We start from the raw sequence: 106,315 nt of genomic DNA, 5'->3' as shown, positions 1-106,315 counted from the left end.
GGAAAAGTGATGCCTCCTCCTGCTGGTCTCCTCTCTTGGCTTGGCAAACGTGTGAGAAAAGGCTGCAGGTCTGTTTGGCAGCTCTGCTCTGGCACAGCAGGTGCCACGTCTGGCTCCACCAGAATCCCTGCGGGATGCAGCAGGATAGTGTTTGGATGCAGCTCATAATCCTGTGCAGACAACTGGGGAATGTGCCTCAGCAAGCTGAGAATTTTCCTGTTTATCTCACTGGTGTGAAACCTAATGAGATAAAATATAATGATGCTGTTGAAGCCCGCTCAGTGTGCTGTGCCCAGTGGGAAATGCTCACACCTGGGCTTCCCTGATAGCTCTGGGGAGGATGGAGCTGCTGAAGGCTTCGAGCCAAGGGCTCTGGCACAAGCAGGGGCTGCTGTGCCTGGGCACGCTGCTCATTCTGCCAAGCCTCTGTCACTGCCTTGCCCAAATGACTGGCAGGCTTTCTAAAACCCAGGCCCTGGATCATCCAGATTCTCATGCTACATCATTCTGGGAAAAAATATCAGCATGGAGGAAGGGATTTTACTTTTTCCTTTTCATTTACAAAATTAACTTCTGTTTCTTCAGCCAAGATCACTACAGGAAATACACTTCACTCCTAGACAATGCTCCAAAATCCAACTTTTTTGATTTGGGGCTGATTTAAGCAAAGTAACTCATGGGTAACTCTCCTGCCAGTGCCATTTCTTGGCTCTGAACCTCAATGACACCAACCTCCATTTTTAGCAGGGTGATAGGGAGTTGGCACAGGAGGTGAAAGGCTTCAGTAATCATCTTTTATCTGTCAGGATGTGGTTGATGTTGAACCTAAAGAGAGTCAATATTGTTAAAGGACTCTGAAGGGCAGTGTCCTTGTAACTAAGGGCATCTGAGATTTATGAGCTTGATTTTATACACGAGAAAAACATTCTAACATTGGGAATAAAAATGTGTGGAGGTTTAATGTCAGGAAGTCAGGTCCCCATTTCTCTTGTCTTCATCAGCCATCAAATATGTCCCCAAAGTACCAAGAAATCCCCATAAATAAAGAAACAAAGAGAACAGAAGAAGTGCAAAGAAAAATAAATGTGTATTTCATCTCATGAAGGTTAAGTCTCTGGTATTTTTACTGAATGCAAATTTTCCATTCTGATGCTTCGAGGCTTAAATTAATGATTGTGATTATTTAATTTTCCTCCATTTCCCTTCCGGTTGCAACCATCGCTGTTGGTTTTCACACCACACATAAAGAGTTTTGCAGCTGCCACAGTCATTCCTGTGAAGATACAAGCTGACCCACACTCAATGTTTCAGTGTAAAAGTCTGGGCTACGTTGCTTTTCCACGGTGCTCATGTAAAACCAAGTATGACTGTCTGTCAGCTTCTAGCCAGTCCCTTAGGAAAACTACAGGTCATTCCCTTGGCACCTGTCCCTATAAAATGTACATTGCACAAAGTCATGATTGAAATGTACAGAGGAAATTACACATTCACCAACAGAAAAAAATGAAATTTAAAAAAAAAAAGAAGAGAGAAAAGAAAATCCGATTGCTATTTTACAAGAGAAAAGTGTGTCTCATTCCATACATACAAAATGTTTTCAAATTGTACATAAGTACCAAAGGCATTATGAGAGATTCTTTGGAGATGAAACGAAAGTGCAAGAAAGCCAAGGCAACAGAGCAAATGAAAGGAAGCAAAGCAGCAGCTGTCTTTGCTTTCTAAAGGACAACCAAACTTCCCGGCTCAGCCGAGCCCCGGCGCTTCCCGCGCGGGGGACGCGGGCGCGCGGCCCCGCGCTCCTCCCGCTGGGAAATTCACCTCTCAGCTCTCACTGTCAGGACAAAAACAAGAACCTTTCTTAGCCCAGGTAAGGCCAAATGAGCCAGATGCTGTTATAAACCATGGGAGTGTCAAGGTATCTCAGGGAAGCGGCAACACACTCCGGCAATGGATGTACCCTTTGCTCAGTAACCTATTCAGGGCTGAAGCAGCTCTTACAGCTGAGAACTTTGGACCCAGAGATGAATTTCAGGCCAATGCAAAAATTTGGTTACTATTTATTCAAGGCATCCAGCAGTATTAAACCAGAAAAGTTTCCTCTTCATGCCTTTGTTTATTTAGATTAAACACTGAAGGGTAAGCTCTACCCAATATAAATATTGTATCTGTGAAAATATTGGCAAAATTCAGTCCTAGGGGATGAATCATTTGGTGAGGCTGGTGAAATCTCTGTGTGGGGGCTGTTGGAGTCTGTGGGCTGACCTGCTTGGAAAATCAGATTTCTTGGTTATAACAAGGTCCTTTCTTCCATAACTCTAAGATCAAAGATGGGCTTTTAATGTTTCTTTTCTTAAACATCTCTTACCTAGGGGCTTTTTAAATTAGGCAAAGGTAAGACCCATGAGGCACTGGGATCCTCTGCTTGGGCAGTAGGTTTGTGGGAGACCCTGGCACTGCCCTCAGTCAGCACCGCTGCCGTGGGACACCCTGGCACACACGTAAAGACTTTGCCCTTGGATCTCCAAAGGCACAGGACAACTGCTTGGCCACACATCTTAGGAATGGGCTTTTTGGACTTGAAGTTGGCACTGGCCACTCTATTATATTTGTTTGTTTGAAAGGAAGGCAAAGAAATTATCACTCAAAGAACTGCATCACTCTGCTGCATGGCCTGTGCTGCCTTCAGAAGTGGGATTTCTCCTTGGGATGGCAGTCACAACCAATCCCCTCTGCAAATCTTCCTTTTTGACCGAGACAAATTATTGGAAAAGTAATTTGTTTTTATTTTACCCACTGTCTCACCTCCAAAACAGAACTTTTCTTCCCCCTGTGCATCTCAGATGCAGCTTTGTTTGTTTTGATAAAGAACACGTGTGCACACGTGTTCACACCCACATGCACACACAGCCACACGTGGTGCATGTACTCGAACCACATGCACACGCTTCTGCAGCCAAAGTTGTGTTGTCCTTTTATCTTTCAGGTTATGACAAAGATAAACTGTGAGCTTCATTCAATCTGTACAGAATTTACAGTTCAGATGAATAGCAATGAAGAATATATAGGAATGCAGTAGCTGTGAAGTATTTATGGGCTGTGTGTGTTCGTTTTGTTCAGGTATTTTTTAATTAACATTACAGAGGCAATCTTGTATTTTAGCTTCCTGATAAAATCTGTTTAAAGAAGCATTCAAATGCAGTGAATTTCTTAACAAAAGAGGATATTCATTTTTTCACTTTTCCCAGTTATGTTGAGTCACATCACAAACCAGGCAGGTGACACTTTGGTGTCTGTTCAATGCACATAGGTTGATTACATGTAGAGATACCTATCAGCACGTGGCATGTAATGTGCAATCTGTATGCAGTACATGTGGATAATGTGCCAAAGTGACACCAAGCAAGATAAATTTCATAAATACAGTGTCTATATTGGAGAAACAGGAATATAGTTTTAGTGTGTGGAGTGTTGTTGCTGTATAAGAACAGTGGCACCCACCTATATGAATTACTGACAAAAGAATAAAACATTTTTAAGAATAATTTCTTGAATCTCCTAAAGCGTTTGATACACCACGCAGCAACTGCAGCTATGTTTAAAATCTGCTCTTAATTTAAAATAACAAAATCTCTCTCATTTATCAGCTATACCTTGGTTTGCCTCGGTGTTTCTGAAAGTCTCAGGTACTCTACACTGTGCGTGAACTTTTTGAGAAAAAGTGAAGAAATATCAAATTTTAAGGTTTTAGGGGGAGGGAAAAGTAACCAACAAAGAAAGATCTCCATCCTGTCTGCTGACAGGAGCATGGGGTAACTCCAGCTCCAGGGAAGATGCTGGACCAGTGTGAATAAGCAGGCAGGACAGAAGAGACCTGTCACCAGCCTTGCTGACTTGTCCTCAGGCTCTCAGCAAGGCTGAATGTGGTGTCTGTGGAGAGGCTAAAGAACCACATCCACATCTGTGATCAATCCTTCTCATGAGCATCACTGCATATGGAAAACACTGGATCATGGCCACTGTGCTGGTCACTTTAAGCAATTACTGTGAAATGCTGCTTCTGCTTTAAAAGGAGGTGCCCATGGCATGTTAAAATAAGGAGGTATTTCCCCATTGTGGCTTGCAAGGCTTGTGCTGAGCTTTTCTTGTGTGGAGTGGGAAGGAAAGAGCATCTCTCCACATCCACAGTTATCAGCGTCAAATGGAGCTGAAATGCCAGCAGAGGCTTTGCTGGCAGCATGACATTCAGCCTTGTTTTGGGGTCAGAACCATCCAAACTGGAGGTTCTGGCATGGCTTCTACCTGAAATCATTAACCCTGCCCTAAAATTATAGGCGTAGCTGCAGGTGAAATCCAGCCTGGGCTTGGCACTGAGCTTTGGAAAGCCTTGTGGTTTCTCAGAACCAGGCAAACAGCTGCTGCTTGAACAATCCACCTGCAGCTGTATTTACAGGAATTAGGAGAGGGCAAAGTGCTTCCAGGTTCATTGGCAGCTTTGGAAGCAACGAGAGCTTGGACCAGCTGCTTTCCAGTTCTCTCCATTCCCGAGCTGGAGCCTGGCATGCACAGCCACATCTGTGTGTTGCCAAAGGGGACGAGGGTCTAGAAAACAACTCTTGCTTCAGGGAGCAAAAACATCTCCACTGGTAGAGCCTGTGAGCTCTCCCCAGAGATGTTCATCTGGACAAGAAAACCTGAGCCAGACCTCATCCCTGTTTCACTTTAACCAGCTAAAGCCACGGGGACAAACCCTCACAGGGCACAGAGAGACAGCACAGACCCCATCCCCATATGGAAAAGCTCCAGCAGAACAACCAGGGATGTGTTGGGGTCACGGTGGCTCAATGAGGAAGCAAATAAATTGCCAATAAAAAGAAGAACTGTCATGCTAACAAAACACAAAGGCTCTCTGGTGCATCTAGTGATGCCAGGCCAAGCCTCAGAGCAGAGTTCTGGCATTACAGCTTCCCTGGTAAATAGTCTGGAGAAGGAGGGGGAGGATATGGGATCAGACTCGGTCATGGCAGCAGTGCCAAGAGATACAAGAGGCTGCAAACACCAGCCAGATGGGCAAACCCTGAAGGCCTCATGGCAGCCTGGTATTGCAGTGGGGAGAACACTGACAAAATATTTATGGAGATGAAAATGTAGCTCAGTGCCACTCAAGAGAGTGAGATGATTCCATGAGGAATGGTTATGGCACAGTTCCAGGGTGCCCGAGACCACCAAGGCTGTAGAGAAGGGTGGGTGGAATTTCCAAAGAGTGGTTTCCAAGGTTTGGAAGTCACCTTCTCCCCTGCACCTCGGGCTGTGCTGCAGGCACAAAAGCACATGGCACCGCAGGGCTGGATGCAGGTGAGGGAATCCGATGGGAATTAAACCAGACATATGGCAGGTCCCACACATGTGGGTTCAAATGGCATCTTTGAAATGAAGACCAGGCCTCCATCCTTGGCACTGCCTGCTCCTCCAGACCACAGCAAGGGCTATCTGGGATGCTCTTTTTCAGAGGCATCCAGATGGAAAGGAGGTTGTGACACACAGCCAACACAACTCGTATTTTTTCCTCCCCATTTACACATTTGAAGGAACCACAGGTACAAACGTGGTTTTTTTTGCCCCGTAGTCACAAGCAGTAGAAATGGAGTCTGTGCATGCTGTATCAGAGGGATGGGGTGATGACCAGTTGCAGCATGAAAGACACTTGGTACATCAGTGTTACCTACAGAAGCACCGCAGCACCCCGCGAGGCGGCTCCCTGGGAGCACAGCCTCTCCCCAGAGTGATGCTTTTGGCAATGTTTACCTTGTCAGGTACTACAGCAATCTGGGAGTGCAGATACAGCTGGAGCATATTGCTGTCTACTCATCTCAGGCTGCATGCAGTAGCAGGCAAAATTGAGAGTACAGTCAGTGAGATAGTCCAGAAAGCACATTCATAAGTTAAAAAGGTTCCCGCTGCTACCTAAATTCAAAGCGTGGTTAATAGTGTATCAAAAGGTGTGTGATCCCTCTCCCTCTAGACACTAAGGTAAGGCAAGCAGTATTGTGTCACTGGGGCATCAAACACTAAGATATACTAAAGAAGATTCCTATGCAGTATTATTATCCTTATTATTAAAAACCCACCCTATTATTGTTAAAAAAAAAACCAGTGAACCCACACCCCTGCACAGAGCAGGTTTTGCTCTGTGAGGCAGAAAAGTTGGGGTGTTTGTGTGCTAAAAGCAAGGGTTTGCTTTTTACACCTCTGAGCAGCAGTGACCCTGCAGGGCTCGGAGGGGCTGCTGCCCTCAGCCCTCCCCACAGCCTTCTCCTCAATGCTACCTGCAGCTGAAGGAGCTTTTGTATCTGATTTCCTTGTTTGTGGCTCAGGGAAAGGAAGCTGATGAGAACAGAAGAGGCTGAGCCGTGATGGAGAGAGGATGGAGAGGATGTGGATGTACAGCTGTGGGTTGGGAAGAGAAAGTTGGAGGCTCGGGGCTCGCTCAGCCTGAGCATTCACATGATGGAGAAACAGAAATCCTTATCCTGCTCCTGGGCTTTTTAATATTCCCAATAAAATACTCACTGCTAAGGGTCTTTGTATGGGACAGCTTTGGGTAAATTCCTTAGGAATTTCAGTTTCTCTTTTAATACTTACATTTTTGTCTTACAATAATGTTGCTGTGACCACGGTGGTCTGAGGATATCAGGAAAATGAGGTTTCCAGTAGCTCCCTCTTGGGAAAAGGATGAGTGAAGGTGTTTGTCTTTTCTCTTGGGCAATTATCTGGAAGGGGAGCACTTGTATCTGAGGTGATGCTCTGGCTTCTCAGGTAGATTATACAAACTTTTTCTAAAAATTCACATAATTTAAAATTTTAAAAATCAATTAAAAATGTAAAAATATACCTATTTATCTGTAAATTGCAATGACCCTGCAAAATTTATTTGGACCTATTAAGCAGTATTTGAAACAAAATGCATTTTTAGAAAATCTGATCTGTCACACAGTCTGTCTAAAGAAACAGAATGGCTTTCTGAGCTGGATGAGAGGTTTGGTGTTGGTAAGCTCCTTGACATTTTTTGCTTTAAAAATTGTTGTTAAGAAAATGGGTCAACAAGGAAATTCACATACAAAATCTGCACTTGAGTAACATTTAAGTCCCTTCCCAAATATTGGGAAATTTGACTTATGGCTGTTCCTCTGCTTCGGGGTCACATTATGAAAGGCCACCTTGCAACATCTCCAGCCACATCTGTTCAGAGAACTCCTCAGACCACCTGAACTCACACTTGGACCTGAACGGCCCAAATATTTCATGTCCCAGCCCCAGGCATTGCTCCATCCTGTGGGTGGGCCAATTGCAGGGTTTCTTTCCAGACCTAGACCCGGATTATGGGAAAAAAAAAGCCCAGAAGTTTCTTGGAGACCAGAGCTCAGGCTGTGGTCCAAGGTCACGGCTTCACATTCAGCACAGACACACCTGGACCCAGGCTTGGGCACAGAACCCAGTGTGGGCATGGACAGCCATGGAGCAGTTCAAGATGGTCTGCTGGAAATTTGGCTTTCACATCTTCAGCTCTCTTTGGACTCCTCTGTCCACACTTGGCATTGCCTAGAACTTCTTTCTGTCCTCCAAAAAATATGGAGTAAGATCTGGGAGGAAGAGGGAAGCAAAGAGTAGCCCAAGAGAGGCTCAGCAGAGGGACGAAATTTGCCTGCCCACACTTTTAAAGGTCTTTGTCATCAGGACTGCCTTTATCAGCAACCCAAAACTGATTTATTTTCTTGTAGTCTGGTGGTTCTTGCGGGCAACTCCCACCAGGAATGTGTGGTACAAACATGGGGGAGCTGAGTGATTAGAAGGGAAGACTTTTCACAGAGTATTGGACTATGATTTAGGAGAAGAATTAAATTATTTATCTCAATAAACAACAAGCAGGATCTGTCATTGTTTATGACAGATAATTTCATGGAAATGATGAGTGTTATTTGTAGCTAATTCTAGTGTAAGTTAACCCCAAAAAACATGGGGGTTTCCCTGGATGAATGAGAAGTGATGATTTATGGCATGGTTGTGCATGGTGGTGTGTCAGAATTTCTTTGATATCATGCCACAGAAAAATAGATCTTATACCATCAAAGAAAAATTTTATGTGAATTCTGTGTGAAATGTGTATAAAACCAGTTTTCTGCAATCACTAATTATGGGATAAATCCAACAACTTTTCAAGATACAAGTCAAAAGATCTTTATAGATTCCAGTGCAGGAAGTTGAAGAGGAAAAGCTCAATTTTTCCTATGGAACCCCTGAAGATGAGCTTTAAGGTCCTTTTTCACCCAAACCATTCTGTGGTTCTGTGAATGGATGATTCTATGATTCTCTTACTGAAGCCCAGTCATGTACCTGTGCTGCAGTTGGACTGCATGGCATCATCCTCATCCTCATCCTCATCCTCATCCTCATCCTCATCCTCATCCTCATCCTCACCTGGCATTCCTGCCTCTGTGTCAAATTTCTAGCAGGCCTTGCAAAGTAATTGTAAACAAATAAGAGAATAAATCTTTGTTATCTCTGACTTGGACAAAATCTGCAGTGAGCAGCTGGCTGGAGCAATGTTGATTTTTGCCTCACCAAATGCAATTTCCATTCTTGTGGTCGGTAGAAAGCCCAGACCACACATTTGATTTAGGACCTGCTGACACTCCTTGTTCTAGCAGAAAGGATCTCATTTTGGAATACACCAGAGGCAAATCTGCACAATTTACAGCCATTTGGCATTTAAAGTTGTCACTGTGTGGAAGTCAAGGGCATTGCTGTGTTAACTGTGCACAAAGGAATCTGGAGCCAGAAGGAGTTTTGGAGAACAAACAGAGAGGGAAAAACCGCAGAAGTTAACAAAAACATGGTTCAAGAGGGGAAACAAAGGAACTAGCATGGCTGGAAGCCCAGTTTCTCCCCAAGAACAAGGTTTTCCCCTCCTAAATGGTGAAAAATGGCAGGAAAAGTTGTGAAGACACTTCCCCCTTCCTCATTCCATTATGAGAACTGTGTGCTGGTCCTAGGCACTAGCAAAATAATGGTTTTATTTCCTGTCTGCAAGTTGCCAGACTGCACCCACATCTTCCCTAAGGCCAAAATTATCCTGGGTCTCCCCTGGTTGCTGTGTTTGGTCAAGGAAACAGCAGGAGAGCAAAAGGCTGTGAGTCTCCCTTCACCCCAAGCAAATCAATGTCCAACCTCTCAAAGGCCACACAAAAATGAAGCTGTCACCTAAATTGCCTCAACAGGCTCTTGATATGACACAGGGAAAATGTGGAAAGACAAGGTTTGAAATCACAGCAGAAAACACGTGTGGGATTTGGGCTGTGGATGCACAGCAAGGTTCAGAGGCACAATGCCAGCCATGGTGTCCCAGCCCTGGAATCAGATCCCAAATCAAACTTCTCCTGATCCACCCCCTTGCAAATAAAACCCCCATCCAACTTATCCGTGTAAAGGATCACTTTGTGGCTTTGTTTTGGTCCCAAAAGAAACCTGGAGCATCACTTTTCCCCTTGCCTTCCCCCAGCTGAAGGAGCTGCTGAGGTTCCTGGTAATGACACAATGACCTTCCCAAGAGAAAGTGCTTCCACAACGAAAAGGAGCAGACTGGGATTGGCACAACTTTCGGGCAAGCACAGGCAAGAGGCTTCTGAAAGACCATGAAGAAATAAAGCAGAGCCTCTTAACTCAGCTTGAGGGATCCAAACAAACCAAAGGATGTCCCGAGAATGTGGGGGTGAGATTCTTGGCAGGGCAGAAGAAGAAAGGAAAGATTTTCACGGGCATAATGTGTGCAATAAAGTGTTCAGGCACGACGCAAACTGTAAGAAAAGTGCCCGCTCTGACCAACAGGGCTTCCAGAGGATGGAGCTCAGCACTTCACTCACAGCAAGGCAGGGACCACAGCATCCTGCATGTCCATCCTTCCCCTTTGCCTGGTGGCTGTGCCTCCCCAACAGTGCTGTTGGCCACGGGAATGGCTTGGGATCATGGCAGCCCTCCAGAGGGGTTGCCTTTGGTTCGTCTTTGCTTTCAAAGCACCCCCAAGTCCCTTGTCAGCATAAGGAGAGATAATTAAATATAATACATGGTTAAAAATATAAAATTCCATCCCCATAGTGTCTTGTCCTCCTTCTCTGTCTCATTTCTCTGCCCTCTGGACTGACCCTCTTCTTGCACTCAAGCTCATATTTCTGAGTTTTTCCCAAGATGGGATCATTTCCAAACTGCTCTGGTTCAGAGCAGTACCCCGGCAAGTCCCACTTAAGGCCACGTCTGCTCATGGAAATATCCCAGCCACCATTCCTCTCCTCCAGGGATTTTCCATGTATTATATTGGAATTATGTCACCTTCCTGACAGCTAATGAGGAACCATGGAGTAACAATCCCTCATTATTACACGTGCCCTGAAACCTAAGCCAGAAACAGACATGTATTCTGTCTGTGACTCCAAAACACCTAAAGGTGTGATCAACTCCTGCCATGACATAGCAATTCCCACCTAACACTTGTCAGCCACCAGTTAATGTGATCTACAAAAGCCCTGGCTGGGTGATTTATTCCTGCCCTGCGCTTCTGAAGATTCCCAAGAAATGCAAATTGCCTACTCTGCGCCATGGAAGTTTCACCTAATGATCTTAGAAAGAGAGTATGAAAGAAATCTGGACTTCACGGCTCCAGTTCGCTCATCACCGTGACCTCTTCCACAAATGCAGGCTCGGACCTGCTTGTTTCCCCCAGAGTAAGCTGCAAGAAAAGTATCTGCCAGCTAAGGGTGTCCTAGAAAGAGGAAAACCTTAGCTGTCAATCTCCTTGAGAAGTTCCACACGTGGGCAGCTGGAGAGGGCAGCTGCCAGCGCTGGGACGCGGCTCGGCGGCTGCAGGTAGGCTTCACTGCCGGGGGGTTGACCAGCCCATGTCACTGAAGGGTCCCTCGCCCGTGGCCGACCTCGGGGGGGGACCACAGGGTGTGCAGAGGTCAGAGTCGGTGTCTGACTCCCCTTCTGCAATGTAGGGTCTGATTTTGGCCACGGCTGCATAGCAACCGTTGTTAAGGATGTCCAAATTCTCTTTGGACTGGGAGATGCTAAAGCCGCTGAAAGAGCGCTCCAGTTCCTCGTGGTCCACCGAGGGGATGGAGATGGACGTGTCGCTGTCTCTCATGGCACTCTCGTGGTGTTTGGTTGTAATGTCTTCGTTCCTCAGGTACTCCGCGCTCGCCCGGTGCCCGCCGCTGTAGGTGGACAAGGAGCGCTCGTGGGAGGGCGGAGGCGGGATCCGGACCAGCGAGCCGGGGTCTCCGATGGGAGAGGAGCCGTGGCTCTGCCGCTGGCACGACGTGGAGGGCGGGCAGGCGTTGCTTGGGGCTGGTGGGGCGGAGAAGTTCTTCTGACCCATGGAGCTGGTGGACCTGATGATCTTGATGATGCAGCCGTTCTTGTCGATGTGCTCCCTGCTGTCTTCGGGGCTGTGGTAGGGAGGGGCTGGGTCTGGTTCTTTGGACCCAAAGTAAGCCTCTGTCTCCGTTGGTGGGATGCCCATCCGCTGCATGTAAATGTTCACCAGGAAGTCCAGCTTCTTCTCCATGGACTGAACCTGCAAAAACACCACAGTTCCAGCACTACGTGCAGGCTGAGGCACATTAACATCCTGAGGATGAGCAACTTCCATCCAGGCACAAGTGTGGGGCTGGGCTTCATAGATCACCTCAGCCTACACTGACCCACAGCATCTCAAACTTTTAGTGAATATTTAATTGTCCTATTCTGAAGGGTTTAATTCTTCCCCTTTTTACAGGGTTTCCCTTGTTACAGGATTTTCCTTATGTTTCTCTAATCTTTATGACAGGCACCAAGTTCTAGAAAAGCTGGAGCATGCTTCTTCCAGCTCCGTCCTGCACTTTGAACTTCTCTGGGCTTAGAAGGCCATCGGGATTTCTGAGCCTTATGCTCTAGGAAGATTTTAAATCTTCAGCAAGACCAGCAGCTCCAACAGCCAGGCTCAGGGACTCATTTGAAATGTGTCCAGTGTGGTGGAAAAAAAATGAATGTGCCATTTTCAAAAATAATGCAGGCTTTTGACAAACTCACTAAACTAGACTCAAAGAGCCTGGTTTGAAAGTAGCACTTAGGCTTCCAATGCATTTAGTGCCCTTTCATAACATCCACCTTTCTTCTTTTTCAAAGTATTCAGGGCTCTCTTTTATTTTTAACTAAAAGGTAACATCCCACTGAAGGAAAAAGTCAAGGAAAACCAACACAATACATGCAACACCCTCTGACAAGAACCCTCTGACCCAAGATACCTGCTTTTCAACTTTTCCAAGCCTGCCCATCATGCTGGGGTCTTCAGGCAGCTCCCCTTCTGCTGGCCCTTTGGTCCGATCCTTGTCGGTCATGGAGGATCCTCTCCCAACAATCTGGTCAACTCTACCGGGATCAGAAAATCCCCCCGCCCCCGGAAAAGGACCTGGAGTCAGTTGGAGGCAGCAGGTGAGGAGGGCACTGCTTGTTGTGCCTCCACGGGACAAAGCAACAGCCTCTCTCTCAGCTAACACTCCAAATTACTCACAGACACGCAGTGGCACTGAAGTGTTAATTCAGATGCAAAATTCAGAGCGGTATTAGCAGAGTTTGAAATTATCCATTTCTGTTTATACAGATAAAACCTGGCACATTATGCACAGTAAATTTACCCACGGCAAAGAATTTCTTTAACTGGCTTTCATCCAAATTGATTAACTTCTTATTTGCATTGAGAAATTATTGTTTTGGGGGAAGATCAAGTTTTCTGTCTAGCAAATATCAATGGGATCTTTTTCAGTCTTTGCAGCAGTTTCATCTCCTCCATGCAAATGTCCATGTGTAATTCTCATGTCCATGAAAATAAGCTGCTTGTCCTAAGATCCAGACAAACAGGTGCAGTGATAACTGTTTTAGTAGAATGACATCAAGGCAGAATTTGGCCTGAACTCACCAAATATCACCAAACTGTTTTCACCTCAATGCAGTTCACACCTGTACTGCTAGATTTACTGTTTTTTATTAGCAGGGCTCCCAGCTGGGAGCAGCAGAGGAGGCTCCTGCCAAATCAGCTGGGAAAGTTTACCAGGCACATAATTTGGTACTGTCTTCTTTACACATGTCACATTTGCACTTCCTTATTCCCAGTATGGAAACACCTGGGTTGATTAACAGCTCCATGTGCAGGGAAAGGAGGAGGGCAGAACCAGTCTGGAAGCTGGAATTCAATTTTATTAGAGGCATCAAATATAAATTTCTGGAGAATAAACACTGAAGCTTATTGATCCCTCCAAAGTCCAGGGAACAACTAATTTTTGGAATAACTTCTTAATGGCAGCCAGTCTATTAGTTTATAGATTAATTCTGTGCTGGGCAAACTTTACTCTTGCATAATGCACCAAACGTAAGGGTGGCAGGGGGAAAGAAGGGTTAATTAATCTGACTGAAACCAAGTTGAGGAATCTTGAGCGAAAACTCAAAATGCTTCTTACACAGTTCTGCCGTGTGGGCCATGGGTCCATGCACCAGGAGGAGGAAAAGGAAAGAGCTGAACACAGACAGACAGGGGAAAATGAACAAAACAAAAACCAAGGAAAGGAATGAGACGTGAGGCTATTTCCAACACAAGAGCCATCTGTTTGCTTCACACTGGACAGGGACTTCATACTGATGTTGGCTGTTGACACTGAGGGACAGGTACCGGTGGGAATGGACCAGCGTGGCTCCCTTAGCTTATATTAGAGCAACAGCACTTTACAGCACCAGATCTGGCTCAAAGGGATGAAGTGGATGAGCACATCATACCAAAGACAGAAAATATAAGCCAACAATTGTTTCGGAGTTTAGCTTTGATCCCAGAAGCTACTTGATTTGGGCAGGGATGTGACAGAAATCTGTTCTGCTTAAAAAGCCATGTTTGATCCTTTGCTTAGCAATATAAGCACAGGAGTACAAGGAGCACCAAGTGCTGGAATTACAAGTGTGAGGAATATGCATGCCTTATTTCTCTCTTGTAATGGGAGAAGGAAGTCACTGACATTTACAGGAACTCCCCACGAGGGATGCAATTACTGACAGGACATACAGCACAAGAAATCCTAGGACAATGTCGTTACCATGTAAGCAAAGAGCTGTTAAATTGGATACCTCAGGCTACCTTGGTGGGGAATCACAAGCCAAGGCGTGGGACAGCCACTGTATGAACTCCTCTCCTGTATGCACAAGCAAGTAGACTGGTAAAAGAATGAACATGAGTTTAAAGAGGCCCAAAGTCTAAATGTTATTGAGTATTGCAGAAGGCCGAGAACAATTGGGGTGCTCTGTCCTCCTGTCGCATCCAGCACCACAGTGACACTGAAATATGTCCACTAATGGAAATGAGACGTCCCTCAGCAGCTGTGCAGTAGGGCAGGGAGGCAGGACAGACTGTGACACAGAGAGGAGAACTCAACATTGCATCGTAACCCTAATTCTAACCTTGCAGAAATCAAGGCAGGACTTCTGCTGTCTTACATATCTGAAGAGAAGAGCTGTCCAGTGAGTGAACCTCACATGGCCCATTTCAGGGGCCAGCTGCACTTCACAGCTGGACTGATCACTAAGAAGAGCACTAAGTTGTCACTCACTTTCAAGGATACAAATTGCCTTTAGACCTGCTGGGATTTAGGAGCAGGGCTGAAGCCCTTCACAGAGCTCACCCATGAAGCATTCAGAAGCCCCTTCCCATTATATAATCGACACCAGAGCCCAGAATTCCCTCTTGATTAATTCCATTTTTCTCTACACCTGAACATAGTCCTGACTCCTGGGGTGGTTGTCTTCCACAGCTCTGAGGAAGCAGAGCCAGCTCTCTCCCTGGAGGCAGAGCAGCACCAAGGATGGTGCAGGGGGGCAGCTCTGGGCCTCTGGCTTCAGTGCAGGGAGGGGAGAAGGTGAACCAAGTCCTTCTCTCTTTATGGGAGAAACCAGTCTCAAGGTCTCCCACCTCTTTGCTTCCCATGGCACAAGCTGGAGCACAGGAGAGTGCTCCTACCCTCAGCAAAGCCCAGATTTCATTTGTCCTTATGTGATACAAGAGAATAGAGGAAATGCCTTGTGAGCTCCCAACCCACCTGCACCTAGCTGAGGACCACCAAGAGCAGGAGGTCCTTTTAGCCATTACAAGATCTTCAGATTTTGTCCCAACTGGGCAACAAAGCTCAAAAGATGAAGAAGAAGGAACATATTCCACTTTAGGAAGCAGAAGGGGATAATTCATGTTCTTACTGCATGACAAAGCACCAAGAATCTTCTGGGGCACCCATCCCACTTCTACACTAGAGGTCATGGGGAGACTTGTGTCTTCTCAATACTTATTTTTGCTGTGCAAAATACACACTTGCAGAGGGAAGAATTCCGCTGAAGCTTTGGAAGAGCCAGCCCCATGTTCTTCCTTTCCTGGCAGAAGAGGATTCAGAGATTTCTAAGGATGCACAACCAACTGTGCCATCTGCTGTTCTTGGTCGGCTCTGCTGGGCCTCACTTTGGGAGGGAGAGAGAAGAGGGGATTGCTCTTTAAAGTGGACTTTACTGCCTTTCCTTCTTTCTAATGGTACAAAAAAAATGTAAATTCTTGCATCAGCCACAGTGCAGGTTTTCTCATGCTTCATTATGCTTCATGCTAACAGTGCATGCAAAGAGGTGTAATATGTCAGCCTCGGGCCAGAAGCAGACATCAAAAGGTCAAACGGCTCAAATGAGATAAAAATGAAGTGTTTGGGAATAGATAGTTAAGTATTTTCCTTTTTTTTCCTTTATCTCTTATAAATTTTCGTAAACAATCCAGGCATTGAAGCCAAACCCCCTTCATCCATGTCACAGGACTGGCTACTTACCCCTTCATTTGGCAATAAAACTTGCTCTGGACAAATTTAGATCAACAACTGTTTTCTAAAAATTACAGCTGAGATTGCACCTATTCTAGGCTAAATCAACTGATCAAGGGAATTTTATCCAAATTGCCTGGTGTGTAGAGCATGGAGCAAACACCATCAGCCAAACCACAGCTGTGGGCATCTACCAGGATCCCCTGACTTTTCTGGGAGCTGCTTGCAGAAAGATTTTGGCTGAACTGAGTAATCCATGGGGTCAAGACAGTCATGGGACATCCCTCCCATAATGTTTCTCTGGGCAGAATTTGGCTAAAACAGGGAGTGCACACTGAAAAGGAGAGGCTGGAGCCATCCATGGGGACCTCACAGGACACAGACCCACGTGGTGTTGGGGTGACAAAGACCATGGCAGCAGCAGAGCCTGAGCCAGGGTTTTTGGGTTTGGGGCTGCTCAGAGCTCTGGTTCCCATCCCTCAGCCCCCTGAGCACCTCACAAGTGCCGCTGGTGTCTGTGGGAGGATGAAACTGCCAAAAATTAAGTGTAGCACGTGCCTTTTCATGGGTGGGAACAGAGATTTCAGCAGCCTTCTGTATCCTGCTGCTTTCAGCAGCCACAGCTTCGTAAAGGGGGAAATGAAAAAAAAACACTGGCAAAGGGAGAAATTACAAAAAAAAAGTCTAAACATCCCAGGAGCCTTGTGGGCATGTGCAAAGATTTTTAAATTAGTATTAGAAACTGTGTAAACAGTGGGGGGAAAGTCATTAGCATGAAGCTGATGCAGCAAAAGTCTTGGACTGAATAAAAGAAATATTCCAGTTTGAGGCCTCCTCCCCTCAAATCCATCAATCACTTTGGCTGTGTGTGAGGCACAAATTTTCACATGAAAATCTTGTTTTTAGTGAAGGCTTGTTGGACATATCATTCTAAAGGTTAAATACAACACAATCCATTTGAATATGTATTTTTAAATTTAAATATAAATGTTTCTGCAGATAGCAAGGTTATTTTGTTTTCAAAGACTTCTCATGGCAGGGAGGAAGAATGGGAAAAATTACTTTTCTGAAAGCATTTTTTTTTTCAAGCATTAAGCTCTGGGCTTCTAGAAAATTTAATTTTTTAAATGTTTGAGCTAGCTGAGTGGGAAAAGGTAAGCTTTCAATATTCCTTTTACTTACATTTCTCTAGTGAAGATTACTCAGAGCAGCTTAAATAAAAATCAAGAGATTTGTCACATATTAGCTCTTAGGGAGGCAAATATATTTAGGGAGAAAAAATATTTGAGGCTAAGCTTACTGCATTTAAAAATCACCTACTATTCCTGCATGGAAAATTACTTTCTGGCAAATAATTATACCTGCCTTGGGCTCTAGTGGTCTCAGTGCAAGGAGAAAATACAGCCCAGCTCATGGCCTTGCTGCCCAGACCTCAGAATGCCCTAAATTGGGAATTTTTGTGAGAATACATTCCTCATTGCATGAGCTTTGGATATGGTTTTACTTAGGGAGAGAACTTAATGAGAACTATCTCGTTGTGTGACTGAGGGCTGAGTTTGACTCCTGATCTTTTGCTTGGAAAATCAGGATTGATTTCTTAGAATATGAGTCCCATGGTTGTAGTATTTTAACACAATTTTTTCCTCCATGGTCAGTATAGTGGCACCAGGAGGAAACAGAGATCACTGCGTTCATCAGTTACAAAACACTTCATTCTTACTTTGCCCACTGAAATAAACTCATTTCATTGTCCAAAGAGCTGCAGAGGCTCCTTTGATTGTGTGTGGATGGTGTCATTCTTTAGGAAGTGGATTGTTCACTTTATATTGGCTTTGTGGGTAAATATTCCGCCTTCTACATTTAAAGACAGCCTGATAAAATATGAGATCTTTTAAAAACATACAATTTAGCTTTCTAACACCTTGAAGAAGACTGAAAATAGGAAACAGGCTCGCTAAAGGAACTGATGGTTATTGATGACTGAATGAACATCCCCTTTTTTGTTCCCCTCTGGCTTGAAGGCAAATCAGAGCACACCCAGAGCAGCAAACCCTTGCGAGTCATGATTTAGCAGGCTGCACTGCTAAGTGAGAAATGCCGTCATATAACTGGCATGAAAGGGGTTTGACATTAAGCAAATGAAAAAAATTCCGGAGAAAGCGGCATTTTGGTGAATCCTAACCTAGGCGAGTATTGGGGAGACTCTTTGGAAGAATACATGGGTCCTTTGGTTGGATACTTCTTATGCCGGGGAGTTGAAGGGGGTGGGGGACCCACAATCATATCTATCCTGGCAAAGTAAATAAGAAAAAAGACACCAGCAAAATGCATAATGAAGCAACACGTAGAGAAAGTTGGTCAGAGAAAAGTCGCAGAAAGAAACAACTGACAAACAGAAGGACAGGGAGAGAAAGAGAAAGAAATTGAAAATATATTCCGCTGGAAACAGAAGGCTCTCGCCTACCACCTGGTTCTTGGTGAAAAACCAGAGTCTTACCCACCTCAGGGTAAGATTTGGAGATTTAGGCACCACTGCATCATCATTAGGAGCTCCCCCCGCCCCAGATATAACAGGCACCATGCTTTACCCTCTGGAAAATATTTGCATATGTGTGGCAATATCCCATTGAGGTGGCTGGATATGAAACAACATATATTCATCCTCCTTTCAGTTCCAGTGCTAGAGAACACATCCTCAGCTAGTTCAGGGAAGCATGAGCTGCTGGGAGTCGGCGAGGAACGCTGCAGGGCTGGATAACTCAATGAATGGGAGACATCCATGGTTGGCAAGGTGTCAGGATGGAACACGAGACAATGTGAACACAACACTGAAAAGAGCACATTGCAGACACAGTGACAGAGGCTTTACTGATTAAAGAGGAAAGTACATGTAAACACCCCAGAAATGTGCTTGGATGCAGCTTTAATCCACCACAGCCCTGGCTAGGGGAGGTCAGAGCCAGCCCAGCTCGGCAGAACACGGGGCTCTGATTGTTGAAGGAAAAGGACACTAAAATATCTGCTCTGCACGGTGCTCCATGACTTCCTCCCTGCAATCCACCATATGGGAGCAAGGTCCAACACTGGCCATGGCCATGGCCTTGTCTACAGGGGCCCTTCCAGTTGCACTGGGCAGGTGCCCAGCCATGGGACTGGTTGGTGCTCAAAGGGTGGCCCACAGGGGTCTGCTCCCATCACCATCACTGATCTCCTGCCCAGTGGGGACAGTGAAACCAGTGAAGCTGCCTGGTAGTCTTGGATCCCAAATCCAGGTGCTTCAGGCTTTTGAAGCAGCTCCTGGTCCTCCTGGCTTCCCTGTGAGAGGATGGGTGGTGGCCTTGTCCAGCCCCAGATCCTCATCCTCACAGTCCCAGACCTACAGCTAAGAGGAGAATCCAGTTTGGTCTTTGAAAGCTGCAATTCCTTACCCCAACATCCCCAAAAAAGCAGACAACCAAACTGCTTTGTCTTTGCAGCACATGTCCCTGAAGGACTGGCAGACCTGGATGGGTGGTGAGGCAATCTGCCACAGCCCTCAGGAGGGAGACTCTGGCATCCCACCTGGAGTCAGCAGAGATGACAACCCCAATGCCCAGGACCCACTGCAGAGGTGACCTCAAGGCCTCTTGTTTCAGGTTACTAAAGATAGGAAATCTCAATCCCTTCTCCCTCTATATTCAGCTACACATCTTGGATCTATGATCACTGAATTTGTACAGAACAGGAGTGAGATGCTCACACGGAGGAAATTCTCCAGGATATTTTGGTCTCCATTGCAAGGGAGAATGTTCCTTCTGGGAAAAGCACAGTGTGCAGCAGTGCTGAGAAAGTTACCTCTGCATCTTGAACATCAAAAATAGCAGAGTTAAAATGGTCTCTGAGAGATTCATGGCAGAACAGAGATTTCTCTTTTTCCCAAGACAATTTTCCTACTTCATTCCTGAGGTTCATGTCAGCTGTTTGCATAAAAAACCACTTCTTTTTTCTTCACATTTGCTGACTCTACGAGGGACTTAAATGGGTCTGAAATTAAAGGAAAACTTCCTCAATGGCTTCTAGGGGAAGCAGGGCTGCCACAGCCATCAAGGGAAGCAATTTCATTCTCCAAGTGTAAAAGAAAATGGTGTATTTTTTTGACTGGAGATTGCCCATGGCCAAGCCCTGCCATAGTTCTGAGTGTCCTTCAAGCTCTGCAGAACTGGAGCTACTGCTGCTGAGCTAACACAACCAGGGCTGTTGGACGCTTGGGGTCTACTTTTCCCATCAGGGCTGAGAGAAAAGTGGTCAGATTAAAAGATTAAACTTTGATCCTCTGTTCAAGGAATCAAAAATCTGTGTTTGAGGGGTTTTTTTTCTTCCAGGAGAAACATGAAAAACATGGAACCTTCTCGGTTCCATTTGTCCCTTTCCACATTCCTTCTCCTATTAAAATGAGCACATCCTGCCCTAAAATCCGAGCACAGAAGCTGAAATGCAGCTCAGCTAAACCCCACCTACGTCGGTGGGCTTGGATGAGAAACTCCCATCTGCATGGATTTTCAGCAGGCTGTGCCATCCGAGGAGGGATTCCTCCTGAAGCGGCTTAGCATCCCAACGGTGGGAGGGAGCTGCTGCCTCCTCATTGCTCTCTGTGTCTGTGGCAGCAGGGCCACAGCCAGGACACCAATTTTTGTTATTTCACTCCCAGAAAGGTACCAAGTGACCCACATGAGCTTTAACACTGGGGCACCAAACCTTTGCACCCTGCCAGGAGGACCGTGGAGACACCCCCCTGCCATTCCTATGGGATATACCATATTGCCAAAAGCTCCCAAAATAAAGCAGGAGGATGAGCCATGATTTTTGTATGTCCTGAGACGGGCAGTAAGGGAGTTTTAGGGCAGTCCCTGTCCTGCTTATCCCTCTGGGTTCCAGCCATAAGCGCTGATGTCTTCCATGGGGATTTGTCTTAAAGAGGAAGAGAATAAGCTGTAGCTGCAAAGGGAAGTGTCTCTCTCCTGAAAATACCTCCACAGTGAACAAAAAGCAGTGGAAACTGAAGCAAAGAGAGGGGTCTCTTGCCTGGCCTGAAGGTTTTTAATCCGGGAGAGCATGTCCAGGTGCCCAGCTGAGTACTGCTCGATGACGTCCATCACGTCGTAGGGCCGAAGGCTCTCCTTAAACTTGCGCTTGGAGACCAGAAACCTCATAATGCTGCAGGAGACAGAGAGCAAAATCATAACACATCCCTGGGTGCAGCCTGACCTGCTTAATGGCGGATAAAAAACACTGCAGGGAGCTGCTTTGGAAGGAAAATGGAATAAATCCCAACCCTGTGGGTTTGGGAGAGGAAGGGGATTGCGGGGGCCGGTGGCTGAAGCCCTGTCTGCACCAGGGGGTCCCTGATGCCCCTTGGACTGTCATCTGTGCATGTGCTCTCTGCACCACTTTTAGAAATGTCAGCATTACATTCAGAGCTGGTGAGAACTGTCATTTGGATGCATCCCTGCGGGGGATTTTCCTGTTTCTCCATTTATTCCTTCCCTAAGCAAAAATTGCCCTTCCTGGCAAAATTGTCTGCAAAGCAGGGCAAGCCACCCAGGGGAAAAGCAGCCCGCAGCACACACATGTCAGTGTTTGCCAGCACTTCTCAGGCTTTACACTTCTCATTCTTCTCTAAAATTTATTTTTCTGGACCGCTTCCCCCCTCTCCCTCTCTTACCACACTGCCCTGATGCTGACTTTCAGCCCTGGTGTCAAATCTTCTGTCACAAACTCGCAGTTGCAGCTTTTGTTCTCATCAGGAATGTCTTCTCCAGGGAGGCTTGCTTCTGGGTTTGGGACGGGGAAGGAGAAACACAACACATTACTGTTTCCTGTGCCAGTGCTGCACAAGGAAAGATGAGGCAGATCAAAAACAGCAACCCCAGGGGAAGCGGCAGAGAAGCCTTTGCTGAGCATCCAGATGAGAGCATTTCCCAGGATGTGCTTAGGTGACATTCAGCAGTGCCAAGTGCAGCTCTCACCCATCCCTATTATCAGTGAATCCCAGTATCATTTGGGTTGGAAAGGCTCTCTAAGGTCATCAAGTCCAACCATTCCTCCAGCACTGCCAAGCCCAGCCACAAAACCATGTCCCCAGGTGCCACATCTAGATGTGTTTTAAATCCCTCCAGGAAGGTGACTCCACCACTGCCCTGTGCAGCCTGTTCCAGGGCTTGACCACCCTTTCAGTGAAGAAATTTTTCCTAATATCCAACCTAACCCTTCCCAGCACACCTTGAGGTTATTTCATCTTGTCCCAATGCCTGACTTTTCCTTTCCCCGTCCTTATACACAGAAATGCAAACATCATGGGTATTAGAAGGGGTTTTCTTGCCTCTTCTAGTCATTATTGACAAGTTTGGGTTGGAAGGGACCTTTTAAAGACCCTCTAGCCCAACACCCTGCAATGGGCAGAGACATCTTCAACTTGATCAGGTTTCTCAGGCTCCTCCAAGCTAAAAGACTGGGAGAGGAAGGAGTCCCGACACCTTGGCTGGCAGCTCTGCCCTTCTTAGGTGGGGAGGGAGAGGATGTTTGGGCCAGCTGGGAATTTAGGGTCCAGCAGGGCAGCCCAAGCCCTCACCTTCCGAGTTCTGCCGCGACGCCGCTCCCTTGATGCGGAACGCTTGCCGGGCTCGGCTGCGGTCTCCGAAGCTCCAGCTCTTGGGCACTTTGCTCGGGCTGTCCTCGATGCTCTGGTCAGCACTGGGGGACCTCCTGATGCCCTGAGCCTGTGGAGAGCCTTTCCCTTTGGTGCCAGCACCGCGGGGACTGGAGAAGACACGATCTTTCAAACTGACCTTCTGACTGTTCAGAGAAACACGTTGAAACAAAGACAAAAAGGAGACAGCAGGAGGAGTCATTCTGGAAACCACGCAGTCCTTCCCCACCAGCCATTAGAAACCAAGAGCACTTCCAAGCAGCAGTGACATGTAGCTTTGCTGTTGGCTTTTTTTTTTTTTTCCAAAATGTATTTTTTATTTTTGTTTTAAAGAAAGCATTGTAGAAATGTTTCCGTCATCATGAGTGAAATGGGAATGGTTTGTAAGAGAGAGAAAATAATGAGGACTTAAACAGAAGCCCCTCATGGGATGCCAGGGCTGGCGGGACAGAATGACATTAACAATGAGGTTATGATTCCTTAAATCACTGATCGGCTCCGATCACGAGTTAGGAAGCTTTTCTTTCACAACTGCCTTCCAAAACACTATGGCTAAAAAGAAAATACCAATTAAAAAAATCCCAAACCACCATCTTAAAACTTTTGTGAAACACTTCACTTCTGGTGCTCAGATCTGTCCTTTCCCTTTCTTCAGCTCCTGTATTTCCTCCCTCTTAAAACATGATTTTTCCCCCCTTTATATATTCCAAAGAATTCCTCTTTATCCAGTTACATATTGAAACACATAAACACAAACGCTGTGCAACTCCTTTGTATGCTATAAAAATCCCATCTAAAGCTATCTGCCATCTCCCTGGAGGTCTGCTATGGCTGTCCTAAACATGGAAACAAAATTTTAAAACTCCAGAATATGCCACTTTCATGCCTTTTTTCCTAATAGAAACTTTGCAATTGTGGTTGGAAAAGAAGGTCTCTCCAGAAACAGAGACCTCACTGGGAAACAGTGACCACCCAGGTCTAATTAATTTCCAAATTCTGAAATTTGCATTTAAAGACTTTCACCCAAATGAAGATGTTGAATTTTCATGTGAAAATTTAAAAACAAAGAGATTTTGTGAATCTTTATGAAACCACAAACTTTATAGAGACAGCACTGAGGAAAGCAGACTGCAAATACTTTTGGATCATTTCATATTTTCTTAATAGCAATCAATGATTAAACTCCACTGATTAGAGCTTGGACTACCAGTGCAAGGTAGTTGCACAAAAAGCCAATATTTTATATATAGGAATATCAAAACTGAGTGAAGGCAGGGATTGAATTCCCAGCATTCTGTACCATTGCAGCAGCCACTTATCATTCTGCTGCCAACTCTCTGCCGCAATTTGCGGGAAGAACATTTCAGAAATTTTAATTTCCACATCACCAACCAAAGACCTGCTTTTTTTTTTTTTTGGCGTGTCTTTCAGCAGCACCAACTTAAAAGTCAGAGCCCCACGGCCCTTCTTTGCCTTCAAAACTGGCACGAGGTTCCTCAGTGAGAACTTGGCTGCTGGTTTTGAAGGAAAGCAAAGCGCTGCTCCCTTTTCCCAGCCGCCGGCTGTTCCCTGCTGACAGGAGCAGACACCAGCTCCGGCCAGCCAAGGAAGAAGATGTGACTCGAGGACACTCAGGGAGCAGATTTGTCGACTAAGAAGGTGCTATTTTTACAAAGTCACTTTACATTGCAAGACAACAAACGTTTACAGGGAGAGAAAGGTGCTTAGGCAGAATTTTGCAGAGTTTTGTGGGGAGGGCATCCCCTGGGCTGCAGGAAAGGGTTGGCTGCGGCCACAAGCTCAGCAGCAATTTCACATTGAAAGATGGGTTGGAAAGAAAATAAAATTTGCTCATGACCAAATTAAAAAAGCTGAATTATTCCAATTAAAGATGAATTTTAATTCAGGTAAGTGCTGGGGATTGAATTTCCAGTGTGGTGCCCATCTGCAGGGTCTGTCTGAAAGCCATGGGATCAGCAGAGCTGAAATCCAGGTCAGAGGTACAAATCCACCCAGGATTCTGGGAATAAGCACATGCCTAAACACCTTTCTGGATGTAAGCCTTCATTACTAATGCTACCAAAACCATCATACATAATGTGCCAAAGGTTTAAAGGAAATTCTCACTCTGAGTTTCTTGGATTAGAAACCAGATTGAAATTTCATAATTTGATTCTAAACAGGCCAACTGGATATTTTTTCTTTATTTATGCTGATTTTACAGACTAATATTTCTTGAATCTACTGTGAATCTACTGTGAATCTATTTCTTGAATCTACTGTGAATCTTGAATCTACTACTGTGTTTCAGTAGTAGTATTACTTTGAATTACCTTTTCAAAAAGTAAGTTTTATAAAAATGCTTTAGCAACACAGCAAAATTCAGAATTCAAAGTGATCCCTTTGTGCCCTATCCTCTGCTGAGTTTCTCCCATCACCAATCCCAGCATAAAACCAGTTGCCTTTCACTGAGTATGGCAGCGCCTTTTTCTTGGAGCCTCTTTTCCATTCCCACAACAAATGTGCTACAAATGTTTGCAGGAATCACAAAAAGCAAAAAAGAAAGGGTTGAACTTGGTGAGGGATACAAGCAAAGAGCTTCAATCCTGAGAGCATGAGGAGCAACAACTTTAAAAATCTCATAGAAATCTGATGAACAATTAAGATTTGGGTGGGTTTTGTTCCCAAGTACTCACTAAGGAAAAAAACCCAACACTTGATGTAACTTCTTGGTTTTAACATAGACGACACGAGACATCATGAACAACTAATAGAATTTTTCCTTCTGCCATGCAATTCCCTCATTGGAAATGACACCTGGAATCACATGCAAGTACAATCCCTGCAGAGGAGGATGCTGTTGGGGTCTGCAGGAGCTGGTAGGAAAAAAAATCCCAAAGAAATACAGACATACATAGGGATATATGTTGTCAGCTAACCCAAGATCATGTTCTCACTCAACCAGAAAGTCATGCAGGGGGACATAGAGTGCCTCAGAGAGGTGGTGTTGGGATGTCACTCCAGGATGGTAATGAGCCTCAGCTGAGTGGGAGGTGTTGGTGACACGAAGGTGAGGACAGCAGGGACAGATGGACGCTCACAGTCGTGACAGCGGCGCGAGCATGGGCAGGAGCTCTGCTCGTGCCAGGGGAGGGAAGGGAAAGGGAACTGTGGCTTTGCAACCAGAGGCACAGATTAGGGGAAGCCACAACAGCCCATCAGGTTTAAATCACAGGTTTAAATCAGGTTGTGATTTAATTCTAAGTCCACTCCAAATGGCACCTATGAAAACAGATTTGATAGCAAAAAATTGCCTTTCCAGGCTGACTGTGACGAAGGTTTATAAATATTCAGGTTTTGACTTGAATTTAACAAAGGATAGAAACTGAGCTGACTTTTCTCTGTTGCCAGTCAAAAAATGAGAGTCCATGCTGGAGAAACTGGATGATGTTCACTGCTTTAGCGGGCTTTGCATTTTGGTTAAGTCCAACTGCCCAGCACTCAGCAGAGAAAGGCACAATTACTGACCTTCAAAATGAGCTACCATCAGCCTCCTTAGGATGCCAGTGGTTTAAGCTCCTGTTTGAAATGCTCTGGTTTGGGGTTTATTCCAGTTCTCTATAGTATTAAATCAGCACTTTAAAAAAAATGTGGACTCATTACATTAGCAGTAATTTTAGATCAATAGAAAGTATCAGTTGTAAGGTCTTGTCATTGATTTTAAACTATGCTTGAGCCATTACTTCATTTTCTTCTCAGCTAGCCAGAATGAGTCTGACTAGCACAGACCCAGATCCATCTCTGCATCCAAACTCAACCAGTATCAGTGCTCATCCTTCTGAGAAGCTGTGGCCAGGAGAAAAAGGCTGTCTCCTGATGGTAAATGAAGGGCTTTTTTTAAATCAAGAGCTTGTGTTGAGCTTGTGGCATATGAGAACAACTCATTAAAACCAGGCAGGAGTGCCAGGAATGAATGATGGCCTTTGTGATGGCCTTATCACAAGGCTCCAGTCTGCTTGCTGCTGTGAGTAAGAGGCAGACAACAATTACTGGAGACATGAAGGAAAGGAAAATAAAACTGTGTATGCAAAATTTACCACGACTAAAACAAAAATCAAGAGAGGGCCTGGCTCAAGCCTGGTTGTCTTCCAGTGATTCCAGAAAAAACATTGCTGAAAGATGAATTCAGCCTAGAGAACGCAGTTTCTAGAAGCAGAAAAACCTGGGCGTAAGGGGAACAAAACATCAGCCAGTGATCCTGTCACAGTGAGTAATCCCTCTCCTTTTCCTCATCCACAGCCACAGTGCTAGACTTGGATGGGAGCCACTGATGCTGTGATGGTGAAGACTGGAGTTGCTCCATCCCTGCAGCCACCCCACAAGCATGGAAAAGCAGAGGGCCTCGGATGAGTGAAGGGACAGTGGAGCCAGACTCACGTCTGTAACCTTTGCTGTCCTGCAGCATTCTGTTATAATCACCCATCTCTTCCTAATTCCCAGCCCTCTTCTCCCAGACTGATGCTGAATGCTGTCAGACGCCACATCAGCCACATTCTGCATCTTCTCCCAGCCGTTTGCTGTTTGCCAGCTCGGCTGTTCTGCATTTCGGGAGCAAAGCAAAGCAGCCAGGCTGCACCTCCGAGCTGGCTGATCATTCCCAAACCAGCCTTTAAGGAACCTGCTCCACCCAGAGCCACAGGGCAGCCAAGGGCTCTGCAAACACCTTCCCTTCACTGCTCTGGGTGCTCTTCCCACTGTGAGGTGCCCTCGTCTCTGAGTGTGCCAGGGAAGTCTCTTACAAAGCAGAATATGATAGAGCTGATAATCTGGCTTGGTGTAGTTACATTACTGTCTAAAAATGAATGTGTTATTGCATTTATTGACTAAAGATCATTGGTTTAGTACATTAAGAAACCACAGCTTCTAAGGAGTTTCCTATTAATTTACCTACATTGAGTTTTCCATGATTGCCTCATCGTGTGCTGTTATTTCGTTATGTGCATCCTAGATGAAGGCTTTTAGCACTCAGCCTGAGCTGCATCAAAGTGCTGGCATCTGCCCCAAGAATTTGTGCAGTGGGGATTGGTGGCAGACACCCAAGGGTCCAGAAAAACAAGATATCTGAATTATTTTTGCACCCCTTAACAATTAACCCACAGTTCTACTAAAGCACAGGGTGTATAACGTTCAGGATGGATGCAGGTAACAAAGATGCTCTTGTAGCTACTCCAAAGTTCAAGGCTCCTTTTTGACTGGAAGAACCACAATCTGTCATCCTTCTTTTCAGACTCTCCAACAGATTAAGAAGATATTGAGGTAACACTTTGTTTCATCCTCCCTTTCCCTTGCAGAACTCAAGACAGGGGAGATGAAATGAGGACCACAGTGGGAAGGAATTCAGTAGAAAACAGAAAAAATTACACTGGCTCTAGCAATTAAAAATCCATGCCTAGTAAGACATGCAAGGAAGACATTGAGATCAGAGTGGCTGATTTTCTGGAAAACAGAACTAGACACGAACAGATGAGAGGACAGATTATGAATAGCACTGCTCATTTTCATCTCTGCCAAAAACAACCTCAGTGTTAAGCAACTAAGAGGAGGCTTTCTCTGTGGAGAAGTCCCTGCTCACACTACACCTCCGCACATAAGACAACCTCACCTGGCAAACGGAACCACCATAGAAGTCAGGATCATTTTTTCCAGCTAGACTGTTGACAAAATCTTTGCCATTTGTCTTGAAATGCTGCCTGTGCAACTGATGATCACCCAATATTTACCCACACTTTTCGAGACTAACCTTCAAGGAAGGACATAGCACCACCAAATATGTAGCAGGAGGCTGACTCAGAGGTTCAGGCTATTTATCCAGATGTAAAGGATTTCCTACCATGGAGAAACTACTTTTTATGAACCCTAGATCATGCCCCATTCCTCTTTGTTACCCATTCAGAGATGGGATTTACCACTCTACTTCTGAGCACCTGGTACACGCAAACCTCAGCCATGAGTCCTACCCTCTACACTGACAGAGAATAAAAGAGCCAGCAGGTCAAAAAATAGCAAGAAAAGAAAAGATACAGGTTGAAACAATTAATGAAGAAAATCAGAAATACATATACTGTTAGAGCTGCGGTTTTATACTTTCAGAGCTGTAGTTTGTTGGCTTTCTGAGGGATACAGAGACTGGTGATTTTGAGAATTAAAACGGACTCCAAAAAAGAGCATGCAAAAATCCGAGTTCACAAACATGCGGCATCACTCAGTGCCCTGCCACTCCTGGGCTGTCCACCTGCCTGGCTGTGGGGCGAGGAGCTGGGGGGTCCCCTGCCAGCATTCACAGCATGCAAACTCTGGGCAGTGGGAGATCAAGAAGGTGCATGTCTGCTGCTGAGGAGCAGGGGTGGGGGCAGAGACTCTTCTAGTGCAGGTGTGGAAGTATTTATGCACAAGTAAGATAAGATCTATGTGTCTGTGTATATGGCTAAGGGATGCTGGTTGGGAAGTCCCTGAAAACACCTAGCAGTTGTCAGCTGGATGAAAAAGATGCAAACCCTGCTCGTACAAAGCCCTGAGCTAAAGCTGTCTGTCCCCCTCGGGGTCTAGAAACAGAATCATTCACAAGGCCAATGTCAACGCTCAGGGGAGCCCTGTCCCCTACGTCTGGCGGGACAGGCTGAGATTAGTCCTTCTCTAGCTGCGTAGTAGAGGTGCTAGATAGGCAAGCTGTGGCTTCCAAAGGCCACCAGGCTAGGAGAGGTCAATTTGTCACGGTCAGAGAGCCAAAGGAATGGTGACTGAGCAGAGGCAGGAAGCTGGTATTTCTCATGCTACTAAGTGGACATTGCTGTACAGCACAAGTCAATTTGCAAGGATTCCCTGGACCTTGAGGAGGGATGGAGAGATAAGGGAGGAAGGGATCTTTTTAAAAAATAAAAAAAAATTAAAATTTTTCATTTTCTTGTTGGGTTTTTTTTTTTGAAAATTGTCCATGATTTTTTTAACTTCATTTCCTGGCCTCCTCCCTTGCTGAGCAGACACTGGCTTGGCTAGCCCAGCCCAAATTCCCCATCCTCATCCCTTTGCTTCGTGTGCTCTGCACAACTGGCAGCCAGGGAAGGCTCTAATTTCGGGGCGGGCAGCGGGGAGGCTCTTCCACCTTTTTTTTACTCATCTAGTACCTCTATTAAGCAGAGAAGTGATCAGAACGGGTGGTAGCAGGGTAGAGGGAGAATGAGCCGTGCAGCTTTTGATTAGTTTCGTGCGACGCATTTCCCGTGGTACCTAGAGTTTCCTGAGCAGCATCCGCATAGTGACTCTCTGCACGGTTTGCTTTTACTGGAAATGAGGGGAGAGTAAAAATTAGACCTGGAAGCAAATGCCAGACAGGAAACTTTTGATTATGGACTCTGGGTTTAAAAGACAGGTGTTTTGAGGGCCGGGTTCATGACAGGATTGTTCTGTTTGAGTGTTCAGTGAGGTAAAAAAAAAAAAGTAAATCAAAAATCATGAGGGTTTCTGAAATTTGTTTCACTGTAGTCAGTAAATTTAATTATTAGACATGAGGCATTCTGCTCATTGAGTTGGTGGTGTCAGTTTATCTACAATTAACTGTAGGAAGATTTTTCATCTGTATTGGAAACAAAAAAATACTCTGTTCTTCCTCTAAATATATTTTAAAAACATAATTTTTTTCAAGTTGTGTAAACCATGAAAAGCCAAAATTTTAACTTGTTTTGTCAAATAATATCCAAAAAGCACAAATTTCTTCTTTTTTTTTTCCCCAAAAAAAACTACTTTGAAAGAGAGCTAGTTAACCTGTGAATTATTTGGTATGGAAAATACCATTGGATTAAGCCTGGCATTAAAAAAAACCAAAAAATACATAAAAACAGGGTGTGGTGCAGTCCCTTATGGGAAGGGAGTTGAACACTTGTGTTCACATATCTGGTTTTTGTAATGGTTTTCAGACAGGCCCTACCACTTCTGGGGAGTTGCTGACTTTGAGGAGGCACCACCACAGCTCCATCCCAAATGGCTGCTCAGGCACTGCCCTGCCAGGAGATCCCCACCAGCACCAGGGTCCTCCACGCCATGGAGCAGCCCTCTACCTGTGGAAGGGGAATGACGTGGCCCCATCACCCCACCAGGCCACCAACCACCAGCAGGCAGCTCTTGCCGAATTCAGGGGCAGACTGGGAAGGCTGAAGGGCATCAAATCCCAGTCTTATTTTACACTTGAGTTGGGTAATCAGAGGAGCTCACGGGCAAAGCATCCCATGCAAGCTCAGCTGACACCACCCTCGGCATCCTGGGGACTCCTCAGGTGTCCACAACGGGATCCTGCATCCCCAGGTAGCCCCAGGGCCAGTGGTGCTACCAGGGCTGTCCTGGAGCTGGTGTGGGAGTGGGATATTGAGCATGCAGAGCCTCAGGGAGACACATGGGTTTCTCTCCTCTCAGTCTCCTCTGCAGTCCCTCCAGAAAGATGCAGTTCCTTCCGTGCAAATAATCCGCTCCCCTAAAGGCAACTGATTATTTCCAGATTACTGTCAGTCCCAGCATGAGTCTCTGACACCAGTTAAATTGGTTAGCAGGCCAAACACCAGCCCAGGCTCATGGGCCCATGGGCTTCCATGTTTGACCCTGGTTTCCATGGGCAGTAGAGGTTTGGGACACCTTGGACATCCTTGGCTGGATGAGCAGGGGCCCACTGAGTCAACCAAAGGCATCCTCCAGTGCGTACAGAAGCCTTAATCACACCCCTGAAGAGAGATCTTGGGGTTGTGTGTATCTCAGACAGACATATACACACACTGAGAGAGAGATATACACACAGATAAACACACACGGTACAAGGACCCAGCCCAGCAATCACCCAGTACAGCCAAGGTCCTGCTGAGCTCACTGGGGCCAAGGACAAACCACAGCTGAGAACAACCCTCCAAAGAGGTTCCTCTCATCACCTACAGCACTGAACTCATGCTGGACAAAGTAATCTGAGTTTTAGCTTCCCACTTCCCTGGAATCCTTCTGTTTCTTTTTCTCTGATATGAATGTGTTATTATGATCATTTGGTTCATTAATTTTTAGTTTCTCACCCAATTGTATTTTTGAAAATGCAAGAGGAAGAAATGTGGTCGTGGATGCCTTCAGATGTTTCTCCAACCATCTGTTAAAGAGCATCTGAAGCTCACATTTCATACAGAAGCCTCCACAGCCCTGGTGAACCATGTGTCTGTCTTTTTGACATTACAATCAAAGCAAAACAAACAGAAATGAGATGCCACAGCTAATTTTCAGCCTGATTAACAGAAGAGTAATCACCCCCCATTACCGCTCCGATCTACTGTCTTTCTGCAGCAGGAGGGGTGAGAAAAGCCCTAGCACAGAGCAGACCCCCTTCCCTGGGGAGAGGAGGGAGAGTGGATTTGTGTTTGGACCCTGCGTGGCAGCAGTGTTGTCCCAGAGGTGGGATGGGTCCCGGTGCCCTGGCAGCACAGCCAGCCTGGGGAGGGGCAGGGGGCAGTGCCTGGGGCAGGACACAACACCCAAAGTGATGGGCAACAGGAGGCTCTGAAAGCATTTGTTTTTTTAAAGGGAGGAAAATAAAAAGGGGGGAAGGGGTACATGGCATGTAGGAAAAGGCTGGCATCTCTTCTGCTCATCACAGCCTAGGCTCCACCTCTGGGGAGGTGAGCTGCTGGCCCCCAAGCGAGACAGCACAGAGCGTTCCCAGCACTCGGATGGGGATGCAGACAAGCTCGTGGTGGAAAAACAAAGCAGAAACCATAGAGAAAGGACATAGCCTGTCTCTCAGATCAGCTGTCCCATGTTGTGCCAAGACTAAATCAAAAGCCACCCAAGAGAAAGTCCAGGTGACCCTGAGCCTCTGTCGCACTGACCCCATCACCTCCTCGTGCCCTCCCAGCCTGGGCAGCAGCTCTTCCAGTGCTGTGTGGGCAGAAATCAACACTGGGGTCAGAGGACAGGACCCCAACAGCCAGGATGCTCCCTGACCTCACAAGACAATGTTCATCCTGCATAGCATAATCCCATATGCCATGCCAGCATCCCTTCCCTAAATTGAGATATTATAAGGTGAAAAATAGTGAAAAAGCTCTTTCTGTTCCATTTGCTGCAGGGCGTTTGGGGTGTATTGGTTATGGAAAGAAGGATATAAGAAATCAGCCACTCCCTACACATCACTAAAACAGGAGAAAGATCCAGCTACCTCCAGGTGTAAGAATGTTTCCTTACAGCAACGGAAATGCAAAGTGGAAAATCCTTTCTCAGCTGAAGCAGCAGAAGTGTGGAGCTGGGATCTGATAAGAGAGACAATTCATTCCCAGGAGCTTCCTGAGTGAAGCATCACCAGCAAGTGGGTGATTAACTGTCAGGTGGGCAGAGAAACAGGATGAGTTCTCTTTTCTAAGGGCAGGATGACACACTGAGCATCACCGAGAGGCTGCTGGAAATTCGAGTGGGTGGAAGATTTGGGATGTGAATGTAAAAGACCCAGAAAATTTTATTGGGGAAAATAGACAATTTGGGCCCCCTTGAACGCAAAATTCCTTCCTGAGAGCTGAGGCATCATCAGATGGAAGGAAAAGGACAGTGGGGACAGGTAGAATTGGTATTGCCCTAACAAATCAGAAGGAAGGAGCTTTGGTGCTGCCATGGCAGCAGAAGTGAAGGATATGGAATAAAACTTAAAGCTCTGCACAGCAGCTGCAGACCCTCAGCTTCAGCCCTCCTTGGGCTGGGGTTTAGCAACAAAACCCATCGGTGTCACAAGAGACAGATGCACCACAGGAGCAGGAAACAGCACTTGGAAATGACTCTGATGAAGAACCTATAAATAGTAAAAACTACTCTGAAAAAGCACAAGGAAGGACTATTTTTATTTCGTTCTGTGACATAAGGTTGAGAAAGTAGAAATGATCAGGGAAAAACCTGCAACCTCTACGAAGAAATATTGTACTCAACTTCAGGTGTCAAGTAAATAAATATGAACCCTGCAAAACAGGACCAAAATTCAAAAATTAAAAATAAGGCTAGTGACTCAGAAATAAGACTGTTTAGTCTGATTAGATTGCAGGGATGCTGTCTGGGTAACCCTGTAAGGGACTGTCAGACCTCAAGTTTCCTTGGCTGTGGAGCAGATGGGGCTGAACAGGGATTCTGTCTCATTGCACTGTAAGAAATGTGGGTTTACCCTTTGATGCATCCAAAGTTTACTACTGGCTGAGGCAGGGCAGCAGAGCAGCCAGACCCTGGGATCAAATTCTGACCCTGCTGATGCCACAGGCAGGTGGCCAAGATTTCAGACTTGGTCTGGTCCCAGAGAGCCATTCCCAAGTAATTCTCCCTGCTTTAATAATGCTGGATGGAGGCTGCCTTCACTTGAGCTACACTTAAGCAAACAAAAAAAAACCAAAAAAAACCAAAAAACCAAAAAACAAAATCTGGATAGTTGAAACATGATCTTGGAGATTTGGGTTATTTGGCAGGAAAGTAGATGGAGTGCTACAAAAGGTTCTGCTTGCAAAGAAAAGCTCAAATGAATGACAGGGAAAAAAGGGGGGTGGGGATAAGGAGAAGGAAGGAAGGAAAGATAAAATTTTCCACCCTTTAGTCAGCAGTTATCTACCCAGATATCTTTGGTTGGCTGTTATGCCAAGGAAAAATTAGCTTCTGGCCTCTTATAAGCTAAGAGGCATGGCAGAGAGGTACATCTGCAGAATGCCAGGCTCTAGCTGTGCTTCTGAAAAATATATTCATTGTTTACAAAATTTAAGCTGTGAGCTGTGTTTTGAGGAATGAGATGGAAGATCAGAAAGCCAAGCAGATGATCTCCACTGATCATCAGTTTGTGTCTCATCAGCCAAGAAAAAAAAAGATATTCAGTTCCAGAATTATTTTTTAAAAGAACTGGAAAATACAGGATGAAAAAATCCCAGAATTAAATATTTCTAAGTGGATGAAGAGTGTCCTAAAAGTATCCCAAACACCCGCCCTGCTGCTTTCCCTGGGAGTTGTGAACGGAGAAAAGCTCTGCCACAAGTGAGATTTACAGCTGCCCTTGGAAGGTGCTCGCCACGATCCAGAGCACGCTCTGCACCGTGGGCTCGAGGCGTGGAGGGAAGATGGAGCAGGGAATGTGCCTCCTCCCCGGGAATGGGGAGGGCACAGGGTGTCTCTGCCATGCCACCTCGTGCCGTGCCAGAGAGCCCTCCTGTGTCCCAGGGAGCAGCAGGTCCAGGCCGTGCCCCGCAGCGAGAGGAGCTCAGGAGAAGTTGCCAACGTGGTGACGTGGCGATGGCTTCGTGCTCCCCACGTCACCTCTGCCCAGCACGGGGGGCAGAGACACAGGCAAAGCCTCACCTGCCCCTGGGCACGCACTGAGCCTGCGTTAAACCGAGTTACTCAGCTATAACCCCAGCACCAAAATAAAATAAAGAAGCGTAAACCAAAGCCCTGCTGTCACCCCCGTGAGTGTCTGCCAGCTCTGCCTGTGCTGCCACCACTCTCCACACCCCCCCAGCCTCACTGCCCTGCTCCAGCCCGAGGCAGACTGGAGGGAAGATATGATTTAAGGTCCAGCATACACGTAGATACATCGGACTGCACAGCACAGGAAAAGCACGGTAGTACCTAGGAATGCTTCCCTCGATGGTGCCACGACATGGTACACACACGCACACACACAGAAATCTACAGGGAATGCATGGGGATGGCGTGTTGGCAGTGATACAGACCTTGGCGATGGTTCGGGCTGCTGCTCTTTCCTTTAAACAGAAGCAATAGTACATTAGCATGGTGTCAGGTGGCAAAAGATGTTGCTGCTTCACTGTTAAAACATAACGAAACGACAATACCAACAGTACAGCTAAGTGGAAGTTGTGGACAGAAGAAAGGGAAGGAGCACTTAATTCCTGGAGTTTCTGGCCCGGACAGAAGATCACTGGAGACTCACACAACCTCAGAGAAGACACATACAACGCACAGGGTTGAAGATTTCATCCCAACCCATCCTTGTGCCTACGCACCACCGAGACACCTGAGGGTTGTGTGATTTGTGTGAGCACAGGAGGACTTCTGTGGGCTCAGAGAGCGGCCCCCTTCCTTTGGAAATGCACTGCCCTCATGTTTTGCACATGGGGAAGGGTTTGAATGGCTCCCATGACCTAGGTGCATTCGCTTTTCCTCCGTGGCCATGGGGACAGAGCTCATGTCAGATCTCTGAATGCACGGATTCACGCCGGGTGCTGGGATTGGACATGGGTGGGAAGGAGCACGGACCCCTTCCCTGGCATCCTGACACCCCAGGTGGGGTTCATGCCTCCAGAGTCTTTGGCAGCTACTTTACCAAAGTAGTTGGCAAAGGTGACATGGAGGGAGTGGGACACCACAGTCTGTGTTTGCAGTTTCGTATTGAGATCCAAAACTGGATTGCCCTGAAAAATCATTGAGGACAAAGTGAGCTGAATGCCTACAAAAGGGCAGCCAGGACACTGCTAAGGCCACACTGAAAAACACCCCTCACCTTCACTGAGCAGGCATTGTGGTGGTATTTCCCTCCAGCAATGAGGAAAAGCTGCTCTGATTCACAACTCCTACACTGGGGAATGGTGTTTAGTGGGGCCCTCGACCAGCCCTGCCCCTGCAGCCCCCCAGAGAGGGAGCAGACAGTGTTTTCTCAGCAGATACAGCTCTGCCTCCCCTAACACAGGTGCCCTCTGACTGTGATGCTGCAGCAGCCCTGCCCCTGATGCTGCTCAGCAGTGACCACTGAGACCTGCAAAGAGCCTGACCCCTCTCCCTCAGCTAAAGGCAGCAGCCTGGAGACAATAAGAAAAATCTCCTTCCCCCCACCTCTGCTTCTTGCTCAGAAAAGCTTGGAAGCCCAGCCTCAGTCACTAGCTCAAATACTCACATTTTAAAATTTTCAGGCTGACCCAGGGGTGTATTTGTGGAGGCACACAGCCCAGGGCTGGCCCTATCCCACAGCCCAGGGCTGGCCCCATCCCACAGCCCCAAGCTGGCCCCGATGCCCACTGGCACCTCTCCATCCCTCCCAGGGTCTGCACACTCCCCATTCACCAACAGGGCAGCCTTGACGGCTCAAAAACCCCAAGAATTCCCCTTCCCAAGCAGAGGGTGAAAGTGCAGGACTCCTGCCCTTCTGGGGGATTCATGTAAGCCCTTCCACAGCCCATTTAGCAAAAATGTCTCACTGCTGCAACCTTGCCTGCTGTCACTGGAGGGAACAGAGAATGAATTAACACATCATGGGCCTGAGTGTCCTCTGAGTGTGGTGAGGAGCAGAAAGGTCAGAGGAAGACTGGGATCACTACCTCCATCAGCCCCTTTGAGAATATGGCTTTGAGTTGTCAGTCAAGCACCGTGACATTGCTCCAGAGCCAAGCTAGGCTGAAGAAATTCATGTAGAGCACGGGAGAGGGGCAGGGAGGAGGTCACTGAGTGACCCATGTGGGACCAGCTGTCAAACCTCTTTCATCTTCAAGGATGTCCATATGCAAAAGGCAGAAAGGAAAAAAGAAAAAAAGGAAAAAAAAAGAAAAATATTGCAAAGTGTGTGCGTTCCAAACTCTCTTAACTCTGCTGCTAACCTGAATGTCAGTCCCGACTTGCTCTTCAGGTTCCTCAGGAGCTCCAGCTGGTTCAGAGGAGGGATGAGTCTAGAGGGAGAAAACAACAGGCATTAATATCCAGACAGAGCTGATTCCAGAGCCTCCTGTCTCGGTAACTCCCCCTGCTGCCCCATCCTTTCAACCAGAACCAGCTTTGTGCCACCAACTGCAGCTGGGGGACAGCTCAGGAAGGATGGAGAAGGGTTTGGCTGCTACTTCCAACAGTGTCCTAAGGCAGAGCAGTGGGTAAGAGAGAGAAAGTGACAGCGAGAGAGAGAGAGAAACTTGTCTGCACCACTGGATTTTGAACCTCCCCAAATCCAAGCAGCTGCCAGGGTTCCTGGGCAGCCCGGTGGTGTTTTGGCAGAGCTGTAGTCTGGAAGGTTGGCATTGCTAAATGGAGAGAAACTCCAGCTTTGGGGGGAAATAGGAAAACTCAACCCTGCTGCTCTTGGGAATGTGGGAAGGCATGGGAAGGAGAAGCTTGTGGAGCAGAGAAAACAAGGACCTGGGGCTGGGAGCATCCCAGGAGAAAGAGCCGTGTGCTCCAGGGTCAAGTTTAACCAATTCCCTTCTCTCCATGGCAGGTTTTGCCCTAAAATGAGACAAAAATCTTGTGTCACTGCCTTCCAGAAAACATAGGGCTTCCTTCCCTTCTCAGTTAAAAAAAAAAAAAAAAAAAAAAAGAATCTGACAATGGAAATCCTGGTAAGAATTAAAAATCCAGTGAACAAACATCCTGTGGCCAATCCTCCTTTTGTGTTTAAAAGCCACATCCATTTGGGTTTTTCTCTGAGACCCTGGGAGAGCAGAGATTGCTATAAATATTTAATATTGATTAAATATTAGGTTTCAACCAAGAGAAACATGGGATGGAGGTGTCAGGGGGAGACTGTAAAAAATGAGGTTTCTATTAAAATAAAGGGAGAGATATTCATGCCCGCATTCTTTCAGTCATGATGAGACCAATAGTTTCACACTTTAACTAAAAAAAATCCAACTCAACTGGAAAAGCTTCTTCTCTGCAGGCACAAAACTTATCCTCAAAACCACAGTGGTTCAGCAGAGATTTTGTGTTCACAAGATTGAGGCAATCAGAAAATTTTCCAATTCTAAGTATGAAGAAAAGAGTAAAAATAGGCCTGAAAAATTTTGGCTCAGCTCCCCAGTCGCTTCCATCCAGAGAAAAGCACATCCTGATCTGCTGAATTAATGATCCTCTTCATTCCAGACATCAGGAAGAAGCTGACCTTGATGCAGTGGAGCTGTGCATGAGTGCTGGGCTGTCACCTCCCTTCAGCTGGGTTTGGAGATGCATTCCAGGTTGGCAGAGGTGGTGCATAAATCCAGCACAGGGTGTACTCAGCAGGTAATGAAGGGTGCACAGCTCTTCTTTGGTGAATCAACTCCCCAGGGAGGTCCATACCCAGCAGAACACGGGAAAATCACCCCATTTTCTCCAGCTGGGATTGCAAATCCAGGGCTCTCACTGGTGGAAGTCTCAGATGAGGAGCTCATTAGTTCAAAAGATTGGAGGACTTAGGATTCCAAAAGGAATGATTTCTTTTGCATCAGCCCATGGTCTGCAGTGTGCTGAAGGGCCACCACAGATGCTTCCATGAGGAAGTACAGGCACACAACAAACACAGAAATTCACAATTTCTGCAGTTGGTTCATGGGCCTGGTATGCAAGGTGGAAAAACCCAGTATTTTAATGAAATAATTATCATCAAAAATGAGTGAAAACATATACTTGACCTGCAATTTAATCTCAGCTAAGTGCTCAGCCTAACCTGTCACTGCAAGAGCAGCTACTGCACCACACCATTTTTCCAGAACCTTAAAAAACAAAAAAAAAAAAGGCAGAACTGTGCACAGCTCTTGAACTGAGCTTTGCTGCGGAATGCTGGGTGCACAGCACCCTGCCCTGGGCACAGGGGACACAGGTGCCACCATGCCAGGTGCAGGAGGAACCTCTGGCTGGGGCTCCTCGTGTTTTCTCTCTCTCCTCCTGGTCCGTGTGTCACTGGTTAGCAAGGGAAGCGCGTTCCGGTTAAGGGGGAGCTGGCTGAGGAATGTGCACACCACGGGACACACACAGCTCATGCCACCCACCACAGCAACACTTCTGAGCTGCTGCAGGTCCCCCCAGCTGCCTCCACCACCCCTCCCAGTACAGCACAGAGAAAGGCCGCGCTAACTCCAGGTGCCGGCTCCCGTATCCGCAGGGAAAGGAGGATCCGCTGTTCCTGGGAGCACAGAGAACTGTTCAAGCATTAGGGGACAGGAGGGAGGTCATGCCTCGGGCCAGGACACCACCAGAAGCCCACAACACGAGGAGGGCAGCAGCACACGACACGGTGGGAGCTACACGGACACACCACGACACGCTCGCGGACGCCACGATGATTTTTTGGAACAGTCCCAGGATGAACAGTTAAGGAGACGGTGACAAGGAGAATGGTGCTGGAATGGGATGGGAACCTAAATGAGCCTCCATGCAGTGCTGGAGTTTCTATGAGCAGCCAATTTTTGCCCTAACCTTGACTTTATGTCTCCAACTGAAGCCGTTTTTCATGACTAAGAACATTTGTGAAGCTTATAAAATACTTCATTACAACAAATGGAACAGAAGAGGCACATTCTTATTCCTCTCCCAGTAGTAGAAAAATGTCTGATTCTCAAAACAGGCTGCTGTTCAGCACAACAGGAAAATATATTCTTAATATTATACTTGCATTCATTGATGCAATTTGCTATAAATTAAGCACACAGAGCAGTAAGTGTGATTTACTAAGGCTGTAAAACTTGCATCTGTGAAAACTGGAACTGGGTTTCGAAATCAGACACTAAATCACATCAGCTCTAGTGGCATTACTGCATCTAGAAAGGATTTAAACTGCTCTAAGAACAGAGCTTGGCTGCAGTCTTGAAATGAAAGTCATTTATTCCCCATCTTAAAATATTAACTTGACTACACCTTCAGATACCCATCTCATATAAAATACTCCTGTGATTTGCAAATCTACTCTTTTCTGCAGAACCTGAGATAATATTATTTATCATTAATCTTACACAACCATATCCAGGACTTTGCATTTGGATTGATCCCAAAAGGTTAAGCCCCAGATTGAATAACTGTGGCTAATAACTGCTTAGCTCTAGGTGGGTCTTGGAACTAAAAACTGAAATGGAAAAGTCCTGCTGAGATGAAGCATTCTTTCAACAAAAAATCAGACTAGATTACTCGAAGAAATGAATGATATATCAGTTTAGCATCCCAGATCTTTCTCTTCTCCAGGTTTTACCCTCAAAAGCAGGCACAGCTGCTCTGGAGGCTTTATTCTGTGCTACCACTGATGTGCCCTGTGGTGCCACCACACCAGCAAACTCAGTGCCAGGTGGGCACAACTCCTGCAGCTCAGAGCCAGATAAATGACAGAATGAAGGATGGGAGAAGAGGGCTGGAGAGAGGGAACACATGGGACTGAGGGCAGAGGGCAATGGAAGATGAATGGGGATGTTTTCTTGTTAAGCATTGCATGGATCAGGGAAGGCTGGAAAGACCATCAAGAAATCATCCTTAACAAAGCAAGCTTATCAAGCACTCTCCCCTTCTCCTTCCTGACATCATCATTTTGGCAGTTTCCCAACACTTGTGTGTACCAATAGCTAAAATGTACATGGAGGTGCAGGGGTTAGTCTGTAGCAGAAGCAGGGCATGTCTACTTTGGGCTTTCACTCATTCCTTGGGAAAAAAACTCATCTTCAAAGGTTTCTGGCTCTTTTTTTTTTTTGTTTGTTTTGTTGTTTTGTTTTGGTTTTTTGCTTTTTTTTAAATTCAAGGCTTTGCATGTTACAGTCCCAAATGAAGAACAAGGAGTGACATGACACACACTTTCAGAGTCACATGCACTTCATACCTGGAGGCACCATACGTTTGCGTTTGCGTGCTTTTCAAGTGTTTTCACCAAAGAAAACCAAAGGGGTAAGAGAAAGAAAAAACAGGGGGGGAAGTTGGGGTGGAGGAGAGGGGGAAAGAAACAGAATAAAGAAAATTAGCATATGAACGAAGTGTGTCCCCAGGAGCAGATGCTGTGGCCAGGCTCACAGGTGGGCACAGGAGCATGGACTGAGCTGGCTCCCGCTGTGGCTGGCTCAGGAGCCATGGCACGCCCGTGTCACCCTCGGGGACAGGCAGCTGGCACCTTGCTCTGAGAGCAAATGGGCACCACGGGGCAGGGAAAGTGTGGGGGCCTCCCAGAGACCTTCCATGGGACATCCACAGCCCTTTGCTCCACCAGCCAGGGACACACCCTGGGCTGGGCTGCTGAATGGCAGGATGTGCCCATGGGTTTGGTTTTTTTAGTGAAGGCCAATATATGATAGCAGTTCAGAGCAGGGCCCTGCTCTCATGAGTGACAATAAGAGCAGATTTTTTTCCCAATAAATCCAGTGGCTGATGCAGAACAGGTTATTTATGATGTCTGGGTGCACCAAGCCAAGTCGTGCATCACAACCCAAACCACACCTGCACACACAGAAGCCCTGTGTATATTTCAGAATTTGGTTCTGCCACATTTTGGATTTGAAGATGAAATCTGGGATCTCTCAGAGGCCACCATATTTTCCCCCAAACAAATCAGAGTAGCTCTACTGCAGTGATTGGAGTGATGCTCTGGAGCCATATGAGCTCCTCCAAGGCATGTGTAACAATTTTCTCACATCAAGCAGCCAAGCCTTTCCAGAGATGCCTTGGGAAGAGAGATGAGCTAAAGGCACAGGCTCCTGCTATGAGGAATGAGCAGCTCAGTGTTGAGCAGAAAGGATGCCGAGGCAGTGGTGACTGCAAATCATCCCCGGGCACCAGAGAGGGGATTTTGTGTTCCTCTAGCCCACTTCCACACCACACTGTGCATTGCAGCCACATGTCAGCAGCCACAGCCTTAAGAGGGTGCTGGGCTTGATGTGCTGCTGTGGCCCCAGCAGCAGCACAGGGCTGCCAGTGCCTGCAGCTGGCTTGGGGAAGTGGGGAGGCAAGGAGAGATGGTCAGTGTGAGTGATGCAAGCTGCAGCCAGAACATACAGTTACTCCCTTTTTTCTAAAAAAAAAAAAATCCACTTAATTTATTTGACAGCATTCAAAATATAGCCAGAAGGAGTTCACTGGTTTTTGGTAAAAAAATTTCATTGAGGGCTGAATCCATTGGTGCACCTACAGCTCACTCACCCAGGTGATGTTCACTTGATCTGAGCACAAACAAGAGCTGGGATTTAAGGGAAAAGCTGAGAGTTCAGAGAAATCCATTTCTAAGGAAGCCCAGGGTGACACTGCCGTGTGGGGCTGAGCAGCATCCACAGCAGCAGCCAGCAAAACTGCTACAACCCTGCTGCAAATCTGTCCTGGCTTTTTACTCAAGATAAGAGGCTCTCCAGACTACATTTTTTTCCCTCTTTCTCCTCCCCAGAGTTTCTATTTAGCCTTTTCTGGAGATCTTTAGCTCAGATTTCTTCCTGCATATTAGCTCTGTGGAAATACAGATTCTAACAAGGGGGTTGTGTAACAGGTAATCAAAAGGGTGTCACTGCATGTCTGGCTGCATGGTAAGTTCAGTATTTCAAAGAGCAGTAAAATCTGGCAAAGTCCACTGAAAACAAGCCCTGAGTGCCTGCATTTTGCAGTGGATTTTGGGCCAAGCTCCATCCTCATCCTCTCCAGTAGCTGATCCCAGGCAGAGCTACAAAGGTGCAGCCAGAAGGTCAGGTACTGGGAGGGAGAGTTTCAATGGGTGGGTTTAATGCTATTGGAAAACAGCTTTGCTCTGTTCTGTTGGGTTGTTGTTGTTGTTTGGGTTTTTTAGATAAAATCTTCAAGTTGGTTCATAAATTTCTAGGGAAAAAGCAACCAATCAGACACACACTGTGAATGAATCCAATGAGAACTTACTGACCACCACAATGGGACTTCCAACAGGTTTTTATGATGGGTTAAGAGGCTGGCTGCTGTGTATGAATTACAGGCTAAAGTTTACCCCAGGAAATGCATCCAGGCTGTCTGCCTGAGGGCTAGAAGGCACCAGTAATATGGGAAATCAGGAAGGGATGATTCCTGCAATGGCACAGCCCAGTGCTGGGCCACAGCTCTGCATGGGAGTGGGGAGATGGGGCACAGGGAGCCCCATCACACCCAACAAAACCCCACAGAGCCACAGGAACATCTAACAAACACATCCAACCATTCTACAAACACAGAGAGTCATGGAGAGGCTCCAAAAATACACCAGGAAGGGGCACATGGCCCTGCCCAGGATACAGGGAGGTGTGGGGTGAAAATGAACAGAACATTGTGCATTTTAGCTTCTGAGGAAGCCACCAGGCCCAAAGAGGACATGAAGGATGCAGTGCTTCCCCATGTCCTGGAGGGCTGGGAGGCATGGCAGGGGACTCTGTCCCCAGCTCCATGAAGCTCCAAATCCCAGGAGGCTGTGAACAGCCTGCTCTAACCTGTGTGGTTTCACCATAAAAACCTGCCTGGTGTTACTGCAGGTAGAGCAAGGCAGGTGGGTACTGCTAAAACACTCTGGTGCTCAGCAGCCTCATCCATCACAGCTCCAACATCATTCCCTGCTTGCGTCAACTCCCTGGGATGGATAAATGAGACACGAGAAATGGGAAAACGCTCCCTGAATCCCAAGTTAGTTTTTCTCCTCTTAGAGATAAAAAAGGAAAAGAAAGGAAAGGAGGACCCAGGGAAAATGCACCTGGGAGGGGGCCAGGCTGGTCAAGGGTGGGAGAGAAGTTTGCTGAAAGGTAGAAGGACCATTAGAGACCAGTTGGACCAGCAAGGAGAGCCTGAGAGGGCACAAGGAGCTGCAGGTAGGGTGAGGGTGGTGTTTACCTATGATCCAGGGCAGCTTGGAGGGAAGTCTTCACACCTGGGCACGGCAACTGTCACAACACAATGCAACTACCAGCAGGCGTGGAGAAATAAAGGTGAAAAGAAGAGCATGTACACACACAAAGACATGGGAAGAAAAAAAGAAAACACAAAGCAACACAGAAATTAAAATCAAGTCAAAAAGAAAAACAATGAAAAAATACAAAGCAAAAAAATCTCCAAAAGCAAAAGCATATACCAGCCCTTAGGAAATCAAAATCAACTTTTCAACCAAAAAAAAAGTAAATAAATAAACAAAATTTTATATTCAGATAACAAAAATAACTATGGAGACAGTGGCATCACGAGGAAGGCAGTGGAGGAGGAAGCTGGAGGAGGAGGTACCTGTACATGGGGACGGTGACGGTGCGTTCGTAGTACTGCCAGGTGGAGTGCAGGTCTGTCCGGGACAGGTTGGTGGCATAAAATCTCCAAGCCGCCTGTGCAGGAGAAAACCCAGTGGGATTGTGCACCCAGGCATGGCCAGAACCACCCCTGGGTTTATAAACCTCAACCAACACCCAGTCCTATGGGATGGATCCAGCATTCTGCCTTCCTCTTGATTTGGTCAGTGACAAACTTGGGGTGGTGCCATCATACTCCTGACCATGTGTGTCCAGTTAAAAATGCTGCAGGTCCCAGGCATTCACTGCCAGACTGAGGTCAGGATGGGTGTTGTTACCCATTAAGAAGTGAAAAATGTGGAGAGAGAGGAGCAGGGGAATGTAAAATGACTAATTTCAATTCTCCAAGACATACAACTCGGCAAGCCTTCTGCACGGACATCTGTTCTCGTGAAGAAAATGCTCCCAACTGTACCTTTAAATCAGGATAAATATTCTCTTTGGGGAGAAAAAAAAGGTGAAAACAGACTGTCCTAATGCATTTGTCTTGCTGAGCTGGCTGCTTGCTGCTTGCTGACTTCCATCCCTTTTCTCTCTAGATTCCCTACCACATATGCTGTTTTCCCATAGCTGATTTCCTGGCATTTATTCCCAGACAAAACCAGTCACCAGCTGCTGTCTCACACCTTACACACACACGGCCCCATTTGTCTCCTCCCCAACTTCTAAAAGCCTGTGAAGCCCCCTAAAACCAGGATGGTGTCACCACAAGGCTCCCTGGATGTGACCCTCACCTGGATCAGGCCCGCTGCTGGGTTTCGCCTCTTCTCAAAGTGCTTTTGTCGATGCTGCTCTTGAACCTTCAGAGCAAATCCCGAACCCAAGATGCCCTGGGGAAGAGAACAAGAATTTGCCACTAGCAGGGGTGTAGTTAAGCTTCCACTTAAAAATTGTGGCCAGCTTTCCCTCCAAAGGTTTTTTCCTGGCTCATTTTTTGATTCAGACATAGAAGAAGGAGGGAGCAGACTTTGCTGGCACTCACTGGAATTGCAAATTTTCCAAATGAACCCCAGCATGCTTGCATTCAGCAGATTACCCCCACTGGAATCCTGACCCCATAACACATTGAAATGCACTGCCAAAGGGACAGGGGGAATTTGCTGAAATGGTGTAATCACAGAATAACAGACTGGGTTGAGTTGGAAGGGACCTTAAAGCTCACCTCATTCCGACCCCCTGCCATGGGCAGGGACACCTTCCACTAGACCAGGTTGCTCCAAGCCCAGTCCAGCCTAGCCTTGATGGGGCAGCCACAGCTTCTCTAGGCAACCTGTGCCAGTGTCTCACCACTCCCACAGGAAAGTATTTTTTCCTAATATCCCATTGAAAACTACCCTCTTTCATCTTAAAGCCATTAATTACCCCAAGGAACAGCCTTCTGGGGAAACAAATGCTTTTTATTGCTTCCATAAATATTTGTGCAGAGCCAAATCTAGAGGTCCCATCCCATTTGCTCATGCACGTGATTCCCAAGTTGTGGATATTGAAACAGGCTTTCCATTTTTCTCCCTCATTTTCTGACTCAAAAGCCACAGAGCAATAGAGTCAGGAGGTCTCTTGAGTGCATCACATTGTAGCTGTTAGAGTGCCACCAGCCCCAGGGGCTGGGGACAAGGCCCAGGTGAGCTCAGCACCCACTTACAGCAGGGAGGGCGAAGAAGGAGACGCCGATGAGTGTGAAGGTCGCCGCCAGCAGCCGCCCATTCCAGGTCTGTGGATATTTGTCCCCATAGCCAATGGTGGTGAGAGTGATCTGCAGGGAGGAGATCAATGCCCAGCCCTTGGTCAGACAGCCTCAAAACTGAAACAAGGCAGCCAAAACTCCCACAGCAGCTGAGTGGCACACGAGGAGCCGGGTCACCGCACACCCCGAGCTGTGCGAGGCACGGTGCAGCTCGAGGACCTGGGGCACCAGCAGGGATGGGCAGCTCCACGGGATGCAGAGACACCCCGACACCCGCCCTGCTCACGTGCTGGGTTTCACACCAGTTGGGAACGTTTTGGTGCCTTTTGCTGTCACAGAGAGAGCTGCCATCTGGTGCAGAGGCTGGCGGCAGCTCGGAACCTCCCCCAGGAGGGGCTGTGCCTTCGGCAGGGGAAGCGAACCAGCTCCGTTCCTCCAAACTCCCTCTCGGCAGCTCAGGAAAGCTATTGGCATGCACAAAGGCCTGCTGCTGTTTATTCCCAGCCTTCCCAGCAGTGCCCATCAGCTGGTCTCCACTCCCCTGTTAGGCTGAGAGGATGCATTACAGCTCCTTCACACCACCTCATTTAGAGATGGGTTTTGTGCTATTGCAGTGCACCAGGAGAGAGCTGGCAAGCTGCTGTCTATATTTTGGGGAAGGACACAAGAGATTTGTTGGAGACAGAGTCTCTTGAATTTCAAACAGCAGAGAAAGACACTTTTTCCCATTTCAGTCCATGGACATCACTAGTGAGAAATGCTGGCTATTCCCCCAAGGCTTCCAAGAGGATTTGGAGAGCCTGGGACGGGATGGTCTGATTAAAAACATCTTTGAGAGTTCTGATCCCAAAGGCTGTCCCTGTCACACATGGACAGCCCTGGCTCCAGGGATGAGAACTGACACCATGCTGATGTGGCATTGGAAACATGCATTCCATTTAGAATAAAAAATCACTTTTACACAAATGGAAGTAGGATCCCAAAGCGCCTTTTAATTGGGCCCACTAAAAGCCTTATCAATTAGATGCTATTTTGAACAAGTGGTTAAAAAATGCATCAATGTGTCCAATCCTTGCTGAAACACAGACTCAGAGCAAGGCTTTCTCCATAATCACCACAAAGCTGGTTTACAATATTTTTGTAATTTCTGTAGACAACAAGAAGTGTTGAATACACTAAGAAAAACCAAGAGATGAGCTTCTGAACCTGAAATTTGGTTTGTCCCACTTCTCAACATCTGCTCATACTGGATCCATGAGCTGGACTCTGATAAAAACTGTTTATTTTAATGAAGTTCGATTTTTTTTTCCTGAACTTCTCAGTGGCAAAACAGTCTCAGAAGCAGAAGGGATAAATCTGCCCATGGTTCTCCCCAGACTGAGCTCTAATCTGGGCTGTCACTTTTCCTTCATTGTTTATTTTCTCGTTATGTCAAATTGGGCTTTGTTTTTATTTTTCTGTCGTAACTAAGGGGCTTGAAAAGCAATTTACTGCCTCTTTGCCTTTGTTGGAATGGAGGAGCTGCTTGATCAGCCGATTCCTCCCCAAGCCTGTTATTGGGATTTGATCAGATCGGGGATTTTCATTACATGCTTTGTAATCAAGGCCAAACTAGTGATGGAGCAGAAGAACAATAATGCAAGAAGATTAGAATGTCATTAATTCTCTCTTTGTTAATCGGGTAATCCAATAATGCACATGCACACACACACACAGAGCGAACCACAAGTACTGCCCTTTCAGCAGAAATGTGATGGGGAGTTCTCGCCCCACTGGAGCCTTTCTGCTACTTAGGCCCTATTAATTTTATGAAATTTATTCCAGGGTATTCGACAGCGCCTTGCCCAAGTGCAATTTAAATAATTAAAGGGCAGCAATACTTGTCAAAACAATGATCAAAGCATCCTGTGGTGTGGGATCTCTTTCTGACCTGCCTCTGTCACGACAGAGCTCAATCCCACGACGGGGAGCACACCAGTCCTCAGTCCCCTGCAGCTCCAGCCAATTCAGAAATGTGATCCCCTAACAACTTCTATGAGGTTTATGTAAGAAAAAGAGCTAAATGGAACAGCCTGAGGCCATTTAATAAAAATGTTAACTAAGCACTCTCTAAGTCGATACCTCACGTAAGTGATAGAAGATGGAGGGTTAATGGACATTTTATTTTAATAACCAGCAGCTGCTCTATGGAAATTACTTACCAGACCCCACCAGAGTGCATCTGCGTATGTATCAAAGTGCTCATTTTCTCCCTTCTCGGCCAAGTACACCAGGAAAGAGGCCAGGATGAGGCACAGGAAGCCAATATACCAGGCAGTAATCAGCTCCTGTGAGATCATTAAAAGAAAGAAGAGAATAATTGCAGTCCTAGTGTGCATCTCCAAACACTGAGTTTCTTGCTCGCTGCTGGATCTGAACTTTCCCTGCACTTGTTTAAGTTTTGGGGCTTTGGCTGGAGATCAGTGATGGCACTTTCTGTGATGGGACCGTGGCTCTGCCAGGCCTGAAGACAAAATCATCCAAACACACACAGCAAATGTGAAAGGGGGTGTTAAGAGCTCCATTATTGTAACAACTGGAACTGAGAATTTATAAACTCTGATAATTCCCCAGTTCACACATGGAAGTGGAGTTGAAACTGAAATAGGAACCCCCAGATCTCTGGGGATTCTACTTAGGGCAGGTCCAATCCACTGAAGGAGGAGCTGTGAAGTTGGGGTCTGGATGGACTATCCCCCAGATTTTAATTCAGAATTCACAGGAGTGATTATTTTTGGATTAGGTTAGTGCAAGGGTAGACAAAGGAGACACACAAATTTCCTGTGATTTTTACACAGAGCTGGAGAAGCTGGCTTTCTCTGGGGAAAAGTGAAAGAAGCAGGAGAAATGTTAAAATCATAAATACAGCATCAGGAAGCAAAAAACTAACAACAACCTCTTCCCAGACTGATGCCCTTACACCAGGGATTGGTTCCATGACTGGAATCTCTCTATCCCTTTCCTTCCCTTCCTGACCAGTGGAGCACTCCATCAGACCTTGTGTCTCTGCCTGTGCTGCTCCCCTGTGCTACCTACGGTGTCCTTCCAATCTCCCCAGGCCTGGAAGAACTCCGTGGTGGGGAGAACACAGAGAGCAGCTCCACGCCCTTGCCTGGGCCCTGCTCACCTTGCTGTGCGCGTAGACCACAGAGCCCAGGAGCTTCCAGGTGCCACCGCGCCGGTCCATGCGGATCATGCGCAGGATCTGCAGGAACCTCAAACTCCTGAGTGCTGAGGTGGCAAAGACGTTCCCCTGGGACCCCGCTGCCAGCACGGCGATGGATGCGATCAGCACCATGATGTCTGTGGGAACACAGGGCAGGGAAAGGTGAGGAAGCGCTGCCAGATCGGAAAACAGGCAACCCCTGGATCAAGGGAAGAATGATGAGGAGGACTCCATGATATCAGAAGGCTAATTAATTACTTTATTATACTATATTATTCTATACCATATTACACTACATCTAAACTGAAACTGCACAAATGCTCAACTGAACAAAATCTCGTGACTCTCTCCTGACCAACAGCACATGCACTTGGCCCCAACAGGCCAAGGAAAGAAAACACCATCACTTTGGGTAAACAGTCTCCATATTGCATTCTACTTTGGCACAACACAGGAGCAGCAAATGAGATAAGAATTGTTTTGATCATTCTCTTTGCTTCTCTCACTGCTTCTTTCAGGTTCAGAGAAAGTGAATCCCACAGTGCCAGGTTAACACCAAAGGGCATGGCGTTGTGGCTGCCTCGGGCTGTGCGTGACAGGGGTCCCCTACACTTGCATCCCCTGCTGGAAGGACACGGCACAAATCTGAAACTGGATGAAAGCATCCACTGCACACCTTGTGGAACATCCTGGTTTCCTTCTCCATGCTTATCATTCCCATAGAAAATGGGTCAAATGCTGCAAATGGATTTTGATCTGATTAAGGGTTAACATTGGATTAAATCCTTGCCAAAGGCCCCTTCTTTTATCAGCCATAGCTGCCTGTTACACAGAGCAGGGAATTCCCCCATCTAAACTGGGAATGAAAATCCATACATCCTCCATAGTAGTCTTAAGGTACTTAAGGACAAAGAAAGTCCAAGAAATTGGCCAAGAGAAAAAGTCTTGCTCAATACATATCAAAGATCCCATAAACTTCCCTCTTCTCTGATTTGCTACACAAATTTTATAGGAGTGTTTTTCTGTGGAAGAAACTGAAATCCTGCACATGACCATTGCCAGCTCCCAAAGGCAGCCTCCATAGCGAAGGGCACGGCCACTCTGCCCATTTCTAATTCCAGAAAACATCACTGCTGTGCCCAGATGGCCCCTCTCACAGGAGATTTGCTGAGTGCTTTACAAACAATAATTAATTAAGTCTCACAGCTCCCTTGTGAGGCAGCTCATCAGCACCAGGGAAGGCAAAGTGAGACATGGAGTCTCAATGACATGGGAAAAATTTGGTGTGGAGGTTGGATGCAGGATTACAGGATTCCAGTTCCTGTGCTCAGCTTCTCCTGGCTCAACCCTGTTTCTGTGGCTGTGGACAGCTGTCAGTGACACTTGAGGTATGCAGGGCACTGGGATGGCTCCCAGGCCAGCAGAAAATAGGGAGAGCCATTCGACAAATAACAAAAAGCATGGCCATGGATTAGGACTTCTGCCTTTGGGTTTTTTTCCCTTTCTCAAGGTGAGCATGAAGCAGCTGAAATTTAACCCCCAAAACACATGCAAGAACTGGAGCACCATGAGAACCAGTGCTTGGAATGGCCATCCCGGACCAGGGAATCTCATGCAGGGACTCAGCTCTTACCAATGACACAGAAAGGCTTGCGGGCAAATTTCAACCGTCCCCTCCAGCCCCGGTACCGGCAGCAGCAGCCGGCGGCCCAGATCCGCACAAAGTATTCCACCCCAAACACCACGATGGTGACAATTTCCTGCCAGGAGAAGGAGGACAGTGCCATTAGTGGGGAAAAAGGATGGTGGAGAGCACGCTCCGGAATCCAGGAGAAACCCACCACCTCGGAAAAAATACAGCACTGAGCAGTCTGCGCCACTCGACAGAGAGCCCAGGCTGGAGAGATCATCAGATCTCTGCTTCCATGTCTTCCCTCCTCCTCCCCAGCGTGGTGAGAGGTGCTGCACGTTGTAGTCATGAACTGGAGTTTTACACCTCCTCATATTGTGCTTGCTCCCCCACCACAGGACTGATCAACACCTCGTTGTCTCCCTACCACCAGGCTCCAGGACTCAACTCAGTTAGTGCAGAGGGAAGAGCAGAGATGGGAGTCACTGAACAGGAATAATCCTAGAGGATGACAAAAGGGGATTTGAGATTTTCCCTAGAAAACAGGCAGGTTGCCTGTGTGTGCTGGGAGATCTGGTGCAGGCATGTGTAGATCCTCCATCCCTGGATGCCACACGAGCTCTTTCCATCTCTTTCCATCTCTTTCCATCTCCACCTGAATATCCTGTGAACACCCCCTTCCCTCTGAGATCTTGTCTCACCTTTCACATCTGTCAAACCCAGTGAAGCCCTGATTAGTCTGGAGCACCTTTGGATTTGATGTAGGGCAGGAATGGGGAAGAGGAAAACAGACAAAGGAAAGGAGACAGGTGAATCCAGCAACCCCAGATTTTTAAAATTTTTTTCCCATTTCTGACCTACAGGGCCGGGTGGTCTCCTTCTCACAAGGGACAGCTTAAATTCTTGCCTCAAACATCCTGTCTCAGGGTTTTTTGTGGTTTTGACCTTATTTCAATACCTCACTGTCAGCCCCCACTTACCAGGATGTAAAGGGCCCCTTCTGAGCTGTTCTGGTACTCATCAATGGTGGAAAAGACAGACAGCACCAGGCAGGAGAACACTAGTAGAAAACTAAAGAACACAAAAAAGGAGAGAGAGAAAAGGTCAGTCTTAATGGTGGTAAATTAAGACTGGTAAATTTCATCCAATGAACTCAGAGAGCAATTTTGGATATATTTCTCTCTGAGTAGTGCACAGCTGCTACACCACCATGTAGAAAGGGTAAGTCAAGCACCCAGTTTTGCTAACTGCAAGGGTTATGTGTGGATGGACCCACTGGACTATCCCCAGTTTGGCCAGTGCCAGTCCAGTTCCCCTTCCAGCTGGCTGCTCTGATCACTTCTGACATTTTTTTTCTCCAAGAAAGTGTCAGCTCTTTCAGCAACACACATCCAAAAGCACCCAAACAAGCAGGGGCATTTCTAACTGGGATAAGAAGGGAGCAGACTGGCTGATGAGCAGGAGCATGGCCTGACAGCATGAGCTCTGCTTATGCATTTACATCCACAAAACCTCACACAGAAGTGGTGCTGCAGTTCTTGCCAGTGTAGCACATTTTTGGGTGGATTTAATGTTCCTTTCTCAGGCAGGTACTCCACATTAACTCCCTGCTGCCTGGAAAGACTGGTGACTTTTTGGGTTTGCTGGAGCATCACTGGGAGGTGGGTGGTTGTTAGTCTGCTCTTCTGTGGCCAGACATGGAACAGAAGAGGGGTTTGATCCAGCCCAAGGGAATGTGACTTTGGTGCTGCTGGCACTGGGGAGGGAGCTGGGCTGGTCTCTGTCCCAGCTCTTCAGGGACAAAAGAAGCCTCATCCTGCCATAAGCTGTGGGGATACAACCTTGATATCAGCTCTCTCAGTTTCTAATTTACCACAAAATCAGGGAGATGCTCAAACCCCAGCACTGCCATCTCATCCACGGGCAGCCTGGGCAGAGCCAGCCCGGCCTGTCACTCAGTGCCTGCCCCATCCAGGCTGCCCAGTGCTGGATGTTCTGATGCAAATCAAAGGGCACAGAATGAGTGACAGGAGCTCGGCTCCATTCTGACACTCAGCGCCTGAATCTGCAGCTGCTGAGGTGTCCTGGCATCTGCTCAAGGATGGAGGCTGCCACCCCTGCCCACTGCTTGCTCCAACAAAAGCAGGGAAATTAATTTACGCGGGATCGATTTACTAATACAATAAAGTAGGCCAGTGCAAGGAGAAACTAAAAGCTGCATTCTTTAAGAGCATTAAATAATTCATCTGTCTGACTTTGTCTCACATTCCTACAAACTGCATTGTGAATATTTATAAGGTTTGGTTCTGCTGGTGGGGTCTGTTGCTTTTTGGTGAATAAAGAAAAGGAGTTTCACACCACCAGGTCGTGCTTGTGGCTTTGCAGTGACCATTAATGTCACAGTAACAAGTAAAAATAGGGAGATTTGCAGTATTTATTCAAACCACAGGCTGAAACGTGGTGGTGAGGAAGAGACTTCTCCCTGAAGGAGGTGATGGACCTTCAGAGCCATCTCAGCCACGGCTGAGCTTTATCAAGCCACAAGATGAATCCAGCATCCAGCAGATAATTGCCTGATTTCTCACTGCAGATTTCTCCTTCTCACAGCAGATTTGGTGTGCAGACACTTGAAACAACCTCGGGAGAGTAAGAAAAGCTCACTTGCAATCCCACTCACGATGTCACTCAATGTCTTGTCCAGGTCCCACTTCAATATCTTTTCTCCCCAAGCTGGTCTCTTAAAACCTTTGCCATAAACAATCCCACCACAACCTGCCCTGCAGCCAGATGGGCTCCATCCATCCATCCATCCATCCATCCATCCATCCATCCATCCATCCATCCATCCATCCATCCCAACATCCTCCACACTGCTGGGGCCATGCCCTGGGAGCTGGAGGAGGGTCCCACTGCTGCCCACACTGTGGCAGGGGGAGCAGAATCCCACACTCCAGAGCTGCAACTAGGTTGCTGCACTCCTGGAATGGCCCAGATTTTGCTGCAAACTTCTGTGCTGAAGTGAGAAACAAATGAATAATCAATGAGAGAAGAAAGAGGGAAAACAAACAAACAAACAAACAAAAACTATAATGGAAAGGGATCAAAAAGGGATCAAAGGAAAAGAGAATTCTACATTTTCTGATTAAAGAAGTAGAATGTGAGCTGTATTTATTTTTGTGACCAAACATCACTGTAAAGTGCCTGAGGGAGGGCCAAAAGCAAAATGCCAATATCAGAGCAGGCTTGCACACTGTGTTTGCTCAGTTGATCACCTTGGATGGATCCAAAATAAAGCCAGTATCAATTCATGAGTCCTGGCAGGGACACACACCACAAAAAATAAAAGAGGACTCCTGTATGTTAAGCTGACAGATATTGATGGGAGAGGGGGAAAAAAAGGAATAGAAATTGCTTTATCACTTCAAATCCCAAGGATAGATTGTGCAAGCCGTGGTTGTGGGGAGAGCTGGGGCAGCTCCAGGTGCTGCAGGAGCAGTTGGACACCTGGGTGCTGCTTCTCCCCCTTCCAGCACATCCCTGCAGCCTCATCCCCAGCCTCTCCGTGCTCCTCAGCTCCCCAGGGCCAGCTCAGAGCTGCTGCAATTTCCACTCTGGGCTCCCCAGGGCTTCCATTGCCAGGGAGACCTGATGCAGATGAGGCTGGCAGGGCCAGCATTAATTACAGCTCTGCCGAGCACAGGAGGCAGCTGGGAATGCACCAGCTTCTCCAGCAGAGCATGGGAGATCCATGGCCAAATCCCACAGGGACAAAACCTGCCCTGGCTCAGTCCCAACAGGTAAGGGATCTCCCTGTCCCAGCCAGCAGGTAAGGAGCAGTCCTGCCAGCAAGGGATGCAGGATCAGCACAGGATGAGCTGCACACGCATCCCAAAATAGCTCCAGGGTGATGCAGCTCCTCTGCATGACCCACCAGCCTCTGGGGGGCTGGAAAAGGAGACTCAGAATGGCACCATTCTGCAAGGAAACTGCATTTGGGGGGCTGAGGTCTGTGTGGCTCCTGGGAGGCTTTGAGGGATCTGCAGAGGACAGGAAGAGGGAAGCTGAGGTACGTGCACACCAGGGCATGTATCCTCTGAGCTGTCACAGAGGGAGGGCACTGGGGAGCAGGACGCTGGACTCTGCTTTAATTCCACCTAATCTACCCAGACAGATCAGGAAAAAGCTTCAGATAATAATGGATAGCTAAGGAAAGGGAAACAAGCCAATAAATAGTGTAGCAGTTGGGGTGAATCTAATTTTTAAAGCTACCTATCTAATGAAAGTAAATTACGTCTGCAGCCTGACTCTGGGAAATGTTAGTTTGCAATAAGGAACATTAATTAGGTCCCATCTAATGATTTTTGCATTAAAGATGCCAATTCTGCTTGGAACATTGGAGAAGACAATATCCTCCTCCCGAGCACACAGGTCCTGCCTGATGCCTGGCTGGAGTCTGCACCCAGCATCCCCAAAACTCGGGGCAGGTTCAGGGTGGTTTGGGACCACTGTGTCCTCTCCAGAGTGACAGGAAGGAGAAACCTGTCTCCAGCCTGTTGGAGAAGCACACCTCATTGCATTTTCTCACCCACCTCTCATTCCTGCAGGCCCCCAGCACCTTCTGCTGCTCTGGCATCCCCACACCTGTTGCTGAGACCTTTAAGCTCAGCCAAGACTCAGCTGTGCAAATCTGACTGCTGCTAATACCAGTAAATCCAAAGACCTCCAAAGTCTGACTCTACATCCAAAGGTTATGTTGACTTAAAACACCCGTGCAAGCTTCTTATTACAATTTTTAAATCCCAGCACAAAATCTGCATATCCAGATTTCATATCCACTGTGCTTCAGGTTAGCAACAGAAAAAAGGAATGACTGAACTCCCCCTTGGAAATAAAAATACTTAAAATGCATGAAACATAAAAGATTGTCCTTCTCTTCTTTATTTTTCTTCCTCAGTGAAAGCACATGATGGAATCATCATAAAGCTTCTCAGGTTAATCATCTAATTTGCCTTCCAAAAGAAACCCCCTTGGAATCTACATGCCCATTTACATAAGAATTTTAAAAGGCCTCTAAATTTATTCCTGAAATACTCCTATTCAAATAACATTCACTGACATTCAGAAATGTTGGGGTTCCTCTGATGGAGCACCACTAATTAATTAGCAGCTGGGATGTGATGGAGATGGATACAACCAAGGAGGTGACAGAATCTTGTCAGAAGCCACTGTGCTTGTTGCCCACTTTGATGGCTTTCCCTGGAATTGGGAAAGGCCATTAATGATTTGTTTAATTAGAAGGGGCAAAGCTGGAAAGGAAGGAGTATTTCACTACAGGCACTCAAGAGCTGCACAATGAAAAGCAACTTAAAACATTTAAAACACTTGAAAATTACTTTGAGGATGTAAACAAGGCACAATTGATAATTGTACTAAAACAAAACTGACGTGCTTATGTGCAATCCCAGTAAATCCATTTGCTGTGGGCTCTGTAAAACCCTGCAGTTCAAGTACCTAAAACTTTGATGTAAATCAAAGGCCAGGAAAATACAGAAATGACAATAAGTGAAGGTGAAAGGGCATCCACAGCAAAGAGGAACAGAGATTGGCAAATTCCTTTTAGTGCTCAGAGAGCCTCAAAATCAGAATGGGAGTATTTGCAGCTCAATTTAAACCTCCATTGAGTCAGAAGCAAAATGCTGAGAAAGCCATGACTTTTCCAGGGATAAAAACTTTGTTGTATGGCACCTACCCTTAGCCAGGAGCATCCATCATCTTTATTCATGTAAGCAATCCTGCTGTGACTTGCAACCTGGCTGCTCATTTCCAAGGCTGAATAGAAGCCTAAATACCTCACTCCGGGTTCCCACATCACTTGGTCTCAGCCAAAATCATCTCCCAAGGCAAAATCTGTCACTAGAAGAGCTGGAAATAGAAGTGGAGACTCCTGCCTTTTGGTGCTGTGCCTTAATAAATGCTCTCCATCCCAAAAACAACTCCTGAAGGCATCTCAATCCCCTCAGGTTTGGCCATGCCCAGCCCCATCCTCTTTGCTCCTTGCATGATCCTGGGGGATCCCTGAGCATCCGTGTGGGTAGGAAATATTGTTTGTGATGTGGCTGGCTCCAAGGCAGGGAATGTCATGGTTTATAAACTTTTTAATAAATCATTATCAAAGGCCTGTCTGGGATAACATTTACAGCTCCTGTGCATTGTCAGTGCAATCAGGTGATGCCTGAGCAGCCTTGATAAGAACCCCCTTGCTTGTACAAAGCCATAAAGGGCACTGAGGACTGTGGGGTGAACTGTGGAATGGTTTGGGATGAAAAGGGCCTCAAAGATCACCTAATTCCAAGCCCCTGCCTTGGGGCTGACACCTTCCACTGGAGCAGGTGGTCTAAAAGGAGCCCTGGAGCATCTCCAGAGGACCAAAGCAGCGTTCCAGGGAAGGCTGTGGTGTGCAGAGTGAGGCTTCAGGTGGTGTGCTGGGAGGTGAGAATTCATCAGGCTACAGAGAAACAGCTCTCAGAGATCCAGGTTAAAGGATGGGAAGGAAAATCATAGAATGATTTAGGTTGAAAAAACCCTCCAGGATCTTTGAGTCCAACCCTTCCCCAGCACTGCCAAGGCCACTAAACCATGTCCCCAAATGCCACATCCACACATCTGTGAAATCTCCCTGAAAGAGCATGGCAAAGTGGCACAACCAAGTAACAAGAAAGCCTCTTGCCCTGCCTTCCTCCTATTTAGGAAGCACATTTCTCAGAAATAAAAACAGCATTTAGGAAATTTTTCCTTCAATATGCACCACTTCTTAAATCAGTTTCCACTCCAAAACCTCCTCCAGCCTTTTGCCCTTTCTTGTAACAGGAGTGCCAGAGTCCTGACCCAAACCCATGGGCTGCAGGAATTTGAGCTGAAATTGGGTTTCCATGAAATAATTTGTCCTAAGTCCAGCAAAGGATTGTGTATCCTCACACTTAGGAGCAAGAGTGAGCTTAAGAGCTTTTCTGGATTGAAGCCTCAAAGAACAAAAGCTGTCTGGAAATGCCAGGGAATGGAGATCAAGATCTGAACCCTTACAGTGGGAAAAGGAGTTAAATGTAAGGAATTGCTTGGGTTTTTTACAGGCTGGCTCTAATCATTTAACTCAGGCTGAATAAAAGCCTTATTAATAATAATGACTGAATGCAAAGTTCTAGCTCCAATGTTCTGCTTTGTCCTCACCCAGAATGAATCACTTGGAAATGCTTGTCTGCGTATTCTCCTCGCCCTGCACACGCAGCCTCAGAGGAGCCAGATGTCTGGAGGAAAACCTAAAGTATTAATCAAGCCTGTGCACCTGCCAGAAGAGTCTGTTCCTGCTGGGATCCAGCTCTGCTGGGCTGAGGCTTTCTTTCAAAAAATTTGGTGGGGAGAAATATATTCATGCAGCTGTAGAAATGGTCCATGGGAGAGAATCCTAAAGCCCACGGTGCAATTACAGTGCATTGGGAGGTAAATTAAGAGTATAAAATATTGGACATTTAAGTAATTCTTAAAATGTCTGCGCAGGCATTTATTCAGATCATGTTCATTGATTTTAATGTGAGGGAAAGTTGCTGTCTCATGCAATACCCACATTATTCAGATTGAAATCTGAGCACTGTCTCTCTTTTATCCCACAGGGTATTCCCCCAAAAGAGCCTCAGCTTCCTCCCCACCCTGGAGAAATCACTGCTAGTGAGCACAGGAATACAAACCTTCCTGATCCAACCTTTATCCCTATTTGAAAATCAAGTTATTTCTGTTTCTTAAGCCTTGCTTTTCTGCAACACCTCAAGAAAAATAAATTTCAGAAGCCAGAGAAATGCTGCATGGCTGGAGCATGCAGGAATTAAAATTCTTCTTGCTGAAGTCAAACTCCTCTGACTGACCTGGGCAAGTCACTCGATCTGAGGTGAGCTCTAGAACTGGGTTAAAAGAAAGCTGTCCCTATAAAATGTAATGCTGCATCTCATCTAAACATTCCTCGAGGGAATGCAATATACAAAAATAGGCTCTGGTCTAATTGCAGATAGGAAGATTGTCTCCAATCAGGCTGGGTCCTGCAGCAGACAGGAATAGTAGCTGGTTTTTCAGAGGTCTGTCCCAGAAGCAGCGATTCAGCTGGAGCCTGAGGTTTCCTGTCCACAAAGGATGAGCTCCATGCCCCTGAGCTCCTGCAGGTTCCCCTCCTCATCTCTGACTTTGCACTAGTTCTAGCACCACGAATTCCAGCACCTCAAAACCAAAACTCCTTGCTCAGAGCATCCTTAGGGAGCTGCTGCCACAGGGGCTCAGCAGCTCTCAGGAGCCATCAGAACTGTCCAGACACAGAAGGGAACTAAATGGCTCCAAATCCTTGTGCTGCCCTTAAAAACCTCTGTTCCCCCATGGAGGAGGCCCTTGGTTTGTGCTCCTGTAAAAGCAGGACCCCAGAACTGCTGCTCTTGGGCTCCCTCCCAGCTAAGAGTGAAGGAGAATGGCTGAGATACTGCAATGCTGGAGGCACTCAGATGCCCCAGTCACTTCCCAGGCCCCATCCCCAGCTTCATTCCTTGATCATCAGAAGACAAGGATGTGGTTTCTGAGAACCAGAGGCTAATGGATAACATCAAAGTGTAAAATGCAAGGATTACCAAAGCCCTGCTAATTTCATTTGTTCGTTTGTTTGTTTAATTAACAGAGTCTTGGGGAAAATAAGGAAATGTTTACAGACTGCCCATATAAAATCTAAGAGATGGTAGTTTCATCATCTGTTTAATTTTACCTCTCTTGTCCCAGGTAGTGAGCAGGAGCTCACAAGCAAGGTACAAAAGAATTGGCTTACTGCATTTTGATTTCAGTCCCCATAAGACTATGACTCCCAAACTGGGTTAAAAAAAAAAAAAAAAAAAAAAAGTAACCTGAAGAATAACAGAAATTCCACAATAATTGGGATTGATGTTCCCTCTGACCCACTCCAGCACAAATCAGGAATAATCCTCTGAAAGCCAAGGGGGCTGCACTGGCACAGGAGAGGCTCCAGCTCAGCTGGGTCCAAACCATGCAATGCCTGAGAGACACCTGAGTTTGGCAAAGAGAATGCAGGATTAGGTCCAACAAACTGAAATAAAGGTCCAGTGGTAGTTTTGGAGCTCTGCATCCCCTCCCCACATTGGTAGGACATCATGGTCCTCCACAGCAGGGGTGGCAGAACACAGCCCTGGTGTTTCCATGCCTGTGAAGCTGCTCCTGTCAGCATGGGGACATTTTTTCCAGGAGCAGCATCTTGGCCATGCAGACAGGCAGCCCAGAGGAGCTGCCCAGGGTGAAGGGACACAAAACAAACTCGGATCTTTGGAGAACTCAGCATTTGGAAGACAGTGCTCTTTAGCCCTAAAAAATTGCTGAACCAGCCCAGTTATGCCGCAGGGAGAGGAGAACATCACACCAGCTGCCAGTCAATCCCTGCTCAACTTCACCACTAACAGAACTATTTTGAGTCTCCCAAAACTGCAGCTCTGAATTCAAAAGTCCTTTTCCACCTCTTCCTCTCCATCAGCAAAGTTTCCCTGAGCAGCAGGCAGATTTGTGCTCCCCAGGAGCCATGGGGACATCATCCTGCCACCACCCACATGGGCACCTCCTTGGCTCAGGGCAGCTCGTGACACCTGCACAGACAGTGCCAGCTCTGCCAGGGCACAGCCTCTCTTTGCACCTGACACATTAATCCCCAGCACCAAAGGAAAATTAATCACTTCTGTCACCTCTAACTTTCCCTGGCAAAACACAGATTCTGCAGGTGGATGGCCAGGTGTGGATGGGAGCAGGAGAGGACAGCTCACACACTGAGAACCTTTTGCAGAGGGAGAGGCTGCCCAGAGAGATGAACCCTGCAGAAAGGGGAGGGAAGCCGTGGCCCTGCCACAGGAAATCAAGGCAAGCTCAGTTAATGAGGGAGCCTCGTTTGAACTGGGCAGCTTTGGGGCCTGCTGCAAGCAGGGCTGGGGTTGAGAGCCAGCACATGCAGGTCAGGGCTTCTGTGCTCACCTGGAGACCTGCAAAACAGGTGACATTACCTCCCCCAAAACCTCCATCAGTGGGAGAGGGGAGGAATGATGCATGTCCCCCCAGGTGTCCCTGCAATGCAGCAGTTCACAGGTCAGCACAGCCTCTTCACTCCAGGTGAGGCTACACTACCCAGCCAGCTCCCAAACCCCAGTGTCCCTCACTGCTGCTCATTGCTGTGAACCACCCAGACACGGGCAGGTGGGAATCAGGCTCAGAGAGCACCAACCAGGTGGTGACCAAACCTCTGTGGATCCCCTGACAACGGGTGAGCCTCACACGAATGCTCTGTCTGGCTGCCTCCATGTCTCTACTGAAAATCTGGACCCCTTGGCTGATTTTCATCAAGTTTGCCACAGCGATGGGCAGCAGTGAGGATAAGAACCTCTTCTCCCATTTTTGCCCCTCAGAGGAGGCTGCCACATGAGCTCCATGGGGCTGGCACACACCAGCCAGCCTGGGAAAGCCACGAGTTCCCAGAAAGCAGCTCCCCCATGTTCCCCCGCACAGCAAATGACAGGTTTGTTCCCTCTACTTATTTCCCTGTGCCAGTAAACACAACAATAAATAGCAAGCTGCAGGAGGCAGATGATTGTGTGGTGAAAGGTGGAAAACATCTAAAAATGATTTAAAGCAGGGAGGAGAATAGGAAGAGAGGTCTGTGGATTATAATCTCTGAGGAGGAGGAGCTGGGGAAAAGCAGCAGAGGCAAGGAAGGTTTTCCTTCCCACCCTCCAGCTCCTTGCTCTGGGTGATGCTCAGGTCTTCTGTGCAGGTCCCTGTTTGCAAAGGTCCCCAAACCAGCCCTGGAATGGACCCCAGCAGCCCAGCCCTGGGACAGGAGCAGGGGCAGCACTGCAGGGGCTGGACCCTTTAAAAACTCCTAAGGAACAGGGACACATGGCATGGACACAGTAAAGCTGCAGAGAGATTATCTAGCTGCCATTTCAACACGCTGGTAAATCAAAGTCGATGGAAGCCATATGCTCTGCTGGGAAGCATCCATCTCGTTGCCAGGGAAACATCCTTCCCGTTTAAAATGGCAGGCAAAGGCTTGCAAAAACCTGCTTTTAACCCCCTTTTCTCAGGCGTGATCCAAGTCCCCCAGCAGCTCCCCCAGCCCTGCGGCATCGCTGTACTGCTGCCTGGGAGAGCTGCTGCAGCTCAGCCTGGGAACAGGAGAAGGAGATGGTGCTTCTCCCCTGGGCTCCAGAGGAAATCAGAGCCAGCCTGGCAGCAGTGAGATCCCACATCAAATTCCCAGTTGCTCCCAAGGCAGTTTCCACAGCTCATTCTCTGGAAAAGCAGGGAATCACCCGCCTGGGTCACATCCAGCAGCTGCACTTGGGATGCTGCAGGTGCCTGGTGCAGGCACACACAGATGTGCCCAGCTGTGGGGCCAGACCCTGCTGCAGCAAGGGAATGACCAGCAGCAGGAGCACGGCTGGGTCTGTGCTGCTCAAAGCATCTCCTGCAGAGCTGCAGGTACCACCCATTCCTCCCAGGCAGCGAGCACGGCTCTGACCTTGGGAATTACAGCAATCTGCAGCCAGGACTGCAAGCTCCAGGAGCCACAGGAAACCTGCACTGAGCTCAGCAGCTGGCTGGGTCTGCTGCTGGCCCTGGGTCTCCTCTCTGCAGCTGCACCTTCTCCTTGCTCCCTCTAAGCCAGAGCTACAGCCCTGGGCCTAACACAGCCACTGTCAGCTGCAGGAGGAGGTGATGGGGATGTGGGAACAGCACTTCCAGAGCACAATTTATAACCTGGCACCGTGGAAGCCACGGTATTTGGAGTCACAGCATCCTCAGCCTGCTGCTAAACCGAAGCAGGAGCAGCCCCATGCTGGTTGTGTAACCCTGCCTCACAGGACCTTCCCCATAATTAGAGGGCCTTTCCCTGCAGTCCCATGGGAGCCATATGCTGCACTCGTGAAAGGATGCTCAGAGCTCAGCTTCCTCTCCAGCACTTATTTTCAGTCTTCCCTAGAAACAGCAAAGAGCAAGAGGAAGCAGGAAGGAGGGGGAAAGGAAAGTTTAATTAATCTTCATTTAATTTCTGCTGTCTTTTAGCAAATGGAAAATAAGTGAGCAAGCCCATCAGGCCTGTGCCTGGTGCTGCTGCCCTGGGCTCATCCAGATGGGATGCACATCCCACCAGGCCACTGCAGCCAGCAGGGAATGCCATCACAGGCTTGACTCCAGCCTCTCTTCCCAACACGTCCCACAGGGATGTGGCTGCAGGGTAGATGGGCTTCCAGAAACAGATGAGGAGGCAATTCATTACCTTCATTAATTTCTCTGTGATTTTCAATGGCCATCACCTCCCAGAGAGGAAAGAGCAAGGCCAGAGAGGACTGAACTCCTCTTGGAGGTTCAGCCTATTTATCTACAGCAGGCTGGGGTTTGGGCAGGTGCTCTGTGCCAAACACACACCCACAAAAGGCTGTCTGCAAAGAGGGGAACCAAAAATGGCAGGTTTGATGGATGTGCTCCTAGGTGCCCAAGTTCTTGCATATGGATGGGCCAAGTCCAGGCTAGATCAAGCCCAGGTCTCCTAGGTTTGGCTATTCCAAATCTTGGGTGGAGACAAGATTTTTGGTGGCCTCACACAGCTGTAGATGTTTACATCCCCACCACCTGGTAAAAACAGTAGGATAGAAACAACTTTAGAGTCCTATTTATTTGTTTTATTCAGACACTTCCATTACCTTTTCCTATACTTACAACCCCAAATCATTCTCCCAATACTAAGAATGTTTAAAATCATTGCCGATTTAAAACCAAGTTTGATGCCTGCGTGGTGTTATCTAAACTGACAGAGGACAGGATTAGGTTAGATTTTAGGAAGAAATTCTTCCCTGTGAGGATGTTGAGGCCCTGGCACAGGGTGCTCAGTGAAGCTGTGGCTGCCCCTGGATCCCTGGAAGTGTCCAAGGCCAGGCTGGATGGGGCTTGGAGCAACCTGGGACAGTGGAAGGTGTCCCTGCCCATGGCAGGGGGGATGGCACAAGATAAGCTTTAAGATCCCTTCTAATACAATTCTATGATTCTATTTATCCCATTAATCTGCTGATTCTCACACCAAGCCTCAGCAGCTCTCTCTGTGTCATTTAATATGATTTGAGGTGCTCCCACCACCCACAACTGCCTCGGCAGGGGAGGGTGCAGCCTCTGGGTCTGGAGGGGCAGCTTAGAGAAAGTTTCAAATTACATAATTACATCTGTTTTCTGTTGCAGAAAAGAAAAACATCATCAGCTACAAAAGGTCAGCGCAGAAATTCTTCCTATCCCTCATTAGCTGGCACGATAAGCAAAAAGCTGCTAATTAAGAATAGCATTAAAAACATCAAGATGTTAAAAGAAGAAAACATGGAGAAGAAAAATTCAATGCAAAATTCTGGTAAATTATGAAGAGCTCAGGAAATTCTCCTTCTCTCTAAGACTTTTCCCTTCCTTACAGGAATAGCCATAACTAAGAAAAAGACCATGACAGAGATGTGCCTCCCCTGCCCACAAGAACCAAACCAGAGATCACATTTACCCAGTTTCTTTAGTGCTGATACGGATTAAATGCTCCGTTCCCTCAGGCTGTGGAGACACAGCCCTCATGAAGTGCCAGCAATTGAGTTCAAGACATAATGACATGAGGACTTGTCCCTCTGGCTCAGGGTGATGCTTAATTGGGTGTGAAGTCAGCTTTTGGATGACACTGCCATTAGCAGGCTGGCTTCTGTGCAGGTCCCAGAGAGGTGCTACTCCTTCCCCCCAAATTCATTGCAGGGCAGCTTTCTGCAGGCATGGGGTGTGTCTGGAAAGGCCCTTCCTGGGGAAAAGGACACAACAAAATTCCTGCACTGGCAGTGTCTCAGCGGAGCCCACCACGTTTGCCCATGGCTCCTCCAGTCCCTGCTGTGATACCAACAGAGACTTACAGCCACTCAGCACCTCATCCCTTCTAAGTAATGAAAACCCCACCAATCAAAAACCCAGCAGGATCAGCAGAGAAACCACTGGGGAAAAAAAAAAAGGTACAAATCCCACCTCCCCCTCAGCCACCAGCCACTGGAGAGCAAGAGCTGCTCCTGGACAAGGACATGCAGCACGCTCAGGTCCCCAGGAGCTGTCCCAGCAGCTCCACACCCCGAGATGGACAAACATCCCATGCAAGCTCCTACCCATGCTCCAAACAGCCAGGAGAGATGGGATCAGCAGCACGGATCTCCCAAAGGATGGAGCCAGTTTGAGGGTTGGTTTGGTTGCTCATTCAAGCCTGGAGTCTTTATATAGTGTCAGGGCAGGATCCAAAAGCGGAAGAGAGACACCCACTCCCAGGGAGAGTAACACACACACTGAAATAAATAGCTCCCTGCCTAAGGGGATGACTCAGGAATCTCACCACTCCTTAAAGCACAAATCATTGCTAATAAACCCCAGAAAGCTTGGAGGAAGGCCTAGCAAGAGGTCAACGGGGCAAGACTTGGCATTTCCATCCTTGCCAGGCATAAAGGAAGAGGAAGGATGAATAACCACTGAAAAATAACTATGTCCAACATTGAGGCAATGGTCACACCAGCCTAAGCCCTTCCTGCAGTCTACCTGCCTCAAGAGCACTGAGTAGTCCTTGTTATTGGGGAGAGTTTCTGTTTTTCACTGCCCTTCCTGGAAGCACTCAGGCTTAATCACCATATGGCTTGAAGTGGCAGGAGGAAAGAGAGCCTCACTCCCTGTTTGTCCAGCTATAATATACAGATATTTATATTTACCTCTTTTGCTCTCCTCTTGAGTGAAAGATGGTGTGCTCTTACATCCCTTACTACATTCTTCAGATCAGGTAACAAACCTCCCAGCAAGCACAAACCCAATTAATGGCCACTCTGAGACTCTGAGTTGAGCACAAGCCCATAAACACGCAGGAGAACGTCTCCCAGAGCTGTCATTTCACTGCCACACATAACCCCCCAACAGGAGAAAGTCAGTAAGACCCATTCACAGCCCTCTCTCTGCTGCATCTGTAATGAACAGTGAGATCACAGCAAACTGTCCCTCTGTGGGTGATCCTGTCACTGGGAAGGTGCCACCTTCATCGTCCCAGCCCAGCGTCAGCCCTGCTGAGCTTCCCAGGCTGCCAAAGCCAACCCCACATTCCTTTGCAAACCCAAGGAGCACAGGCAGAAACCAAAGCACCAATCCAAAAGCAAATCAGGTGACAGGAAATGCTGTTAAAAATAAAAGTGGAGCAAAGAGAGCATTTACCAGCAGTGCCCCAACAACTGTTTTATGCCTTTTCTGTGTCTTGGATGCTCAGTACACCAAGTCTTCCAGCAGGGACTGGCTCTTTTTGATTTGATGGGCAGAAGATAAGCTGTAGACTTTTACTCCCCTTAGGAGTGCTTGCACATTGTTGTAATTTTAACAGAATAATATTTTCCCCTTTCCATTCACTTTAGCTATTCTTTGACTGATTTTTTTTCTTTTTCCTTTGCACCCAATATTAGTTTTTTCCACCACAGCAAATCTGCAAGAAGCAGACACAGCAGGTGCCCAGACACAACCTGCTGCCCTCACCCAGGAGACACACGAGGTGTCCACAAGTCACCCTTGAGCCAGGATTTCTGATAGCTTATTTTTTTCCTGGGCATCATGATAACTTCATGGAGAGTGACAGGCTGGCTGTGGAAGCTGCGTTAGGAGTGCCTGCCCTGCTGTGCTCATCCCTTGCAGTGCGTGACAGCAGCTCTGCTGCCACCCCAGCCCTAATTTGCTCCCACACTGTCACCTCCCCAGGGCTGGCAGAGCTCTAAACGAGAGAGCAGAACTGCCAGGCAGATGAGGGCTTGTTTACAAATGAGGCATTTGTGAATGCTTGGGAAAGACCCTCCGGAAGGCAAAATCTGTCCTGAAGAGACCAAGCACCAGCCACGATGGGCTGCCAGGAAGTTCAGACAGACAGCAGTTCCCTCCTAACTCAGTGATTCCCTCTGCCTTTGCCTGTCCTCGTGTTTCTTCTCCCCGTCCCACCCTCCTGGGGGTGGCAGTAAGGAAAGGAGGATCTCTGAATGAGGATGGCAACTGGGCACTTCACTCTGAAACACAGCTGGAGCTGCTTGGGAACTACAGCCAGGCTCAACAAGGCTTGGTGGCTTCTGATTTTTCCCAGTCTTGCTTGCAGATCACAAGAGTTGATCAGGGCTTGCTACAAAGATTCCTTTCTCAAAAGCACTTCTCAAAGGTGGATCTCAGCTCCAGGTCACCCCGTTTCAACGGGGATCAGCCTCATCTCTCCCCTTCACCTTGCCTGCTGGGGTGTCCACAGTGCAGGTCTGCCTTTGAACACCCCAGCTCCCAGAGGCTGTGCCAGGAGGTGGGAGATGCCCCCTCTCACTCCTGTTTTTCAGTTTAAAATCATGCCAGGCTTTGCCTTCTCTCCTCCTTGCCTGCCCTGGTCCCACCCAGCTCTCACTAAGGTCTGCAAGGGAAGTCAGGCTCCCTCGGCCATCGACAGAGAGCCATGGGCACCTCTGGAAGGCAAACCTGCCCACCTAACCCTGCACTGAGGCTGCTGTGGGATTCCCACAAGGAATCCAGCACGTGTCTGAGCATCACCAAATTCACAATGAAAGCTCACTGCACCTTAAACATCTGGACATTATAGATCCCAAGACAAATCAAGTGACTACTCAGGCACAAGGGCTTGCACCCAGCAACCCCAGTGACTCTGCTGTAGATTTAAATCACCTCCCTACAGCAGCAAGAGTGAGAGGTGAGAAGATTCCAGAGGTCTTCTTGATTCCTCTCTTGGAAAAGGCAGCTCTTTGACATCCAATTCACTCAAAAAAAAATCACCTTATGGATGCTTACCAACACCAAAACTTTTCCACACATCTAAAAAGCACATTAAAAGGCTGGAGTGATGCCAAAGGGAGACCAGAGAGTTCTGCAGGAGCTCTCTGCCTTCCCTCATTGATTGGCAGCTGTACAGCCAAGGAGCCCCGAGGCTGTAACAGAGCATCTCTGCCATCCCAGCCAGTGCCTGCTGCGAGATACTCCCCATCCAACACCACAGTAATTATTTCAGTGCCTCACAATAAATGCCCAGGACGCCCCCAAGACACCTCTGCTGCCAGTGTCACAGGAGGCTGAGTTTGCAGCTTGCCCAGGAAAAGGCCACGGGAGCCACATGGGGAGCCGAGGTCACCGCAGCTTCAGGGAGTGAGCAAGCTCCCACAACCTGCTCATCACACAGACTGCTCTCAGTGGAAAACAAAATTTACATTGAAATGTCTACTCTTGCAGTCTTGGTGGAATCATCTTTCATCACAGGTGCTGTCAGAACAGTCCAAATCTTTGTCTTGCAACCTGATTAGGAAACATTTAAAGGTGGTGGTGGAGGACCCTGCACCCCTGTCCTTCTGCACTGCCTGGTTTTGCCATTTTGTTCACTGGTCAAGTGCATCTAAATACACTCTAAATGCATTCTAAGTACATTCATGAAACTCAGTGCAGACCACCACAACAATTTGGCTTTGCAAAGTGGTTCCTTTTGGACCATCAGGGGTGAAAAATCATTGCATGACTCTAAAGAAATGCGTGTCTCAGTGCTGGAGACTCCTCTCTTGGATGTGCAGGGGCATCACACCAACAGGGACAGGCCATTAATCCTCTGTAGGAACCACTCCCCACCTTTCTCAGCTCTACCATATCTGTTCCACAGGAGATTACACGGCAGGAAAAGGGACTGGCACATCTCCCTGTCACCACAATTTAAAGAACAATCTGTTCCTCGGGAACTATGAAACCAGTGAGCATTTGGGCTACCTTAAAAAGGGTTATGCAGGGCTAAGTGTTTGCTGCTTAACTCCCAGAAGCCAAACACTAAATGTACATGTTTTTTATCCTTGTGAGCACTACTGATGCCTGGCAGACCTTGTGCTCTGCTCACCCTGGGCACAGTGTCTCACCCTGTCACCCCTTCCTTGTGCGGCAATACAAAAAAAAAAAAAAAATCAAGAAACTGATTTTTGTAACTATATCTCTTTGAGCTATGCCCATCTTCCCTTTAGTACAGAATTTGGGGCTTGCATTTTGGGTTATTCCTTCTTTAATACATCAAACCACAGCAAGACTCATCTGGTTGAGGTGTTTTGCAGCGCAAAAAGGAGGTCACCCAGGGGATCAGCTTGTTTTTCACTTCCTTAATGTCAGTGTGGGGTGAATATGATGGCTGGAACGTGACACATTAAAGCGACTGAAATCAGGCTGCTCCCACCAAGCTCTGACTAAGCAGCTGGAGAGGAGCTCGTGAGGCATCCCACCAGGAAGGTCCCTGCTCCCTGGGGTGGACACCACCCCACAGCTCAGGGCAGAGGCTCTGGGGGTCAGAGCCCAGCAGGTCCATGAAGCTCAGCACCTGGAGGTGGGCAGGGGAATCCAGGAGAGGTCCCTGCACGTCACTGGTGGATGGGCTGGGTTGGGGGGCATCGTACCTGCCCACAACAACCCTGTCTGAGGGTGAGGGTTTGCCATGAACCACCACTCCTCAGGGTTTGGGGATGGACAATCCAGACTGTCAGACCACATTCACCCCAAATTCCGGTGTAACAGATTATCTGGGAATGGATCTATGTGAAATAACCATCAGTTCTGTGTGAAAGAACTCACAAGAGAGGCCACATCTGCAAGGAGAAACCCTGGAACTCCAGGGAAGCACCTCATCCACTCTCTGTGCTCCCCTGTGCCAGCCATGGCCATGCCAGGATGCAGGCAGGGCACTGGAGACAGAGGTGGCTTGCCTGGGGGAAAAGGGAAGAACAAATGGGATAGGGATGGCACAAGGAAATTTGAATGGAATTAGACAGGGAGGAAATGTTCCTCCTTATTATAATTTAAGTCCATGCACTTGCTTAATTAACTAAATGTATGGTTATGCAGTATGCAGATGAAAAATGCACTAAACTATTTTTAACACACTTAAAGAGATGCATTTAGGGTTGTAAATTCTAAGTAGGAAATGCAAGAATTATGTTGGTTCCTGAGCACACAGCTTTAAAGGTGCCTGAACCCAGGCTGTTTTCTTGCCACTGTTCCAAATGCAGCCCCTTCTTCAGCTCGGGGACCAAAGCTGAGCAGCTCAGTCAGGGATCAGCAAATGTGTCTCCAGACACCTCAGACCATGGGGGAGCCCAGTGTGAGCACCTTGCTTAGGCTGGCTCAGTGATCCCTCCTGAAATAAGATGGCAGGTAGGGACAAAAAATCACTTTCAAGTATTAAACCCTTCCTGTGCACATGACAGGTGACAGAAACCAAGCTAAAAGGACTAGAAGGAAAAAAAAACAAAAACCATCATTCAGAGTAATAAAATGGAAAACTTTTAGGAGCCAAATGCCTACCTGTACAGAGAACTAAATTGAGGTCTAAGTGCTGCTGCACCCCTCAAAAAGCCTGACCTGCTATTTAGACACAGCTCAACTTTTCAAGTTTCAGCTCATCCTTGAACAGAATGAAGCCATGTGCTGCAATGTGAAGGATCTGTCACAAAAAAAAAAAAAAAAAAAAAAAAAAAGGTGGGAAGAAATAGAAAAGAAAGGTATTGAGACAAATATTGGGAGAAGGCGAGAATTAAAGGAGGCTCAGACTTCTGGGAGCCAGAGAGCACCTCTAGCTACACTCAAAAATGGGGCCCACCAGGCTCAGCTGTCCGTGGGGTTATGCAGAATATATATTATATATCATATATATCATACACACAGCTCCCAAGAGCAGGTCACCCAGTTGTGTCAGTGTAGGAAGAGCTATTAAGTACAAAAATGAATCATAACACAGAAATATAAAATCCTGCTTTTGCTCACAGAGGTAACAGCTCTGCTTTTAGAGAGGCAACATCTGAGATGAGACCAGGGCTGGGGGAGTGAGAGATTCCCTGGTTTGAATTTCCCTGATTTCTTATGCATGAAATGGTGAGAAAGGGAATGATCGACAGCAGGAAGAGGTGGGGAATGAAATCAGATGGATTGAATCTAGGATGCAGCACTGAAAATAAATGCAACCTGCACAGGCTTCTCAAGGCAGAGCATCAATGCAGAATGCCATGCAGAACCAGCCTGGGCCTCTGCAGGCAGGAATTTAGCAGAGGTACTTACCCAGAGGCACCTCTCTATTTATTAAAACATCTCCTTGCTGGGAGAGTCCCAATAGTTTTTGTCTTGGCTTTGGGTGCAGGGAGCTGCCTGAGCAGCCCTGGAGCAGCTCCGTGCCTGCAAAGGCAGCTGGGGCTGCAAGCATTCTGTGAGATAAAACCCAGCCTCGCAGCATCACAAACTCACTCACACTGGAAATAAATCTTCATGCAAGGAAGTCCCTGTGAGCAGCAGGAGTGGGGAAAGGGGGGTGCTGGCAGTAGAGAGGGCTGACTGAAGCCAGGACAGCGGCAGGACAGGGCACTCTCATCCACAGCCTGATTCAGGACTCCCATTCCTGCAGGATGAGGGCTAAAGGTGCTTTTGTGCTCCAGGCTTTGGCACAAAATGAGGTTTGGGGCACGAGGAGACAGAGGGACCCCACTAGCACAGGTAGAGCAGTGCACTGGCCTTTGGGGCTCCAGCCCTTCCATACTAACTTTGTGACCTTGAGGCAGGCTTGCCATCCTCCCACACCTTTGAATAAGCGTTTCATCTGTCCTGTCTGTCTGCATTACTGACTTCCAGTTGCAAAACCCATTCCAACACTCCCAGACCTGGCACAGGCCATGCCAGGCTCACCCGGGCAGCAAGGGGGGATAACTGAGGCATGAGCTTATCCTGGCAGCTTTGGGTGAAGGTTCCCATATCCTTCAGCTCTTCCAGAGCTGTAACGGCAAACTGCCAAGGCTAAAGCTATCCTGGGTACAGTACAGAAAACTGAAGTCTATAGAACTTCCCAATACACTGTAAAAAAGGATGATATCACCAACTCTTCACAGACGTTGGTGTCATTACCACTTCAGCCCTGGATTCAGCCTCCATTTCCCAGCAGGTGAGTGAGGGGAGGGGGCAGAGCCTGGTTTTACAGGCTCCCTGTGGTGCCACAGCAGACACAAGTGGAATCACAAGCCCAAAACAAATGCAGCTGCTTGGGCTGGGGGGGGGGGATGCAGCTACGTGGTGAGAGACAAGGGGCACTGGGAGCAGCCTGGCTCTGGGAACAGGGCAGTTTGGGGTGACCCTGCTCCTGCCCTGGGGGCACTCCTGGCTGCCCAAGCAAATGCCACTGCAGAGAGGCAAACAGGTCAGAAGTTAAGCCAGAGCAGCTGAAGAAGCCAGAGATGTTTGCAAAGCCCTCACAGCCAGAGCTACCCCTGCTGTTTGTCATTTGGCGTTCAGCCCCTTCCATCCCCGTCACTGCCACCCCAGTGTCCCCCAGCTGGGGTCTCACCTGCATTTAACAGCACCTTGCACACATCCCACCCTCAGTGCCCACACAGGCAATAACAAACCCAGCTCCCAGCGTGAACGCTCGGCCCCTCCACACCGTTCTGGAAGATTTTGTCACACAAACCACCCACAACTCCAGAGGATGGGCGGGAGCATGAAAGGTGCTCAGGATGCCCAGTGCTGGACTTCACACTCCTCCTCGTAGCTGCAGCTGAGCTCCACAGATGCTCTCACTTCTCCTCTCCCATTTCCCTGGGGAGATGAGCTTCCCCAAGGACCCCAACTCGCTGCAGCGCTCAGCAAACCTCCCCCTTCCACCCAGCAGGGATCTCCCCTCTCCCCCTGGTCCCACCAACACCTCCAAGGAAGGCCTCAATGTACAAAATGGCTGAGGAGCAGAAAGCACATCCCAACTCCTTATCTTACAGCAACGTAACAGCAAAAGGATGGAGGGGGGGGAAAAACCAGAAAAGGCCCCAAAATTCCTTTTGCCGTGGCTGACAGAGGCCCTGGCCATGAGGAAAAGCACAAAAACAAAGCAAAAAAGCATTGGCACCAAGGTAGAAGCACCTCAGCCTGAGCCAGGCCTGTGGAAGGGCCCGGTGGGACTGTGGAAAGTCCCAGAGGGAAGGGAGTTGCAGTAACACCGAGATTTATCTTGACCCTCCCTTTGCAATCCTGGGAACAACGGGAAGTCATCTGCACTCCTATGCAGCAATGCTTCAGAGAGATTCAGGGAATCCTTCTGCCAAACGCGGGTCAGCTGGGCCATTTCTGCCCAAAACCCGGGTACCGGGGGGAGATGAGCACCCAGGGATGCTCCTTTGTTTACCGCTCGGCTGTACAGGCAGGGAGCCCCAGACACTGATTAGCATTTCCTTCTAGACACATCTCCCATTCAGACGCTTCCCACCGGGGACAAGAAATACCTCCAGGACCCTGAGCAGAGCCCCAGAACCAACCCCGGCCCCAAACCGACTGCAGCCACCCAGCAGGCAAAGATGGGGCCGGGGAGGGAGGGATGCTGGGGGGTGGGGGGGAGGAGAGACGGTGCCTGAGCAGCGCTTTTTGTTCCTCTGCTCACAGCATTGCTATGGTGATTTCAAGCAAGACGGAGGAACAGTCGCTACCCATCACTCCCGCTGCACCGACCGCATGAGCAGCCCCTTCCCCCGCAAGCAGCAGCGGGCAGGGGGAGACAGGGGCTCGGTGCAGCTCACCTCTCCTGGGAGCCACCCCCCAGCTCTGCAGGGACAGCTTCTCCCCCCCGCCCCCTTCCCCGCATGGCCATCACCGCCCCGTCCGCGGGCACCGCCTGGGCTGGGGCGAGGGATGCGGGATGCGGGATGCGGGATGCGGGATGCGGGATGCAGCGGCGGCCCGGCCGGGCGGCCCGACTGGTCTCGGGGAGGATGGGGGGGAGCGGCTCAGCCTCCGCCCCCCGCAGCATCCCCCGGGGCTCCCCAGCCAGCCCTGGCACCCGGCATCCCTTCCCCGCACCCGCTCTGCAGCTGGAGCATCCCTCCGCTCCGGCTCATTTTGGAGGCTCAGAGGGCGGAGGAGGGCACCCCGATCCGGGGGGGGTCTCTGCCATCAGCTTTGCCCCCCACCCTCATACTCACACGTAAGCGTGGTAAATGAAAGCCCATCCCCGCGGTCTCTCCAGCACATTGTAGAGGAAATTCTGCAGCTTGCGGTAAAAAGCATTCCTTTTGGGGGGCTTCCCGCTGCCCGACACCCCGGAGCGGGGCTTGCTGAGGATGCTGCCCCGCTTGGAGCTCTCGGAGCCGGCGATGAGCAGCGCTCCGTCCCGGCTGGAGTCCGGGGCGCCGGGGTCCAGCCCCACGAAGCCCACCTTGAGCTTCTTCTCCGCGGCGGGCCCCGGGTAGACGCCTCCGTTGCGGGATTTCTGCACCATGGTGGCGGCGGGGGGCGGCGGGGGGCTCCGGCGGGGGCTCCGCCCGCGCTCCCCGCCGCTGCTCCGCGCCCGGCGCAGCCGAAGCCGCAGCAGCCGCTGCAATCGGCTCCGCCAGCGCCGCCCCGCCGCCGCCCGCCCCCTTAACCCTTGGCATCCAGCAGCCTCCCGCACCCCCCTCCCCACTCCTAAAAATCCGGGTTTGGCTATTCCTCACCCCCTCAGAATTAAAAAAGAAGCGGGTCCGATCGCGCGCCCCCCCAAGAAAAGGAGTGTCTGGCGTTGTTCCCCTAAATGTAGGTCCCCCCCTAAAGCAGGGGCGGACATCCCACCCTCAGATCGAGGTGCAGCATCTTCCTGCTGCCCCCAGAGCGGTGTCTGCTCCCCAAACCAGGCTCTGGCACCCCCCTCAAAATCACTGAGGAGGGGGCTCCTGCTGCCCCCCGGGAAGGGCTGGGCAGTGCCTGTGGTGGGATGCCATCCTGCCATCCCCTGCTCCCACTGGCAGGGGGTGCAGACACTGCCACAGTGCCACAGGGGGACCCGATCTGTGCCCCATCTCCGTGAGCCCGCTCAGCAGCCGACCTGCTCAACCTCTCCACAAACCCCACTGTGCAAAGTCACTCCCTTTCTCCACTCTTCCCAAAGGCCCAACCCATCCTCTTGGTAGCCCAAATTCAGCTTTCATGTTGAAACTGCACCATGACATGGTCACCAAGATGTTCAGAAGCCCAGCTCCCAGCAAAAAGTCCATCTCCAGATGTGCTGACCCAAATCAGCTCTGTAATACCCCACTATTTATAGTCCAGCAGCAGTGTTTCCCTCCGCTTACACCATGGCTGGATTCTGCCCCAAGGAATATTTCCTGCTGGCACACCTTCACTGGGCTCAGGAGGAGACAGGCAGGCTGCAGAAGACAGGACAGAGGTGCCTGCCCCACATAATTATCCTCCATGGAAAGGGCTCTTTGCAGTGCAATGGGAAGACCTGAAATCAAATAGAATCAAGCCCAAGTTCATCATCTCCTCCCAGTGACATTTCTATCCCTTACAACCCAAAAAATCACAGGTGATCAGTGAACTGCACACCTCTGCATGTTCTTTGTAAGTAAAACAATGCTTTAGGACAAAACTTTTTGTATGTAAATTAAATAGCAAGCTCAAGTAAGCTATGCCTTTCATCATAAATACCTTGATGCAATGTGAGGAGAAAGCAGCAAAAGGGTGGCCCCCAGTTTTATGGCTGCAGGAGCCACTCAGGGCTGTGTTTCCAATGGAAAACCAATCTTACCACTCTGTATTGTTGCCAGCTTTTCCTGAAATTCATATTTAAACAAGAAAATCAACATAACCTTTCAGAGTGCTCTTCTCAAGTCCTGGCTTTTTGGTCCTCTCCTGATTTCTCAGGAGGATCCCAGTGAGAACTAATGGATAAGAGGAGCACTGAGATTAAAGCTGCTGCCTCTCACTCCCCAAACCCTGTCGTGCACGTTGAGAGAAGAGTGAGCGTGGAGCAGCCCTACATTTTTTATGAACAGAACGTTTCCTGTGACCCATATTCTCTCCAACACATGGCTGAAAGAGAATCCATCTCTGCAAGGCAGGCAGAAAACTAAAGCTGGGTTAAATACTGGAAAAACAGATCTGCAAGTATGTCAGTGAATAAATTGCTCAATTCAATGAGGGGCCATTCTATTCATTATTTGTGAACACTTGTAAGATCATTAGTGTTCTTTAATAGGATGGCCAATTACAAATGTGCCTGGCACTAATGTACAAAGTGCATTATTATAGATCCAGTGACGCAGTCCCAAAGCAGGAAATATCCCCCTCCACAAAAAGGCCAACAACAAACAAAGGAAGCAATTTTCAATTAACAAATTCAAGATTACAAATAGTCTGTGAGCCCTAAAGAAGAATCTAAATTCAACACACTCCTCTTTGCCTAATTAGTTGGTCATTCGCAATGTCACACTGCAGCACAGCTTCGGGTGTCCTGCATTTCTGAGACCACCAGAAATCAAGAATGGGAAAGGTAAAGGGAGGGATCTCACCCTTTCCCAGTCATGGGTGGGCTGAGGAAAGGCACGGTGTGGTTGTGGGGGCTGTCAGGGATTCTTGTTTCACTCAAGTGGGAGGAAAAACTTCAAAGACAAGCAAGGCCTTGGCATCAAGGATTGCCTCCTTTTGTAAATAGAGTGATCTTTAGAAGGTGGAAAAGGCCTGAAATTGGCGATGAAGGCCTCTTCTATCCTCATGCCTTCTTTCTTTTTACCTTGACACTTAGGGCATCTCTAACTCCTTTTTTACGATATTCCATGGGTTGGCAGCACCAGATGCAGTTGAGTGTTCAGAAGCATGTGGCTTTACCCTTTCCACCCTACGTGTCACTCCCAGGAGCTGTCCCTTGATCCAGTGTCCAGTGCCTGGCAGCTGCAGCCCTGAGAGGAGCAGCAGTCTCAGGGAACAACTGGGACACAAACACACACTGAGCTGTGATGTCCTGAACGGAGCCCGCAGCAGGTAATTTTGGAGATGAAGTCACTTGTGTGCCACTTCTGCTGGGTGGCAGAAGACAAGACACAGCCATTAACACTGGGAATTAATGAGGTATATAAAAGCAGCAGTGGGAAGGTGCTTTTATCTGATCCAAGGACATTATGTCTCCACAAACAAACAGAATTACTGAGTCAGTCCTTTGCTTTCAACACTGGTGATGGCTTTAAAACACAAACACCATGGCAGATAGCTTAGACCCTGAAGGTAGGATGAAATCCATCAATCCGTGTTAAGATACAGAAAGTCCATGCTCTGTCCCCTGGCGATTTTTGAGATGTAGTAAGAAATGACTGGTGTGAAATATGTAGAATGACTCCAGGGATAAATTTCTGCTTGAAACACTGAACGAGAGCCCTTTCTCCATCCCCACCCAGCTGGTGGTTTGTGTGAACTGTGCTACCCATAGCCTGGGTTTTGTCACTCACAGCTCTCTCCCAGAGCTATTTTCAAATCCTAAAGCAGATGGCTTTACCTCCCCTTGTACAGGATGCTGCAACATCCGAGCAACACTAACCTGCCAAGGGAAAAGACATGAGCAGCTCGGTCTCCCTGCACCCAGTGTCCACCCATCTCACTCTGCTTCAGCTCCCCCTCACCTCCCACCACCCCCATCCTCTTCTCTGAGCAGAAACCAGCCCTCAGGAGCCCCTGTCTAATGATTATTCATGTCTCTTCCCTGCCTGACTCTTCCCAACACATGCCAAATCAGTTTTGGCTTTGAAACCAGCAGCCCTGACCCAAGAGAGGTTGGTTCACACAAGGAACTTGACCTGGAAGGAGATGCTTCCCCAGCATAAGGTGGAGCCTTCAGGGGAAAAAAGCCATAGGAAAGACAAATCCTGCACAAATGGAGAAATCTACTATTTCCAAAGGAGAAAGTGTGGCATTTCTGGCTGGAATAGAAGGCAATGCTCAGCCAAAGCTTCCACATTTGGGATGACAAGATGCGGTACAGCTGCAGAGTATGTGCAGGGTGGTGAGGGCACTGGTGAAGAAGGACCACCTCAAGAGCAAGAGGGTTCAAACTGGCCAGAGAGCAAAGGCTGCTTTTGGCAACCAGTCACAGCCACAGCATCAGCACTGATTTTTTTAAACTTTTTTTTTTAATCACCTGAAATGAAGATGCACCAGATGGTTTTCCAGTCCTGATCAAATCTGACAGTCATCTCTTTCATTGCTAATTAAGTTTCTATCCATTTTCATCATAACTAAAAACCCTGAAGACAGAGGCTCCTTCTTCCCCCTTCGAAGGGGATTTTAAAGTGTATTCTCTTCTTTACCAGGCACAGGAAAAGGTGCCCATGAGAAGGCCACGCCTCCCAGCCGCTAAAAATCTTCAATCAGAATTTGCAAGCAACATGCTGCTAAGAAGAAGCCAGGCTCCCTTCATCCTGCTGCTGACAGAGCTGCTTACTTTATATTACATATTTATTGGATGCAAAATTTCTGTGCCACCATCCATCTTCCTGCCCTGTTCTTAGACAGCACCGACCTCATTGGAGGCTGCTCCAGAAAAATCCTGCTGTATGAGATCAGCTTGAGCTGCAGCTGGAAGTGTCTGACTGTATGAACAGAAATCTCTCCAAGTTATGCTGAATTGACTTGGGAGACACACATGCTCCATTCTTAACTAGAAATTTATGTTCCTCCTTTCTAAGGGTGATTAAAGTTGCTGAGGTCTAAATATTAATTTGTGCTGTGGAGGCCTGACTTTAAGGAAAACTGGTTTCTGGAAAGAACATCTGCTTGACTGGGAATGTGGAAGAAGAAACAAGCATAAGAAAAGCAAAATTAAGGTGAATTCTCTTGAATTAAATTGTGTTTAATTAAATTAAATTCAGAGCACCCATGAAGTAAGTAAGTAAGTCACAGAGGGACCAGCACCCAGCCCATTTCCCTGTCACCTTTAGACTGCCCTGCTTCTGTCCCACTCAGTGCACACAGACCCTTCTCCTGGTAAATTCCCCACTGGCCAGGTCTCCTTGCCCATCTCTACTCTCCACTCTTCTGTCATTGCCCTCCAGCTCCTCCTCCTGCCCTCGCCTCCTTTGGGACCACATGTAATTTCTTTTCTTCATTTATGCTGTTACCTTGAAGGTATTTTTAGCCCGTGACCACAGTTGCCCCTGAGCCTTCCTTTTCCCAGACTCTGTAAATTTAGCTCTCTTAGTCATCCCTCACGTCTCCCAGTGCTCACGTTGTTCCTCCTGACCTCCTTGGGTTTCCACCTCCTCCTGCACCCACAAGGACCAAAGCCACATCGTCAAACTGCCGTCACCTCAGTGCCCTTTGACCTCATCCCGCAGGACAAGGCTGCTCCAGGACCTCCTCCCACCCCCTGATGGCCACCACAAGCTCCTTGGGGACGACCACTCAGAGGTGGAGGAGCCTTCCCACCAAGAGCCCCCTTCCAGTGTCTCCAAACCAGCGCTGTGCCCTCCACAGTACACAACTCACAGCAACAAAACTAAACCTGGACTCACTTGGGAGCTCTTCCAGCCTCGCCTGGGTTCAGGACTTGGAATCCAGCTCAGGACTGGCTCTGGTCCCAGTAAAGCACCTCCCAGAACCATAACTGCATCCTGGCTGCGACCCAGTCCCACAAAGCCCATTAGGGTGCTTTGTTCCCATTCAAGCACCTGCCTCCCACTGACTTCAAAGCTGAATCAAAACCTGCATGAATATTTAGGGACTGGAGGTTGTCATCCGAAAGAAACAAGCCCATACTGAAATAGCTGATTCTGACACATCATCTCTGCAAGGAGGGGCACATCACATTGATCTGTGCTTTATCCTGACAGGGAGGGGAAACCAGCTCAAATAAATAGGCTCCAGATGGTCCCAGGTGTCCTGGCTTGGGAGGAACCTTCCAGAGCCCAAGCCTGGCAGGTGCTGGGGGCAGAAAAGGGGTGTTGGTGTGTAAAACATGGTGTGTAATGCTGGGGCAGGATGTGAGGGGGATTCCAGCTCTGGGGGAGTTACAGCATGTGGGGAGCTGTGCAGGATCAGAGTGGTTCTCTGAAGGAGATAATCCAATCTGACCCTCTCCCAGGGATGGGGTGTTCCTTAGGGAAGAGCAGGGAAAGGGGGTACAAGGCTGGGAGGATCCCTGTCAGCAGGAGGGGAGCAGCATGAGGAGATGCAAAAGCCCTAAACCTGCATGGAGAAAAAATGTATTTTCTTTTTTTGATGCAAAAGCTTTTTTTTAACTTTTTTTCTTTCTTTCTGAAATGTCAAAATCTACAGATTTGGCAAGTAAGAAAACCAAACCCAATTACTAAAATACTGAAAAGCTTGAAGGCTAATTATTTTACCTCTTCATTATTGAGAGAGATTTTAAAAACCCTTCCAAATTTTAAAAAAACAAACCTGCTTTACATTTTTTCCGTGTAATCTTTTTTTTCATTTCAAAAATGTTAAAGAAAGAATATTAGATTTTGATTTTAGTTTGGAGGGCTGCTTTTGATCCATGTTTCAGGTTTAAAAAAAATGGAAGTATTCTGTTGGGAAGCTGCCAGGCAGACGTGGCTGTCTCCATGCTCCTGCCTCTGTCACAGCATACCATGTGTCATCTGCAAAGAAAAACTCTTGAAGTAACTAAATTCATAGTTGCTCTGCACCATGGGCTTTTGCTGCAGGCTTTCGTCAGTCTTTCAGCCTGGACACCTGGGAAATCAAAAGAACGTGAAAGGGCAAGAGTTTATGATTTATTTATCTTTAACCTGAGGTCTTAAGGAAAGCTGGTGTACGTGCAGCTGCATCTCTCTTCCCTCCTTTAACAGCTGCAGACCTTTTGGGCAATTTTTGTCTTCTTTATTAAAGAGAGGGGGGACATTTCAGATTGCTTTGAGTCAGAATACATGATGAGTGAGAGGACAGAAATCTCCTCACTGCAGGAGCTGGTGATGCATGGACACGATAACAATGGACATCAGAGAACCCACTGGACATTATTATAAACATTAATCTATGGGGAAATGGGCACCCCTGGTTCTACTGCTCATGAAATTCCCTCTTTGTGGGCTCACTTCAGATCCTGTGTGGGAAGCACCTGCTGAACCCCTCGGGTGTTGGACAGGGCAGGATCAAGCACTTTGGGAACGTTCCCCCAGGAGAAAACGCGGGTGCTGTGCCTGCAGGGTGGCATCTCCTCACTTCCAGCCTGATTTTCATGCAACCCCTCTTTTGTTCTCGCAACTTCGCCTTGCTCACGCTGTTCCTGTCCTCGGGGCATTCGGCTGTGCCCTCAAAACCTCTGCGTCAGCATCTCTGAGCGGGCAGGGCAGGGCAGGCAGCTGCAAAGCCGAGCTGTGTCCGTAGCCTGACAGGAGCTGTCAGCCGGGCACAGTCCAGAGGGACTTCAGCTGCACCTGGAGACGTGATCAGCCTCGGCCGCCCCGCCCTGTCCCCACTCTCGGCACGTTCCCCGTGCTCCCCGTGGCTGTGTGGGGACACCAAAGCTCCGGCAGCGCTTCCCTCCCCGCCCTGGCTGTGACGGAACCGCCGGAGCATCCTCGGGGACCCATCGATCACTGCCACCGCCTCCGCCCTCGCTGGCCACCGCAGCCCTTCAGGGCGGTGCTGGGGGACAATTCCACGCTGTGTCCTTGCAGAGGATCCTCTCACCGCACTGGTGAGGGGTGGCAGGGCTGGCACACACACTGCCGTGTGCCCTGCACTGCTGCCCCTCACAAAACCCAGCTCAGAAACACGCAGCCTGTGCGAGGTGACTGCTGTCACAGCCACCACGTCCCCACAAAGCTGATATTTAGGGATTGTCCTCTTCTCTTTGCCCTGTATCCCCATCCCAAAGCTGGCTGCTGCCAGACTCATCACTCTGAGTGCTCGGCTGGGACTGCAGAGAGCATTCAGCAGATACAAGGCATGAGAACAGTGCCAGGCTCGGGGTGATTACAAATCATTTAGACTAAGCAAAACCAGGCCATCCTAAATTTGCAGGCAGCAAAGAAGTGTTTGTGAGCAGAGCTGAAATGAGTTATTTGAAGATGCTGCAGTACCTCTACATAAAGCACCAGAACAGAGGCTAAATGCTACCCGAGGCAGAAGGAGAGTCTGGCCCAGAGCTGCACCCTGGGCTGTGCTACAGCTCCAGTTTCTCTTCAGCTCAGCAATATTTCTGCACAGGGTAAAGCCCAGGCCAAGAGGAGGATGGGACGTGGTGCATTGCCCTGGCCAGAGCTGCTGCTTTGTGCTCCCTTGGCTAAAGGTGCGCCTGGATCTCAAACTGGGGAAATGCAGAGGGAGGTGGTTAAAGGAAATCAGTCAAAACCTCCCAGGTTTGGCCCTTGGCATGTTACAGAATGCTGGGGGAGAGCCTGGCTTCCCACCCTCCTGTCTGAATTTGTACCTCTGGGGCCAAGGGTGGCTGATGGACCTTGTGAAGGGGGTGTGATGGAAGCAGGATGGAGACATGAGACCCACCCAAGCATGGATGTTCTCTGCCCTGATCAGCTTTTTCCTTTTTCCCCCATCCTCTACTTCCCAAGAAGGTTTAGGCCGAGGGGTGTGTGACCAGCCCCAAGGACACAAAACCCAGGGAGAACTCCTCCTCCCCACTGGGCCAGGCACTGCCCAGGCTGTGGGGATGGCCTCAGCCCCATCTGCTCTGACCTGGGTGCCCAACATTGTGCAGATCTGCTCAACAAAGAGGCCTAGCCAAGACACCTGGGCTGGGGAACAGAGCAGAGGTGATTTACACCAGTGCTGGATGGAGAGCTGCCCAGAGCAGTGCAGCTCTGCAAGGGGAAATGTGCTGTGCAACTCCCAAGGAGAAGAGAAGCTGATGGGACACAAGGGAAGACGTTGCTCAGGGATGAAGTCACTGTCTGAGGTCACGCAGTCACTTTGTGCTGCATGTGCATCATTCCCACCACTGCCACAGATGATTCAGCATCTCCATCACCAGCAGCAATGGCAGGACTCCCTTGGGTGATGTCCTCTGGGAGTTCTGGGCTGAACAGCACCTTGGCAGTCAGTGGCATTGGCTTCCAAGGCAGCAAAACCAGAACAGGAGGTCAGGAGATCTTTATTTGCTTTTTTTCCCCCAGTGGGATATATTTTCAAATGCTGTGTGAATGCTTCAGATGTCACCAAGACTTTTGAGTCAGTGTGACACAGGCAGGACCTCACTGCCTGCGTGGGTTTAAGGTCCAGCAAAGTCTGCTGACAGATGATGGAGCCATGGGAGAGGAGCTGCCCTGACTGGAGAAGTTTTCTGCATGCCAGTGACGTCTCTGCAGGGACCTGCCAGGCTGACAAGGGGCTGTGGCTGATGCTTAAACTCCCCTCCAAGTGCAGAAGGGCAGCAGGCAGGTCAAATTCCCCTAGCTCAGCATCTGCAGCCTAGATTCCACTTGCAATCTTGAAAAAGCCTTATAAATTTTTTAGAGCAGCCCCAGACGCCTGCTGAGTTGGCCAATCAGCTCCAGTGGATTAAGAAAACTTACTTTAAATTATTAACAGCACACAGCCAGACACAAGGGTAGAGGTGGGAAAGGAGAAGTACTCATTCCTCATTCCACAGGAGCAGTCAGCACCAGGCTGGGTGTGGCAGAGGTGTCCATTGACACCTACAGGATGTTCCCATCCATGGGATCCTCTCTTCTCCATCAGGAGCCCCCACCAAGGCATCAGTGCCATGCTGTGCACAGGGTGTGCAGCATCGTGGAGATGATGTTCCTTTTGGAAACTGGGTGCTGGTTCACATCCAGCCCCCACACACCTCCCCCTCCTTCCCCCCTCTTCTGGACCCTTTGGGTTCTCTCCTCTTGAAGAGCTGATCCCCAGCTCTACAGCAGAACCAGCCCTGATGTTTTTTGACTTTCCTACAACCTCAATTAATTTTCCCTCCACCAGCTTGAAATTTCAGGAAATAAAGTCACATTTGCAAACTCTAGTCCCCAAAGAAATGGCAATAAGCACTTTGCATCTATTCCTTTTGCTTTGGACGTGCTGCCTGCCTGCCAGGATCAGGGACGTGGGGCTGGATTTCCTCGGCTTGGCAGCTGCTCCTGGAGGACTTTGTCCCTGTTTCCACGAGGTGGCACCGATGAGGCTGCCACGGGAAGCAGCCACCGCGACGCCTTCAGGGAGGACCGGGATGGAAAACGACTCCAAAATAATAAAAGTTGCTATGAAAAAATGCCTCTAAACTCTGGCTTGTGGCACCCTAGCACACCTGGCCATGGCAGGGAGGAATTGGAGGAGAATTTGGTATTTTAAAATCCATCTCACCACCACAGCTCTGTCACCTGCCATGGGTCATACACACCCACCTGCTCCAACACGGTGCTGATGGTTCAAAATTAGCTTGAGCTCACTGGAAGGTTTGCCAAAATCCACCGGTGGTCCAGTTCAGGGGGCTGTTGGGTTGTTTATCATTTGGGTAGGACCCCAAAGTGGATCATGTCAAATTAAGGGCATCACTGTTTGTGTGCCTGCAAGCCCTGTGGGGCCAGGCAGTGGTTTGCACTTGGTGGGTTGTTGATCCCATCCCAAAATACAGATCCACAATGGAATCAAACCCAAGGTTTGGCTGGAGTCAGGTTGTGGCTTCACTGATACTGTTGAGACACCCAGAAATTCATAATATTTTTTCTTTTGGGAACCTCATGTTTTGAAGTGGGTTTAAATAACAATATTTATATTAATTCTGTCTCACTAAAGATCCTGACCCAAACATCCCAAAAAGGGGGGTGGTGCTGCTGCTGAGATCTCACTGCAGATCCCCTGGGGTGCCAACCCATATTGAAATGAGGCTGAAAACTTGGCCCTGCTCTGAGCCATGAGCAAGTCTGAGTTAAATCCTCTGGGGTTTATATTTTTGCTGTTCTGCAGTTCCATCATTAATTACCTCACCACTTGTGCAGTGCTACCAGAGTCTCTTTTGCAGCTCCCCTGGCATATTTCTATGGAAACGAAGCCATGGTTTTGTCAGGCCTGTTGTTGCTTTTAAAACAGCGAGAGAGGTGCAGACTTTGTGCCTGCTCTTCTCTGTCCCGCACCTGACCCCGCAGTTGTCCCCACTCCTGCTGTGCCAGGGGCTGGCTTCCATGGGGCACAGGGAGCTGGAGGCTCCTGAACAGCGTGGGAGGGATATTCCCACAGGAATTCCTGTTGCTGCTGCTTCTAAGGATGCAGGGAGATCATGAACATGAGGATGCTCTCCTGCTTGGAAATACCCAGGAAGAGGAACAAGCTGTCTCAGGAAAAACATGCCTTGGGAGCTGGGAAATGCAGGAGGAGCTGGAAGATGAGATTAAACTATCAGTGGGAAAACAGCCTTCTCCTGTGGCTGTGCTGTGCCTGCAGGGGTCCCCCGATCCCCTTCCAATTTGTGGCACGCCAAGGACACGGCACTTCAGAGAGCTCAGATACTGCAAAGACCTTGGGAATCAAACTGATTTTTGTGGATGAAGCTGGTGGAGGTGGGGTGTGTGGAGAGGGGTGAGGAGCCTTGGTGGTCTGTGCACAGTTTTGGGGATCTTGGCCCAGGGAGCCAGTCTGTGTCCGTGGGCTGCCAGGTGCAGACATGGGATGGGGAGAGTTTTGGGGGAGCAGGCAGGGTGAGATCATGCAGAGCCCTCTGTAATTCAGCTGCATGTCAGCTCCTCGAGTCTCTGCCTGGGGACACTCAGCACTGCAGAGCATCAGATGCTAATTAGGATCATTAAGGGCTTTGTGATACAAACAGTAATGATGATGCTGGTGCCTCTGGAGCTCTCCTGGGAAGGGCCTAGCATGATGCTGCCCTTCAAGAGACGTGTAGGGCCATCTGTTCCCAGCACTGGCTCCTCCTGGACGCCGAGTCATGGGCACAGACAAGCTCAGGATGCCCCAGCACGCTGCTAATGCCTCCTTCAGGGAGGAAATATCCCTTGGAAACATCCCTGGAATGATGTAGTGGAAGCACAACTCTCACACCACCTCCCTCCTTCTCTCTGCCCCATTGTATCACCCACAGCTCCTCCTCACACTCAGTGCTCCCACTCAGACCCCTCACAGCTCCTGGCTGGGGCTTTCTGGTCAATCCCAACCACTCAGCAACCACAACCCTTTGGACTGGGGCAGCTGCACTGGGTGGAGCTGGGAGAGCTGCACACCTTGCCTGGGACTGCAAGATTGTGATGGGAGTCAAGACACTGCCCTGGCTGAAGACCATGAGTTTTGGGGCTTCTTGTGAGACCTGAGTCATGTCTGGGCTTCAGTCAGGAAGAAATGTTTCTGTTGTGTTGTTTGGAAAGGGCTGGGGATCCACCATGCGTGAGGCAGAGCAGCATGTGGGGAGAGAAGGCAGTCTCAGTCACAGCTCCCAAAATGATGGGGAATGACAAAGACCCAAAGTGATGCTGCTCACCCTTACAGAGACATGGGGTGCCTTATTTTCCTTTCTTTCAGTGGCATAACTCTGGGAGCTCAATTTAAGCCTGTTTTGCATGAAAAAATATAATAAAGACCCTGAACAATTATTTTAGAATCTTGAGTAGAGCCTCAAAACTGCTGTGAGAGTGGAGCCTCAAAACTGCTGTGAGAGCTGCTGCTGCTTCAGGCTGGGGGAATCACCCAGGTGAAGGGATGCAAGTTGGGGAAGGGCTGAGTGCTGCCTGACACCCTGAATATGGGCTCCCAACATCCTCCTTCCTCCTTATTTCCATCCCCGCCCCTCCTGTGCCCATCCCCACCACCTACTCTAAGTGAGACTACACAACGCCCAGGCAAACCAGCCCCTTTCAGTAACAGATGCACACACACACAGCTCCACACTTTTTGGGTTGGTTGGTTTGGTTTTTTTTAGGGGAGGGGGGATTTGTCTGGTTTTGGTTTGGTTTTTTTTTGTTTTTTTTTTCCACTGTGGATGTTGTACCAGTTTTATTGGTAAAATTAACATGAAGCCTCACAAACGCTGGAACATGCTTTTCCTTTTAAAGAATTTCCACTGGACCTTAATGGTGAGCATCCAGTCGTTGACATATAAACTCTTACAAGCTGATGTGCACACGTGCGCCCGGGGGAGTCGGTGGCAGCGTCCTGGTGTCAGGGATGGTTTCTGCGCGATGCACTGGGAGCCCACGATTCATTTGCCAGCCTTCTGGGCCTTCTGGGCAGACTTGGTGACTTTCCCAGCCCCACCACTCTTCTTCTCCACGTTCTTGATGACGCCCACGGCCACGGTCTGCCGCATGTCACGGACAGCGAAGCGGCCTGAGGGACAGACAGAGGAGGAATGCCAGTGAGACACCGAGGCTGAGCTCTCTGGGAGGGTCATGGTGGGATCTACACACCCCTACTCATGGTGCCGTGTGTTATCCCTGCCCTTGTCCTGCAGGGACAAGCCCTGAGCTATCAACCCTGGCCAGTCCTGGTGCTCCCCTCTATTTAAAATACTGTATTTTAAATTTAAACCCCATTTCTCCTCTGCAAGCTCTCAGCACTGCTAAAGCTTCCAGATATGCAACATCAGCCTGGTCTAGCTGAAGGTGTATCTGCCTGTGGCAGGGGGGTGGAACAAGATGGCCTTTAATGTCACTTTCAATCCAAATTGTCCTAGACCTCAAGCATGGCACTTCCCTGCATTAAAAGGTGGCCTCCACTGAGCAAACATCCTACTTTCTTCTCCTGACCAGTTGTTTTAGAGCAGAGAGGAGGAAATATTTCTGTGTTCAGAAACTATCACAGTTTAGAAAACATAAAGGAAAGGTCTTGTTGCTCCCACAGGGAAAACCCAGCATTTGCAAACCCAGCTCAGCAGCACATGGGGGAGCAAAAAAACCATCCTCAGCTCCCTCCCCATCTAGCTGGAAGAAGCTCAGCATGTCTGGGGTGAGCTCAGCACCCACAGAGCCCTCATGCTCCTCCACAGGAGACCTCCAAAGAGCCATTCCCTTACCAAGGGGTGGGTACTGGGAGAAGCTCTCCACACACATGGGCTTGCCAGGGATCATCTCCACGATGGCTGCATCACCCGACTTCAGGGACTTGGGGTTGTCCTCCAGCTTCTTGCCGGAGCGCCGGTCGATCTTCTCCTTCAGCTCGGCGAACTTGCAGGCGATATGTGCGGTGTGGCAGTCGATGACGGGCGAGTAGCCAGCACTGATCTGGCCAGGGTGGTTCAGGATGATCACCTGAGGGACAGAGCAGCGTCACGGCAGGGCTGGGAGCTGGGGGGTGGTGGCAAGGCAGGCGTGGTGGCACCGAGAAGCCCCGCTCACCTGAGACGTGAACTGCGCCGCCTCCTGCGGCGGGTCCGACTTGCTGTCCCCGCAGACGTTGCCGCGGCGGATGTCCTTCACCGAGACGTTCTTCACGTTGAAGCCGACGTTATCACCAGGCAGAGCCTCGCTCAGGGCCTCGTGGTGCATCTCCACGGATTTCACCTCAGTGGTGATGTTCACAGGGGCAAAGGTGACCACCATGCCGGGCCGCAGGATTCCGGTCTCCACTCGGCCCACGGGAACTGTGCCAATCCCTGCAGAGACAAGGACAGAGTGCAACAAAACTCCATCTGCTTGGTATATCCCTGGGCCAGAACCTGGATTGAGCAAAAGCAAGATTTCTCCACCTGTTGGCACAAAGGACATGTTTGCTCCTTACCCAAAGCCCCAAGTTTTCAGCAGATCAACACTGGGATCTTGAAAATCACTATGAGTCCACCCTTCCTACTCAAAGCTCTTTTAAATAAAGTAACCCATAGTCAGAAAGTCCTGAGCAAGCTGCATGTCCCAAAACTTCTTCTCCTGGAGCAGCTGTGGCATCTCCTGCATGGAGAACTGGACATCCCAGCATGTGTGCAACAACACTGTCCACACCACCAGCTGTGACAGAGAATAAGGGTGGCTCATTAAGTGCTGGGATCTTTTTACCCTGTGTCACCAGGAGATGTTGGGAAAATTCCCCTTTGGAGGCAGGTGAAGAATGATTGAGAGAAAAAACATTGAAAAGAGACCGAAGAGGTTGGCTGGACCCATCTGCTCCTCCATATCCACCCTGCTGCCTCCACCTCCACTCTTCCCACAGTGTCTCTCCTCCACAAGGACTTGCCTCCCAGTAAAACCAGATCCCTTTGCCCCAGCTGAGTTAGGGGATGACACAGACCTGCTCACCACCTTTCATGTCCACTGCAAACAACAGCAGCCTGCATTAAAAACACAGCTAAAATCCCACATTCAACCCCTGCAGTACATGTGTCCTTGGAAAAGGGTGGGAAAGAGCTGGAAAAGTCTGTGCCCGCCTGAGCCAGCAGCCAGGGAGTCAGCAGTGCTGTCCACTTATGCCAGCAGGTCAGAGAGCTCACGGGGTATTTATAGCTGAGCAAAGTGTCCCCATCACCTCTCCAGAGGGAAGGGGACACGCGTCAGCCATGGTGCTCCCTGCCTGGCTGGCACAGCTCAGCAGGAGGAGGTGCCAGTGATGGACACCAGCATTTGGGAAGCTCGGGCAGGTTACAGCCAAGCTGCCATGCACCAGCTGCAGTGGCCCTCCCTGCTGGTCTTGTCTCTCACCTGGGTCACAGAATGTTGCCTGGCCAGCCATGACCTCTGGGACACACAAATTTGCAGCCACTTTGGCATCAGGTGTTCCCTGGGGGAGAGCTCACAAACCTGCTGCTCCTCTCTGGTCCCTGGGCACCTTTGGGCATGTTCACCTCAATCCCAGACAGCCCAAGCTCAAATGGGGTTTTTGCCCTGGAGCTACCACTCTTTTCTCCATCGTTATCTCTGAAGAGTCAAATCCCCCCAGCTTCCCAACACCTGGAAATGTCATTCCCAAATTTCTGTGGAATGAAGACTCCAGTTAAGGCAGAGGAGTGTCAAGGCTCACCTCCAATCTTGTAGACATCCTGGAGGGGCAGGCGCAGGGGTTTGTCTGTGGGGCGGGTCGGGGGCAGGATGGTGTCCAGGGCCTCCAACAGGGACACCCCACTGGCGTTGCCTTCTTTGCGCTCCACCTTCCAGCCTTTGAACCAAGGCATCTGGGAAGAGAGCAGCAACAGAGAGCCATAGAATCAGGATAGCTTGGATTGGATGGGACCTTAATGACCATCGTGTTCCATCCCTCTGCCACGAGCAGGAACACCTTCCACGAGACCAGATTGCTCCAAGGCCCATCCAACCTGGCCTTCAACACTTCCAACATGCCCTGAGTGTGCCTGTCCTCAGCACCCAGAGGTAAACACCAGGACAACATCCATAATGTCAATCCTGCCACGTCCTGGCTTTACCAGGGCACTGGGGAGCTCCTTCCACTCCACCATCCCTGCAGGTTTATCTGCTCCCTCTGCTCAACCTGCCTCTGTCTCTTCTAGACATGAGCAAAACATCCATTAACAGGAGAAAAAGGATGGAAGTGGTTAAAGCCGGCAAACTCACATCCCCCACTTCCAACACCAACCCCTGGGCACTGCAGCAGCTCAGCTGCCTGGATCCCACCCTCCAGGAATGCTGCCTCCAGCACAGAGACCACGGGGTCTGCAGCTAAGTACCAGCTCCAAAGTGCTCAACCTTCAGTCCTGGGGTCCAAGCTTCTCCAAGACAAGTCCCAGAGATGCTTCTCCCCACTCACTCCTGATATCACCCTGCCAGGGTCTGGATTCTAAACCCTGGCTTGGGAGGATGCTGCAAACCCAGCTGCCAAGAGACAGGATTGCTTTTCACAGATGTTCCCTTCTCTTGCCCTAAAGTGGCTTTTGAAACTAAAAATTGCCCAGAAAAGAGGCAGAGAGGGGTGGAAATGTGCTCAGGTACCATGGTTAAATGCAGGGAACTGCAGTGCTTTATTGGGGTGATAGTGCACATCTGGAAACTGTAGCAACACCTGTAGCTTGCCGGAAAGAAAAATTTAGTCCAGGGTCTGAGAAAACCCCAACACAACAAGCAGAGGTCAGAGTCTGCAAGGCCATTCCCCTGCCTCTGCACAGAGAGGGTTAGACAGTATTTTCGCATTCTAATGTCAAATGCTTCCTGCGTGTCCCAAATCCATCACATATTCTGCGGATGTGGCTTTTTTCCCTTAGCACCAGCACCGGTGTCACAGTGCAGTGGGCATGGGGGGCTGGGGTGAAGCAAGACCCCCAAAGTGCCCCCAGCTTCACAGCCATCCCTGCAGGATGTGGCTATGCCAAGTCTGGTTTCCTATCCTGCAATCTGCACCAGCTTTGGGAAGGAGAGAGGGAAAGACAGGATGCAGCCAGGGAACTCAGCTTGCATCCAAAGCATCCAAGTCAGCCCCCTCAGAGGGTCACGTCTGACACCACTTGTCTTTCTTGGTGGCAGTGGCAGGAGGAGCCTGGGGACACTTTTGCAGTGGGTTCTTCCCAGGGCACTGCAGCTCTCGCCGTGCAGCCAGACCCAGAGCCAAACACAGCTTGGCAAAATGAAGACTCCATCCAGGCAGTGAGGGAGCCTCATGTTGTGCAGGATGACTCAGACCTTCCCCATTCTGCTGTTGCATGGCCCAAACGCCAGGCAGGGACCTGTGCCAACAGCTGCCTGGTGGCCACCTGCCCACAGGCTCTGCTCTCGAGGATGATGGCCACCAAGTGCCCACAGCTCCTGTCCTTGTGTCCCACACAGCTCTGCACACAGGAAGATAACAACCTCTGCCCATGACACCTGGCTGTCAGAGCTGTCTCCCTCTCCAGGGGATTTCTGACATGCCAAGAATCAGGCAAAGATGAAGGTGGACACCTTCTGGGAACAAATCTCTGCAAAACTTCAGCATGGCCTCAGGGTGAAAAGCATCTGCAAAGCGTGGTTTGTGCTGCCTCCTATGGCCACACAAATAAAACCTCTGTCAGGTATTCCCCAAATCTGCCCCCAAACAATAATTCCTACTCCACCACTCCTATGGCAAAAGCAGAATCTGACCAAATCCTGCAGGGAGACAGGCTCCAGCTCCCAAAATAACAGCTGAGCTCCAGCTCTGTAACACTCAAAGTTTATTTTACAGAGCAGCCACCTTTCCCTGATTTTGCTCAGCCCATGAGCAGCTCAACACCCCCCCACACACACCCCAGTGTTGAGGCTGCAGCCCCAGGCAACCACACCAGAGACTGGGAGTGTTTGGGTTGCAGCATCCCATGGGGTGAAAATCTCCCATACCACGAGGAATGGCCCCATTCTGCCAGCTGGAGCATCACAAAGCTGCTTCACAGAACACCCCACTTCCCAAAAAGCTCTCCAGTGCCAAACTTTGATGGAAGCACAGCCCAGCTGTCATCTTTTCAGTTGGCCTTGGGATTCTGTGCAACAGGGCTGTGGGCTGGAGTCTCCCACACAGAGCCAGTTCCAGCCTGACGTACCACCACACCCCCCTTGCTCAGAGGCACAGGAGCTGCAGGGACATCATGGCTCTAATCCCCACTTTCTGATAAGTCCCCTGACAGACAGACAAGTCACTTGACTGCCTTGTGCTTCAAGTGAAACCTGTCCAGAAATTACAAGTGAAAATAATCTGAGCTTTTTCAGGAGAGGAAAGAGAGAAGAGACATCTACACCAGGTTCCTGCTTAAGCTTTCCCAGAGATGGTGCAATATGAGGAGGAGGAGTCTGTCCCTCAACCCTCTCCAGAAGAGCTCATGCTCTTCCAGACCAGGCCAGGTTTTCTTCCCAATTCCCTAGGAGCCAGCTGGTTCCTTAGGACAAAGAAGAGAGTTGTTTCATCCCCTGCATTCTCTCAGGCAGCACATCACATTGGGAACCTGTCCCAAGACCCCTCTGGAGGAAGGGGGCCACAGAGCCCCTCCTGCTCCATGCCTCCCCTCTGCTGCCTATTTATAGGAGAATTGTTCAGGATCATCTTCCCAGCCCAGCAGCTGCTGACATTTGGAGCCTGCCTGATTTAAGGCACTCAGGATCCACGGGGCTGGGTTTGGCATGGCCGTGGCTGACCTTTATCCCAGCTCTGCTCCTCAGGGAACAGGAATCTCCCAAGCACCCCAACAATTCCTTCCTTCCAAGCCATCCTAAGTGAGCTGCCCTTCCTGTGCAGGGCAGGAGCTGTGTTTCATGTCTGTGTGAGTTTGCATTGCAGCACTCCCCTTCCTCAGGCTGTGATCCCTGACCTCCCTCGCTTGCTGCTGGACTCATGGATTGCTTCAGTCATCACAGAGCCCTGCCCTAATCCACAGGTGATGTCCTGAAGTCCCCGTAAGCATCAAATTTCCCATTGGTTTCACAAGAGATTCCTGGGGTGTCTGATCTGAGCAACTTGCTCAAGGTCACACAGAAGTCACCAGGAGAGCAGGGACCTTCCTCTGGCCAGAACTTTACAGCCCCTCATTTCTTTAAAAGACTAACCCTGAGGTAGCTTTTTCTTCAACAAAACCAGTGTCAGAATAGTTATGGGCAGCCTGTCTGCCAAAAACCTCCATCCTTCTTAAGCTCTTCTTTCTGGTGTATGAAATGATGGCACGGGCCCACCCAGAGCACCCTGCCTTTGCCCTCCCACCATCCCCATCACAGAGAGTAAAAACCAACTGGAAAAGGAGCAGCCTCAAATGGATGCTCTAGGGAACTGTGGTTTTGGCACGGGAAACCTGTTATTTCCTGGAGAAAACACCACCTGGGGGAGTGAGACCCCAGCACTGGAAGAGGAGGTTTGGCCACCGCAGTGACACAGCATTGATGGGAAAGGGGAGCTAAGACCCAGCACGAGGGAGCTCAGCTGTACTGTGGGAGCTGCTCCAAGCCTGACCCCAGATTGTGTTACTCCCCTCAGAAACAATGCCCTGAAAACACACCCGCTGCTCCTGCTGAGAGTGACAATTGCTGCTCTAATGTCACCACGAGTTCTGACAAGGCCAAACTTCAAATCCCGGCCCAGAATCAAAGCCAGACAGATCATCTCCTGAGGATGCTCATGTTAACTGCTGGGGTGCCTGGGCTGTGCACAGCACCCATGAGCAGTGAGCCCATCCAGCCTGCCCAGGGCCAAGCAGAGCCCCATGACACATCATCTGCTGCCAGCACGGTGTGCACAACGTGTGCATGAAATGCTTGCAGAGCATGGAGTTCATCTTCAGCCCGGGTCAGGATCCTCAGGGTGGGGAGAGAAGTGTAACACAAGGCACACTTACATTGGGAGAGGGCTCCAGCATGTTGTCTCCATGCCAGCCCGAGATGGGCACGAAGGGAACTGTGGCTGGGTTGTAGCCGATCTTCTTGATGTAGGCGCTGACCTCCTTGACGATCTCGTCGTAGCGTTTCTCGCTGTAGGGGGGCTCTGTGGAATCCATCTTGTTGATGCCCACGATGAGCTGCTTCACCCCCAGGGTGTAAGCCAGCAGGGCGTGCTCGCGGGTCTGCCCGTTCTTGGAGATGCCAGCTTCAAATTCACCCACACCGGCAGCGACGATCAGGACAGCACAGTCAGCCTGGGGGAGAGAGCAAGGGAATTGCTGCACAGCCCTGGTGACACCTCAAGGGCTTTGGGGGAGTCACTGATGACCCCCTGCCAGCTGCTGATCTGCCTTAAAAGTGACCCAGTTGTGCTATTTCAGACTTGCCAACCCCACATGGTTCTGCATTGTGGGTGGGAAACCAGTGTGGATCCCTCTTGGATGCAGGACTCTGACCAGGACCTCATCTTGATAATCAACAGACAAGGTTTTATCTAAAACCCTACCCAAGTCCTGCAAAAAAACCTCCCTGGGTGATGGGTGTGACTCCAGCTATGGAAAGTATTCCCCAGATTACTTTTGTACCAAAACGCACAGCGGAAGCTGCCTGGGTTTGGCAGAAAGCCATGCCCAGCCCAACTGGTACCTTAATGGAAATCTCACTGGGCATGTATTGGGGTTCACCCAGCACCCACCAGTCACAGGGAGATGCAGGAATATCCTACTATGCAATGAGGGGAAACCACCCTACTCAGGAAAGTTAGGCCATTGGGTTTGGCAATATAATGTGGGACAAAGACAGCTGTTTTGAGGAAAAGGAAGGAGAAAAGATCTGTGGAGCCTCCTTTGTCCAATAAAACCTAGTTGATTGCTGTTAGTTTCTTGTATATCTCATTTGGCTGAGTTTAAAAGAGTGTGGAGATGCCCTCACACAAAGGCCTGTAGCTCACAGCATCCCAGCTCCCAGGCAGGCCACATCATCCCTCCTTCTCATGTGGGTGGAGAAACCACCTCTTTGTCCCCAAAGACACCCTTTCTCCCAGACACGCAGGGAGGTGCAGGACCATGGTGTGCTGGGTCCCCTGGTGCCACCCAGTCCCTTGGAACACTCCTCCATGTCTGCTCTCTCAACTCCCCACCTCCAAAAGGACTCCAACAGCACCTGCACGACCCCGAGCTTGTGAACGCCCCTCAGCCTCCCCCCTCCAGCAGCCCCCCATGCCCCGGGCCCCATCTCTCACCTGGGAGGTGCCGGTGATCATGTTCTTGATGAAGTCCCTGTGGCCAGGGGCGTCAATGATGGTGATGTAGTACTTGGTGGTCTCAAACTTCCACAGCGAGATGTCGATGGTGATGCCACGCTCGCGCTCGGCCTTCAGCTTGTCCAGCACCCAGGCGTATTTGAAGGACCCCTTCCCCATCTGACCAACACAGAGGCAAGAACTAGTGAGAAACCCGAGCCCACAGCACTGGTGAGGGGCTCCCACCCTCCAGGGCACTTCCCAAGCTCACACAGGGTCACGCTGCAAACACTTAAAAATAAAATTCCCTAAATTCAGGATTGGTTGGTGGTCTATTTATTAAAAAATACAGGTGAAAGGAGATACTGTTCTCAACATGTTCCTCAACAGGATGCAGGAGAGGCTGGAAGAAGAGCCATGAAGTGAATTTGTGAGTGGGGCTGGGTGGGCAGGACCTGGACGCAGCAACCCATGAGGTCTCCTAAATGAAACACCATGGTTCTGCACTGCTGATGGGAAATCCTGTACAGAAACATGGAAAGCTGCTTCTTGTAACACTAAATGTCTCTGAGAGGACATTTATATACTTATCCCATTTCCTAATGCTAATGGAGTTATTGAAAAATGTCTGTTTATGAGATTTATTTTATTTCATGGTTTCACAGAGATGCACACACAGGGACGTGGTCTAGTGCAGGTTGGACTCGATGATCTTGGAGGGCTTTTCCAACCTCAATGATTCCCTGATTCTGTGATTTTAATCCATGACTCAGACCTGTGAGGCAGCTGGTTAGTGGGAAAGGGCATTGCTACATGAGTGAGCCCAAAACCGGCAGGGGTGGAATGGGTTAAAAGAAAATGAAATGAGAGATGGTTGCTACGAGCAGAATAGAAACGTGATTGATTTTTGCCACAGAGTGTGCAAATTCACAGGAAAAGCTACTGTGAGCTGCAGCCAGACCAACTGTCGTTGCCAAATGGCCAAAATCTCAGCCAACATTGTAATGCAGGAAATCACGCTGGGGGAGATTAGCTCCAGTAAATCCTTCTGCCCTGTGATAAAGCACATTCCCTGGTAAAGCCACAGGGGCACTTCTGGGAGGCCTTCTCCTTTGGGCTGGAGCCCTTTGACGTCACTGCACCAGGGAGAGCTGGATTTCCCTCCAGCGTGGAGATCGTGGTCCCAGCCTGAGCTGGGATCCTGCCAAGGTGGAGATGGGGCAGGACAAACCCACCCTTGCTGACCATGCTGTGAGCTGGGCAGTCAGGGGAGCTTGGCCAAAGCAAGGGGTTAAAATGGGCTGCAGCCATCAGCTCTTGGCCTCAGATAGAAGGAGGTTTTAAGGTAGAGAAAGAAATTTAGGTCATTTGCAGATGATTTAATGGTCTCCTATTGTTATGCAAGGCCAGAGCTGTGATACCCTCCTTCCATTAATCCATCCATCCATCCATCCATCCATCCATCCATCCATCCATCCATCCATCTCCTGCAATCCCAGTTTCTTCTGGCCCACTATCAATCACCAGTCAGAGGGAAGCACTTCCCAGTGGCAGGTACTGAACACTCCAGTGATGAGCCCCCCCAGGAAAGAGAACACAGCATCCCATCCAAACCTGCCCTGCCCACACCATGCCTGGGGGCTGCTCTGCTCCATCTCCCACACTCCAGCCCTGTTCCCAGCCAGCACAAGGAATTAATGGTGACAGCCTGTTTCATAACAGCTGAGTGCTGCGATGACTTTGCAGCTTGCTCCGGAGGATTAAGGGCAAAATCCTAAAGCCAGGGGCAAGATTTCCCCTCCTCAGAGGGGACGCCAGGTCGAGGAGGTGATGCACCATCTCTGCTGGGAAGCTGGGAGCTCTCACTGGCATGGAAAAATCCAGAATCAAGTCTCTGCTCCTGAGCATCTTCCTGACCCTGGATTTAGCAAGGGGGGAGAGGAGGAGCTTGGAGGTTTTTAGATTCACAAAATGGTTTGGGTTGGAAAAGACCTCAAAGATTGTCTCATTCCAACCCCCCTGCCATGGACAGGGGCACCTTCTACTAGACCAGGTTGCTCCAAATTCCATCCAGCTTGGCCTTGAACATTTCCAGGGATGGAACCAGTTTAACCCTTTCCAGCATGCACATCAAACTCCCCCTTCCCAGGGAACAGGGAGGAGTCCTCAGAGTGCACTCATTTACTGCTGGAAATGGAGACACAGCAGGGAATGGTGCATTTGTGCATTGCATTAATAATGGGCTCTTCTCGGGCAGGAGGTCAATCAGCACATCCCACAGCCTCTTCCCCATCAGCTGCCTCCCTTCTGGATGGGGAAACTGAGGCACACAGCAGACCCCTGGCTCTCCCAGGGCAGCTGAGTGGGAATCAGCACCTTCTTGCCACCAGCCATGTCCACACACACAACCAGCTGCTCATCACGTGTGAGACCCCCCCAGAGCTCGGCATCACACGTAACGTGAAGACAAATGAGATCCTTTATTTAGCAAACAGTTTTCCTCCTTTCACGGGGTGTATTCAGTTACCCAGGGCTGGTGTTGAAAAACCCAGGGTATTATCTAGCTCTGCACAATACCTTCCCTGTTCAGTGCCAGAAATAGCCTGAATTTCCCTCATCGAACCCCAGTGGAGGGACAGCTTTCTATTTGAAGACCAAAAATACTGATTATTTAATTTTTTTTTTAAACAGAACAACTCTTCTTTCAGAGATGCTGTTACCTCTGCCCTTGAATCTAAAGGAAAAAAGGAGAGAAATCCTCTCTCTTTTATCTTAAATAAAATTACAGGCCCTGGGTTTTTTTTTTTGGTTGGCCTTTTGGGTGCACGCAGGCCTCCATTTCCTGTGAATGCCACCTAATGGAAGCAAACCCTTCCCCAGCCCTGCATCAGAAAATGGAGTCTGTAAGCTCAGTCAATAGGCTATTAATAGCAGCCTCCGGTGCCCGCGGATCCTGGCAAGTCAGTGAAAGTGCCTGTTCAATTAAAATCACTGCAATCACATCGACGACAACCTTACCATGCCTTATCTGATCTTATAGGCAAAGGGGGGGAACTTGTGGAAGGATATCAACAAGCATTTTAAACCAGGGGAGAGGGATCATTTTGTATTAAGGGAGAGGCTCTTTGGCTTAAGGATGCAAAAAAAAGGCTGAAAGTGAGGCAGGAAAATAAGGGATTTAGCTCAGATGTTATCGGCAAATGAAAGAGGTTAAGACAGATAGCAAAATGTGAAATCAAAAGTGGCAGCTCTGGAAATCCCTTTTTTTTTTTTTTCTTTTTTTTTTTTTTTGTTTTTTGTCAATGAAATGTGAGATTTCACCAGAAAAAAAAAAAAAAAAAAAAAAGGCGGGATATCTGCATTCCCAGAGCGATGACGACAAGCCATCTTCTGAGTGACAGGAGCTGCCCTATGGATAACACAGCCAGGCTGTTCCTGGCTCACCCACCTCTCTAGAATTTACCATCATTAATTTCTCAGCACTCCCAATTAACATTTTTCCTCCCAAGACTGTTTCTTCCTCTTTAATCTTGGGGTTTGCCACATTATCGGGTGGTGGTATCGGGTGGTGCTTTGCTGTGTGACAGTTTCTAAATGCATGCACGATAAAATTGTTATAAAATTGCAAGGGTCAAACAAAAGAATTTAACGCCAATGTTCGGATCTCCAGCCAGTTTTCTGTATCATAGGCTGCCAATCACACTACACACCAGACCACCTGCCTGAGGAAAATGGGAATGAGGTTTTTCAACTGGATCAAATGAGGGGTCCAGCTGATGCTGCACCTTGTCCCCAGCAGGCACTGGAAACTGATGCTTCAGACTGAAATTCAGGCAGCCCTGACCCATGCAGTGAGGCATTATCAGGTTTTCCCCCTCATGCACCATATTTAGAAGGAATTTCATGCCTTGAAGCACCACGGTTTGTGGCTTTTCCAGAATCCCAGTGATTACTGCTGGTCCCCTGCCCCATCTTGCAGACCTCGCCGTGCCCCTGCCCTCATTAACAGCCGGCAGCAGGGAGTCCCCAGCTCCGGAAAAGAGGGTGGCGAGCGCCCAAATGGCCTATTTTCCCAAGGCCAGAGAAGTCGGGAAAACCCAGGGGTGCGGGGGGAGAAAAATAGGTGGGAACAAAGGGAGAAATGGCATGTAAGAGAAGGGCAGCACCAGCAGAAGGGGAATATCGCCTGCGGGATACTCGCGGGGATCAGCCTGGAGCATCCCCGCGGGTGGGAATGCGGGGTGGGGGCAGGCTGAGGGGCGGGCTCCTCACCTCGGCAGCCTCCTTCTCAAATTTCTCAATGGTCCGTTTGTCGATGCCCCCGCATTTGTAGATGAGGTGCCCGGTGGTGGTGGATTTCCCAGAGTCCACATGCCCGATGACGACGATGTTGATGTGCGTCTTCTCCTTCCCCATGCTGCTGGGCTACGCGGGGCTGGCCGGGGCGGGCGGCGCTGGGGAGGGCGGTGGGAACGCAGCTGCCTTTTGGGGGGAGGCTGCGGGGGAAGAGCCGGGAGCGTCAAAAGAGCCCCCCTTGTGCCAGCCCCCTCCCAGCCCTTGGGGAAAGGCTGTCCTCCCCTCGCCCCACCTTCCCGCTGGACCATGCGCCCGGGGGTGCCCGGCCTCGTCTGGCAGCTCTGGGTCAGAGCCAGCGTGGCCCCGGAGGAGCCCAGCCGGGCTATTTCGGGCTGCCACGTCCAGCCTCCAAGTCTCGGCAAGACGCCGTTGTTTTTCGGCATCTTGCCCTCCACCGCGGAGACCCCCAGTTCCTCCCAGGGCTACGTCATCGATGCTCGGAAGGTGCCCTTCCTCCCTGGAAAACCTTCCCGACACTCAGGGCTGCTCCCGCTGCCTTCTCGCTCTTTCCAAACCCGAGGGCATCTCCTCCATGCCCTGGGAGGAGCCGAGGGTGCCCGTCCCCCCGGGCTGCCCCCACCGCTCCCCAGCTGGGCACAGTTCAGGTGACAACAGGGTGTCTGCGAAACGGGGCGGACAAAAATAGCCCTCGCCTGCTCCCCCAAGCAGGGCTGGAACAGCGGGGCTGCCCGGGGCTCCTCTGAGCCCGCACTTGGGGGGTTTATTATATTTTGCTGCCGTGAAACTGGATGGAACAGAGGGAGGAGGCTAAAAACGCAAACGGATATATCCGGGGAGCTGTCCTGGCATCTCCCGGCGTTGCCATGGCTCTGCAGCTGCACACAAACCGGGCACAATTAGGAGCTTTAATCTGACGTCTAATAAAATCCAATTTCACGAATGTGCCCGTAGAAGTAAAGGAGGTCAGGAGGAGTTTGCCGCTCTAATAGCGATTCAGTCATGCGGGTGGTAACATTCCCAGCGAGAAGGTTCCCTGGGCAGCAGCAGCGGCGGCTGTCCCGTCCCTCCTGCCCTTGAACCCAGCCAGCCCGGATCTGGCCATTTTGCGGCTCCACGGAGATGCTCGGTCCCGGAGCTCCCACTCCTGGGTGCGGGTCCCTCTCTCCCCCCTGCAGACCCCTGGCACACGGGGGGAGATGCAGGATCGCTCTGGGAATTGGGGATTTTTTTTTTTTTTTTTTAGGAGCGAATAACATCCCTGCCCATGGCCGGGGGATTGGAACGAGATGATCTTTAAGGTCCTTCCAACCCAAATCATTCGAGGATTTTATGATTCTAAAGGCAGGGTGGGGGGAGGGGAGGGGGGAATTGGGGGGGATTATCAGGTTTTCCTCCTCATGCACGACATTTAGAAGGATTTTCACGTCCTGAAGCACCACGGCTGGCGTGCTACTTCCCACCTGCGGGAAGACGCACCTGCGGGACGAAGGAATGGTCCAGCCCCATCCCTTCCCTCCTCAGCCCCAGGGGCTGGCAGCACCCACACACGGGAGGGGGGCACCGATGCCCCGCAGCCCCTGGGGCAGGAGACCCCCCCCGCATCCCCGCTGTCCCCCCCATCCCGCCGGGGTCCCGCAGCTCTTACCGGGGCGGCGGTCGGGGCGGCCAGAGGCTGCCGGCTTGGGCTCCGCCGGCTTTATCTCCGCGGGAGGGGCCCACCTATCGACGGCGGCAGCGCAATGCAGCGGCCCCCCCGCACTACGGCAATGCGGTACCGGGCGGGGGAGGAGGAGGAGGAGGAGGAGGAGGCGCGGGGGGGACGAGGGGAGGAGGAGGACGACGAGGAGGAGGAGGAGGGAGAGGCGGGAGAGACCGGGGACTGGGAGGGAATGTGTAGGGATGGGAAGGAGGTGGAAGGATAAAGGGATGGAGGAGGATGGAGGGATGGGGAAAATGGACAGGTGAGAGATAGAGGGATGGGAAGGTGAAAGGGGGGAAGGCTGAAGTCAGAGGAAGATGGAGAGCTGGGAGGAAGATGGAAGGAGAAAAGATGGAGAGAGAGGAGAGATGGAAGACGAAGGCATGAGAGGGAGGTGGAGAGACTGGAGGCAGAAGGATGGGAGGATGGGGAAAATGGAGGAGAAATGGAGAGGCAGAGGGGTGGAAAATGGAGAGATGGGAAGATGGAGAGATGAAAGATTGAAATCAGAGGGAAACAGCAGGATGGAAGATAGAGGGATGGGGGAAAGATGGGAGGATAAAAGATGGAGAAACAGGAGACAGGGATGATGAAGTCAGGAGAGGGAGATGAAGGGATGGAGGAGATGGAGAGACTACAGACACAGAGATGGGAGGAAGAGAGGTAGATGGAGGGAAGGGCTGCTTGGAAGACAGGGGAAATGATGGAAGTGCTGCCCAGGGGGACTTGGACTCCCTGTGGCAGCCTGGGAGTGAAGGGACAGGCCTGGCTTTGGAGGGGGCCACCAAATCCCACATCCCTTGCTCTGCCCCCAGTGGTGCAGAAGGGCTGTGCTCCCACGGGCTGGGAGGAGAGGGGTCCCTGCAGGGCACAAACACGACCCTGGGCAGACCCTGGGGGCATTGCCCCACATCTCTGCCTTGCTGGGAACTCATCAGTCCAGGAGCAAGTGACAAAGCAAGGGACAAATACAGCAAAACAGATTTCTACACCTACAACATGTAACAGGGCTGATCAATGATTTGTGATTTAACAACATCATCTCATTTTTAATAGGAATTGTGGTTTGAGTCCTAGGAGAACAAGGAAACCATAAACCTTCAGTAATATAATGACACTTTTTGGCATAAAAAAATAATATGTAGTGGTCAGAATATTTCTGTCTGTGTTAACTGTTCATTTCCAAGGCCAATCCAAAATTTTCTGGGTCCCAAAGCCAAATATAGGTCAAAAGAAAGCTAATTTTGACTAAAGCTATGAAATAACCCAGAACAATTTTATGGCCCAGACCATCCTTGCAGTGAATTTAACAGCTAATTTAGATATCCTAATGAAAATACTCTTACCCTCCTAGACTAATGGTTAAAAACTTACTCATCATGTGGATAAAAAATGTTCCTAACTTCTCATTAGTGCTTAAAGGGAGGCCTTTTTCAATGAATATTATAGCCCTCTGGTATTTTCTTAGAAATATGATAGTCAAGCTATCTTTTGTTTTTATGAAGCATTCCTTGCACAACATAAAATGCACTGAGTGCCAGGAAAAATAAAAAATACATTTCCAAGGAGAAGGCTCTAAGAGGATTTAAAGAGATTACCCCAGCCCTGTTTTGGGACAGGGGTAGAAGCTTTACCACAGGTCTGGATGGGCTGGAGATGGACAGCAAGTGTGATAACGTGGAGGAGGGAAAAAATAAATCCCTTATTCTTCCTATCCATATTTTAGTGCTTTGCCCTTTTTTTTTACACAAGGGCTGAGGCAGCCTGGGAACAGCAGGACAATGGCTGAATTTAATAATGAAGATGGGCATGGAGTAAATCCTGGTCACCTCTGCCAGGTGAGCATGGGATGGACCTCTCCTGCCTGCTTTCCTTCTCCAGTAAAAATAATTTTTGTTTCCACCCCTTTTCCCAGGCAGGAAGAAGGGAACTGGGCAGTGCCCTGTTCTGCACTGAAATAGAGCCTGACAGCCCATCAGCCTATAAATAGCCCAGGACCTGAGCAGGAGAGAGGGCTGTCAGACCTGGCTAATCCCGGCTCCCTTAAGCCACTTTACCCCAGCCTGGAGAGGCTTAAAGCCACAGCTGTGTGCCCAGGTTTGGCTGGCACCCGGGGCAAAGGACTTCACTGAGCACATGTGGTCCCAGGGACCATCAAGCTCAACTGCCATGCCTGAGTGGAATAATTTTTCCTCACAAAAAAATGGTGTAAATTTTCCCTTAAATGTTCAGCCATGTAAAATAAGAGACCCGAGGAAGTGAAATCTGAGGGCGGCTGAAGTTTAGCACCTCATCTCCCTCCATCTGTGTCAGACCACAGCCCCCTGAAACAATTCCCCTCCATCATATTGGAACTTGATTCACCCTCCCTGCAAGCCACCACCAAATGACTCAGGATGACTCAAGAAAACAGAAATCCCCTTCCTCAGAAGGGATGGGCAGGCTGCACACAAACATGGCAGGGACTTCTTACTCCTTTCATCATCCTCACCTCCACCCCACCCAGACCCATGGCCCCTGGGTTGAGATTTGGTGCTTTAAACTAGGCTAAAACTTCCATTTGCCCAGACATAACAACTGGAATTTATTTTTTTTTCCCCCAAGAGGCCCTCACAGTGTGACTGGGAGAGGGAATAATCCGCAGTGCTGGTAATTTGTATGGATCTGGGATGTGAACACTCCAGGCTGCCTGCCTGGATTTGCCTGGCTCTGGGGGTGTTTTTGCCCGTGAGTGTTCAGCTCACTGTGCAATTGTGTGTTTGTGGTTATAAAATGCAGCAGGTCTCTGAAGGAGGGGGTTTGAGCAGGGCAGATGGCAGCCACGAGGAATGCCAGCCCGGATATCGCTCCAGAAGCTCTGCTCTCATAAAGGAGAAGTTGGGGCTGGACAGAGGGATGGCTGTAAATTGCTGTTTTCTTTCTGTGCAAAGAAATAGAGTCCTCAGCAGGAAGAAGTGCAGCCTGGCCTCATGCAAGAGCCATCAGAAAAGCAGATCCAAGGCGGGTAGGGCAGTGGTTGTCCTCTAAAAAGCAGTTTGTGGACAGAGTGGAGACTGTTAGGTTTCCTTCTTCCCACGTTCAGGCTTTCAGCTCCTTCCACACCAGCTGTGGAGGTTTTGCTGAGGTTTTGCACCCTGATATTTCAGGATTTACCATCTGCTGGGGGTGGACAAGCTCAAAACACCGAGGCACTGACTCTCCTCTGCTCGTGTACTCATCGTGCATCCCATGGCAATCCTGACTGCTGGTGCACACAAACCAGGCATTCCCATTGCAGCTAAACCCCAGATCAGCTGGTGTTAAAACACGGTGGCATTCCCTGCTGTACATGCCAGGGGTTTCTGGAGCATGTTTACCTGGGGCTGGCTTTGGGGTCAAACTTTCCAGGTCCCTCCCAGTGTGCTTGCCTGGCAGCACTCCCGGCCCAAGGCACCACATGGGAAGAGATCATAGGATTATAGAATTCCAGACTGGTTTGGGTTGGAAGGGACCTTAAACATCATCTCATTCCAACCCCACTGCCATAGGCAGGCACACTTTCCACTAGACCAGTTTGTTCAAAGCCTCATCAAACTGGCCTTGAACACTTCCAGGGATGGAGTAGACTTCATGGACTTTTAACAAGAGCAGGTTTTTCAGCTCATGCTCATGTTGTAGACCTGGAGAGCAGAGATAAAGACAGGATTTATGGGACAGAAAGGCAGGGGAAAGAGAAGAAAGGGAGTATTTTGAGGTCCTGCACTCAGCTCATGCTGCTGATACATTTAAATTGGAGCCAGAGATTTAAAAATAAACTTTGGAAGTGATAACAAGACATCCAAGTCCTCCAGCCACTTGGCCAGCTGGGGAGGGAGTCTGGTGTCATCCCTGATGGGACAGCAGTGTACCTAGTGCAGGGTGGGCTGCTCCTCAGGACCCACCACGGTGCTCACACCACTGGGACCTGCCCAGAGGGGTTTAGTCACAGCCATTGGGGGCCCAAGGTGGTCTGAGGTAGCAAGGATGGAGGGACAATGCTTAAAGGCCTTGAAAACTGTCCCCATTCATCCTGGGTGTCACTGGTAGCACTCAGCTCCAGGGGATGCTCTTCCAGGAACCCCTTTTCCACCAAATATCTGAGTTATGGAGTTGAGGTTGTGGAGGATGAAACTGCTCAGCCTGAGCTGCTGTCCATCTGGGAAGCAGCCAGGATGAACGTTTCCATGCCCTGAAATATCTTTTAGCACCAGGGAAGGAGACAAACACCATTTCATCCACATCTCATCAGGGACACTGTGACATTTCTGGTGCCTGGATGCAACATCTGTGGGGGCTGCGAGACTCTGATCCCTTAAATCTCCTCGTGAGCTGAGGATGGGGCAGAGCCCAATCTAGGTCAAGCCCAAATGAGATAAGGCACCTCTGCCCTGTGGTTTAGTGCTGTTTGCAGGATGCTGCCTTGCCCCTGGACCATGCTGGGTTTTCAGCAAAGATGTCTGGTGCTGTGTCAAGCTACAGGAGATTGATGTGTTTGTTTTGGCAGCTGTGCACATCTCTCAGTTAGGAAAAGCCTGATTAATCCCAGGGATGGCTTTTCCTATCAAACCACAGCCACTGAGTGAAAAGAGCCCTGGCTGCCCACACCTTTTGATGGCTTTAGTGGAAATATTAAAGGAAATACCTGGATAGCAGCATGACCTATGGGTGCATCCAAAGGGTGAAAAGAGGATCAGACAATTTAGTGAGAAATTTTTTGCTGAACCAACCCCCATCAAAGCCCTACGGTTTACATTGGTGAATAATTTGTTTTTGTGGTGGTAGTGACTGGTAGTGGCATCTCCCCTGATCCCACAAAGGAGCTGCTGGTCTAGGAGTTTTCTGC

The 106,315-nt window shown here is 49.0% G+C and overlaps 2 protein-coding genes across 17 annotated transcripts; both read right to left on the bottom strand.

Moving 5' to 3' along the window:
* Window positions 1-1,065: 1,065 nt before the first annotated feature.
* Window positions 1,066-74,632, bottom strand: KCNQ2 (potassium voltage-gated channel subfamily Q member 2). Of its 16 annotated transcripts, none has more exons than XM_064391828.1 (17): window positions 74,213-74,630; window positions 52,097-52,187; window positions 51,120-51,246; window positions 49,448-49,623; window positions 48,483-48,608; window positions 46,240-46,350; window positions 45,332-45,427; window positions 44,539-44,633; window positions 41,180-41,209; window positions 37,236-37,304; window positions 35,361-35,390; window positions 29,884-29,937; window positions 22,522-22,745; window positions 21,616-21,721; window positions 20,976-21,107; window positions 12,333-12,456; window positions 1,066-11,623 (listed from the first exon to the last, which is right to left on the bottom strand). In XM_064391828.1, exons 1-17 carry the CDS (start codon window positions 74,506-74,508, stop codon window positions 10,919-10,921), a joined length of 2,592 nt encoding a protein of 863 aa, XP_064247898.1. In that variant the 5' UTR covers window positions 74,509-74,630; the 3' UTR covers window positions 1,066-10,918. The 16 variants fall into 16 exon arrangements, 15 of the variants coding, with proteins under 15 accessions (XP_064247898.1, XP_064247897.1, XP_064247901.1 ...); XM_064391827.1 differs by having other exon boundaries at window positions 21,616-21,724; window positions 74,213-74,629; XM_064391831.1 differs by having other exon boundaries at window positions 21,616-21,724; window positions 22,522-22,709; window positions 74,213-74,629.
* A 12,304-nt stretch (window positions 74,633-86,936) lies between these two features.
* On the bottom strand, window positions 86,937-101,714 carry EEF1A2 (eukaryotic translation elongation factor 1 alpha 2). The gene is made up of 8 exons (XM_064391117.1): window positions 101,401-101,714; window positions 99,711-99,934; window positions 95,439-95,618; window positions 94,156-94,452; window positions 89,901-90,051; window positions 88,292-88,548; window positions 87,970-88,204; window positions 86,937-87,284 (listed from the first exon to the last, which is right to left on the bottom strand). Exons 2-8 carry the CDS (start codon window positions 99,852-99,854, stop codon window positions 87,157-87,159), a joined length of 1,392 nt encoding a protein of 463 aa, XP_064247187.1. The 5' UTR covers window positions 99,855-99,934; window positions 101,401-101,714; the 3' UTR covers window positions 86,937-87,156.
* Window positions 101,715-106,315: the final 4,601 nt, after the last annotated feature.

This window comes from Passer domesticus, chromosome 16, assembly GCF_036417665.1.
Source record: "Passer domesticus isolate bPasDom1 chromosome 16, bPasDom1.hap1, whole genome shotgun sequence".
Lineage (NCBI taxonomy): Eukaryota > Metazoa > Chordata > Aves > Passeriformes > Passeridae > Passer > Passer domesticus.
The sequence above is the reverse complement of the archived record's forward strand: the minus strand, read 5'-3'. Positions and strand labels throughout refer to the sequence as shown.

What these genes read in the sequence shown, in the direction of transcription:
- KCNQ2 (XM_064391843.1), bottom strand. Translation starts at nt 74,508, where the DNA reads ATGGTGCAGAAATCCCGCAACGGAGGCGTCTACCCGGGGCCCGCCGCG. An exon ending in CCTTCTTCGCCCTCCCTGCT is followed by an intron (nt 45,428 to 46,239) that starts GTAAGTGGGTGC and finishes TCTCTTCCCCAG; the next exon opens with GGCATCTTGGGTTCGGGATT. An exon ending in TTGGAAAAGTTGAAAAGCAG is followed by an intron (nt 11,624 to 12,332) that starts GTATCTTGGGTC and finishes GTGTTTTTGCAG; the next exon opens with GTTCAGTCCATGGAGAAGAA.
- EEF1A2 (XM_064391117.1), bottom strand. Translation starts at nt 99,854, where the DNA reads ATGGGGAAGGAGAAGACGCACATCAACATCGTCGTCATCGGGCATGTG. An exon ending in GGATGTCTACAAGATTGGAG is followed by an intron (nt 88,549 to 89,900) that starts GTGAGCCTTGAC and finishes TTGTCTCTGCAG; the next exon opens with GGATTGGCACAGTTCCCGTG. An exon ending in CGGCGCAGTTCACGTCTCAG is followed by an intron (nt 88,205 to 88,291) that starts GTGAGCGGGGCT and finishes TCTGTCCCTCAG; the next exon opens with GTGATCATCCTGAACCACCC.